Raw genomic sequence first — 144,179 nt, forward strand, 5'->3', positions numbered from 1 at the left:
TATAGTGATTTTGGCTCAAAGTCTAATATTTATTAGATAGTAAAGATGGATCCTCAGAGATCACCAGATCCTTGCAACCATTTCGTATACTGAAGTGGAAATGAGAGAGCATTTTATGGATTTAGTTGAGGAATTTCTGACTTTAGATATAGGTCCGGATTCTGGATGGGATATTGGTTGACTGATAAAATTAAATCAGCTTCATTTTGTCTATTTTGATCGAGCTGCTAAGATATCAGTTCATACGAATAGAACGGATCATAAGACGGCTTAGATAGATGCAAAGTATGAATCTTCAAGTTTCGTCTGTTAGAAGCGAAGATGGAAGTAGATGCTCTCAACAACCGATAGGATATTTAAATCTTTCGGTTTGTTGATGAGTTATCAGTTGAATGTATAACAGGTGTAATAATAACACTTATTATTACCAAGGTAGTTCAGGAGGTCAATTTTGAATATCGGAGCTGACCCTAGAGAAGGTGTTACCTTACTCAGATAGAGTTTAAGTTACTAGAGGATGAGTTAGTAGTTTCTGTAAATAGTGATATGACGGTCGGGCAACTGAGATGGAAATTTATAATTTTTCTTGGTACACCCAGATGGTTAGAAGGTATATCACGACATCAAATGTCAGTTTTGGTGAACAGGTACGGATAGGGACATGTATATAATTGACCTAAGTGTAAAACCGGCTACAAAGGTGGAAAGTTGATCATTAGATATCATAGGAATCTTTAGCCACTTCCTATAACAAATATGGAAGTTGAACTAAACAAGAGTGACGGTCGGTGGGAAGGATTGACATTGATTTAGAATTTCAATTTTCCATATGGAATCCGAGTGGTAGATTAAGAAAGATTGCTTAAGGACATAAATTTGAGTGATGCTTATTTTAGAACTTCATAGTAGTTATATAGTTTAGTGATAGTGTTGTTATAGCATATGGATGTCCATATTAGTAGATGCAAAGTGCTATTTCGAAGGAGCTTTATAAAGATTTTGGAGCAGCAGCTCTACTTTATATCTATAGACAAAGGAATTAATCGAAAGATTAAATTAGACCATAAAGGATATGTTTGAGGCGTATATCCTAGATTTTCATGGACAGCTGGAAGTGTTTACTTCACTTGTCAGAATTTCGTCTGTGATATTGTTGGCACAAGGAGGTTAGTGTAACAACTTTGTGGAGGTTTTATATCTTTCACAATGCATACCTCTCATTTGTTGGTTGGAAATGGAAGTAAGGGTTGTACAATTAGACCTTGACTCCATTTAAAAATATGTTAGAAAGAGATACTTCCCTTTGTATTGAACTGCGCGTGGTTAGGAGGCGGCAGTAGGATGTTGTAAATAGTCGAACTCGTATACTAGAGTTTTTCTATCAGGGAGTAGTTTGCTTATTTTTTCATGTAAGAAGAAAGGTGATTTTTGGAGAACGGTCAATTTTACTTATTACATTGACCTTTAAAGGATTGTGTTTCGCAATTGAGGCAGTCGCCTCTGGATTAACGTTACCAAATTATTAGCACTGGGTGCATAAGAGTTTGTGCGTATATTCTATGGCAGTTGGAGGTATGTAGATCATTCCTTTGTCGAAATGGGAGGATTACGTTGTTGTTTGATACACCCTATGCATTGTATGATTATTGTGTTTCTTAAAATATAGGAACCCTGTATACCACTTGGTATATTGTAGTTAAGTGGAGCCTTTATAGTAAGGTTGCGTCTACGTGGGAATAGGAGGATGTTTTTCGCTCACAGTTTCCAAGCATAATGGAAGAAAGTAAGGGCAAATTCCGAGGACGGAATTCCTTTTGTTAGGGGGGAACAATGTAATACCCCTAATTTTAAAAGGATAGTCTCAGTATTTATTTATTTATTTTAATTGTATTTTTAATTATTTAATTGATTATTTGACTAAAGGAAAGAGTCTCGAAAACTATTTTCGAGCGCTTGAGACGACATTAAGTGATGAGTAACCATACTCAGAAAAGAAAAATCAATGGAAAAAATTTATCCGTAAAAATCTGAGAAAAAGGAAAGGAAGGAAAATGACCGGGTCATTACACATGTGCCACTGAAAGGTGCGCAAACTTTAGAGTAACCCTATCTCAGACTAATTGAAGTTCTCATTGCATTGATCTTTGAAACCGAATAGTACTTTTTCAAGAACTCTTATTGCATTTCCGCCCAAGAAGTTATCGAAAAAGGCGTTTATGGGTCGAATTGAATTAAGTGTTACTTGAGTATTTGATTATGTATCTATGTATTATTTGTAATTGTCTATGTGTTAATTGTTTAATTAAATTATGTGCTTAAATGGTGTTTTGATTAATTGTAAATTAAATGTTTTATTTTATTTTATTATTTTATTTTATTTTTCTTTTATAGTTATAGTTAATAGTAATGGGCCAATTAATTGGGTTTCATGGACTACTTAAATGGGAGGTTGGATGTGTATGAATTATTACCCATGAATAATTGTGTCTATATATATATATATTTAGATATGTATTATATACATATATAAAAGGGAATTTATTAATTACTTTTATGGTAATTTAGGTAGTAATATTTAATCTGATGTATATGTTTTATATTTAAATAATAAAAATATATATAGATTTGATACGTGTTATGTTTTAAGTTACTTTATAATATTATGGTAACTTAAGTATTATTGGATAATCCATTAATGAATAATGGGTAATTTATTAATTACTTTTATGGTAACTTGGGTAGTAATATTTAATCTGATGTATATGTTTTATATTTAAATAATAAAAATATACATAGATTTGATACATTTTATGTTTTAAGTTACTTTATAATATTATGGTAACTTAAGTATTATTGGATAATCCATTAATAAATAATGGGATGTGTATAATTTATTTATTTAATAAAGATATACATAAATTATATACGTAACATATTTTACTTACCTTTTTAATATTTTAATATTTATTTTTTAAAGTTGACTTGGATTGAGAAAAGGGTTAGGGTTAGATTATTTAGCCTATAAATATATAGCTATAGGTTGTAAAAAGGGGCTAGAAATATTCCCGTGATATATTCTAGAGAGAGAGTTAGAGAAGGAAAGAGGAAAAGGAACGAAGGAGGAGAAAAACCCTATAGAGAGAAGTTTGACTTTCGATCCGAATGTTTAAGGCAAGTTCTTCTTCTATCTATTTCCCTTTGATTCGTGTTTCTATACATGCCTAGGAAATTCCAGGATTTATTAAATACATAAAATTAAATAATTATACATGTTTAATTGAATTAGAACATATGTTTTATGAAATTGGTTCATATCTGTTCTTGTGTTATGAATTAATAAATGCATGATTTTGATTTGATTTCTGGTGTGAATTTTTACATGTTTGAATTATGTATTTTTTATATCTGTGGAATGATGGAACGTAGAAACATGCCTAGGATTCCTAAACATTAAATAGGGACTAGGTTTAGGTTTAAATAAATTTAAATAGACTCAATCATAATGATGCTTGCTATTTGAATGTTTTAAACAAACGAATAGATTTAATTTTTTAAAATGTTTTAGCAATTGAGATTAAATGTGTAGGATGAATTGGATATGGAGAATGTTTATTTGACGGTATAATAAAATATCATCATGTATAAGATTTAGTTTGTGTAGGACATATGATATAGGAAGCTTAAATAAATAATAAGTCATTCATATTACGTAATAATTTGATATCATATTATCATAGTTATTTCTAGAATGTTTGATGTATTTCCTTAATTGTTACATCAATTGTTAGATTGTGTGGTTTAATGCACCGGTATGGGACGGTGGCATTATAGGGATGGATTAACTTATCAATTAAGTCCTACCTATTTTTTATAAGGGAATGAATTAACTAAAATGTTAAATCCTACTTATATTCAAGTCAGGTCAGCTAAATAAGTTGAATGACTTATGGGGGATTAATTTATTATATAAGGGAATTGATTAACTAAAATGTTAAGTCCTACTTATATTCAAGTCAAGTCAGCTGAACAAGTTGAATGACTTATTAAGGATTAATTTATACTGGATAGGATGGTTACTAGATTTTATATATATAAGTATGGTGCCATGATATGAGCTTGAGTCTTAGGATCAGTGGTTAGGGCGCGTATATCGCCAAGGATGTGTAGCTAGATATAGTGTAATTGTGTACCCTGGTAAGTCTAGGTACTCATGCCCACTATATGTGTGTTTTGCATGTTGCCTACTATTTAGGTTGAAACAACCCTATAGTCTAGTGAGGTTCTTTTAGTGTGTGTATATATATACGAACTACTAGTTATTGTTGCATTGATAAGGATGTATACATATATCGAATTTCTACTTGGACTGTAATAGAGTAGAACTTGTTTGTGGGCCTGACCCACCATTATTTTTCAGGTGTTCGTCAGGAGTAGAGGTTATTCGTGCTAAGCAGGGATCTGTCTACTTCACTCTTCCGGAGTTTACATAGGAGTTTCTTTTACATTTCAGTTTTCTGATGCAGACAATTATTACTGTCACTTGTTTTATTTTGGATTTTTTTCTAGGGGTCCATACAATATGGATTCCCGAGTTGTATTAATGGAGGATTAATTGTATCAGAATATTTTTATTATTAATAAAAATTTATTCTGAGGAGTTATTGGATTGTTATTTTAGTTTTCTTTCAGTAAATTATTTATTTCTATTTATTCTTCTGTACTCTGTGTTCGTTTATTACCGATATGTTTTTTATATCTCCGGGTATTCGGTTGTGGGCATGGCCAACCTGCATTCGTAAATCCGGGGGTATCACAACCAACCCAACCATCATTTGCAATCAATTGATACATTAGAGTCAAAATTAAATTCCAACACCTATAATCCCTGTGGAGGATCCCTACTCGCTATATTTCATTAGTTGTAGTAGTGGTTTTATAAATGTAAATTTGACTTTTAACGGCTTCCTAAACCACAATTATATTTTGACCTTACAAAGCGACCTCTCGCATTATAAAGTCGGTTTTCTATCATATAGAAGAGGGCTTGTCATTGTGCAACTAATATTGGTTCAAGAAGTAAACTTCCGATTCAAAAACAAAAACTTGATCAAATAATTCTCATCATATTTTGATGTGAATTTCTTGAATACATCGGGGAAAGCTGTTTGAAAGTTAATTGAAACAAAAATTCCTGCATTATATTGCAGAGGAAAATCAAAGTTTGTATATGCTGATCCAATAGAGATATATAAATGTGAAATAAAAAACATGTACATATCAATTTTACATGACAAACGACATTATAAGTGGTCTACAGCAAGCCCCGAAACTACTTTACCTTATAATTGTTTCTTTTTAGCAATACAAAAGATACTAAATGCTACCACTCTCAAAGATGAAGGACAAATTGTCTAATTTTGCTTAATACCAATAGCCCATTAAGCCAACCTTACAAAATTATTTCATATGTAGCTTTTAATTCAATAAGATAATTCACTCAATAATTTTGTTGAATCATACTTCTATTTTCCTTCTTTTTTAGTCTAGACATGCATGCTTTTGATGAGACACATTGGGAAAAAAGAATAAAAGAAAAAGATTATGATAGAAAATGATGGAAATGAAAGAGCAAATACCTTACTCTTTTTCGTCACAATTGTTTTGATATTGTAACAGAATGAATTTCCTGAGATGAGGGAGAAGTGTGAAACAAAAGACAAATAGCAGAAACATCTTCTGTTGTGATACTGCGCCTCTTGCATTTCTATGCTTGGATAGCGCATTCAACCAGACATTTAGCTGACTTCTCTCTTTCAGGCGTGGAAGATACAATTTCAATTGCTTCTTGATTGGAGATAACATCCCATACCTTTAACAGAAACATAAAAGCTTTTATTAGCTTTCACTGAATTGTTTTTTATAGAACAAAATATACTCTGACATAAGAAACAAATTATAACAATGGAAAAAGAAATCTTATTGTCTATAAAACTAATATCACATATTTTAAAGTGATGAATGTCAATTATGCTCGTGAGTTTGAAACGTATTCGTTCAGCTGATCTTTTACAGGTTTTGGACATTTAATATATGGAAACAAACATGTGTTTTTCTTTGTCACTATATAAAAAAGAACAAGTGATAAATACCAAAAAGTGTCATACATATTGTGATGGCCCAAGTTTTGCAACCCGGTGCGTCAGTGATGACCCGAAAGTTAACCCGGTAATGGATCCAAAATGCGGAAGTGAAAATAGAAACAAGGTTAATAGAGATATCAGTTAACCCTAAGACGCCTAAGTGACTTTCAATGAAGTCATGAAACTCAAAGAGAACGAAAGTGGAAACAAAGGTCAAAACGGGCAAAATCCGTTAACCAATAGTAAAATGGTCAAGTTACAAATAAAAAGGGGAAATTTGACTTCAAGTGAGTTCAATGAGGTCCATGCAACCTAATATAGTCATTTCATAATATTCCAAGAGGTTCTAAGAAATTTGGACAAGAATCCCACAAAACACCCATTCCCGATTTAAACAAAATCTGACATTGTCTCACTAAAACATAAATAACTCCTACTGTGATTTAAATCTAAGAATGGCATTGCTACCATTGGAAATCTAACTCAAAATCCTTGAATTTAGGCTCAAGAATCACCCCATTTGGATTAGAAATCATAAAGTTATGACCATTTGAAGTCACACCAACAATATTGTCCCAAAACTGAAGAATAAAGAACTGAAGCATTTAGGTCAACCAAAATGGCATTTCGGTCAACCGAAATGAACCCAAAATGGCCAAAAATCTGGAAGATGAAGGAAAATCATTTAGGTCGACCGAAACGAAAAACCAGTCGACCAAAACAAGCCAAAACAGTACCTAAACAACTGGAAAATGAGTTTTTACTGTACAAATAAATTAAACAAAGAACCGGTCAACCAAAACAGCCACCAATCGACCGAAATAGGTTGAAAAGGTGAAAATGAAGCCTAACATGCACAAGAAATGAGAAGAGTTCTTAAGTCTCATTTGAATCCCCTAGAGCACGATCAAACTTAAAACCGTGCATTTGTGTGCTAATGTGAGCATGCACTCAAACATAATATAACATTTTAGACGTGCTACAATGACCTATGGCCTCATTACATTTCATTTACTCCAAATTACATGCCAAACCTCCAATGTTAGAAAAATTACATTTCAAAGGCAAAACTTGAAATTTAAATACATACACTTGAACTTTAAAGTTTGTGGCCCTTGGCCTCGCGTCATATATATAAAATAGGTTCCAAATAGTGTATCTAAGTACACTTTCATACTATAAGGCAAAAATGGCATTTTGAACCTAACTAAGTACTACAACTTTAAAGGTAAAACTCAAGCATACTAACACTTGCATGTGAACAAGAATGCATTTAAAAGAACTTCAAATCAACAAAATGACCTAGGGATATTGTGCATCCCTAAACCACATCTTCTTGCTTGAAAAACAACCCGATAACTTTGGAGTGAGTGAACAAGTTACTCGTTGGGAATGAACATGCATAGACCTAACATTTTATAAGTTTGTGTAAATTAATCCTTGTGGTTCATTCCACCTAACGTCTATGTCAAAAGTGAGACTTAGGGAGCATCTTAAGCTACCTTAAGACATTTCTAGCATAAACCACATTTTTATGCAATTTAACAGTATGAGAGCATGTAATACAACACAACAAAATATAGATTATCAAAGTTATCAACTTGAAATCTAAAATACGAAAAGAACTAAAGTGGGTCACGCCACCTAACATCTATGTTCCAAATGAGTCTATAGGATCATTCCTAAGCTACACTTTAACAATATTGCATAAATGTATTTAACAACATCAAGATTCCAATGATTCATTAAAAATCAAAATGCATAAATGTACTTAAAAAATCAAGATTGGGATGATTCATTAAAAATCATAATGCATAAATGTACTTAACAACATTAAATCGCTAATAACCAAAAATCACAAGTCACAATTAAACATTGGTTGTCAACTTGAAATTGAATGCAAAATCAAATAGTGGAAGATTTGGACATCAAATCTCGGAGTAAAACGAAGACCTAAACGGTTATTCCGGGCACTAATCAGCTGGGAATACCACCATAGTGCGCACTACAAAATGGGGAAACCTTATACCTCCCGCACTAGAGCCAAACTCTAGCCATGTCTTTGTAACAATGTCCCAAGTGACTCCAAAATCAATAAATAAGTTCACAACTTATACGCAATTAAGTAATGCACGAAACCACCTTTCATGCACAAGTAGGTTAAAACCACACAATCCATGCCTTAGAGTTTCAATTCAAAAATGTTATATATATATATATATATATATATATATATATATATATATATATATATAATGTCAAGTCTTTACTATGATATAATGTACAATACAATATCATCTACTTAACAATTTAAGTCATGCTTCCATGGTGAACTTTAAACACTAATTCTACGACATTGTAGCAATAAGTTTGTAAGGCTAATAATATCGATAATTTATAAGAATCTCATATTACTACTACATAGTAACAAGCAAACAATTTAACTTCCAATAGTGCACAATAAGCATTACATATTCATAATACTACGAAATCATAAGTCAACAATATATTTCATATTAGAAACATGTTCTCATGAATATAAATTTGACAACAATGTTATTCAATACTTAAAGCATAGCCAAGTGAATACACAAGAAGTCCAAATCCATGATTTAAATATACAAATAACTTCTAGGACAAAATTAAATCCATGGAACAAGTAGATAGAATTTAATTAAATAAAATAATTAAATTATCTAGATTTTAAATTAATTCCAAATAGCCTCAAATTAATGTATATTAAAGAACATAGCATAGTCATCAATAATATCAAGTTAAAAATCCAATTAAGTGAACAAAACACTTAAAATAAAATTAATTAATCTAATTAATTAACTTCCTCTAGATTTTAAAATAATTTCAAATGTCCTCAAGTTAACATATGTAATGACTCGGTCATTTCCATCCTTTTCCCTTTCCTCATAATTTCACGGATGAATTTTTTTCATTGAAATTTCTTGTCTGAGTTCAGTTTCTCGTCGCTTAGTATCGTCTTGAGTTCTTAGAAATGATTTCTGAGTCTCTTTCTTTTGGATTGACAACTTTCTTTAAGGACTGAGTCATTTCCACATTTTTCATTTTTTGATACTATTCACTTTTCGTCCTTTTCCCTATTTTGTCTTTTCCCCGTTTGTCACTTTTTGGTACAACCTTACTTTTTATGCTCAAAGTTGGTTTTTGACTTTACGTACCTTCATCTTGTGTGGTTTCCACGAAATACGTATCTTTACTTTTGTAGAAAAGTAATCTGGTTGCTCCCGGTGTCCATAGGGGCATGGATGCTAAGTTCTTTGAAAACTTTTTCTTTTCATGGGGTATTTTTCATAAATATCTTTAGAAGATATTTTATTTCAGGGGTTTTAAAGAAAATATTTTTGGAAGATATTTTCATTCTGGGCCAGTTGTGCAGCTTTCACTTTTTGAGGGGCCATTGTGCAATTAATGAAAGTTATTACAAAATACCTTGTTTTGATCTTGGATCCTCGTATGAGATTCATTTTCACTTTTTGTCGAGTCGTGTACTCATAGAATTCCGTTTTGGTCATTTTTCTCCAGTTTCAGGGTTTTTGGCCCTAGTTGCCGCCGAACTTGTTCTGGGCATATCTCTCTGCTCGAGACTCGGTTTTTGGCACCATTTCTTCTGTTGTTCATATTTTCTCATTTTGAATCTTTTTTGTTCATAGAGTTTCACTGTTTAAGCGTGTTTGCTCAAATTCCACTTTTCCAGACCCGACGGGGCACTTTCGGGGCACTTTTAGGGTTTTTCTATAAATAGGAGGTTAGTAGATGAAAAATAAGATTTTTGTCTCTCTCTCTCTCCTCTCTCTTAGCTGGCAGCCAAGGGGCTGCCATCCTTCTCTCTTCTTTTCCAGCCACTTTCCTTTAGTAAAAAGGTGTATTGCCTTAGGTTTTATGTTCGCCTTGCCGTGCTCTACCTTTCCCCCTTATTAGAATTAGTTTTTGGCCATTTCTTGAGTTCGGGTTTGTGGCCAAATTGGGATTTTCATGGTACCTCCTTGGTGTTTAATGATCACCTAGTTGTCCCTGACAAAACCTAGAAGTTTCGTCGGATTTGGAGCGATTTCATTTCGGTGGGGATTGAGGTTTTCATCTCAAATTGAGGTAGGGGGTGTCTTAGGTTTATATTCATGTTGTATTGATGATTCTAAAAGCTTTTATAACTTGTATGCATGCTTTGGTTTAAGTCCTAGAATTTAATTTAACTAATTTCTATGGTTAAGATTTAATTCTCATGATGATATATAACTTAGAAATAAATTGTGGCATGCTAGAAAGTTTGGCTTTAATATGTTGATTAACATATATTAAATTGGAATTATTTGAATAAGAATTGCACTTTTTATTTAATATTTATCTTTTTGTGAAAGATTAATTCACATAGTTGTAACAAGTGTGAAATTAACTTGTAATGTGACATTATAATAGGCCTTTGACATGTTCTCTAACCTATGTTAAATTGAGAGCATTTAGAGTTGTTTAAAAATCTAGAGAAAATTAATTAATTAGCTTAATTAATTTGATTTTAAGTGTTGTAGTCACTTAAATTGATTTTGGGTGTAATATATGTGAGAAGCATGTTATGACCTTTAACATATATTAACTTGAGATTATTTGGGGTTGATTTGAAATCTAGAGATTTTTCATATTAGGTTCATAATCTCTTGAAATGGAATATGTTTAATTACCTTGTGAGCATACTACTAACTTGTTGTAGAATTAGTACTTGTAGTCTCTAAAGATGGTGATTTGACTTAGCATGATATGTGATATCATTGTCTTGAATAGTTTATTTAAATATATCTTGTGTAGGTATATAGCTTGTTAGAATATTACAATTGTTTACCTTGGAAGCTAGTTACTAAATTGAAGCTTATTTAGTACTTGTGGCTTAGGATGGTAATGTGGCTCAATTATTGTAAAATATTCTTGCTTTATGTATAAATTGCATATTGAGGACATGACATGTCATATGCTATTTATACTTGAATTGTAGGACATGAATTATGTATATTCAAGCTTACTTGTGCATGAAAGGTGGTAACTTGCATTTGATTTTGTATAAGTTTTGAACTTATTGATTTTGGAAAGCTTGTGAGGACATAATTTATGTGATGACTAAGGTTTGGCTCTAGTATGGAGACAAAAGTCTTCTAAGTCATAAGTGCACACTAGGTGGTACTTTGTGGGTCGTAATTACCCAAAAATACTTGCTTGGTCTAGCGACCGAATGTCCTAGTCTTTCCACTATTTGATTTCGCATTTAATTTCAAGTTGTTAATCATGGATTACTTGTAGCTTGAGAATTGATGCTTATTTTGGGTATTTGAATTCTATTTAGTATACTTGAACTTGTATACTTGCTCCATGAGTTTAAACTTTATTTAGTATACTTGTGCCGTGTATACTTGTCTTATGTGTATTTTGTTTAGCTTAGTGTACTTGAGTTTGTATACTTGATTTATAAGAACTCTATATGTATATCAAATACTTGTGTATGCATATTGGATATTGTTTTTCTTGTTTAACATAATTTAGAGTACTTGAACGTGTATGCTTGTATGTCATTGTTCATTTGAATTGCATGAGTTGCTTAGGATTATCCCTGAGTCTCACTATGACATAGACGTTAGGTGGCATGAGCCCCTTCAATATGTTTCACCTTAAGGTCATAATTTTGTAAAATGCTAAGTCGATACATGCTCATCTCCTACGAGTAGCTTTATGTTACTCACCGACGTAGTGAGGACATTTTTCAGGTACAGGATTCAAGATTCAGAGATTTGTACATGCCTTTGGTAGTTTGGAGATTTGAAGCATCTTTTAAAGTGTTCTTGCTCACATTCAAGTGTTAGCATATTTGAGTTTTACTTTTGATATTGTAACACTTAGTTAGGTTCAACATGCTCTTTTTGCCTTATTATATGTAAAGTATACTTGAGTACACTATTTGGAAGCTATTTGATATGTATGACATGAGGTCAAGGGCCGTTAAAATTTTAAAAGTTCACAAGTATGTTTTAGACTTGTTGGGATCACTGGGAATGCATGCATAGCCTCAAGGTTGCCTTAGACTTGCTTTCTATTTTGTCTTTCGGCTGATTTTTGCCTTCGGTTTGCTTATTGTTTTGTCGCTCGGCTATTAGAGCTTTCTGTCTTGTCGTTCAGCTGATATTTGCCTTCAGTTTGCATACTGTTTTGTCGCTCGGCTATTAGAGCTTTCTGTTCTGTCGTTCGGCTGGTGATTGCTTTTTGTTTTGTCGTTCGGCCGATGTTGCCTTTCGTTCTATCGTTCGACTGGTTGTTTCCTTTTGTTTCGTCGTTCGGTAGTCCGAACGCTTGAACCTTTGTCAGAACGCTTGAAACTTTGTTAGGACGCCTGACCATATAGGTCAGAATGTCTGACTTCGATGAATGCTGAACCGGTGCTCAGCCTTTTAGGGTGCCGAACAGGTGCTCAGCTTTGATGAGTGCTGAACGGGTGCTCAGCCTCTTTGAGTGCCGAACCGGTACTCAATCTTTTTAGAGTGCCGAAGAGGTGCTCGGCCTTGATGAGTGCAGACAAGGGGCTCGGCCTTGCTAAGTGTCGAATGAGTGCTTAGTACCTTCCTTTCTTTTGTGACTTCATGGGGAGTCTTCTTGGTGCCTTAGGGATGACGCACATCTCTAGAGGACATTTTGCTTCATTCGCTTCTGCATTTAGGATCCATTTTTGGGTCAACTTTCGGTTCATCACAGTACACACTGGGTTAAAAAATCCAGGGTCATTACAACATAGGTTAAAGAACAAACCAAGGCCTATTTAATTATCACTTTACAAGTTGATTTCATGCTAGTTACAACCATATGAATTAAATCTTCATAAAAGAAAATTTTTAAATAAAAGTTGCAATATGTATTCAAATGTTCTCAATTTAATATATGTTGATAGCATATCAAGGCCTAATTTAATAGCATGCCATAATTTAATTTCATTACACATATAACCATGTGAATTAAATCATATACAAGGAAAATAATTAAATTAAATTCTAAATTATGAACAAAAGCATGCAAACAAGTTATATAAGCATCAATAGCATGAAAGATAACAAAAATATAAACTTATACATCCCCTACCTCAATTTGAGATTAAAATCTCAAATCCTCACCGAAATGAACCGCTCCGAATCCTATGAAACTTCGGGGTTTTGTTGGGGACAACACGGTGAACATTAAACCCTAAGGAGGACATACCAAAATCCAAACTTGGCTTCAAGCCCGAACTCAAAAAATGGCCAAAACAGGATTCCAATCGGTTGGAATCGAAGACCTCGTCAAGGCAGACAATAAACACTAAGGCACCACGGCATTTTAATAAAAGGGAGTAGCTGGAAAAGAAGAGAGAAGGGTGGCAGCACTACGGCATTTTACTAAAAGGGAGTGGCCGAAAAAGAAGAGAGAAAGGTGGCAGCCCCTTGGCTGGTATAGCTGTCGACCAAGAGAGGGGAAACAGATGAGAAAATTTGATTTTTTATCTTAAGTCACCCTATTTATAGAAAAACCCTAAAAGTGCCCCGTACGAGTCCCGCCGGGTCCGAAAAAGTGGAAATTAAGTAGACGCTCTCAAACGGCGAAACACCTTAAATGAAAAATAACCAAAATGAGATAAAATAAACAATGGAAGAAACAGTATCAAAAATCGAGTCCTGAGCAGAAATATATGCCCCGAACAAGTTTGGTGGCAACCGGGGGTCAAAAACCTTAAAATTGGGAAAAAAATGACCGGAAGGAAATTCTAAGAGTACATGACACAATGAAAAGTGAAAATAAATCCCGTACGAGGATCCAGGCTCAAAACGAGGCATTTTGTAATAATTTTCATTAATTGCACAATGGCCCCTCCAAAAATGATTAAGTGCACTAATGACCTAGAATGAAAATATCTTCCAAAAATATTTTCTTAAAAACCCCCAAAATAAATATCTTCAAAAGATATTTATGAAAAACACCCCAAGAAATAAGAATCTTTCTGAACAAACTATGCATCCATGCCCCTATGGACACGGGGAGCAACCAGAGTACTTTTCTACAAAAGTAACGATACGTATTTCATGGAAACCACTTAGAATGAAGTCACATGAAGTCAAAATCCAACTCTGAATATGAAAAATGAGGTTGTGCCAAAACAGTGACAAATGGGGAAAAAGACAAAAAGTGAATGGTGTCGAAAAAAATAAAAATGTGGAAGTGACGCGGTCCTTTAAGGAAGTTGTCAATCCAAAGGAAAGAGTCTCGGAAACCATCCCCGAGCTCTTAAGATGACACTAAATGACGAGAAACCAAACTCGAAAAAGAAAAGACAACAAAAAAATATATATATTCGTAAAAATCTGAGAAGAATGAAATGAAGGAAATGACCGGGTCATTAGAACCTACCCTTCTTGGGATTTCGTCCCCAAAATCCGGAACATACAAAAGAGAACTGAACAAGATCGAAGCATGGTCAAACTAAATGATTGATCATAAGGTACTAAAGGACAACTCCAAAAGCCTGAAGATCATCCGAAGGAATGCGAAAACCAAGAACTGAGTCACACCTCCCAAACGAATTGGTATATTAACCCAATGTCAATTGCCGATAGAATCCCAAGACAATGACAAGTCAAATCAAGATAGATGGCTAAGAATGACATGGCAGTACGAATAATGACCAGAACCCGCCCACATTTACTCGTCAATAAGGTAGTATGACATTATAAGGCACTAGTTCATAACATGCCCCCAACAGGTCAACCTAGAAAGAAACCTTTCGATACAAATGACATCAATGTCAAAAATGATCATTACCAAAAGCACTATGAGAACTAAGCATCTGCGAGAGTTGGGGTAGCTAATCCCAAAAATCTTACAACAATGTCATTGGCACCATTACTGTAATGTCCCGGTCATTTCCTTCCTTTCCTTTTTTCCTCAGAATTTTTTGAATGAATTTTTTTCGTTGAAATTTCTTTTCTAAATTCAGTTTCTCGTCGCTTAGTGTCGTCTCGAGTGCTCGAAAATGGTTTCTGAGACTCTTTTCTTTGGATTGAAAACTTCCTTTGAGGATCGAGTCATTTTCACATTTTTCGTTTTTCGACACTATTCACTTTTCGTCCTTTTCCCTGTTTTGTCCTTTTCCCTATTTTGTCTTTTCTCAGTTTGTCACTTTGTTGGCATAACCTCACTCCTTGTGTTTGGAGTTGGTTTTTAACTTCACGTATCATCATTCTAAGTGGTTTTCACGAAATACGTATCTTTACTTTTGCAGAAAAGTACCTTGGTTGTTCCCAGTGTCCATAGGAGCATGGATGCATAGTTTTTCAAAATCTTTTTCTTTTCTTGGGCTATTTTTCATAAATATGTTTTGAAGATATTTTATTTCAAGGGTATCTAAGAAAATATCTTTTGAAAAATATTTTCATTCAGGGGCAGTTTTGCAGTCAACCCTTTTTGTAGGGGCTATTATGCAATTAATGAAAGTTATTGCAAAATACGCTGTTTTAAGCCTGGATCCTCATACAGGATTCATTTTCATATTTTGTCAAGTCGTGTACTCATAGAATTTCCTTCTGGTCTTTTTTCTCCAATTTTAAGGTTTCGGGACCCCGTTGCCGCCAAACTTGTTTGGGGCATATCTCTCTATTCGGAACTTAGTTTTTGATGTTGTTTCTTCCATTGTTCATATTTTCTCATTTTGAATCATTTTTGTTCACGGAGTTTTGCCGTTTGAGCGCGTCTACTCAAATTCCACTTTTCCAGACCTAGTGGGGCCCTTTCGGGGCACTTTTAGGTTTTTCTATAAATAGGGGACTTAAAGAGAAAATATCAGATTTTCTTCTCTCTCCTCTCTCTTGGCCGGCAGCCATGGCTGCCAAGGGGCTACCACCTTTCTTCTTCTTTTTTCGGCCACTTCCCTCGATTGAAATCTTGTCGTACCTTAGTGTTTTATGTTCGCCTTGGCGAGGCCTTCGATTCCACCGATTGGAATCTTGTTTTGGCCATTTATTGAGTTCGGGTTTGAAGTCAAGTTGTGATTTTGATGGGGCTTCCTTGAGATTTATGGTCATCGTGTTGTCCTCGATAAAACCTAAGAGTTTCGTCGAATTCAGAGCGGTTTCAATTCGGTGGGGATTTGAGATTTTCATCTCAAATTGAGGTAAGGGATGTCTTAAGTTTATATTATTGTTGTATTGATTGTTTTAAAAGCATATACAACTTGTGAGCATGCCTTGTTCAAGTTTTTAGAATTTAATTTATTTATTTTCTTTGTTTAGGATTTAATTCTAATGATGGTATATAGTTTAGAATTAAATTGTGGCATGCTAGTAAATTAGGCCTTGGTGAGTTGTGTAACAAATATTAAATTTGGAGTATTTGAATAAGAATTGCAAAACTTATTTAATATTTATCATTGTGAAAGATTAAATTACATAGTTGAAACAAGCATGAAATCAAATCGTATTGTAATATTAAAGTAGGCCTTGGTGAGTTATTTAACATATGTTAAATTGAGGACATTTGGATATGTTTGAAAATCTAGAGAAAAATTAATTAATTAGCTTAATTATTTTTTTTTAAGTGTTGTGGTCACTTAAATTGCTTTTGGGTATAATATATGTGAAGACCATGTTATGACCTTTAACATATATTAATTTGAGCCTAGTTGGAACTGACTTGAAATCTAGAGACTTTTCATGATTAGGTTAATAATCTCTTAAAATGGAATATGTTTAATTACCTTGTGAGTATGCTACTAACTTGTTGTAGAATTAGTACTTGTAATCTCAAAAGATAGTGATTTGACTTAGTATGATATGTGATATCATTGTCTTGAATGGCTTGTTTAAATATATCTTGTGTAGGTATATAGCTTGTTAGAAAATTACAATTGTTTACCTTGGAAGCTAGTTACTAAATTGGAGCTTATTTAGTACTTGTGGCTTAGGATGGTAATGTGGCTCAACTGTTGTAAAATATTCTTGCTTTATATATAAATTGCATATTGAGGACATGACATGTCATATGCTATTTAGACTTAAATTCTAGGACATGAATTGTGTGGATTCAACCTTACTTGTGCATGGAATGTGGTAACTTGCATTTGATTTTGTATAAGTTTTGAACTTATTGATTTTGGAAAGCTTGTGAGGACATAATTTTTGTGACGGTTAGGGTTAGGCTCTAGTTCGTGGACAAGTGTCCTATAAGTCATAAGTGCGCACTAGGTAATACCTTGTGGGTTGTAATTACCCGAAAATAGTTGCTTGGTCTAGCGACCACATATCCTAGTCTTTTCACTATTTGATTTCGCATTTAATTTCAAATTGTTAATCATGGATTACTTATAGCTTGAGAATTGATGCTTACTTTGGGTATTTGAATCCTATTTAATATACTTGAACTTGTATACTTGCTTCATGAGTTTAAATTTCATTTAGTATACTTGTGCCGTGTATACTTGTTGCATGCGTATTTTGTTTAGCTTAGTGTACTTGTATTTGTATACTTGATTTATAAGTACACTATATATATATATCGAATACTTGTGTATATATGTTGGATATTGCTTTTCTTGTTTAACATGATTTAGGGTATTTGAACATGTATGCTTGTATGTCGTGTATCATATTTTAATACGGTTTTGTGTACTGAAGCATGTATACTTGTATGTCGTTATTCAATTCAATTGCATGAGTAGCTTAGGATGATCCCTGAGTCTTATTTTGACATAGACGTTAGGTGGCATGAGCCCCTTTAACATGTTTCACCTTAAGGTGATAAAATTGTAAAATGCTAGGTCGATGCATGCTCATCTCCTACGAGTAGCTTTATGTTACTCACCCACGTAGTGGGGACATTTTTCAGGTACAGGGACCTTGATCTGGGATGTACACTATGCCTTGGAAGTTTCGTAGACTTAAAGTATCATTTTCATGAAAATGTTGGCATGAAATCCAAATTATAGCTTTGTATATCAAAACTTGTATTCTTTGATTCTATCTATGTAATGTGTACATAAGTATACTCTTTTCAATGTATCTGACGTGTATAAGATGAGGTCGGAGGCCAATGACATGTATCATGTAATCTATGCATTTTTGTTTTTATGGTTTATTATGAAAATATTGAGAAAGGCGAAGTCATTGCTTCATAACTTTTGCATCGGGTGTGGGAATTTCATTCCGTTTCTTTCATAGGGTTTCTATGATCATGTATGAGGTGTGGCCAAGGGCCAAACACCATTTCAATTAGGTTTCTCATTTTGGTTTCATTTATTGCATTCTTAGGCATTTTTGGCCGTTGAGGGGTCATATTTTGTATTGAGTTCCTTTTGAGGCCGCAGACCATTGGGACGCGTCCTAAATGTCTTTTAACATTGCGTGCATGTCCACATTGCATTAAACTCTTGAGTTTGAACTTTGGAACTATTTTTGGGCTTTTTTATAAGTTATTATGCAAAAACCTTGCATTGGGGTGTCAATTGAGTTCCTCTTGGGTTTGGCATGTTTTAGATGCTTGAATGAGGCTAGGAAATGTTTTGAAACGTGTTTGGATCATATAGAAAGCATGTAGAACCTTGGAGATGGACCAAGCACCATTTCCACACATTGCAGCAGCTTTTCATAGCAGCAGCAGGTGTGTCGGTCTACTGATGGAGCTTCATCGGTCTGCTGACGAATCCCTCAAGACCATTTCAGTAGCTTTTTTGGGATTTTAGGAGTTTCAGTCGGCTAACCATGGGGGTTTGGCCGGCCGGTGTTTGAGTTTTAGCCGGCTGATGGTTACATTTCGGTCGGCTGATTCTCCCTGGAATCACCCCTTCTTAGCTTCTCTTGGATAGCCTTGTTGTTCCAACTTTAGAAGACCATATCTCTTTTATTTTTTGTCCAAATGGGTTCATTCTTGAGTCTAAGTTCAAGATCTTGAAGTTAAATTTCTAATGGTGTCAACCACTCATCAAGAATCCATCAGTTTTAGTGAGATAGGTTCGTGGTAACTCTTAGACGAAGAAGGCCACTTCGTTTTTATCTCATATCTTTTCTGTTCAGACTCAGAATCAGGCAATTCTTGAATCGAACTTTGTTCATTTTTCGTTGTCTTTCCAATGGTGTGCACGGTGGCAACCATTTCAGTGTGAAATGACCATTTTGCCCTTGGTTCATTTCTTTTTGGGTTAGGCATTCTTGCTTCATTTCTTAGCTCATTAGAGTTCCATGGCTTCATGAGGAGTCATTTTAGTGCCTTACGGATGACGAACATCCCTAGTGGCCATTTTATTTCTTTTGCTTCCGTATTATGGATCCGTTTTGGGTCATCACAGGACACACTAGGTTTGTAAAAATTCAGGGTTACGACAATTACGCTTAAGGCCACAAATCCCTAATGCTAGCATACCTAACGACTCCCACATCTGAAAATGCTGCAACAACAACAACAACACCAGTCTTGAATCCATAGCCTGACAAGTTTATGCCCTCAAGCCAATGGATCAGACCCACAAAACTGAAAACCTAAGCACAAATTTGAAGTAGACCTTCCGTGAGGCTACATACAGAAAACAAAACGCCAGGTCAAAGTCCCTATAGTGGACAACTAAAACCGCAAAACACAGTCTATTACGTAGCTCACACATCTCTACCTCGACAACCATGGTCACAAAACCCCAACATAAGTGCAGGAAATATGAAATAGTATAAACCAAATACTCGCATAGTAAATACTCACAAAATTAAATGATATAAATCAAATAATACCTTAGTACTAAGCACATAGTACACATAAGGTAAACTAAACAAACCACCTATCACATAGGGATCAAACAAACGATGACACGCTATACACCACTAATGGCACAAGCATGTTAAACGGATATAGTATATGAAAACATATCATCTATATCCTCACACAGACTAGCACATAGTCATATATCCTAAACATGTTTCTAAGGGGTGCCCAAAAATAATAAGGCTCATAAACATCTAAAAGTGATTTTACAAATGGAATTTTCATAAATAAGAAGAAAGGAATGGAATGCCTCTCAAAAGGACAACTTCTCAGAAAACGTAACACAAAACCTGGATGAGTCCAATCTCTTACTGTGAGGAAAGGAATCATCCCCCCAATGACCACTACAGTCCTCGAGACATAGGTCAGCAAGTCTTTCCCAAGACTAGCTCATACCCCTATAGAATCCCAACACCACATGAAATAAGACAACAACGAAATGGATAGCCCTAATGCTAACCATTACAAGACATCAACAAGAAAACCCCCAATCCAAGATGCTAACGAGTTCGATAGAAACTCTACAGGTTTCTACCAGAACCCTAACACAACGCCACAAGTCTCCAAAAAAAAGGGAGAGTAATTAATTGCACCAACGTAATTAATTACACGAAACCGCTCACATCCCAATCGTAGCTCGTAAGAGCTGTCCAAGACAATACAAGAAAGATCCTAAGTCAACACACCTATCCAAATCTTGAAACCATCATCTTAAGAAAACAAGACACGAGAACCTTACCCTGAGGCTCATAAAGTAACTCCCGACTCTCCAAGGAAAGACTCGAGTTAGTCCTAACTCATCGTCCCATGACGTTAGAAACAATGACTTCAATGACATCATGACATCAAGACCACTACGAAGTCCTAAGAGATGACACCAACACCTCTAACACCACCATGACTACATCACGAAGAGACAAAAGAAAATGAGATGAAACGGTGCCTCCGTGGCCTACATCTCATCTCACCAGATGGATACTATAACTCTACGCTCACCTGAGCCCTAATGAGAAGACTCTCCGTGAGTCAAGACTGTGACGCTATATACGTGAAAAGAAAATGAGATCAATAATAACATGAGTTATTATGATCTAATGCAACACACTTAGTGAATGTACCAAATAAATAACACCTCAATGTATGCAACTTACAGTCATGATAAAGCAGATAAGCATACACAACATGTTAAACAAATAATGAAAACTTCTAGGTACTTAAACACATAAGCACGTATCAAACCAGGATGCTTTTAAACACATAAGCATATAAGTACAGAAAACATGTCATCACACCGAGCATGTTATAAAAGTGCACGTAAACATGTTATCAAAAAGCATGTGAACATATCAAAACAAATCAACAGAAGCATGAAATGCACCCAAAACCCGTCATCCAAGGTATTCAAACCTAGGAGCTCTGATACCACTTGTGACGGCCCATATTTTGCAACCAGATGCGTCAGTGATGACTCGAAAGTTGACCCGGTAATGGATCTGAAATGCAAAAGCAAAAATAAAAACAAGGTCTATAGAGATATCAATCATCCCTAAGATGCCCAAGTGCAATACCTCTGATTTTAAAAGGATAGTCTCGGTAATTTTTTTTAGTTATTTTAAATGCATTTTTAATTATTTATTTGTTTTCATGGCTAATTATTTACTTGTTTAATTGATTTGATTGTTTATGTGTTAATTGAATTATTTGTTTAAATTAAATTGTGTGTTAAAATTATGTGTATTCGATTTTTTATTTAAATTAAATTGTATGTGATGGTCTGTATTTGTTTAGGAATTTGATTATTTTATTTTTATATATTTTTATTTTTGTTTAAGGAGTTGGATATGGATAGTAGTAATGGACCAACCAATTTGGTCCCATGGACTACTTAAACAAGGGGTTTAATGGGCACAGATAATTGTCCATGGATAATTTGTATATGTATATATAATAAATATATATATATATATAAGGAAAGTCCTTTAGTAATAATCTAATGTATATTTAAATATTATATATATATATATATATATATATATATATATAGATTATACGTAACATATATTTAGTTAACTTTTTAATATTTATTGGATTGGGAAAAGGATTAGGTTAGTTTATTTCGCCTATAAATATATAACTATATGTTAGTAAAAGGGGCTAGAAAATAATCAGGTAATATATTATTTTAAAGAGAGAAATAAGGAAGAAGAAGGAGGCTAAGGTTTTTATCAATCCCTAAAGGCAAGTTTTAATTCTTATCTTCTCCTTTAATTCATACCCTATGCATGCTAGATTAATTATAGGATCTTTGAATAAATGAATTGGATTAAATTACATGGATTAATTTAGGAATTTCAATCATGTTTTAATAATGGGTTTTAATTATTTTTTTTCTTCTATCTACACTGTTGGTGGCATTGGTTTTATTTTTAATTTATTTATTTTACATGACTTATGCTAGCATGAATCAATGGTATATTTAAATTTAAAATTAAAGTTGTTTCTACATAAAACATGCACATGAAACGAGGAGGTCAATACAATGGTGGAAAAAAACAATAATAATAAAAATAAATAAATAAAGATTTTACCATGATGCATCTATTTGTAGTTTGTATGTATGTGAGTATGTCAAAATTAATATTTGTTTACAAGTTAGGCACGCCGAACGAGGCGAACTAGAAAAGGGCCTGGAATCTGATTGTAGCAATTTCGTAAAACTGTGTTTGGAATGTGTTTCTTTCATGAATTGGGCACGCCGAACGAGGAATGAAGTAAAAAGTCAAAAGACTTTACTAATGCATCTGTTTGCTATTTGTAATTTAAATTTAGTTTTCTTCCTAAGGTATACACAGTGGGGAAGAATGAATCTTGTGTACATGAAAATAATAATAATAATAATAATAATAATAAGTTATGCATTTAAATTTTTTTAATGCTAGAATATTAAATTAATATTTGTTGTTTTTGAATGATGAATTTGAATTAAATATTTATTTAATTTAAATAGATTCATTAAGAATTGAAATGCACAATTTAAGTTTACATGCTAAGTATGAAATTTAATTAATTTTAAAAGGGTAAATTAATTAAATGTTGTTGGATTAAATTATTTTAATCAATTGTTTAGATTTAAATTAATTTAATCAGAGCATGGAGATGTACAATTTAGTTGAGATGCATATTAATTTCTTGTGATGTAAATTAAATGCATGCTACTTAGAATTTATATTTTTGCTCAAGTAAATGCAAAGGATGTGTATATGATTTATATCATATTTATTTGGATTATTATATGTAAATATTATTTACATTATCCTTAGATTGGAAACTTTTATTTGATTATATTGTGGATTAATGCACCATTATGGGATGGGGGCATATAAGGGAATGGATTAACTAATAAAGTTAAGTCCTACTTATTTTCCTATTAGGTCAACGCAATAGTTAGATGACATATTATTAAAATAATAGTTGGACAGTTTATTTGATGGTTGGATAGGACGGATTTTACATATATAATTATACGCCATGATATGAGCTTAAGTCTCAAGATCAGTGGTTAAGGTGCGTATATTGCCAGAGATGTGTAGCTAGATATAGTGTAGTTGTGTACCCTGGTAGATCTAGGTACTCATGCCCACTATATGTGCATTTTGCATGTTGCATACTATTCAGGTTGAGACAACTCTATAGTCTAGCGAGGTTCCTTTAGTGTGTGTATATCTATATATGGATCATTTAGTTATTATTGAACTAATTAGGTTGTGAACGTGTATCGGGTCTCTGTTTGGGATGTAGTATATTAAAACTTGTATGTGGACCTGACCCACCATTATTTTTTAAGTGTTCGTCAGTTCTAGTCTTAAAGATTGTTCGTGCCGAGCATTGACAGTCATTCACTCTTCTGACTCTACGTAGGACTCTTCTTCATGTTTTGGTTATTATTTTTATTTTAGTTCAGTTATTTCAATTAGGATATTACTAGGGGTTCACAGTATAGATTCCCGAGTTGTAGTTTAATTAATTACTGGTATTAGAGGATTGGAGGATTTTATTATTGGATTTTTAATTATTATTTATTTGAGGATTTTTAAATATGAATTTATTATTTAGTTCCCTTTAGCTTATTATTTATTTATTTCTTTATTATTCTTTTTGTATTCAAATGCTTGTTTAAATATTAATTATTTGATATCCCTTGTTATATGTGCTCGGACTTGATCACCCATGGCTCTAGAATCGAGGGGTATCACAGTTGGTATCAGAGCACTCTAGGTTCAAGTGTCTCTAAGGATATATTGTTTTAAGACTTCCGCGTAGCGTATTCTTTTGTTTAGAGCCTAAATTTAGGATTCATTGTATTCTTTTACGGTCCGCTTAAATCATACTGATGTTTATCTTTCTATGTTAACAGAATGGCTAACACTAGAAGAAGACGGGACAATCAGAGAAATAGGTAGCGAAGAGGAGCGGTATATAGGCAGCAGCAGGAGGAACAGGAGGAGGTTAGTCAGTTGCACATTGAGTAAGGGGAAGTACAGCAGAATCAGGAGTCTCAGGATTAGGGCTACAATCAGGGCAGGGATCCAGAGTTTCCTCCCTATATAAATGACCTCATTGCTCAAGCTATAGAAGTAGTTGTAGCAGTTGCACTTCGGAATCAGTCACAGGTTTAGCAGGCACCTATATTGGCACTAGTGGTTCAGACTGATCCTTGGGAAAAGGCTAGGAGTTCTTTCACAAAGGGGAGTCCACTTGAGTTCTTAGGCTCCACCGATGCGAAGGTAGCTCACCAGTGGAAGAAGGATATCAAGCGACTACTTCACATGGTTAAGTGCACAAAGGTTCAGAAGCAGATGCTTGCTACTTTCAAGCTTATCGGAGATGCACTCCAGTGGTGGGAGTCAGTTACCACCGCGGATGAGAGGACTTCATTGACCTATGAGCAGTTTAGTACTCGCTTCAATGAGAAGTACTTTCCCTATGTAGTCAGGACAGCTATGAAGACAGAGTTCCTTAATCTACAGCAGGGGAACATTGTGACGGCCTAAGTTTTTCAACCCGGTGCGTTAGTGATGAACCGAAAGATGACCCAATAATGGATCCGAAGTGCGGAAGAAAAAGACAAAACAACGGTCTCTAGAGATATAACATGGCTCTAAGACACCATTATGAGCCTCAAAGAGGTCACCGAACCGAAAGGAATCAAATGCGGAAGCAACGTTTCAAAAACGAACAAGAATGAACCTAAGGGAAAAATCATCATCTATAGCTTAAAAGTGGGTGCCACCGAGCACACCATTGGAAAGACAACGAAAAATTAATGAATTTAGACTCAAGAATCACTTGATTCGGAGTCTGGATGAAGAAGATATGGCTTACGGAAGAAGAAGGGGCAAAACGGTCAAAAAGGGGACAACCAAGAACATCTAACCGGTTAGGAGACCTTCCTAACCGGTTAGGAAGCCAAAAATCTCGACCAAAGCACTGCCCATGCACATGTAACCGGTTACGAAGCCCCATCTAAACGTTTAGATGTGAAGGGGCAGTAAGGGTGCGACCCAAAAACTTGGCAACAGGGGTTTTTCGGGAAAAAAATGGAAATTTTAGGGCCTAGATGACATTTTCTGGAAAGACTCAAAGAAGAAACCCCCCTTAAAATCGAGTTTTCTGCACGAAACTCTAGAAAAATTGAAAAATACACACTGTGAAATGTCCAAAATGCCCTCCCAAGAAAATTGGTCCGGAGGGTCCAAAAAGCTGCTAAATGGAAAAACAGAAACTAAACTTCGGGATCGATTTTTGATGCCAAGACGACATTTTCTGGAAAAACATGAAGAAGAAACCCCCCCTAAAATCACATTTTCTAAGTGCCTATGTGAAGAACAGAATTTATTTCCCAAAGAAAATTTCCAAAATACCCTTAGGTCAAATTATGCAACAAAAGTGTAAAATGAGTCCATAGGAGGCTCATTTCGCCAAAGAAGAAGCTTTGCCTGGAAACAACCATGCACGCAAACGTAACTTACCTAGTAAGATGTGCTACAATGGTCCATGGCCCAAAAATATGGCCGATTGATCGGTTGGTCAATTAACATCAACCTTCGCAATAGCACGAATCATTGTAAAATAGGGCTATTGGTCGGGTAAGTTGAACCACTGGGACTGCGCTAGTCTAAGGCAACCTAAGTGTCTAGAGTCATTCTTAGGATGATGAAGGGGTGTTCATAGAGGTTTTGTTTGTTGTCACTTAAATTAGGAATTCAAAGTGCATAAAACACTAATTTGCAAGGAATTTAGGATGAAAAAATTAAGAAGAGGAGACTAGGGAAGTGAATCCGCCTCCATCCCTATACATATGCTAGATTAGACCTAAATTGGGGAAAAAACAATATATGATGGTCAAGACTTACATAGCAACACATGGTTGCCATGTAAGTAATCAAGAGGTACATTAGGTCTCAAACAAGTATAATCCATCAAAAGATAAACATGCTTAGACTACCTAACTAAGGTCTAGCTTATACACATTTACTTAAATGAGAGACTATCAAGTTCTTGACAAAATGATAAAGCACATGGAGTTAGAGATTAAGCATACACCATCAAAGGATTTCCTAAGCAATGGTCTATCAAAGTCACCTATCAACATGCCTTGAAACCATTTCATAACCTTGCTTCCACTCTCACCATGAAAACTCAAGCAACATGATTACTCTAAGACATCATCTAAAACAAGATAATCAACTTAAAGAAATCATCCATACATGTATCAACATTCATTACAACAAATGAGGTGCTCTTGGTTATGAAAAGACCATAAAATATACATGGCAAATCCCCAAAATAGACTATCCTAGGACATGCTTACAAGGGAGGGACTTCATCACCTCCCTAGAGAAAGAGTTAGTTACCCATTGCTAAGCTAGAAGAAGGAAGAAGCTCCATCCAAGACTCCATTTTCGTACACCTACTGTAGCACTCAAGAACACCCTCTTCCTTGCTCCCTTCTCTCTCCTCTATTTTGCTAGAATATAGGATAATGATTTTGTGTGGTCCTCCCTCTCTCTTATCAAGCTCAAGTCAAGGCTCTCTCTCCTCCAAGGAACACCTCCAACCACTTCATAAAGAAGGAAGATGGCATTGAGGAAACCAATGTGCAAGTGGCTGAAATTGAGCCATTTCCGAGTGCAATCTGCCTAAATTTTGAGCACTCGAAGGATGGTCTCGAGCACTCTAAATTAGTGTAATGAGTAACATGCAATTCTTGCCCATCTCTGACCCATTATGGAAGAATAACCATAACTTTGTGCTCCAAACTACGAATGATGATCTGTTTGAAGATTTGGAGAGCTGATTCAGAGTTTTAAAAACTTAATGTTTTGATGAAGACCCAATTCTCAAGTCTGGTTGGTCGAAAATGGGGAGAAAGGCAGTACTTCAGTGCTGCCAGGCAGTTCTGCGCACCTCTGGTAACAAGGCCATAACTCTCTTCTCCGAGCTCCGAATGACGAACCATTTGAAGATTTAGAAAGCTAATTCAGAGCTCTAAATCTTTCATGTTATGATGGAAGTCCAGTTCTTGAGTTTACTAGGTCGAAAATGGCGACAAAAGTCAGGTTCTACTGCTGCCAGAATTTCAGAATTGGCACCCTTTTTGTTCAGAATTCCACAAGGCATCATTTTTGCTTCCTTTTTGCACTTTAACCTGAAAATGTACAAAAACATGCAAATGGAGTTAATCTACATAAAATAATCAATTAATGGACTTTGTTAATGTAATTTAGGGCGCTTGAATATACAGTATTCAGTGCTTATCACACCCTCAAACTTACATTTTGCTAGTCCCTTAGCAAAACCAAAATGCAAAGCTCAATGGGATGAAAAACATGGGAATGCTATTACAAAAATATCCACCATGGCAAAAATAAACATAAACATAGTTCAAATACAACTTGAAACAGATAAAGAGCTGGAGACGGGGATCATTGGGAAGACTACCTTGCATATATGAAGCATTGACACAAAAATTGGCAAAAACCATTTCAACATGCATGCATCAACATCATAGTCCATATAAATAATTCAATTGTCATCTCTTAAATGGAAATAACTCAAACTCCAGTGAAAGTGAATTGAATTCTCAACATGCGGCTTTTACTTTCTTTTCCAATTCCAAGGCACAAGTTTTCAAATCAATGAATTCCCCTTTACATGAAGTCCCTAAGGCATGATTTTATTTTCTAGACAACTTTTGTTGCCTGTTAAGAATTTATTATAACTGAAAAGTGAAACATAAAATAGTTGTGCAGTGTTGAAATCCTTTAAGCTTTCTAACCAACCTATGTAGCGAGCGTTAGGCCAACAACTCCCAAACCAGACGGCTTTAGGGTGCTAAGTGTAAAGACACTCCTAGGGCTTAATAGCTCAAGTTGGAAAGGCTACGAATTCCAACAAACCATGTTTATTACACACATTTTTTTGAATGACCGTGCAATGTTTAAGTCCTTTAAGCTTTCTAACCAACCCATGTAGCAATCGTTAGGCCAATAACTCCCAAACCAGACGGCTTTAGGGTGTTAAGTGTAGAGACACTCCATAGGGCTTAATAGCTCGAGTTGGAAAGGCTACGAACTTCAACTGGCCATTATTTTTTTTCTTTCTTTCTCATTTTTTTTTTTTTTTTTTTTTTTTAGGTCCAACTTAAATCATGCCAAAGATATTCATCTATCAGGTTCATCAAATCAGATTAACTAGGCCAAGGTCAAGGTTGATCAAGTTGCATGCCTCATAGTTAAGTTTCCAATGTGCATCTGTGCATTGTGAAGCTTATAAGAGTGTAAATCCAGCAAGAATCTAATTTATGCATTTATACAGACTACATTGTATTTGCATGATCACTTCAAATTCAAATTTCTTTATTTTCAAAAATTTCTCAATTGCTTCTATACACAAGGTATTAAACATATGTTTTGTCTCCGACAAGTTCCAAGTTACACTATCATTGCTTTACAAAAATATGATACCAAAACTATGCCAAGAATGCTTTGATGCACCCCCAAACTTGAACGACATAGTGTCCTCAATGTGGGACATGAATATAAGTTAAAGACAAAAATGACAAAGAGTATAAAAAGGAACAAAAATACCCAGGGGGAGGAAACGACATGGTGAAACAAAACCCCAAACTTGAAATGAACTGCGCCACCTGGATAGTATGACGAAAAATAAAAAGAAACAACCACAAAAAGCATTAATAACACAAGCATAAATACAGAAAAATAATGTACATAAAGTTAACAGAAAAGAGAGAATTTTCATTTAAAAAAGAGTGTACATGATTACAAAAAGAGCTGTACAGGGATCATGTCTACTAGAGCAACCTATACATAGCAAATTCTTACAGTTCAAAAGTAAAACAAAAGATACAAGAGAAATATTTACATTTGAACAAAAAGATAAGGTCCAACACTGGCAACAAGCTACGGGCCAGAGGGTAAACGGGCGAGGATGGAATGGAGGAGAGATTGAGTCTTACGCCGTTCGGCGGAAGCCAAACGACGTTCCTCAGCTGCGACACGGCAGTCTTCAGTAGCAAGACGATGATCTTCTTCGGCACGTGAAGAAGTCTCACACATAGTCCGAGTGTACACGGATAAAGAAGTCTCAAAACGATCCATCCGCTCATGAATACCGGCAATACTAGCCCGGATGAAAGCCTGGTCCGGCTGAGAGTCGACTGGAGGCTCTACCCTTGCAGCGGCTGCTGCTGTGGAAGCATCCTTAGAAGGAGGAGGAGGTGGAGCTTGGATGAACAGGGGGGCAGCAGGCTGAGGGGTACTAGAATGGCTAAGAACATTGATCCACCGGCGCTTGGTAAAAATTTTAATCTTTTCGCCTTTTGGTTCATGGGGAGGAATAATGAAACCCTTATGCTTTAGGAGCCGAGTGATGAAAAACGGCAAAGGCAATTTTCGATTTTCAACTCGCGGAACCCGTGCATTATGAGCGTCATGCCAAAACTTCATAAATGTTGTCCAAATGAGCTCCGGGATGGAGAACCATTGGCCTTGGTCCATGGCATATAAGGCTTGCAAAAGGAGGCCCCTACACTCGGTGCTATGCACCAAAGGGCAGACATTGTGCTTGAAAACAGTGTCAATGAACCAGAGGCGTTCCGGAAGATTGGTTTTGCAGATAAAAGACCGGGCCTATTAGGATCGTCAACATTGCCAATGGCAGCAACAATCTGCTCTACAGTTAATGTATCCGGCTCCTCATATAAAGGGAGATTCTCACGATTGACAATGTCATCGAGGCACTCAATGGGGCAACCAGAAACCTGAATGATGTCAGTCATAGTGAAAGCATAGGTGGTGCCATCAATGGATGTAGTGAGAGAAATGGGTGGCTCTTCAGGGCATTGGAGATTCTGGTAGAAGAGGCGCACTACACGGGGGTAGGCAACCCTAGCAAGGGGCGCGCAAATGTGCTGCAGACGTTGGTTAGTCAATTCGGCTATAACCCACGAAGTAGTGGGTAGAATGTCAAAGGCATCCGTGAGCGGAAAAGAAAGCTCGTAGTTGAGTTGTTTGCGATCCCAAGGATCACGTGGTCGCTCACGATTGATAGCACGGGCACCCGCAGAGGGTATAGGAGGGCGACAAGGACCGGCACGAGACATTTAGAGAGGTGGACTTGGTTGAGGAATTTCAGCGAACACCTGGCGTGCACCACAAAAAGGAGAAGGTGAAAGTGAGTGGGATGGAGGAGCAAACCCAAAAATTTTTTGCAAGAAAACAAGCTCTAGCATAGAGCTATCATCAACAACAAGCAACACAAGCATCAACAAAATCGCCAACATGCAATCCCATCCTCCTTATGATGAAAATAAAGACAAGGAAATGAGAATAATATGAAGCTCACATACCTTGGAAAAGAATGGGAAATGGGGAAATGCAGACATGCATGGGTGGTGGAATGTTGGTTGGCTGGTGGTGGATGAGAGAGGAAGGTTGGGTTGGGTGAGTGAGAGTTAGATTGGTTTTGTTTGGTTTGGATGGAGAGAAGGTGGGGATGGTGTAGTGCCGAGAGGTAAGTGGTGAGGTAAAGAGGTTGATGGCATGCATGGGTGTGCATGGGTTTATGGGTTGGTTGGGTTGATTTATGGTGTATGGTTTATGGGTTGCATTGAGAGTGGGTTGATGGAGGGATAAAGAAGATGAGGGAAGGGTGGGAGATGGGTGTGTTGGAGTCGAGAGGGGTGAGTGAGAGTGAGGTGGGTTGGTTTTAAAAGAGAGAGAGAGGCTTGGTTCGAGCACTCGAAGTGTGGCTTCGAGTGCTCAAAAATCCGGCAGTGGGCTCGGCTGTTGGGTGTGTGAGAGCTCGAGCATTTGTGAGCACTCGAAGCTTAGCTTCGAGTGCTCGAAAATATTACAGAGAGGTGAGGGTGATGTGTTGTTGGTACATGGGTTTGAGGGTTGGTTTGGTTGGAGTTGTTGCTTGAGAGTGCTCGAGCACTCGGCAGGTGGCTGCATGGGAAGGGTTGTGGAGGCATGCATGGGCATGCATGGTTGAGGAAGTGGGTTGTTGTTGTGTTGCAAGAGGTGGTGAGGTGGTGGAAGCATGGGTGAGTAGAGAAGTGGGTTGCAGATAATTGGGATGGGTAAGGGTGTTTGTGTTGTGGAGAGAGAGAGGAGTTGAGGTGGTGGGTGATGGTTAAGGCTGCAGGAGAGAGAGATGGGTGCTGTGGGTTGATGATGGTGGAGGGTGTTAGCTCGATGGTTGGAAGGAAGTTGGTTGATGAGGTTGAAAAAGAGAGAGAAAAGGTGGAGGTTGGTTGGTTTTGGTTTCATGCATGGGAGTTGCCGAGAAAGAGAGAGGGAAGGTGATGAGGTTGGGAGGGTGTTGGGAGGATGCATGCATGAGAGGGTGGTTTGGTTGATGGGTGAGGCTCGGTTGGATGCATGGTGATTCATGCATTGTGGGCTTAAAGGTGGGGTTGCTTGAGAGTGCTCGAGCACCCAGCAGTGAGGCGGTGGAGAGGGTTAGGTTTGATTGTGTTAGTTTGTGGGGGCATGCATGTTGAGGAAGGTTGGTTATTTTTGTGATAGAGAGATGGTTGTGTTGGTGGGATTTGAATGGTCATGCATGGTTTGCATGCTGGATGGGGTGGGTTGAAGTGTGTATGAGTGTGGCTCGGGTTTATGAGGTTATGGGTGCATGGTGCAGTTGAGAGTTGGGGTTGAGAGAGGAGGTGCCGAGAGGTGGGAGAGTGGGAAGGTTTTTTTTTTGTGAGGAAGCCAAGAGTAGGTTGGTTGTGAGGTTGGTTGATAAGAGATTGAGGGAGAGGTTGGGTGGCAACAAGGAGGAAGGTGGCGGCTGGGTGTCGCCGAGATGGGTTTGGTGTTGGTGAAGGAGGGTGTGAGGTTATGCATGGATGGTTGGGAGAGATGAGGGTTGCGAGGGCTCAGGATGTGTGGTTTGAGGTGTTCGAGCACTCGCTAGGGGGAGCTCGAGTGCTCGAAATGGAGCCAATAGGTTCGGTATGTTGGGGTTGGCTATTGAGAGAGAAAGAAGGTGGAGTTCGAGCACTCCAAATAGGCTCGGCGAGTGCTCGAACTGAGAGCCGTGAGTTGGGTGGGTTGGTGCATGAAATTCGAGCACTCAAACTAGAATTTAGAGTGCTCGAAAATGGCTCAGTAGGCTAGGGGGTGAGCTCCGCTGTGAGGACTAAAGCAAGGAGTGAGAGAGATGAAGGCATTTGATGGATTGGCATGGCTGGTGCAATGCCTGTGAGTTGCAGCCAATTTAAATGCAAGGAGCTTGCATGAGGATTTAAGCAACATTGACTGAGCTTGTGCACTCCAAAAATGAGGATTTAAGCAACATGGACACCTATGCATGCAATGCAGCAAGTTGTGAAGGCATGCAAGGATGCTGATGGATTGTGCCACGGTTTCAAAATGTTTCTATGCATGCAAATGTAGTGCCATACAATATTGAAGTTGGATCACGTCATGAAAATTGAATGCATAAACTCATGAAAGAATGTATGAATGCAATACAGGCATGCATGCATGCAACATTATAACCTATAGATTGATCATTCTTATGCATGCATGATAAAATAAATAAAAATAATAATAAATAAATAAAATAAAATAAACATAAACATAAAAATAAAAATAATAACAAAATAAAGTAAGATAAAATTAAATAAAATTAAATACTTCAATGAATGAAATCCCCCCTTTTCTTTTTTTTTTTTTTTTTTTTTTTTTTTTTTTTTTTTTTTTTTTAACTTTTCAAACTTTGTAATTTCTAATGCATGGAAATATTGCCAACTTTCAGAACATCACACAAAGCATGGGTGGATGTAAGAAAATTTTCAAACCTTTGTAACATCACACAATGCATGAATGAAATTTCTGGAGAAAATTTTAAACTTGCAAATTCATTCCATTCCAATGCATGGGAAATTTTGAAAGTTTTGTTTTGAAACCATGCAATTTTTCAACTTTTTAATCATCTCAAATGCATAAAGAATTTTGAGAAAATTTTCAAACTTTTCATTAAAAATGAGAAAATATGCACATAAGTCGCATTTGAAAAATCTAATGAAATTGCTAGAAAGCGATGGAGACTTCCGGGAATGAAAATTAGAGTTGAGAAGGTCTAAGAAAAATCAAATTTTTGGCTTTTCTAAACCGTTTCCCAGAAAATTTGCAAGGCACGAGCAATTTCAAAGAGAAGGAAGCTTGGAAATTGAAAGCTAGACAAAGCTAGAGCAGGCACTAATCCTCATAAATTGGATCCGTCAAGAGGACTTCCTCAACTCTTCGAGTTAGGATTGTGCCGTCAATGCAAGGCTTAAGCCATTGGCCATTTACCTTGAAGAGTGATCCACTTGCAGGATCACGAAGTTCAATTTCTCCATGAGGAAAGACGGTAGTGACAATGTATGGACCATCCCATCTTGACCGGAGTATACCGGGAAAGAGTTTCAAGCGGGAATTGAAAAGCCAAACCTTTTGTCCCAGGGCAAAAGACTTCTTGACGATGTGTTTGTCATGAAAAGATTTAGTCTTTGCCTTGTAGATTTTTGCACTTTCGTACGCGTCATTACGCAATTCCTCAAGTTTATTTAATTGCAACGCATGATTAGAGCCGGCTTGTTTGAGATCAAAATTAAACCTTTTTATGGCCCAATAAGCACGGTGCTCTAATTCTACCGGGCGATGACATGCTTTGCCAAAGACAAGTCGATATGGCAACATGCCAATGGGTGTCTTATAAGCTGTCCGGTAAGCCCAAAGCGCATCGTTTAGCCTTAATGACCAATCTTTGCGGTCCGGTCTAACCGTTTTTTCCAAAATGTGCTTAATTTCCCGGTTAGAAATCTCTACTTGACCACTCGTTTGAGGGTGGTAAGGTGTAGCAACCTTATGAATGACTGAATACTTAGCAAGGATGGATTTGAGATAACGATTTCGGAAATGAGATCCACCATCACTAATGATTGCTCGGGGTGTACCAAAACAACTAAAGATGTGAGACTGAATGAAATGGATCACGACTTTATGATCATCAATTTTCGTAGCCTCGGCTTCAACCCATTTAGACATATAATCCACCGCTACAAGGATGTACTCATAGCCATAAAAAGATGGAAATGGTCCCATGAAGTCAATCCCCCACACATAAAAAATTTCAACAATTAAAATGTTGGTGAGGGGCATCATATCTCTTCGAGACATGGATCCAAGTTTTTGACATCGTTCACATGATTTGCAAAAATTGTATGCATCCCGAAATAAGGTAGGCCAAAAGAATCCGCTTTGAAGAACTTTGTTAGCGGTCTTTTTGGCACTGAAATGGCCTCCACAAGCAAGAGTATGGCAAAAATTTAGAATGCTTGTGGCCTCGGTTTTAGGAATGCATCGCCGGATGATTTGGTCCGGGCAATACTTGAATAGTTCTGGATCTTCCTAAAAGAAATGCTTGACTTGGGAGAAAAACCGGTCCCTCTCTTGTTTGGACCAATGAGCTGGAATTTTGCCAACCGCAAGATAATTGACAATATCCGCAAACCATGGAAGAGTAGAATGTGAAACTTGAAGAAGTTGCTCATCCGGAAAGGAATCACGGATGGCTGCGAATTCTGAAGATTTCTCAATAAGCAAGCAAGAGAGATGATCGGTGACAACATTGTCGGTCCCTTTTTTGTCCCGGATGTCAATGTCAAACTCTTGAAGTAAGAGGATCCATCGAATTAAACGGGGTTTTGTCTCTTTTTTCACTAACAAATGCCTAAGAGCAGCATGATCCGAAAAGACGATGACCTTGGAGCCAAGAAGATAAGAGCGAAATTTATCCAAGGCGGACACCACAGCTAGCAGTTCTTTTTCAGTGGTGGTGTAGTTCAATTGGGCATCGCAGAAAGTTTTGCTAGCGTAATAAATGACATGCAGAAGTTTATCCACACGTTGGCCCAAAACCGCCCCTAATGCATATTCGGATGCATCACACATGATCTCAAAGGGAAGAGACCAATTAGGGGGTTTCATGATTGGGGCGGATGAGAGGAGAGTGCGAAGTTTGATGAAAGCTTCCATGCAAGCGTCATCAAAATTAAACGGAACATCCTTGGCTAAGAGATTACACAAGGGCCGTGAGATTTTGCTAAAATCTTTGATGAAGCGACCATAGAATCCGGCATGGCCAAGAAAAGAATGAATTTGACGGACTGAATTCGGAGGAGGAAGATTAGAGATTAACTCAACTTTCGCCTTGTCTACCTCGATTCCCCGCTTAGAAATGACATGTCCTAAAACAATGCTTTCTTGGACCATGAAGTGGCCTTTCTCCCAACTTAGAATGAGATTCGTCTCTTTGCATCTTTGGAGCACAAGAGATAAATTTTTGAGACACGAGTCAAAGGAGGAGCCAAATACGAAAAAATCGTCCATGAAAACTTCCAAGAACTTTTCAACCATATCAGAGAATATGGACATCATGCACCTTTGGAACGTTGCCGGCGCATTGCATAGACCAAAAGGCATGCGTCTATAGGCAAAAGTACCAAAGGGACATGTGAATGTTGTTTTCTCTTGATCTTGGGGGGCGATTGCCACTTGGTTATAGCCAGAATAACCATCAAGAAAACAATAAAAGCTTTGGCCGGCTAACCTTTCTAGGATTTGATCTATGAATGGAAGTGGAAAATGATCCTTCCTAGTTGACGAATTGAGTTTCCGGTAATCAATGCACAAACGCCACCTGGTGGTAGTCTGTTGTGGCACGAGCTCACCCGCTGAATTTTCAACAACGGTGAGACCGGATTTCTTGGGGACAACTTGTGTGGGGCTCACCCACTTGCTATCAGAGATAGGGTAGTAATTTGATCACCTCTTTCATGACCACTTCCTTCATATTTGGATTTAACCAGCGCTGGACCACTCTAGTAGGCTTTGCGTCATCCTCCATATGAATGCGGTGCATACAAATGGAGGGGTCAATTCCTTTCAAATCTGCCACTGTCCAACCAATAGCTTCTTTATGCTCTTGGAGCACCGCTAAAAGGTTGGTCTCTTGGTCTTTTTGAAGGTCCGAGGCAATGATGACTGGAAGGGTTTGCTTTGGACCAAGGAACACATACTTGAGATGGGCCGGGAGCGGCTTAAGCTCAAGTTGTGGCGGAGATAACAATGATGGGACCGGAGGAGTGGTTGAAAGTTGGGGAAGTGGTTCTTTTGGAATTTTTCAAGGAGGTACATCCATGATAGCATTAATATCAAGCAAGGAATTGACTTCTTGAATGGCTTGATCAACATCAAATTTTGAGAAGTCAAAATGGGACATGCAAGTTTCAAGAGGATCTTTGCTTAGAATGAAGGGGAGAGATTCTTCGACCACTTCATCAATGACATCCACAATCATCCTCATTGGAGGGATGTTGAGTTGCATGAAAGATGTGGAGTTTGACTTGCATGTTTCCAAAAGCAATGTCCATCACCTCGGTTCGGCAATTAATTGATGCATTAGCCGTGGCTAAAAATGGCCTACCAAGGATCACGGGAATGTGCTTTTTTGGGTCATGGATCGGTTCCGTATCAAGAACCACAAAGTCTACTGGGAAGTAGAATTTGTCCACTTTGATAATAACATCCTCAAGAATGCCTCGTGGATGCTTAACCGATCTATCGGCAAGTTGCAAAACCACGGAAGTCGGCTTAAGATCTCCCAAACCAAGTTGTAGGTAGACTGAATATGGAATTAAATTCACACTAGCTCCTAAGTCAAGGAGGGCCCTCTCGATTTTGCTGTCACCAATGACGCAAGAGATTGTGGGGGCACCCGGATCCTTATACTTCGGAGGAGTGCTGTGCTGAATGATAGCACTAACATTTTCAGTCAACCTCACTTTTTTTGGCAAATGATTTTTAGAAGTGCGCTTTTGAGTGCACAAATCTTTGAGAAATTTTGCATAGGGAGGGATTTGCTTGATAGCATCCAAGAGGGGCAAGTTAATCTTCACTTGCTTGAAAACTTCCCACATGTCTTCAATTTTACAATTCTTGTTCCCAAAATGTGTCGACTCTTGAAGACGTTGAGGAAACGGAGCTTTTGGCTCATAAGTAGTTTCCACATTTGGGGTGACATGTGTGGGATTTCCGTGAATGGTATTTGGACAAGAATTTGGATTAGAAGAGCTTGAATTTGGATTTGAAGAGCTTGGATTTGGATTTTTCAAAGGAGGGTTTTTCTCACTTGTGTCTCCATCAACCTTGTTGTCAACCACTCTACCACTCCGAAGGGTGGTGATAGCTTGAACTTGTTCATGAGTCGGCCCACTCGGAGGAGGGGTTTCATCAATCACATGCATTCCTCTAGGATTTTCAAAAGGTTGAGAGGGAAGCTTGCCCTTGTCTTTTTGAAGCAATTGATTCACCGAGTTAGCTATTTGGCCCACTTGATTTTCGAGATTAGCTATGGATTGAGTATGAGAGTGAACCATTTGGAGAGTAGGCTACAAGGATGTCAAGAGTTGCTTGTTGGCATCCATTATTTGCTTATTTAATGATTCCATCATTTGCTTGTTTACAGCTACTATCTCGTCAGTTGGACACACAGGAGGTTGATTGGAGACATTTGGATTGTAAGGAGGACGGTAGCTTGAAGAGGCTTGGAAAGGTCTACCTTGATATTGAGAAGAGGGCTGATTTTGCCGCCCTTGGTTTTGGAATTGGGAATTTTGTGGGGCTTGTTGCCGCTACGAGAAATTCGGATGATCTCGCCAACCCGGATTGTAGGTGTTGGAATATGGATTGTTCCAGGGCCACGAGAACATGGCCTTAGCTTGCTCTTGGTTGGGATTGGGAAATTGCTCCGGTGTGGGGCAATCTTCTGAGAGATGGAATGGACTAGTATATGAAGCACAAACTGAACTTACCGAATTTTGAGACAATGAAGGAGGAAGATGTGGTGCCATCAATTGGTAGAATTTATGAGCGATGGCATCCACTTGAGATGATTCCTCCCTTATTGATTTTGGTTGACAAGGGTTGGTGTTCTTTGCAATGGTTGAGGTCGGAGCCCTACGAGAATTATGTTGAAGTGAATTTTCGCTTAAATTCTCAAGTAGGGTCCAAGCCTCATCCGCATTCTTAGACATGAACATCCCACCACAAGAAGAATCAACCATGAATCTATGGGTTTCGGTCAAGCCGGCATAGAAAGCTTGCACTAATTGCCATTTTGGGATCAAATGATGAGGACATTTCCGAAGAAGATCTTATAGACTTTCCCAAGTCTCATGGAGTTGTTCTCCATCAACTTGAGAAAAGCTTAGAATGGAACGCCTCATTTGGTTGGTTTTACTCACCGGATAATACTTCTTAAGGAATTCTTGTTGCAATTGAGCCCAAGAAGTAATGGAATTGGGAGCGAGGGAGTTCAACCAATATTTTGCCCTATCCTTTAGGGAGAATGGGAAAAGATGGAGATGGAGTGCATTGTCCGGAAAACCTCTCAACCGGATGGTCGAACAGATTTCAAGGAACTCATCAAGATGCTTATATGGATCTTCATTATCAAAGCCATGAAATGATGGAAGCATTTGGATGGTGCTTGATTTGATCTCATATTGAGCTGCATCGATGTTTGGCATTACTATGCAAGAAGGAGAAGCATAGGTGGTAGGGATGAAAAGATCTCTAAGAGTCATTGCCTCGATATTAGGAATTTCAGCCCTTTCATTCCCCGGATTTCCTATATTATCTCCCATTGTATTAAATTCAGTTTTAAGATCTAAGAGTAGATTCCCTAAGCTTTCTTCTAAGAGTTCTTTCAAGAGAATTGATATAATTGGGCGAATCGATTGTGGGTAGAGAGAGTGACCTACGACTGAACATCAACAGCACAGCATATAATCAACAAAGCAATTCATTATCCACAACTCCACATACGATGTTCCCTTTCTCCTCAATTATCAACAAGATAGGAAATAAATGGCCATGACAAGGACCGATGCTTGGAATTGAAAATACATAATAAAGATTAGCCTCGACAAGGGCTTGCAATTTATCTACTTCTAAGCTTAACACATGCACGATATTCACAATTCGAAACTAGAAGGTCAAGAGACTTACCTAGGGTTCTCTAGACTTACAATTTGATAGCATTCCCATGGCGAGCTTCGAGTTCCTAGAATCTCACATACAACACAAAAATGGTTAAACCACACAAGAAATATTCACAAAACACAGTATTCATAATCAAACTAAATTTAACCCTAAAACTTTGGTTGCTAAACCGTATGCAAGTCCCCGGCAATGGCGCCAAAAATTGATCGGTTGGTCAATTAACATCAACTTTCGCAATAGCACGAATCATTGTAAAATAGGGCTATTGGTCGGGTAAGTTGAACCACTGGGACTGCGCTAGTCTAAGGCAACCTAAGTGTCTAGAGTCATTCTTAGGATGATGAAGGGGTGTTCATAGAGGTTTTGTTTGTTGTCACTTAAATTAGGAATTCAAAGTGCATAAAACACTAATTTGCAAGGAATTTAGAATGAAAAAATTAAGAAGAGGAGACTAGGGAAGTGAATCCGCCTCCATCCCTATACATATGCTAGATTAGGCCTAAATTGGGGGAAAAACAACATATGATGGTCAAGAGTTACATAGCAACACATGCTTGCCATGTAAGTAATCAAGAGGTACATTAGGTCTCAAACAAGTATAATCCATCAAAAGATAAATATGCTTAGACTACCTAACTAAGGTGTAGCTTATACACATTTACTTAAATGAGAGACTATCAAGTTCTTGACAAAATGATAAAGCACATGGAGTTAGAGATTAAGCATACACCATCAAAGGATTTCCTAAGCAATGGTCTATCAAAGTCACCTATCAACATGCCTTGAAACCATTTCATAACCTTGCTTCCACTCTCACCATGAAAACTCAAGCAACATGATTACTCTAAGACATCATCTAAAACAAGATAATCAACTTAAAGAAATCATCCATACATGTATCAACATTCATTACAACAAATGAGGTGCTCTTGGTTATGAAAAGACCATAAAATATACGGGCAAATCCCTAAAATAGATTATCCTAGGACATGCTTACAAGGGAGGGACTTCATCACCTCCCTAGAGAAAGAGTTAGTTACCCATTGCTAAGCTAGAAGAAGGAAGAAGCTCCATCCAAGACTCCATTTTTGTGCACCTACTGTAGCACTCAAGAACACCCTCTTCCTTGCTCCCTTCTCTCTCCTCTATTTTGCTAGAATATAGGATAATGATTTTGTGTGGTCCTCCCTCTCTTTTATCAAGCTCAAGTCAAGGCTCTCTCTCCTCCAAGGAACACCTCCAACCACTTCATAAAGAAGGAAGATGGCATTGAGGAAACCAATGTGCAAGTGGCTGAAATTGAGCCATTTCTGAGTGCAATCTGCCTGAATTTCGAGCACTCGAAGGGTGGTCTCGAGCACTCTAAATTAGTGTAATGAGTAACATGCAATTCTTGCCCATCTCTGACCCACTATGGAAGAATAACCATAACTTTGTACTCGAAACTACGAATGATGATCTGTTTGAAGATTTGGAGAGCTGATTCAGAGTTTTAAAAACTTCATGTTTTGATGAAGACCCAATTCTCAAGTCTGGTTGGTCGAAAATGGGGAGAAAGGCAGTACTTCAGTGCTGCCAGGCAGTTCTGCGCACCTCTGGTAACAAGGCCATAACTCTCTTCTCCGAGCTCCGAATGACGAACCATTTGAAGATTTAGAAAGCTAATTCAGAGCTCTAAATCTTTAATGTTATGATGGAAGTCCAGTTCTTGAGTTTACTAGGTCGAAAATGGCGACAAAAGTCAGGTTCTACTGCTGCTAGACTTTCAGAATTGGCACCCTTTTTGTTCAAAATTCCACAAGGCATCATTTTTGCTTCCTTTTTGCACTTTAACCTGAAAATGTACAAAAACATGCAAATGGAGTTAATCTACATAAAATAATCAATTAATGGACTTTGTTAATGTAATTTAGGGCGCTTGAATATACAGTATTCAGTGCTTATCACCGATACAAAATATGACCCCCCAACGGACAAAATGCCATAAACGACGTTTAAAACGAAAACTTGGAATTTAAAATCCTGAGATGGTTTCAAAATGCCGTTTGGCCCTTGGCCACACTTCATACATGGTGAATGAATGCTAATGGAAGAATCAAAATGGAATTCCCACACCCAATGCAAACATGGTGAAGCAAAAACTCAATGTTTTTCAATACTTTCATAATATTCCATGAAGTCAAAGATTACATAGGATACAAATTACATGTCATTGGCCTCCGACCTCATCTCATACATATCAAATATGTTGTAAAGAGTGTACTCGTGTACACATTACATATATGGAATCAAATGTACTCATGTTGACATATAAGACTGCAATTGGCATTCCGAGCCAACCTTCACAAAAATGGAAGTCTCCAAGTCCACAAACCATCCAAGCATAATGAAGACCTCAACTTTGATTCTTGTACCTGAAATATGCCCCAGTATTGTAAGGGTGATTAACATAAAGCTACTTCGTAGGAAATGAGCATGCATCGACCTACGTTTTACAAGTTTGCACGATTTAATTATTGTGGTTCATTCCACCTAACGTCTATGTCAAAGGTGAGACTCAAGGAGCATCCTAGCTACCTAAGATCATTTCTAGCTTCAATCACCTCCTTCATGCAATTTTAGCAACATAGGGTTATGCTTACACAAAGCAATAACATAGGATCATGCTTACACAGAGCAACAACATATAGATTCTCAAGGTTATCAACTTAAAGTCTAAAATGCAACATCAACTAAATATAACAATTTAGCATAATTAGAATATCTAATACCACACATTAAGACATAGATTCTTTAAGTTATCAACTAGAAATCTAAAAGTGTGAAATCAACTAAATATAGCAATTTAGTATAGATGTACTTAACAACATCAAATCGCCAATAACCAAAACCACAAGTCACAATTAAACATTGGTTGTCAACTTGGAATTGAATGCGAAATCAAATAATGGAAGACTTGGACATCACGTCTCGGATTTCCGCCGATAACAAAATGGTTGTTCCGGGCACTAACCCGCAGGGAAAACCACCCTAAGTGCGCACTTTCTCAATTGGAGAGAACTCATACCTCCCGCACTAAAGCCGAACTTTAGCCATATCACATGTAACAACAATGTCCCAAGACTCCAAAATAAACCAAATAAGTTCATAACTTATACACATTACTACTACATAGTAACAAGTTAGCAATATAACTCTCAATTGTGCATAATAAGCATTTCATATCTATAAAGCTATGAAATCACAAGCCAACAATATATTCATATTAGAAACATACTCTCATGAATATAAATTTAACAACAATGCTATTCAATGCATATGACATAATCAAGTGAATACATCACAATTCTAAGTCCATGCCCTTAAAATAGAAACAACTTCTAAAACATGATTAGATCGATGGATAAACCAGATAGGATTTAATTACATCAAAATAATTAAACTCTCTAGATTTCAAATCATTTCCAAATGGCCTCAATTTAATATATGGTAAAAGACATATCATCGTCATTACACAAAAGCTTAATTAGGCCCATGAAACCACCAAAATAGATTTTAATTAATTCTCTTAATTAAAGTCTCTAGATTTCCAAACTCAACCAAATGCTCTCAAATTAAAGTATGTTAACAAACATGCCAAAACTTAATTTAGAAGCATAATACAACTCAATTTCATGCAAGGTATGGCCATGAACTTTAATATTTCACAAAAAATAAATATTAATTAAAAAGAGCAATTCTTATTTAATTAATCCAAATTTAATATATGTTAACCAACATATTAAAACAAGATTTTCTACCATGTCACAATTCAAATCAAAGTTATATATCATCATGAATTTTAAATCTTATACAAAGAATTAAAAATTACTAACTTTCTAGATTTGATACAAGGCACATATATAAGTTGTATAATCATGCTAAACACTCAATACAACACACACAAAAGCTTAAAACATTCCCTACCTCCATTTGAGATGAAATCTCAAATCCCTACCAAAATAAATCGGCTCCGAATCCGACGAAACTCCTAGGTTTTGTGGGGACAACACCACGATCATGAATCCCAAGGAAGCCCCATCAAAAACACAACTTAACTTCAAACCTGAACTCAAGAAATGGCCATAACGAGATTCCAATCGGTTGGAATCGAAGGCCTCGCCGAGGGGAACAATAAACATAAAGGCATCACCACTTTTTAGTGAGGGGAAGAAGTCCAAAAGAGGAGAGAGAAGATGGCAGCCATGGATGGAGCTTGAACCGGCCATGAGAGAGGAGAGAGAGAAAAAAACATGATTTTTCTTTCTAAGACCTCCTATTTATAGAAAAACTCAATAAAGTGCCCCGAACGGGTCCCGCCGGGTCCGAAAAAGTGAAATTCTAGCAGACGCGCTCAAATGGTAAAACTCTGTGAACAAAAAAGATTCAAAATAAGAAAATATGAACAATGGAAGGAACGGTGTCGAAAACTGAGTCCCGAGCAGAAAGTTATGCCTAAAACAAGTTTAGCACAAACCGAGGCCAGAAACCCTGAAACTGGAAAACATCGTCCAGGAGGAAATTCTAAAAGTCCACGACTCGACGAAATGTGAAAATGAATCCCATACGAGGATCCAGACTCAAAACAAGGCATTGAGCAATAACTTTCATTAATTGCACAATAACCCCTCCAAAAAGTGAAAACTGCGAAACTGCCCCAGAATGAAAATATCTTCCAAAAGATATTTTCTTAGATACCCCTGAAATAAAATATCTTCAAAAGATATTCATGAAAAGCACCCCAAGAAGAGAAAAAGTTTCCAAAAAACTTTACATTTATGCCCCTACGGGCACCGGGAGCAACTAGAGTACTTTCTCACGAAAGTAAAGATACGTATCTCATATAAATCATTAAGAATGAAGATACGCGAAGTCAGAAACCAACTCCGAACACAAGAAGTGTGGTTACGTAAACAGAGTGACAAACGATGAAAAGACGAAATAGGGAAAAAGACAAAATAGGGAAAAGACAAAAAGTAAATAGTGTCGAAAAATGAAAAGTGCGGAATTGACTCGGTCCTCAAAGGAAGTTGTCAATCCACAGAAAAGAGTCTCGAAAATCACTCCAAAGCACTCGAGACGACACTAATCGACAAGAAACCAAACTCAGAAGGGAAAAGACAACGGAAAAAATTTATCCGAAAAAATCCGGGTCATTACAAACATGATAGTGGCAAAATATGAGTAACAGTTCACGCGCTTATCTCTTTTTGCTCCAGAGAAGGTGGATACTGAGGAGAAGAAATGTAATAGCTTCATTAAAGGGCTTATGTGGTCTATTAAGTGATCAATTACAGATAGTCCAGCCTACACTACTTATACTCAGGTGGTAGAAGCCGCATTACAACAGTATTAGTTGATTGTAGACGTCAGACAGGCTAGGGGTAAGAAGCGGGGTGACAGGGACTCTGCTAATTAGTCAGCTGAAAAGAGGACTGGCAATGGACACCGACAGAATGATAAAGGGAAATTCCAGGGAAAACAGTCATGGAAGAAGCACAAGGGTTTCTGATACTCACAAAAATGAGGCACCTATTCAGAGGCGACAGAATGGGGGACCACAGGTAGGACAGGGTTAGCCACAGGCTAACCAGCAGTGGAGTCCATTTAGTACTTTCAAGGGTACTTGTTATACTTGTGGAGAGTTTGGTCATACTTCCAGGCGGTGTCCTAAAACAGGACAAGGACAGGGACAGGGACAACAGGTGCAGTAGGGACAGAGGGCACCATTACCTTTACCCGCTCCACAAATTCTGCACATTCAAGGACAGACCTTCCCGACTTTACCAGTGCCACCGTAGCCACAGGGATAGGTACCGCAGCAATTGCATTATGGCAGGGTGTATAACCCTAAGCCACAGGATGTTTAGGCGCCTCAGGCTGTTAAGGGTATGTTTCCTATTCATGGTACACAGGGTTGTGTGTTATTTAATACGGGTGCTACACATTCATTTGTCTCTAAATCATTTATTGCATTATCTGTGATGACAACACGCGTATACGATAGACCTTATGGTATTTCTACACCTTTGGGTAATACTGCTATTTTACATGAGAGTGATGGACCTATGACACTAGATATTGGTAGACTTAGATTTCTAGCCAATCTATTGGTCCTGGACATGCACACTTATGACATGATACTCAGGATGGATTGGTTAGCTCACTACCATGCCCAAGTTAATTGTTATGATAGGTCTATTATGTTCACCATACCTAGTTAGGATATGTACGTCATCGTTATGCCACATTCTAACGGGGTTACTAGTACTTACTTGTTCTATGTGAATGAAGAAACGGAGGAGGAGATTACTGTGTCATTGGATAACATACCAATTATACAGGAATTTCTGGATATTTTTCTAGAGATTCCAAGGTTGCCACCTAGTCGAGAGATAGACTTTGTGATTGACTAAGCTCCAGGTACTACACCTATTGCTAGAGCACCATATAGGATGGCACCAGTGGAAATGTGAGAGCTGAGGGATCAAATTCAGAAATTGCTCAATCAGGGTTTTATTCGTAGGAGTACTTCACCTTGGGGAGCACCAGTTTTGTTTGTGAAAAAGAAAGATGGTTTACTTCACCTGTGTATAGATTACAGGGAGATGAAAAAGGTTACTATTCATAACAAGTACCTGTTACCCAGAATTGATGATCTTTTCGATCAATTGAAGGGATCAACTTATTTCTTTAAAATTGATTTACGTTCTGCATATCATCAACTTTGAGTTAGGGCGCAAGATGTTCCGAAAAAAACGTTTCTCATTAGATATTGTTTTTATGAGTTTCGTGTCATACCTTTCGGATTGACTAACGCACCAGCAGTCTTCATGGATTTAATGAACAGAGTCTTCAGAGCTTATTTAGATCAATTTGTCATCGTAGTCATTGATGATATTTTGATATATTCTAAGTCGGAGAACGATCATGCTCGACATCTTCGCACAGTATTGCAAACGCTTCGTGAACACTAGTTATATGCCAAATTCGAGAAGTGTGAATTTTGGCAGTAAGAAGACTATCATTTCTCTATACAGTACCATTAAGGGAAAGCGAATGTGGTGGCAGATGCGCTCAGTCGCCGACCCTATGCTAGTCTTTTTGTATTATTTACCACTAGGTAGGATGCTTTGAAGACAGTTAATGAGTTATCCGATGCTTTTATGGCATGTATGGTAGTTACACCTTCTATCATTCACAAGGTACTGCAGGCCCAACTCACAGATCAACCGTGTATTGATAAAGTTGCAGAGATAGCTTCTGGGGAGGTTCTATTTTATCATGTAGGGACTGATGGAGGCTTGAGGTACAAAGGGTGTTTAGTATTACCTTCTGCTGATGATTTAAGGAAGGATGTGATGACTGAGACTCACCATTCTGAGTTTTTTGTTTATCCAGGAGGAGACAAGATGTATCAGGATATAAAACGGCAGTTTTGGTTGGCAGGTATGAAGAAGGACATTGCTATCTTTGTCTCTAAGTGTAATACTTGCCAGATGGTCAAGATTAATCACCAGAGACCGCCAAGTTCTTTACAACCACTACCTATACCGGAGTGGAAGCGTGAGAGCATTTCTATAGATTTTGTAGAGGGATTGCCTAATTCGTTCAAGAATCACAATTCCATTTGGGTCATCGTTGATAGGTTGACCAAATCAGCTCATTTCTTGCATATTCGCACTGATTACACTTCGGAACAGTTGGTAAGACTTTACATTACAGAGGTTGTGAAGTTGTATAGCATTTCATTATTTATTATATCGGACAGGGATTCGAGTTTTGTATCAGGATTTTGGAAGAGTTTTCAGCAGGCTTTGGGTACAGAGTTGCATTTTAGTACTGCTTATCATCCTCAGACTGATGGACAGACCGAGAGGGTTAATCAGATAATGGAGGATATGCTTCGTTCTTATGTCCTTAACTTTAAGGGCCACTGGGAGGAGTATTTGCCACTTGTGGAATTCGCATATAATAATAGCTTTCACAAGACTATTGGTATGGCACCGTTTGAGGCATTATATGGTCGATCATGTAGATCTACTGTTTGTTGGATGGAGGTTGGCGAAAACAGATTTTTGGGTCCTAAGTTCATTAAGGACACTTCTAAAAAGATTGCACTTATTAGGGATCGTATACGCACTACCCAGAGTAGGCAGAAGAGTTATGCAGATCATCGTACTCGTTCATTAGAGTTTCAGGTTGGAGATCAGGTTTTACTTAAAGTGTCTCCCATGAAGGGAGTAATGCGCTTTGGGAAGAAAGGGAAATTGTCCCCGTGTTTTGTTGGTCCTTTTATGATTACGGATTGGATTGGATTGGAGCTGTAGCTTATCGGTTAGTACATCCGGACCACTTGCATCAAGTCCACAATGTTTTTCATGTTTCCATGTTGCGAAAAGTTTTGCGAGATGAGGATCGTTATCAGCATATAGATGTGGATGAGATTGAGTTTAAACCGGATGCAACATATGTGGAGCCACCGTGTCGCATTATTGGCCGTAAGGATTATGTTCTTTGCAATAAGGTCATATCATTAGTACGTGTCCAGTAGAGTCACCATAATGAGGCTAAGTCTACTTAGGAACGAGAGGATGTCATTCGCTCACAGTTTCCAGATATAATAAAAGAAGGTAATGGCGAATTCAGAGGACGGAATTCTTTTTATTAAGGGGGAAGAATGTAATACCCCTGATTTTAAAAAGATAGTCTCGATAATTTCTTTTAGTTATTTTAATTGTATTTTTAGTTATTTATTTGTTTTCTTGGCTAATTATTTACTTGTTTAATTGATTTGATTGTTTATGTGTTAATTGAATTATTTGTTTAAATTAAATTATGTGCTAAAATTATGTGTATTCAATTTTTTGTGTAAATTAAATTGTATGTGATGGTCTGTATTTGTTTAGAAATTTGATTATTTTATTTTTGTTTAAGGTGTTGGATATGGATAGTAGTAATGGACCAACCAATTGGTTCCCATGGACTACTTAGATAAGGGGTTTAATGGATACAGATAATTGCTCATGGATAATTGTATATGTATATATAATTTTTTTTTTCATAAATGGTTTTTGTATATAAAAAATAAATATTTACAGGCGCACAGAGGGCATACCCTCAGAAATTTACTAGGACAAACAAAATAAAAGAGAACACCCTTTCCCAGTAAATAAAAAGATAAGAAAATAAAATAACATAACAGAAAAAGAACTTATATAATGTCTCAAAGAGAGACATTATATAAATCAAGAACCTCAAACAAAGTTGTCTTAGCTACATCTGAAGTTGAGCTAGAGCTGTGACCATGTAACCTTCGGTTTCACTCTTGCCAAATGCTCCAAAAACTAGCCATAAGCAAAGTTTTAATCAATTTACTTGTCTGTAATGAGAACCATGCCAACAAGTCATCAACTGTCAAAATGGAATTTAAATCCACATTCCAACCCAGTGTATCTTTCACCCAACTCCAGAAATTCATAGCAAATAGGCATTGAACAAAAATGTGATCTCTAGTATCAATTTGCTGTAAACAAGTTGAACATCTTGGCGCTAGGTTCACCTTCCTTTTCTGCAGATTGAACATTGAAGGCAATCTATCATGGAATAAAAACACTCCATGGATGGACCACGTGGCTTGGCCTTTCCCCAACAGATAGTGGACCACATTACCTCTGGATAATTTGTTCTACATCCCTTCCAAGCTTTTTTGAAGGTAAAATCACCTCCATCCCACAGCAACTTATCTGGTCTGAGATGTAAAGACAAAGTGTGCAAATATTCTTTAATTGGTCTGAAAATGTCATCTTGTAGAAGACCAAAATTCCAGCTTCCTTCAATAATTAGACTGGATAATGGAGAAGACCATGTAAAACCCAATCTTCTAACCAATCTATGCCCAAACTTCTGTAGCAATGTTTCTCCTTCACACCATGGATTAGTCAAAACCTTGAATTTTTGCCCGGTGCCAATAGAAAATTGGACATTATTTAGCATTATGTCTCTAACACCAATCAGATTTTTCCAAATATTTGAATGAGAGGTCTTTGTAACTACATTCCAGTATGTGGATCTAGGAACATATCTATTTTGAAACCAAGAAACCCATTGCCCGTCTTTACTCAATAGGAAATCCCAAGCTAAGACACAATGAGCAGCAACCTGCAAATCCTTCAGTTTTCGAATAGCTAACCCACCTTCATCTTTTGATCGACATATCAAATTCCAACTAAGAAGAAGCATTTTTTTTTCAGATTCTCCCTACTTCCCCAAACAAAATCTCTACATAACTTCTGAATTTGATTTATGATTGCAACTGGAAGAAGAAACACACTACACCAGTACAAACAAATTGGTGTAATAATAGATTTTATCAGTTCAATCTTGCCTGCAACTGAAATCAATCTTGTACTCCAGTTAGTAAGCTTCTTAGTAATCTTATCTGTAAGAGCAGAGCAATGAGACCTTTTTAAACCAGAAGAACATAGAGGAACTCCCAAATAGTTTAAAGGAAGAGACTCCTATTTGCACTGAAGCAGATTCAGAATTGCATTTTTCCTTCTAACACATTTTGAAAATGTCACACTACTCTTTTGATAATTAATATGGAGACCTAAAGCATCACCAAATTTTTGAAATACCTCTTGTAGAATTCAAGCATTAGAAATTGAAGCTGCACAGGTTATCAACAAATCATCTACAAAAAATGTGTAACAGCATAATGACTTAGCTTTTTGGGCAATTCTGGTTAAGGTAAGTCTTCCAACTAGAACTGATGAATTAATGAGTTGGGTAAATTGGTCTGCAACCAAGGTAAAAAGAAGAGGAGAAAGAGGGCATCCTTGTCTTAAGCCCTTTGAAGGTTGAATAAAGCCTGTTGGTGAGCCATTAATTAAAATAGAATATCTAGTTGAACTCAAGAGACTAGAGATCTATTCTAATTTTCATTAAAACCAGAGATTGATAGAATCTTTAGAAGGCAATTCCAGTTAACTGAATCAAATGCCTTAGACACATCAGCTTTTAAGGCCATAGATGGAAATTTGGAATTAAAGTCACTTACCATTTCATGCCCCATGATAACTGCATCTTGGATTTTCCTTCCCTTAATGAAAGCACTTTGTTCCAAACCAACTAAGCTAGGAAGGACCATAGAAAGTCTAGTAGTTAGAACTTTTGAGATGATTTTATAGATAATGTTGCATAAAGCAATACGTCTAAGCTCCTTTGGTTTAACTGCATTCCCAACTTTGGGAATCAAGGTTAAAAAAGAACTACTTACTCCAATTGGAATAGAACCTTCTTTGAAGAAATGATGAACCGCAGCACACACTTCAGATTGGACTATAGACCAAAAAGTCTGATAAAATCTTGCTGGAAATCCGTCAGGGCCAGGGGCCTTATCAGGTTTAAAATTCATCACAACTGCCTTTATCTCTTCATTGGAAATAGGAGAACCATTTTGTCTTCTAAAAAAAATATATATCTAGATTTGATTCCAAAGGTAGTCTCAGCTGCAGTCTCTTAAAACAAACCCTTATAGTAGTCAACAAATATTTCTTTGATTTCCTCTGTATCTACTGTAACCTAGCCCTCTCTCTATAGAAGTTATTGCATTGAATTGGTGATGTTGCTTCATTTTTGAGTAAAAAAAGGCAAAACATTTATCAGTTTCCTACAGCCACTGAATTCTTGACTTTTGTGCATATAAAATCTCTTGAGAAGACAAAGCATCATTATATTCATCATTAGCTTGAATCTCCTTTGCAAACATATCTTCTGTAGGATTATCAAGAAGTGTGAACTGAATATCTTCCAATTTCTGTCTAGTGCTGAAAACCCTCTCTTCTATATCCCCAAAAGAGTTTTTGTTCCATAATCTGACAGCAGCCTTAACTGTTCTAAGTTTTTTGAGAAGAATATGAATTAGGGTACCATAAGTAGGTTCATTCCAGGCTTTCTTTATTACCTCACTAATACTCTCATGTAAGCACCAAATTTTCAACAGTTTGAGGGCTTTGGACCACTTGCAAACTGCCTAAATATATTTATAACAACACCATAATGATCCGAGGATGATGAAGCTGAGTAAGAAATTTTTATACCTGTGAATAATTGCAGCCAAACATCATTTGTGAATACCCTATCCAGCTTAGCCAGAATCCGTCTGTCTCTACCTTGTTTGTTACACCATGTCCAATCCCCATTTAAAGCAAATAATTCCATCAGTCCAGCAGTTTGAAGACATTCATTAAATTCATCTAGAATTTTTTGTGGAACCCTTCTTCCTCCTTGTTTATTTGAGTGGAATCGTGTGGCATTCCAATCCCCAACAACTAACCATGGACCATTCACAATTGTAGATTGAGAAATTAAATTAGTCCAAAGTTTTCTTCTTCCAGCTATAGAATTTGAGGCATATACAGGTGTACAAAAAACCAGTTCATCAGTTTGTATAATATGAACCTTAAGTAGAATTGACTGATCCATCTCATTGACCTTTGTCACTGTAAATAACAATGGATCCCATCCTATCCAAATTCTACCCTAGTCATGAGAATCATAGTTATGCATCCAACTCCATCTTCTATTTATTTTCCTTGCAATGACATCAAACTTAGATCTTTGAACTCTTGTTTCTTATAAATAGACAAAATGAGAGTCATTTGATTTTATCCACTGTCTAACTTCTCTTTGCCTTTTGGGCTTATTCAAGCCGCTCACATTCCAAGAAATGATCATTGAGAAGGCCGTAAAGGGGGAGCTCCCCCTTGACTCCTAGTCACTCTTTGTGCTACCAACAGACTTGTATTATTCTTCTTAACCTGGAGCTTCTGTTGGCTTTCAGATGTTTTGGAAGAGGAAGATGCTTTCTTGGATTCTTTTATGAATGGTACAGCCCCACTCACTTCTAAATCTGCCTTTAAATCTTCTTGAATACCTTTAATTACAGTAGTACGACTCTGTACCCTTGCACTTGAAACTTCTAGAACCCCTTTGGGCAGAGATTGGGTCATCACAGTCTCAACTGGAAACTCTTCTATTGGAATTTCTTGAATAGCAATTTCAAGTCCTTTCAATGAATGGACTTTCTGTTTCTGAGCCAATATGTATATATAATATATATATATATATATATATATATATATATATATATATACAAGTTAACATTTGAGAATCAACGAAATAATGAAATAAAATATGGAAATATGCAAGTTAACATTAAACAACAGAACATGAATAACTTCAAAGAACTTTTGATTAAAATATGGAACTTACAACTTTGATCTTTGAATACAACACTTTTGTTCTGAGCCGAGCTCCTTGGATGAAGTAAAACTAAAAACTTAAACTTAAAAATTACAATTTGAACTGAGAACTTTTGAAATGGAAACTAAAATCTAAACTTGAAAATGAGCTTGCTTCCAATGTCTTGAGGAGTTGTTATTTATAGGGCCTCGAAGGAGCCTTGGGGAGTTTGGATTCCTTGGAGATAAGGATGCAGCAGGAGGCCATGTGCAAAGCCTGAAAGGCTGATTTGAGGTGATGTCTTCTGAATGATGCTGGAGGCCATGTTCAAAGTCTGAACGGCTGAATTGAGGTGATGGCCATTGACTTGCCTTGGATTACTTCTTTTTTTGAAAAGCTTGTCTGTCAGGAACACCGAAAGGTGCTAAAAGCCTGAAAATGGAGAACTGTTGAATAAAATTTTAAACTGTAGATTTTGCATTTTTTTTTTTTTTTTTTTTTTTTTTTTTTGTCGCTATGCAGCGGCATTGAATGACCGAGGTCGAAAAGTTTTTTTTTTTTTTTTTTTGAAATGAAATGATGATTTTTGAGAATATTGTTTACTGGAGCTGTTAGGTAAAAATACCAAAACAGTCATCTTCATTGGGTTGGGCCAGATCTGTTTGGAAACCATGGAAAGAACCTGAGCCTTCACTTCTGTTGGAGCCCAATTTTGAGAAGGCTATGGGATTGACTTGGGCTAAAGCTTCCATGAGGAAAGCTTCATACTCATCATGGGATTTTGCTGAAGAAAGCTTTGCTTGGGCCTGGCTTTTGGATAGGAGAAAAGCCGAAGACTCTCCTAAGCCAGAACATGATATTGCAGGGTGCTTTGAGAACCATTCAGAAATTGCTTCTGGAGTAACATCTTTGATAGAGAATTGGTCCCACCATTTGACTTTGAAAATCCTTCCTAGAAGAGGAAGATTAGAAGGGGTTTTGAGGATTTGGAATTGCCATAGAACTATCCATGACAATGCGAAATTTGCAAAAAATAAGAATGATTTGGGAAATTCGGAAAGCTCAGGAGGAGCCTGAAATTTTTCATTGAAAATTGAAAATCCCTTGGACACCGTTTCAGGGATGATTTCTTGGCAGGGACCAAACATATGCCACCAGTCAATGAACCATCTGGGAACATTTAGATTGAAATTCTTTTGGAAAAGGATAAGCCAGGAATGGCTATAATCTTGATTTTAGAAATAAAAGGTATTGTACCAGGCATCTTGATAGTCCCAGTAATTGAAAGTTTGAGGGTTGCGAGGCTGAAAAAATTGCCTCGGAGCATTGATGTTTTTACCCCAGGCTACCGAAGTAAGGAATTTTTGAATGGTACATGTGGTGTGAGAAATGAAAGACTCATCACCTGGTTTTGAATGAGTTCAAATTTTGATGGAATCAGTGTCCACTAAAATAAACTCATACAAATTTTGTGTTTTCCAAAAATCTGATGTTGGATAATGAAAACCTTTGACAAAATGATTTTGAGAAAGTAAAACAGGGTTTTAGTTAAAAAGTTCTTTTTCAACCACACAAATGGTTGACGAATTTGGTTTTTGAAAATAACGAGATTTTTTTAGAGTGGGATTGTTGACCACCACTTGCTGTGAAACAGATCTTGAGGAAATTTTTTTATCTGATGCTGAAGAAATTGCAGCAAAAGTTTTTTGAAGGGGAAGAAAAATTGGTTGTTGGGATTGTAAGTATGCTTGGATGGGGTCATACTGGATTGGGGACATGTCTATGACATGTTGGAGAATTGTGGTTAGGGCTGAAAACTGGTTTGTAATTAATGGACATGGACTAGCACACATAGCTTCTTCATCTTCCTCGACTTTATCATACCAGGTTTTTTTTGGAAGGGTTCTGAGAAGAGGATGATTGTGCATATGCATCTTTTTTTTTGTGGGGTTTTGTGCTTGCAACTGAGTCTCCTCTACCTGTTTTGGGAGGCATAGTAACTGCCCTTAAGCTCCTGCTTTTCCCTGCAAAAATTCCCTGGTGAGAAAATCAGGAAGAGAATTGTTTTCTCCTTTTATATATTCAATATCAAAGTCAAATACAGAAAGAATAGCCTGCCATCTGGCAAAAATTTGTTTTGAGGCTATGTTATGAACATCTTTCCTTAAAACAGTTTTTGCAGATTGGCAATCAACATGAACTAAAAATTTTTGATTTAGTAAGTCACTTTGAAATTTTGAAATGCATAAAACTATAGATAAAATTTCTTTTTTGACTGTAGAGTAATTTTGTTGTGCTTGTTTCCATGTGCCAAAGGCGAACTGAACTAGTTGTTCCTTGCCACCTGTTTTTTGTTTTAGGATACCTCCATATCCTAATTCAGATGCATCAGTTTCCACAATTTTGAAGGCTTCTGGATCAACAATAGATAGGCAAGGAAGGTTTTTTGCTTTGCTTTTAAGGATTCTGACTGTTTTTGTATGCTCATCGGACCATGGGGGAGGGGAATTTTTTAATCTTTGGCGTAGTGGAGCACAAAGAAGAGAAAGATCCTTGAAAAACTTAGAGAGATAATTTAGGCACCCTAAAAATCTTTGAAGCTGGGTTTTGTCTTTAATTTCATCAGGGAATTTATCAGCAAATTGGATGGATCTGTTGATTGGGATGACAGTTCCTTGATGGATCTGGAAACCTAAGAACCTAATCTTGGTCTGAAACAAAGTTCACTTTGATAAAGAAAGGACTAATCCATTATGCTTGATGGTTTGAGCAAATACATTGAGATGTTTCCAATGAGCATCTATAGAAGAAGAAAATATTAGTATATCATCAATATAAACAATTGAAAAATTCGTAAAATGAATAAAAATATCATTCATAATTGTTTGGAATTTTGAAAGGGCATTTTTTAATCCGAAAGGCTTCACATTCCATTCGTAATGGCCAAAAGGAATCGTGAAAGCTGTTTTGTATCTATCCTTTTCAGCAATTTGGATTTGCCAAAATCCTGACTTGAGATCAAACTTTGAAAAAACGGTTGCATGAACGAGACGTTGGATTAGGTCCTTTTTATTGGGCAGGGGATACCTGATCTATTGAAGAACTTCATTGAGGGGCTTGTAATTGATAACTAATCTGGGAACACCTCTTTCTATTTCAGCATTCTTTTGGACATAGAAAGCGGCACAGCTCCATGGGGAACGGCTTTTTCGGATGAGGGATTTGTTTGATAATTCCTGTACATCCTTCATACAGTAATCAAGAAGTTCTTGACTCATTTGGCTAGGACGGGCTTTGGTAGGGATATCCTTTTCATTGAAAGATTTTTCATAAGGTAATTCAACATTGTGTTGTCTTCTGTGCCAAAAAGCGTTTGGGAGATCAGAGCAAACCTGACTTTCAAGTCTTAATCTGAACCTTTGAATAGAGTCTTGGAGACTTTTTTGACTGAGTCGTTCATCAATCTGTTTGAAGATTAGTTCTTGTTTGAGAAAGTCTAAATGCTTTGTTTTGCTTTCAATCCTGTTGACAGCAGGGACTTGAGTAACATAGGAATCCTTAATGGTATTGAGATCCTTGGGGTCTATAGGATGAGCAAAAGGAAAGCAAATTTCTTGTCCAACTAGACTTGTTGAAATGCCTTGGCTATCAACTTTGAACGTGTAAAGAAGAGAAATAAATGGAGTTCCCAAAATAACAGGGGTATTGAGGTCTTTGACAAGGATGAAAGGTGTTTCAATACAAAGACCCTGATTACAAACATAGGTTTTGGTTAACTTGTACTGAATAGTGAGTCGTGAACCATTAGCACCTTGAAGCCGTTCTTTGGTTTTCTCAAAGTATTTCGTAGGGACAAGTCCTTCATTGATACAATTGAGATCAGCACCGGAGTCAATGAGAGCCACTGTATGAATGGTATAGTCTTTGTTGATGACAATTTTTAGATTAACATGCCATTTCTGAAATGTTATCTGGGTCAGAAGGTTGATGTAAGTCTCATTGTCCTTGGTGGGATTTTCAGAAACTTCTTGTTAAAGTTTTGCGGGGGACTTAGGTAGCAAGGCATCTATCTAGGATTGTTGAAAAAGGATTTGGCTTCTAAAGGTAAGAATATGATGAGCAGTGGAATCTTTTAAAGCCTTGCCCTCTTGCTTTAGGAGTTAAATCTCTTGCTTGGTTTGTTTGATTTCTTTATGGAGATCTTAAATCGTAATTGGCATCTAGGGTTGTATACCAAATCTTTCAAAGATATCAGTAAGGTTGTAACAACGGGAGCTTTGTTATTTCTTTGGCCAATGCTGTTGGTGAATTTAATCAAGCATTCCGTGCGTTGATCAAGATCTTCTATTTTGTCAATGAGTTCCAACATGAATTCTTGGTCCTTAGTAATCATACAGATGCATTTGGTTTTGATAGGTTGGTCATCCAAAGATGGGTTGGAAGAATCAGAATCATAATCTGTATCAGCATGATAGCCATCTTCTTGAATACCATTGATATTATGTTCGGATTCTTCATCTGAAGAGTTTAAAAGAATTTGCATCAGTTGGCTCCTGATGGTTTCAGGGAGATCGAGCTCATTGATCTTCTGTTTGGTAATACAATAGCGTTTGTAGTGACCCATCTTGGCACACTTGAAGCATTTTATATCTGCTTTTGAGGTGGCAGGTTTTTTTTTAAAATGTTTTGGAGGATGGGCATTTTTCTGTCTATTTTTCTCAGAGGAGAGATATTTATCTGCAAATAAGGGTTTGCTCTTGTTATACCGTGACTTATTTTCGTATCTCTTGGGAAAAGGCTTGCGGTAGCAGGTGTGACTTTTCCGTTTGGAATGAGGGGTTAGGTTTTCGAAGCCGAATTGTTGGCAAAAAGTTCCTAATTCCTTTCGGCCAGTGGCATTCTCATGCTTGATTTGCTGTTGAGTTTGAAATCGGTGCAGAGAGCAATTCCTTCAGCTGTGATGGTACTGATGATGTCACCATAGGTGAGGGAGTCATAAGAAATATGGCCATTGTGTTTTGATATGAAATGCTTGCGAATTCTCTCGGCAAAAAGATTGGGGAGTCCAACAATGAACTTTTCTTTCCAAAAGGCTTGGTTACAATCAGTCCTGGTGAGGACCTTTGAGAGGAAGACATCTTTGTACCATCTGAAATCCAGAAGTTTGCGACATCGAAGGTTGGCTAGAATTTCTGAGGTCTTGTTTCTAACAATTGAGAGGTCACCGAGGAACTGTTTGGCGATAGAGAAAATGAGAGTAACAACTGCATCTTCTATATCTGCACCTTCTTCTGTTTTGATAATTGTTCCTTCAGGAGTTGTTTTGACAGAGTTAAGATTGGCTTGTCGTTTATCTAGAGTGAGGATGTTGTCCCACCATCCTTTGAGTTGGCTTGTGAATCCTCCTACTAGGAGTTGTGCTATAGCATGATCAGAAGAATCATTCTTGGTTTTGTAAGTAGTGCTGACCATTGTCATTTCTTGAAGTGTATTGAGAATGTGATACTCAGTTTTGCCATCTATGTTCTATTCATAAATGGTACCACCATGATAAGCAGCTTGGGAAAACTGGCCTCGTTCTTCGATCTGGAGGTCAGGGAAAGTTGGCCTGGGATAATAATTTCGAGAAGAAGTTGGTTCTAAAGTATTGACGTGTTGGTTCTGGAAGACCTCAGTAATTTCATCAATTTCAGTATTAGTACCAATTTCTTGGTCAAGAGTATTGATGGCTCTAAGAGGTCTTTCAGGCATATCAGGAATCGTGGTTGTGGAGGTCATAAGGGATTCGATGCGCTTAATCCTGTCATGTGCTTCTTCAATGGCATTACGTTTTGATAGTTGTTTGGACAAGTGTAAGGGGATTTCATGGGGTATGAAAGGGGGAGCATTATCAGATTGAATGGGGATAATTTGTTCTTTCTGAAGCAAGGTTTCCACACGAGAAAGCTGATCGCCAAGTGTCTGGAGGTGTTGGTTTGTGTAGTTATTTTGTTCCATGATGCTTCGGACATCACGGGTCGTGGATGTGGTATTATCATTGGTGACTGCCTTTGTCTTGAAAGGAGAAGCAGTAAGTGTGACTGTTCCTGACGCCTTTGTCTTGAATTCGATTGCCTCGGCTGGGGGATGGATGGCTTCAAGAGCCTCACCACGTGATGTTTGCCAGGTAATGGTGGATTTGGTTGTGACATTTAAGGATTTGATTGTGGAGAAAGGAAAATCAATATTGTTGTTGATACAATATTTTTCAAACCATGTGAAGAAAGGGGATGAGAACTTGTGTTGTATGCAGAAGCATACCACTATTTTCTAATAAGGATGGTTTTTTGAGCTGAAAAGGTTTGGAAATACCATTGTCTTTTGGAATCATTGATCGCAGAGTAGAAATCTTTGCGTAAGAAGTCTTTATCAATCTCATAAACTTTTTCTATCATGTAGAGCTGATGAACCTGATGATCGGGATCTTCAAATTGAGAATCATTTGGGGATGGAGGGGAATCATGATGATCTTCGTTTAGGGGAGGGTTTTGCAGACCTTTGTTTTGAGGACTAATTTGTGTAGGTAAAGGAGTGCTGTGAAGAGGATGGATGTCTTCTTCCTCAGTCTATATGCTAACATTGTCCTGGTAAACTGGGTTAGCAATTTCTTTGTTTTTGACACCAACGAGGTTTGGATACCTTGTAGGCATTCCTGAAAATGATTTTCGAGAAGGGGCTTTTGAATAGTTTAAGGAAGTAGCATGAGAAAAAGTGGATCTAGAACTTTCTATTTCTTGGATAGTAAGTCTATTGGGCCTGTTAGAATTAAATCTAACCTTTACCGTGCCATTAGAAAATTGAGATATTTGTTCCAACCTTTTATGCTTGATCTTTGAAGGAGGAGCTGCATGCTCGAGAGTCCACTCTGCCGGGAAGGTGACTTCATTCCAAGTGATGGTCCTCGGAACATAAGTTTGTGAATTTTCGTCACTAGCATGAAAAAGAAGAGTTTCTCCTTTGGGAGACTCACGAAGAGCATGGGGGCTGACTTGGGTTATATAGACTTTGTAGTGGATTCTATAGACAACATTGAAGGGTATGGCTCCATCCATCATTTTATAACCACTACTTGAAACATTGAGGGTTAAAGTATGGAGGATTATTGGATCATCAAGAGCTACTGAATAATTTGGAAAACAATTGAAGTATTGTGGGCCATCAAAAAGACTAGTTTGGCAAACTCCTAACAAAGAGGTTTCAAAATCGAGATGCCTACAATCCCTTAGAGTAAGCATGATAGCAGTGTTAAGTCCCCTTGAGGTAAGAGGTTTAACTGCAACCTGGACAAGCCTTATATGTAGGAATTTGTACTTCTTTTTGTGTTCTACTATGGCTCTTTTTTGCAAAAGTTGGATGACTTCAAAAGGGTTTTTGAGAGAAATAGTTTGTTCAATAGTTTTGATGGAGTATCCTATTTTGAGATTGAAAGTCGAAGATTTGTAAATATCCCTAATGGGAACCTTGGGTATATTCCAAGTATCCCACTGATCATTCTGACCACTATCAATATGCTGTTCTTCTTGGTTAACTATCACTCTTCCTCCAAGAGGAGCTGTGTAATGACCTGGTCATTTTCTTCCTTTTCCCTTTTTCTTCAAATTTTGCGGATAAATTTTTTTTTCATTATCTTTTCCTTTTCGGGTTCGATTTCCTGCCTCTTAGTATCGTCTCGAGTGCTCGGAAATGGTTTCTGAGACTCTTTCCTTTGGATTGACAACTTCCTTTGAGGACCGAGTCATTTCCACATTTTTTTGTTTTTTTACACTATTCATTTTTCGTCTTTTCCTTATTTTGTCCTCTTCTCGTTTTTCACTTTTACTTGCATAACCTCATTTTTTGTGCTCGGATTGGATTCCGATTTTGCATACGTTCATGATATTTAAATTCCATGACATCTACATTTTTACTTTTGTAGAAATGTATATTAAATGCTTACTTTCTTTGTAATAGTCATGAAAACAAAACTTTTTGTAATTATCCATAACTTGAGGGGTTTTGGGGTAATTAAGTAAAGTAATTATTTTTTTTCTTAGGGACCATTTTGTAAATTCAATTGGAAGATATTTTCAAAAAGGACTTTTTTTGCAATTTCTGAAAAATGTGACAAGTGTCACATTCCTATGGTGCCACTTGTTGATTTTGTGGTGGAACCACTTGGAGGCTTAATCTCATGACACATGGAGGGTAGAGATTCACCCACTTGTTGTCCTAGGATTGGTACACTTGTTGGCATGGATGGTTGACAAGTGTAGGGTTAATATTTAATCTTGGAAGCTTACTTGGATTCATGATAAGTGTAGGACTCACCTTTAGTCTTGCATTAGTGTGTGTGTGAAAGGCAGTGCAAGAGCACCTAGTGAGTGGAGAAACCCACCAATTTAGCATAAGGTTTACATATTTTAATTCATTCATCACTTTCCTCTCAAGAACCCTAAGGAAGCCACCATTGGAGAAAAGCTTGACTAGTAGCTTTGACTTCATTTTTGGTGCCCTTTCACTCACCTTAGAACTTTGAACTTGGAATACTTTAGGCTCCTCCCACTCTCCTCTTCAAAACCCTTGAAGGATCTAGCCTAACTCCTAGTTTTACTTTGGTATCTAGAGATTCAATCCTCTAGTGAGGTATTGATCTATTATTTTGAAGTATTTTTATGTCATTATTGAGTGTTTTACATGCATGGAAGAGAATGACTTGTATTTTGCCCTTAAACTATCTGTTGTCTATGTTTTTATTGCAGACTTTTTTGACTGAGTCGTTCATCAATCTGTTTGAAGATTAGTTCTTGTTTGAGAAAGTCTAAATGCTTTGTTTTCCTTTCAATCCTGTTGACAGCAGGGACTTGAGTAACATAGGAATCCTTAATGGTATTAAGATCCTTGGTGTCTATAGGATGAGCAAAAAGAAAGCAAATTTCTTGTCCAACTAGACTTATTAAAATGCCTTGGCTATCAACTTTGAACAGGTAAAGAAAAGAAATAAATGGAGTTCCCAAAATAACAGGGGTATTGAGGTCTTTGACAAGGATGAAAGGTGTTTTAATACAAAGACCCTGATTACAAACATAGGCTTTGGTTAACTTGTACTGAACAGTGAGTCGTGAACCATTAGCACCTTGAAGCCGTTCTTTGGTTTTCTCAAAATATTTCGTAGGGATAAGTCCTTCATTAATACAATTGAAATCAGCACCAGAGTCAATGAGAGCCAATGTATGAATGGTATAGTCTTTGTTGATGACAATTTTTAGATTAACATGCCATTTCTGAAATGTTATCTGGGTTAGAAGGTTGATGTAAGTCTCATTGTCCTTGATGGGATTTTCAGAAACTTGTTGTTCAAGTTTTGCAGAGGACTTAGGTAGTAAGGCATCTATCTGGGATTGTTGAAAAAGGATTTGGCTTCTGAAGGTAAGAATATCATGAGCAGTGGAATCTTTTAAAGCCTTGCCCTCTTGCTTTAGGAGTGAAATCTCTTGCTTGGTTTGTTTGATTTCTTTATGGAGATCTTGAATCGTAATTGGCATCTTGGGTTGTGTACCAAATCTTTCAAAGATATCAGTAAGGGTGTAAGTATTTGGTATAACAACGGGAGCTTTGTCATTTCTTTGGCCAATGCTGTTGGTCAATTTAATCAAGCATTCCTTGCGTTGATCAAGATCTTCTATTTTGTCAATGAGTTCCAACATGAATTCTTGGTCCTTAGTAATCATACAGATGCATTTGGTTTTGATAGGTTGGTCATCCAAAGATGGGTTGGAAGAATCAGAATCATAATCTGTATCAGCATGATAGTCATCTTCTTGAATACCATTGATATCATGTTCGGATTCTTCATCTGAAGAGTTTCAAAGAATTTGCATCAGTTGGCTCCTGACGGTTTCAGGGAGATCGAGCTCATTGATCTTCTGTTTGGTTCTACAATCGCGTTTGTAGTGACCCATCTTGGCACACTTGAAGCATTTTATATCTGCTTTTGAGGTGGCAGGTTTTTTTTGAAAATGTTTTGGAGGAGGTGCATTTTTCTGTCTATTTTTCTCAAAGGAGAGATATTTATCTGCAAATGAGGGTTTGCTCTTGTTATACCGTGTCCTGTTTTCGTATCTCTTGGGAAAAGGCTTGTGGTAGCGGGTGTGACTTTTCCATTTGGAAGGAGGGGTTAGGTTTTTGAAGCCGAATTGTTGGCAAAAAGTTCCTAATTCCTTTCGGCTAGTGGCATTCTCATGCTTGATTTGCTATTGGAGTTTGAAATCGGTGCAGAGAGCAATTCCTTCAGCTGTGATAGTACTGATGATGTCACCATAGGTGAGGGAGTCATAAGGAATATGGCCATTGTGTTTTGATCTGAAATGCTTGCGAATTCTCTCAGCAAAAAGATTGGGGAGTCCAACAATGAACTTTTCTTTCCAAAAGGCTTAGTTACAATCAGTCCTGGTGAGGACCTTTGAGAGGAAGACATCCTTGTACCATCTGAAATCCAGAAGTTTGCGACATCGAAGGTTGGCTAGAATTTTTGAGGTCTTGTCTCTAACAATTGAGAGGTCACCGAGGAACTGTTTGGCGATTGAGAAAATGAGAGTAACAACTGCATCTTCTATATTTGCACCTTCTTCTGTTTTGATAATTGTTCCTTCAGGAGTTATTTTAACAGATTTAAGAATGGCTTGTCATTTATTTGGAGTGAGGATATTGTCCCACCATCCTTTGAGTTGGCCTGTGAATCCTCCTACTAGGAGTTGTGCTATAGCATAATCAGAAGAGTCATTCTTGGTTTTGTAAGCAGTGCTGACCATTGTCATTTCTTGAAGTGTATTGAGAATGTGATACTCAGTTTTGCCATCTATGTTCCATTCATAAATGGTACCACTATGATAAGCAGCTTGGGAAAACTGGCCTCGTTCTTCGATATGGAGGTCAGGGAAAGTTGGCCTGGGATAATAATTTTGAGAAGAAGTTGGTTCGAAAGTATTGACATGTTGGTTCTGGAAGACCTCAGTAATTTCATCAATTTTAGCATCAGTACCAATTTCTTGGTCAAAAGTATTGATGGGTCTAAGAGGTCTTTCAGGCGTATCAGGAATCATTGATCGCAGAGTAGAAATCTTTGCGTAAGAAGTCTTTATCGATCTCATAAACCTTTTCTATCATATAGAACTGATGAACGTGATGATCGGGATCCTCAAATTGAGAATCAATATGGAAATATGCAAGTTAACATTAAACAACAGAACATGAATAACTTCGAAGAACTTTTGATTAAAATATGGAACTTACAACTTTGATCTTTGAATACAACACTTTCGTTCTGAGCCGAGCTCCTTGGATGAAGTAAAACTAAAAACTTAAACTTAAAAATTACAATTTGAACTGAGAACTTTTGAAACGGAAACTAAAATCTAAACTTGAAAATGAGCTTGCCTCCAATGTCTTGAGGAGTTGTTATTTATAGGGCCTCGAAGGAGCCTTGGGGAGCTTTGGATTCCTTGGAGATAAGGATACAGCAGGAGGCCATGTGCAAAGCCTGAAAGGCTGATTTGAGGTGATGTCTTCTGAATGATGCTGGAGGCCATGTGCAAAGCCTGAAAGGCTGAATTGAGGTGATGGCCACTGACTTGCCTTAGATTCCTTTTTTTTTTAAAAGCTTGTCTGTCATGAAGACCGAAAGGTGCTAAAAGCTTGAAAATGAAGAACTGTTGAATAAAATTTTAAACTGTAGATTTTGCCTTTTCTTTTTTTTTTTCTTTTTTTTTCGCTATGCAACGGCATTGAATGACCGAGGTCAGAAGCCTTTTTTTTTTTTTTTCTTAAATGAAATGATGATTTTTGAGAATATTGTTTACTGGAGCTATTGAGTAAAAATACCAAAACAGTCATCTTCATTTGGTTGGGCCAGATCTGTTTGGAAACCATGGAAAGAACCTGAGCCTTCACTTCCGTTGGAGCCCAATTTTGAGAAGGCTATGGGATTGACTTGGGCTAAAGCTTCCATGAGGAAAGCTTCATACTCATCCTGGGATTTTGCTGAAGAAAGCTTTGCTTGGGCCTGGCTTTTGGATATGAGAAAAGCCGAAGACTCTCCTAAGCCAGAACATGATATTGTAGGGTGCTTTGAGAACCATTCAGAAATTGCTTCTAGAGTAACATCTTTGATAGAGAATTGGTCCCACCATTTGACTTTGAAAATCCTTCCTAGAAGAGGAAGATTAGAAGGGGTTTTGAGGATTTGGAATTGCCATAGAACTATCCATGACAATGCGAAATTTGCAAAAAATAAGAATGATTTGGGAAATTCGGAAAGCTCAGGAGGAGCCTGAAATTTTTTATTGAAAATTGAAAATCCCTTGGACACCGTTTCAGGGATGATTTCTTGGCAGGGACCAAACATATGCCACCAGTCAATGAACCATCTGGGGACATTTAGATTGAAATTCTTTTGGAAAAGGATAAGCCAGGAATGGCTATAATCCTGATTTTGGAAATAAAAGGTATTGTACCAAGCATCTTGATAGTCCCAGTAATTGAAAATTTGAGGGTTGCGAGGCTGAAAAAATTGCCTCGGAGCATTGATGTTTTTACCCCAGGCTGCCGGAGTAAGGAATTTTTGAATGGTACATGTGGTGTGAGAAATGAAAGACTCATCACCTGGTTTTGAATGAGTTCAAATTTTAATGGAATCAGTGTCCACTAAAATAAACTCATAAAAATTTTGTGTTTTCCGAAAATCTGATGTTGGATAATGAAAACCTTTGACAAAATGATTTTGAGAAAGAAAAACAGGATTTTAGTTAAAAAGTTCTTTTTCAACCACACAAATGGTTGATGAATTTGGTTTTTGAAAATAACGAGATTTTTTAAGAGTGGGATTGTTGACCACCACTTGCTGTGAAACAGATCTTGAGGAAATTTTTTTATCTGATGCTGAAGAAATTGCAGCATAACATTCCATTCGTAATGGCCAAAAGGAACTGTGAAAGCTGTTTTGTATCTATCCTTTTCAGCAATTTGGATTTGCCAAAATCCTGACTTGAGATCAAACTTTGAAAAAACGGTTGCATGAACGAGATGTTGGATTAGGTCCTTTTTATTGGGCAGGGGATACCCAATCCATTGAAGAACTTCATTGAGGGGCTTGTAATTGATAACTAATCTGGGAACACCTTTTCTATTCCAGCATTCTTTTGGACATAAAAAGGAACACAGCTCCATGGGGAACGGCTTTTTCGGATGAGGGATTTGTTTAATAATTCCTGTACTTCCTTCATACAGTAATCAAGAAGTTCTTGACTCATTTGGCTAGGACGGGCTTTGGTAGGGATATCCTTTTCATTGAAAGATTTTTCATAAGGTAATTCAACTGTTTGAAGCGTTTGGGAGATCAGAGCAAACCTGACTTTCAAGTAAGGTGAAAGTCAGATAAACAAATTTCCTCAAGATCTGTTTCACAGCAAGTGGTGGTCAACAATCCCACTCTCAAAAAATCTCATTATTTTCAAAAACCAAATTCATCAACCATTTGTGTGGTTGAAAAAGAACTTTTTAACCAAAACCCAGTTTTACTTCCTCAAAATCATTTTGTCAAAGGTTTTCATTATCCAACATCAGATTTTCGGAAAACACAAAATTTTTATGAGTTTATTTTAGTGGACTCTGATTCCATCAAAATTCGAACTCATTCAAAACCAGGTGATGAGTCTTTCATTTCTCACACCACATGTACTATTCAAAAAGTCCTTACTCCGACAGCCTGGGGTAAAAACATCAATGCTCCGAGGCAATTTTCTCAGCCTCGCAACCCTCAAACTTTCAATTACTGGGACTATCAGGATGCCTGGTACAATACCTTTTATTTCCAAAATCAGGATTATAGCCATTCCTGGCTTATCCTTTTCCAAAAGAATTTCAATCTAAATGTCCCCAGATGGTTCATTGATTGGTGGCATATGTTTGGTCCCTGCCAAGAAATCATCCCTGAAACGGTGTCCAAGGGATTTTCAATTTCAATGAAAAATTCCAAGCTCCTCCTGAGCTTTCCGAATTTCCCAAATCATTCTTATTTTTTACAAATTTTGCATTGTCATGGATAGTTCAATGGCAATTCCAAATCCTCAAAACCCCTTCTAATCTTCCTCTTCTAGGAAGGATTTTCAAAGTCAAATGGTGGGACCAATTCTCTATCAAAGATGTTACTCCAGAAGCAATTTCTGAATGGTTCTCAAAGTACCCTGCAATATCATGTTCTGGCTTAGGAGAGTCTTCGGCTTTTCTCCTATCCAAAAGCCAGGCCCAAGCAAAACTTTCTTCAGCAAAATCCCAAGATGAGTATGAAGCTTTCCTCATGGAAGCTTTAGCCCGAGTCAATCCCATAGCCTTCTCAAAATTGGGCTCCAACAGAAGTGAAGGCTCAGGTTCTTTCCATGGTTTCCAAACAGATCTGGCCCAACCCAATGAAGATGACTGTTTTAGTATTTTTACCCAACAGCTCCAGTAAACAATATTCTCAAAAATCATCATTTCATTTCAAAAAAAAAAAAAAATTTTTGACCTCGGTCATTCAATGCCGCTGCATAGCGACAAAATAAATAAATAAATAAATAAATAAGCAAAATCTATAGTTTAAAATTTTATTCAACAGTTCTCTATTTTCAGGCTTTTAACACCTTTCGGTGTTCATGACAGACAAGCTTTTCAAAAAAAAAAAAGAATCCAAGGCAAGTCAGTGGCCATCACCTCAATTCAGCCTTTCAGGCTTTGCACATGGCCTCCAGCATCATTCAGAAGACATCACCTCAAATCAGCCTTTCAGGCTTTGCACATGGCCTCCTGCTGCATCCTTATCTCCAAGGAATCCAAAGCTCCCCAAGGCTCCTTCGAGGCCCTATGAGAGAAACCAATGAAAATCCTTGTAAGGAAATATGCACATGAAACAAGGAGGTCAATACAATGGTGGAAAAAAAATAATAATAACAAAAATAAATAAATAAAGATTTTACCATGATGTATCTATTTGTAGTTTGTATGTATGTGAGTATGTCAAAATTAATATTTGTTTACAAGTTAGGCACGCCGAACGAGGCGAACTAGAAAAGGGCCATGAATCTGATTATAGCAATTTCGTAAAACTGTGTTTGGAATGTGTTTCTTTCATGAATTGGGTACGCTGAATGAGGAATGAAGTAAAAAGTCAAAAGACTTTTCTAATGCATCAGTTTGCTATTTGTAATTTAAATTTAGTTTTCTTCCTAAGGTATACACAGTGGGTAGGAATGAATCTTGTGTACATGAAAATAATAATAATAATAATAATTAGTTATGGATTTAAATTTTTTTTAAATATTTTTTTACTATTGCTAGAATATTAAATTAATATTTATTGTTTTTGAATGATGAATCCGAATTAAATATTTATTAAATTTAAATAGATTCATTAAGAATTGAAATGCATTATTTAACTTTACATGCTAAGTATGAAATTTAATTAATTTTAAAAGGGTAAATTAATTAAATATTGTTGGATTAAATTATTTTAATCAATTGTTTAGATTTAAATTAATTTAATTAGAACATGGAAATGTACAATTTAGGTGAGATGCATGCTAATTTCTTGTGATGTAAATTAAATGCATGCTACTTAGAATTTATATTTTTGCTCAAGTAAATGTAAATGATGTGTATATGATTTATATCATGTTTATTTGGATTATTATATGTAAATATTATTTACATTTATCCTTGGATTGTAAACTTTTATTTGATTATATTGTGTATTAATGCAACATTATGGGATGGGGGCATATAAGGGAATGGATTAACTAATAAAGTTAAGTCCTACTTATTTTCCTATCAGGTCAGCGGAACAGTTGGATGACATATTATTAAAATAATAGTTGGATAGTTTATTTGATGGTTGGATAGGACGGATTTTACATATATAATTATACGCCATGATATGAGCTTGAGTCTCAGGATCAGTGATTAAGGTGCGTAAATTGCCAGGGATATGCAGCTAGATATAGTGTAGTTGTGTACCCTGGTAGATCTAGGTACTCATGCCCACTATATGTGCGTTTTGCATGTTACCTACTATTCAGGTTGAGACAACTCTATAGTCTAGTGAGGTTTCTTTAGTGTGTATATATCTATATATGGATTATTTAGTTATTGTTAAATTAATTAGGATGTGTATGTGTATCGGATCTCTGTTTGGGATGTAGTAGATTAGAACTTGTATGTGGATCTGACCCACCATTATTTTTTAGGTATTCGTCAGTTCCAGTCTTAGAAATTGTTCGTGCCGAGCAGAGACAGTCATTCACTATTCTTCATGTTTTGGTTATTAGTTTTATTTCAGTTCAGTTATTTCAGTTAGGATATTATTAGGGATCCATAGGATGGATTCCCGAGTTGTAGTTTAATTAATTACTGGTATCAGAGGATTGGAGGATTTTATTATTGGATTTTTAATTACTATTTATTTGAGGATTTTTAAATAAGGATTTATTATTTAGTTCCGTTCCGCTTATTATTTATTTATTATTCTTTTTGTATTTAAATGCTTGTTTAAATATTAATTGTTTGATATCACTTGCATTATGTGCTCAAACTTGATCACCCTGGCTCTACAATCGAGAGGTATCACACCAAGTGACTTTTCATAAAGTCATGAAACTCAAAGAGAACGAAAGCGGAAACAAAGGTCAAAACAGGCAAAATTCATTAACCAAGGGTAAAATGGTCAAGTTACAAATAAAAAGGCAAAATTTGACTCCAAGTTAGTCAAATGAGGTCCATCCAACCTAATCTAGTCATCTCACAACATTCCTAGTGATTCTAAGATCTTTGGACAAGAATCCCACAAAACACCCATTCCGATTCAAGCAAAATCTGACATAGTCTCCCACTATGATTTGAATCTAAGAATGAAATTGGTACCATTGGAAAGCTGACTCAAAATCCTTGAATTTAGACTCAGGAATCACCCTATTTGGATTAGAAATAAAGAAGTTATGACCGTTTGAAGTTAGAGCAACAATGCTGTCTCAAAACTGAAGAATAAAGAATTGAAGTATTTCGGTTCGGTCGACCGAAATGAACCCAAAATGGCCAAAAATCTGGAAAATGAAGGAAAATCATTTAGGTCGACTGAAATGAAGAACCGGTCGACCGAAACAAGCCAAAACAGTACCTAGGCTACTAGAAAATGAGTTTTTATTATACAAATAAATTGAACAAAGAGCCGGTCGACCGAAATATGCCACCAGTTGACCGAAACAGGTCGAAAAGGTGAAAATGAAGCCTACCATGCACGAGAAGAATTCTTAAGTCTCATTTGAATTCCCCATAGCATGATCAAACTTAAAACCGTGTATTTGTGTACTAATGTAAACATGCACGCAAACATAATATAACATTTTAGACGCGCTACAATGGCCTATAGCCTCATTACATTTCATTTACTCCAAATTACATGACAAACCTCCAATATTAGAAAAATTATATTTCATAGGTAAAACTTGAAATTTAAATACATACACTTGAACTTTAAAGTTTATGGCCCTTGGCCTCGCGTCATATATATCAAATAGGTTCCAAATAGTGTATCTAAGTACACTTTACATATTATAAGGCAAAAATGGCATATTGAACCTAACTAAGTATTACAACTTTAAAGGTAAAACTCAAACATGCTAGCATTTGCATGTGAACAAAAATTCATTTAAAACAACTTCAAATCAACAAAATGACCTAGGGATATTGTGCATCCCAAAACCACGTCTTCTTGCTTGAAAAACAACCACATAACTTTGGGGTTAGTAAACAAGTTACTCGTAGGGAATGAACATAAATAGACCTAACATTTTACAAGTTTGTGTAAATTAATCCTTGTGGTTCATTCCACCTAACGTCTATGTCAAAAGTGAGACCCAAAGAGCATCCTAAGCTACCTTAAAACATTTCTAGCATAAACCACATTTTTATGCAATTTGATAGTATGGGAGCATACGATACAACACAACAAAATATAGATTATCAAAGTTATCAACTTAAAATCTAAAATACAAAAAGAACTAAAGTAGGTCACGCCACCTAACGTCTATGTTTCAAATGAGTCTATAGGATCATTCCTAAGCTACACTTGAACAATATAGCATAAATGTTCTTAACAGCATCAAGATTGCAATGATTCATTAAAAATCAAAATGCATAAATATGCTTAACAACATTAATATTGCGATGATTCATTAAAAATCATAATGCATAAATGTACTTAACAACATTAAATTGCCAATAACCAAAATCACAAGTTACAATTAAACATTAGTTGTCAACTTAAAATTGAATGTGAAATCAAATAGTGGAAGACTTGAACATCAAATCTTGGAGTAAAACCAAGACCTAAATGGTTTTTTCGGGCACTAACCCGCTGGGAATACCACCCTAGGGCACACTATAAAATAGGGAGACCTCATACCTCCCACGCTAGAGCCAAACTCTAGCTATGTCTTTGTAACAATGTCCTAAGTGACTCTAAAATCAATAAATAAGTGCACAACTTATACGCAATTAAATAATGCACGAAACCACCTTCCATGCACAAGTAGGTCGAAACCACACAATCCATACCTTAGAGTTTCAATTCTAAAATAGCATATATATATATATATATATATATATATAATGTCAAGTCTTTACTATGATATAATGTACAATACAATATCATCTACTTAACAATTAGTGAACTTTAAACACTAATTCTATGATATTGTAGCAATAAGTTTACAAGGCTAGTAATATCGATAATTCACAAGAATCTCATATTAATACTACATAGTAACAAGCTAGCAATTTAACTTCCAATAGTGCACAATAAGCATTCCGTATTCATAATACTATGAAATCAAAAGTCAACAATATATTCTATATAGAAACATGTTCTCGTGAATATAAATTTGGCAACAATTTAATTCAATGCTTAAAGCATAGCCAAGTGAATACACAACAAGTCCAAATCCATAGAAATAACTTCTAGGACATAATTAAATCCATGGAACAAATAGATAGAATTTAATTAAATAAAATAATTAAATTATCTAGATTTCAAATCAATTCCAAATAACCTTAAATTAATGTAAGTTAAAGAACATAGCATGTTCATCAGCAATATCAAGTTAAAAATCCAATTAAGTGAACAAAACACTTAAAATAAAATTAATTAATCTAATTAATTAATTTCTTCTAGATTTTAAAACAACTTCAAATGTCCTCAAGTTAACATAGGTTAAAGAACATACCAAGGCCTATTTAATTATCACTTTACAAGTTAATTTCATGCTAGTTACAACCATGTGAATTAAATATTCATAAAAGAAAATTATTAAATAAAAGTTGCAATACTTATTCAAATGTTCTCAATTTAATGTATGTTGATAAACATATCAAGGCCTAATTTAATAGCATCCCACAATTTAATTTCATTACACATACAACCATGTGAATTAAATCTTATCCAAGGAAAATAATTAAATTAAATTCTAGATTATGAACAAAAGCATGCAAATAAGTTGTATAAGCATCAATAGCATGCAAGACAACAAAAATATAAACCTATACATCCCCTACCTCAATTTGAGATGAAAATCTCAAATCCCCACTGAAATGAAACCGCTCCGTATCCTATGAAACTTCAGGGTTTTGTCGGGGACAACACGGTGAACATTAAACCCCAAGAGGTCACACCAAAATTCAAACTTGGCTTTAAACCCGAACTCAAAAAGTGGCCAAAACGAGATTCCAATCGGTTGGAATCGAAGGCCTCGTCAAGGCGGACATTAAACACTAATGCACTACAGCATTTTACTAAAAGGGAGTGGTCGGAAAAGAAGAGAGAAGGGTGGCAGCCCCTTGGCTGCCGGCCAAGAAAGGGGAAAAAGATGAGAAAATCTAATTTTTCATCTTAAGTCACCCTATTTATAGAAAACCCCTAAAGTGCCCCGAACGGGCTGGGTCCGAAAAAGTGGAATTTGAGCAGAAGCGCTTAAACGGCAAAACACTGTGAACAAAAAAGAACTGAAATGAGATAAATGAATAACGGAAGAAACGACGTCAAAAACTGAGACCCGAGCAGAAAGATATGCCCTGAACAAGTTTGGCGGAAACCGAGGTCAGAAACCTTAAAACTGGGGAAAAACGATCGGAAGGAAATTCTAAAAGTATGCGACTCGACGAAAAGTGAAAATTAATCCCGTACGAGGATCCAGGCTCAAAACGAGGTATTTTGCAATAACTTTCATCAATTGCACAATGTCTCCTCCAAAAAGGATTAACTACACTAATGACCTAGAATGAAAATATCTTCTAAAAATACTTTTTTTAAAAAACCCCCAAAATAAAGATATTTATGAAAAACACCCTAAGGAACAAGAATGTTTCTGTAGAACCCCTATGGACACGGGGAGTAACCAGAGTACTTTTCTACAAAAGTAAAGATACGTATTTTGTGGAAACCACTTAGAATGAAGGCACGTGAAGTCAAAAATTAACTCCGAATATGAAAAGTGAAGTTATGCCAAAATAGTGACAAACGGGGAAAAAGACGAAAAGTGAATAGTGTCGAAAAAAATAAAAATGTGGAAATGACGCGGTCCTTTAAGAAAGTTGTCAATCCAAAGGAAAGAGTCTCGGAAACCATCCCTAAGATCTCAAGATAACACTAACTGACAAGAAACCAAACTCGGAAAAGAAAAGACAAGGGAAAAAAAATATCCGTAAAAATCTGAGAAAAAAAAAAGGAAGGAAATGACCAGGTCATTACACATACCCCATCGGTTGGCAATACAACAAACTGGTCTATGCTGGTTATATGTCTTTGACTCACTTAAGGGTTGGATATAAGTCCAAAATCCTTTATACAGTAGTCCCCAAATGTGATACCCCCGGATTTTCGGATGCGGGTTGGCCAGGCACACGCCCGATTACCCGAGGATATCAAACCAATTAGCAATTTAATGAACACAGAATACAATATAGAAAACAAGAATGAATAAAATTTTGCTGAAAAGAACCTAGAATGATAATCCAATAATTGAAAACCTCAGAAGAAATAATTTCATTGATAATTAAAACTATTTTGATACAACTGATCCACCACAAATGGAAATCGTTCTCCAATTTATACAACTCGGGAATCCATCTAGTGGACCCCTAAAATATCCTATGGTACTCAAAAGACTGGAACAAAACCCACGTCTTAACATGAAATAAAATCCTACGCCATCAGTAGAGTGAATAACTGTATCTGCTCAGCACGATCAAGCTCTACAGCCCAGAACTGACGAACACCTGAAAAAATAATAAAAGGGTGGGTCAGGCCCACGAGCAAGTTCTAATCTAACTGCAATCCATACAGTGACCCGATACGCAGATACACCATAGATACCTCACAATATCTATCTAGTCTATACATATATATATCCACACTATGGGACATTCACTGAACTACAATAGGGGTCTCAACCTGAATAGAAGGCAACATGCGAAAATGCACCCAAAGGTGGGCATGAGTACCTAGACCTAACAGGGTACACCCAACCTACTAAAACCGGCTACACATCCACTGCATATACGCACCCTAACCAACAAGTTTGAGACTCAAGCTCAACTCGTGGTACCATAAACATATATATCTAAACTCCGTTCCTAACCATTCACAAGAAATCCAATAAGTCATTCGGCGTATTCAACCGTACCGACTTATATATATATAAGGAGGATTTATTTAACAACCCGTTCCCTTATTCCAAAATAGGTAGGACTGAGTATTTAAATCAGTCTGTCCCTAGTATGCCACCGTCCCATACCGGTGCATACAATCCACAAAGTCCATATAATTGATAGAACCAGTCATACTGTTCACCAATTAAAATCCATAAGGTAGGAATTAGCATTTCGAGCTAAACCATACCTAGTATGCCACCGTCCCATACCGGTGCATACCATCCTCCATATCCATGTAAATTACAACATTCAAATGATAAGCAAGTAATTTACAATGCAAAACCAAACCCAGATAATTGACAGAATTTTAATGTGAGAATTCAGCAATTAAAATCCAATACATAATTCCAAATAATTGGTCAAATTTAATATAAGAATTCAGCAATTATAATCCAATATATGATTCCAAATAATTGACCGAATTAAGTATAAGAATTCAGCAATTATGTTCCAATTCATAATTCCAGGTAAATTACAAGGCATAAATAATAAGCACGTAATTTATAGTCCAAAACCAACCATCCACATTGTTGCAGAATAGTATTTAGTATTTCAACAACTTAAAACCGAAACCATGTAAATTATAGACTATGAATGATAGTACAGCAATTTAAAATCTAAAACCAATATCCAAATAATTACAGAAGATTTTTAAGTGTTTCAACAATTTAAATCCAAATAATTAACCATATAGTTGCAGGAGATGATTTAATAAATCAACAACTAACATCCAGAGCCTGCATAGATCACATCTAACACATCAATGACCCTATAATATATTTAAAACCATTTTATAAATATATTAAATCCCACTGAAATGCCCAAAAATAAGCTTAAGTATTTAAAACTTCTTCTATCCACTAACCGTATACAATGTACATAAGTGTTATACAGTTTGATCCGTTAATTTAGAATTAACCTTAAATCAATTTAGGGTCATAATAACACCCAAAAATTTACTATTTAATCCCTCCGTGAAGTCTCATTAAATTTCTAAAATTTAATCAAGACATTTAGTTCCTTTCTCTGTTAGTAGCATACACCGTTGTATATTTTTACACTGCTTCATCCTTTGTCTTAGAGACTTAAACCATGAAACAATAAGTTTAATAACACTTAAAATTAACTACTTAGATCCTCTGTTAAGTCCCTACAGTTCCTTAGAATCACTCAAAAGCTCAAACAGTGCTCAAAACACCAAACAGAGCCCAAAAACACTTTCTGGACGTAAAAACAAATTGGAGCCGGCTCTTGGAATGGAAGAGCCGGCTCTTCCCCTATTAGAGCCGGCTCCAATCCCCTAGGAGCCGGCTCTTGCTGAAGGGGAGCCGGCTCTTGACTTTCTAGAGCCGGCTCTCTCCCTCTTGAGAGCCTCCAGTTCAGTCTCTGCTCCGTTTTTACCTATCTGCTCGTTCTCTGGTCAGTCCCTACCCTTCTGTTTATTTCTTAAACTGATCTTAAGGGTTTAACACCCTCCTGATAGCATCCCTAAGGTTTGATTATAGCAATTTAAATCAATTAACAGAAGTAAACTTGTGCAAAAACTGAAACCTCATGCATAGATTACAACGAAGCAAAATGCAACAGAGATCTAAAACAGAAATAGCAACCTTCCTATGAGATTTACATAACTCCCGTAGTCTTTCCATACTTAGTTTACAGTAGTTGCAATCAAAAAACAGAGACAAAAACTACGATAAGAACCCTCATGCTTAAAGGACATAAAACTGAACCAACTTGCATGCACTGTAACAGATATTGCTGAAATCATCACAGAAATAATTCAAAGCATACATATGATTAATTTGATGTATAACATACATGAATGATTTAGTTATTAATTTCCTTAAAACCCTAGAGCATATCTAGGTGCACAGAACACGGCTCAAAGGGAAAGAGGAAGATAGAACTTGCCTGAATAGGTTTGCAAACAAACCCTTGTTGCCGTTGGTCTCAGTTTTTCCGACATCCACTGAAACTTGTCTAACCTCCTAGAACCTCTGCTCCTTCCTTCTCCTTGGTTAAACCTTGGAACCCCAGTCGAAATTCTCACAAACTACTCTGTTCTCACCAAAACTCCCTCTGTAACTCTCTCTATTTGGTAGACTTTTCCGTGTAAAAGTTACGACAATATGTAACCCTAGGTTTAACATATACTGAGGTATTTATAATTACAAAATTAAAACCCTAATCCACAGAGCCCTAACTTCATCGGCCCACAAAGTAACCCAGTTTAGTTACATATCAGATGCTTCTGAGACGGCTCCAAAAACCCTAACTAAAACGTATCTAAAACCCTAGTTAATGGAAATTACATAATTACCCTGTTCAAAAATTAAATACTTAATAAATAATTAATTTAATAATACCCATTAATTAAATCAAATAAGCAAGCAACGAATCACTTAAAACACATAAAATAAATAAAACAATTAATTAAAATAAACAAACAAATAAAGAATTACACCCTTAATTAAAATAAACAAACAATTAAAAAAAATAACACAATGAATTAAAATAAACAAACAATTGGACACATAAGCATATAGATACAAAATCAATTTAAAATGCACAGAAATAAAATTTAAATTCCATTTTTATCCCTTTTGAAATTAGGGGTATTACATTCTTCCCCCCTAACAAATGGAATTCCGTCCTCGGAATTCACGAAACTCTGAATTAGTTTGATTAAACTTTTTACTCCATTCCGTTGTGGATTCTGCCTCCGTGTAAGGGCTCCACTAATTTCCAAATCCGTAAAGAAAAATATATATGTCCGATATATATGACACACAAAAATTATCCAACATGTAAGTTGTATTTAACAACTACTCATCCGTACCCACATTTTGATATAGGGTAGAGGTCCATATTCCTACAAGTTCCATAACATAGATATGTAAAACTTCTATGCATCCCATCCCAATGTTTGAAAACACAAATCGATAGGTTACCGCTTAAACAGAGAAACACCATCCATAAAAAAAATCAATCTAATTAAGACATAAAAACTGACCTTCCTTAATCACGCTCCTTGCTTCCGATATGGAAGACAACCCAATCAACTATTCCTTAACAGGAAAATCGTTAGTGTATGAATGGAATTAGTTACCATATCCTATTACCGCCTCCAAACTGCGCGTAATCCACTACAAAGAAGAGTATATCTCTCTAACATATCCTTAAATGAAGTTAGGGTCTAATTGTATAACCCCCCGCTTCCATGTCAAACCAACAGGTAAGAAGTCTGCACCGTATAAAATATAAAACCTTTTACGTTATCACACTATCCTCCCTGTGCCAACAATATGAGAAGTGAAAAAAACACTTACAACTTCCCATAAAAACCTAGGATACCTATCCCAAGTATCTCCTCCATTGTAAGTGCCATGTAGAACTAATGCGAAATCCAAAAGTGAACACATACTTGTGTCCCCGACCAATCCATACTCCTAATCCGGATTAATTAACAAAAATGAACACGTAATATCAAAATCGAAACACATAACAATCAAAATGACACATATAATAACAGAAATGAAACACGTAGATACGCACAACACATAAAACAACCAAAATATAATCCTTTTTAAAGATATCCTCCATTCCCAAGAAGAAAACCTCCTTTGAACTCAAGTTCGCAAAAGTCTGTTCCATAGTTTCGTTGGTAATTATCCAACCCTGAAACTGATCCATTAACCGTAGCTTAACTGCACAATCGTTTGCTTAAGCAAATATCCAATGGCTTAACCCTCATCCACCTAATACGCAAACCGTCTATCGTGGCTTTATTAAAGCAACTTAGCACATTACATCCTAATTCCCGTACGCTCCAGAATGTGATATAAAATCACATCTTTGTTCTGACAAAAACTCCATCCGATTCCCAAACTCCTAAAGAGTACTTTTCAATTAACTCCTTAAGACATGATACGAAAATTCATCCATATGTAGATTGGTTCACACCAACTCTACCAGTATCATTCACTATACTACTTGTGCGATTCGTCATCCTCAAATTTCAGTATCCCTTTTATTGGATACGCCGAAATCTTCTTCCTCAGGATCCTCTTCAGAATCCCACTCTTCGCTTCTCTCCTCTTTGAACACAACTGAAATTGTGTTGGTCCCAATAAACGGTGACCTACCACCTACACCTTAACCCTTCCATGGCGTATACTTTCTAAGCAATGCTAATCTTAGAACTAAACCTTCAATTCTAAGTTCTGTTTCTTGCAAAGAACTCGACAATATACTCCTTTACTCCGTTAGGTCCGTATCGCTTTCGTCGTGGACCCCATCCTCCTCCTAGTGTCAAACATTCCATAACTATGGAATAAAATTGACATCCGTTCCTCCTAACGAACCGTAAGTAGAGTACAACCAATCCTAATATGGCTCTACGTTTTAAGAGACGCAACGCGGAAGTCCTATAATGAAAACACTCCTAAGGACACTAAAACCTGGAGTGCTCTGATACCAACTGTGATACCCCCGGATTTTCGGATGCGGGTTGGCCAGGCCCACGCCCGATTACCCGAGGATATCAAACCAATTTGCAATTTAATGAACACAGAATACAATATAGAGAACAAGAATGAATAAAATTTTGCTGAAAAGAACCTAGAATGATAATCCAATAATTGAAAACCTCAGAAGAAATAATTTCATTGATAATTAAAACTATTTTAATACAACTGATCCACCACAAATGGAAATCGTTCTCCAATTTATACAACTCGGGAATCCATCTAGTGGACCCCTAAAATATCCAATGGTACTCAAAAGACTGGAACAAAACCCACGTCTTAACATGAAATAAAATCCTACGCCATCAGTAGAGTGAATAACTGTATCTGCTCAGCACGATCAAGCTCTACAGCCCAGAACTGACGAACACCTGAAAAAATAATAAAAGGGTGGGTCAGGCCCACGAGCAAGTTCTAATCTAACTACAATCCATACAGTGACCCGATACGCAGATACACCATAGATACCTCACAATATCTATCTAGTCTATACATATATATATCCACACTATGGGACATTCACTGAACTACAATAGGGGTCTCAACCTAAATAGAAGGCAACATGCGAAAACGCACCCAAAGGTGGGCATGAGTACCTAGACCTAACAGGGTACACCCAACCTACTATAACCAGCTACACATCCACTGCATATACGCACCCTAACCAACAAGTTTGAGACTCAAGCTCAACTCGTGGTACCATAAACATATATATCTAAACTACCTTCCTAACCATTCACAAGAAATCCAATAAGTCATTCGGCGTATTCAACCGTACCGACTTATATATATATAAGGAGGATTTATTTAACAACCCGTTCCCTTATTCCAAAATAGGTAGGATTGAGTATTTAAATCAGTCTGTCCCTAGTATGCCACCGTCCCATACCGGTGCATACAATCCACAAAGTCCATATAATTGATAGAACCAGTCATACTGTTCACCAATTAAAATCCATAAGGTAGGAATTAGCATTTCGAGCTAAACCATACCTAGTATGCCACCGTCCCATACCGGTGCATACCATCCTCCATATCCATGTAAATTACAACATTCAAATGATAAGCAAGTAATTTACAATGCAAAACCAAACCCAGATAATTGACAGAATTTTAATGTGAGAATTCAGCAATTAAAATCCAATACATAATTCCAAATAATTGGTCAAATTTAATATAAGAATTCAGCAATTATAATCCAATATATGATTCCAAATAATTGACCGAATTAAGTATAAGAATTCAGCAATTATGTTCCAATACATAATTCCAGGTAAATTACAAGGCATAAATAATAAGCACGTAATTTATAGTCCAAAACCAACCATCCACATTGTTGCAGAATAGTATTTAGTATTTCAACAACTTAAAACCAAAACCATGTAAATTACAGACTATGAATGATAGTACAGCAATTTAAAATCTAAAACCAATATCCAAATAATTACAGAAGATTTTTAAGTGTTTCAACAATTTAAATCCAAATAATTAACCATATAGTTGCAGGAGATGATTTAATAAATCAACAACTAACATCCAGAGCCTGCATAGATCACATCTAACACATCAATGACCCTATAATATATTTAAAACTATTTTATAAATATATTAAATCCCACTGGAATGCCTAAAAATAAGCTTAAGTATTTAAAACTTCTTCTATCCACTAACCGTATACAATGTACATAAGTGTTATACAGTTTGATCCGTTAATTTAGAATTAACCTTAAATCAATTTAGGGTCTTAATAACACCCAAAAATTAACCTTAGATCCCTACAGTTCCTTAGAATCACTCAAAAGCTCAAACAGTGCTCAAAACACCAAACAGAGCCCAAAAACACTTTCTGGACGTAAAAACAAATTGGAGCCGGCTCTTGGAATGGAAGAGCCGGCTCTTCCCCTATTGGAGCCTGCTCCAATCCCCTAGGAGCCGGCTCTTGCTGAAGGGGAGCCGGCTCTTGACTTTTTAGAGCCGGCTCTCTCCCTCTTGAGAGCCTCCAGTTCAGTCTCTGCTCCGTTTTTACCTATCTGCTCGTTCTCTGGTCAGTCCCTACCCTTCTGTTTATTTCTTAAACTGATCTTAAGGGTTTAACACCCTCCTGATAGCATCCCTAAGGTTTGATTATAGCAATATAAATCAATTAACAGAAGTAAACTTGTGCAAAAACTGAAACCTCATGCATAGATTACAACGAAGCAAAATGCAACAGAGATCTAAAACAGAAATAGCAACCTTCCTATGAGATTTACATAACTCCCGTAGTCTTTCCATACTTAGTTTACAGTAGTTGCAATAAAAAAACAGAGACAAAAACTACGACAAGAACCCTCATGCTTAAAGGACATAAAACTGAACCAACTTGCATGCACTGTAACAGATATTGCAGAAATCATCACAGAAATAATTCAAAGCATACATATGATTAATTTGATGTATAACATACATGAATGATTTAGTTATTAATTTCCTTAAAACCCTAGAGCATATCTAGGTGCACAGAACACGGCTCAAAGGGAAAGAGGAAGATAGAACTTGCCTGAATAGGTTTGCAAACAAACCCTTGTTGCCGTTGGTCTCAGTTTTTCCGACATCCACTGAAACTTGTCTAACCTCCTAGAACCTCTGCTCCTTCCTTCTCCTTGGTTAAACCTTGGAACCCCAGTCGAAATTCTCACAAACTGCTCTGTTCTCACCAAAACTCCCTCTGTAACTCTCTCTATTTGGTAGACTTTTCCGTGTAAAAGTTACGACAATATGTAACCCTAGGTTTAACATATACTGAGGTATTTATAATTGCAAAATTAAAACCCTAATCCACAGAGCCCTAACTTCGTCGGCCCACAAAGTAACCCAGTTTAGTTACATATTAGATGCTTCTGAGACGGCTCCAAAAACCCTAACTAAAACGTATCTAAAACCCTAGTTAATGGAAATTACATAATTACCCTGTTCAAAAATTAAATACTTAATAAATAATTAATTTAATAACACCCATTAATTAAATCAAATAAGCAAGCAACGAATCACTTAAAACACATAAAATAAATAAAACAATTAATTAAAATAAACAAACAAATAAAGAATTACACCCTTAATTAAAATAAACAAACAATTAAAAAAAAATAACACAATGAATTAAAATAAACAAACAACTGGACACATAAGCATATAGATACAAAATCAATTTAAAATGCACAGAAATAAAATTTAAATTCCATTTTTATCCCTTTTGAAATTAGGGGTATTACACCAAAGGCTCTAGACATTGCCAATCCGGGGCATTCTTCATCCGGTAACCAGATTTTGTGCACCCCTGGCTCGTCGTTTAAACTAAACACTCTCCCTTTGTACTAATTTATCCATTCAGTCTCATCTGTCAAACAATGTTGATAATGTAAACACAATGTTCATATAATTTTTGAGAGACAGAGAGAGTGAGGAAGGGAGAGACTCACGAGGTAGATTGTGGTTGAAATAAACAGTAAGTTGAACTGGCACCAAGCTGCCATCATCTGAAGTGGTAGCTAATACAGCACGAGAATCACTCACATTTGCTATGAATATATGTTCACCCTAAAAATATCAATTTTAGATAATAAGAAGATCATCTCTAGTTAAATTTTGGAGAAAATAATATCTGCAACAATTCTCCATGAAAAAAAAAAAGAAAAAAAAACAAGGAAAAAAGAAGAAGATAAACACTAAAATTGAACTTCAAGAAGCTATTTATATTAATTGAGGCTCTCTTGCATGCATATGATAAATTAGACACCTGCAAACAATTTATACAAATAAATGTATATTGCATGCTCTGGCATTGTGAGGAAACAAGTCATAATGACTTTAATATGATGTTATTTTTCTAGCCTTCTGTAAGCATGTTACATGTAAGCCCTGCCATTGTCACATAATCCCATAGCCTCCTTACTTTCACAACCGATTCTCCAACTGCCCGAAAATTCGCACACATATGATTTAAATAACACTCCACAAGCGACTCATATGAGGACCCAGGAAAATAATTTTCATACCAAAATAAACCACCAAAGGAATAATAGAGATTCAACTTAGAAAAAGTTACATCATACTTAGAAATGTTTTCTAAATAAGATAGAAATACCATTACAACATAGTAATACTAATGTAGTTGTGGAGCTTCAAGGAATTAATATTAATTATAAAATAATTCCATTTTTAAGGCCTTAGCAATGATTACAAAATAACTCCACTAGAATTAGCACTTATATAACTATTCTATCCAGGTATAGGAGCCTTGCACTTTCGACGATTATGACCAGTCTCGCCACATCGCGAACAGTGTAACGACCTTACATTTTGAAATTGTGATTTGATTCGTTTAATACGAGGTCATCCAGGGGGACGTGTTACCACAGGAGGCCTAAGATGGGAAGTACCTTCACCATCAGTAGCAGCAGCAACAACAATAGCTAGATTCGGCATATCATGCATGGGAACATAAGACATGAGATGTTCGCATAGTTTTTGATGTGTTTCAACCCTAAACCATGGATCAACTGTGACGGCCCAAGTTTTACAACCCGGTGCGTCAGTGATGAACCGAAAGTTGACCCGATAACGGATCCAAAATACGGAAGCGAAAGATAAAAACCAAAGTCTATAGAGATATAAACTATCCCTAGACACCAATGTGACCTTCCATGAAGTCACGGTGCTACTGACCCACTGCTGCTGCAACTAAGAGTAAAAACGAGTATCTAAACGGACTTTTTTGGAAAAACTCAAAGAAGAAACCCCCCCTAAAATCAAATTTTCTACCTAGCAATGTGGCCGGAAACAAAAAAAAAAAAATGTATTACTAAATGCCCAGAATGCCCCCAAGAAAATCAGGTCAAGAGGGTAAAAATCCTTCCGAGCTGCTGCCCAAGGAAAGGAAATAGGGCTTCGGGAGGTTTTTAAATTACCTAAATTGAAAATACAATCTTAAAATACACCCACAAGACCCCCAAAAGTTTTAAATTGGTCGTCACACTTTTCAAAAAAAAGTTGATGAATAGTACCAAGTACACTTGTATTAAAAATCAGCAAAAACCTGGCAACAAGGATTTTTCGGAAAAAAATGGGTTTTTGAGGGCCAAGATGACGTTTTCTGGAAAAACACAAAGAAGAAACCCCCTCTGAAATTGAGTTTTCTACCTGACATTATGGGGAAAAATGAAAAAAAAACACATTGTGAAATACTCAAAATGCCCCTGGAACAGAATAGGGTAAAAACTCAAAAAATGCAACCTTAAGTTTTTGTTTCATTAAGAAGGGTATTGTTTGCCAAAGTGAGCATGCAAGTGTATGTAATATGATAAAATAGATGTGCTACAATGGCCTATGGCCTTATTACAAATCATTTACAACATTTGACATATCGAACCTCCAAGTTAGAAAAATTACATTTTCATAGACAAAACTCAAGCATGCTAACACTTGCATGTGAATGGTAATGCATCAAAAGAAACTTTAATTCGGCAAATCACCCGAAGCAAGTGTAATTCTCCAAATCTTGAACCCTGTACCTGAAATATGCCCCAGTAACTTTAGGGTGAGCAACATAAAGCTACTCGTAGGAAATGAGCATGCATCGACCTAACGTTTTACAAGTTTGCATGATTTAATCATTGTGGTTCATTCAACCTAGCGTTTATGTCAAAGGTGAGACTCAAGAAGCATTCTAAGCTACCTTAGATCATTTCTAGCATAAATCACATCATTCATACAATTCAAACAATATAAGAGCATACTATACAAAGCAACAAAATATAGATTCTCAAAGTCATCAACTTGAAATCTAAAATACGAAAACGACAAAAGTGGGTTATGCCACCTAACGTCTATGTCCCAAATAAATCTATAAGATCATTCCTAAGCTACATTTGAATAATGCAACATAATGTACTTAACAACATCAAAGTTTACAATAATTCATCAAAAATCATAAGGTATAGATGTACTTAACAACATCAAAATTTATAATGATTCATTAAAATCATTAAACATGGATGTACTTAACAACATCAAAATCACCAATAGCCAAAACCACAAGTCACAATTTAAACATGATTGTCAACTTGGAATTGAATGCGAAAACAAAAATGGGAGACTTGGACATCAAATCTTGGATAATACCAAGAACTCTGATTATTCCGGGCATTAACCCGCTGGGAATACCACCCTAAGTGCGTACTATAAATGGGGAGAACTCATACCTCCGGCACTAGAGCCAAACTCTAGCCATGTCTCAGTAACAATGTCCCAAGTGACTCCAAAATAAATAAGTTAACAACTTATATACGAAATATATATATAAAGCACGAAACTACCTTCATGCACAAGTAAGTTGAAACCACACAATACATGTTCTAAATCCACAACTACTATAGGATGACAATGTCGAATCTTCAGTGTGCGACTCGTTATACTCTATAATAACATCACATGCCGAATCTTCAGTGTGCAATTCGTTACACGCTATAACAATATATTCCAATATTGAAAACATAAACTCATAATTCCATTATAAGTCAAAAATCATGCTTTAAACATATTATCAATGTCAACACATGATTAATTCATTAATGCAATAAAAACGGAAATTAATTACATAACCTAATTAATTTCCCCAGGTTTCAAATCTCAATCAAATGGCCCCTAATTAATACATGTTAAATAACATAGCATGGTCATTACATATACCAAATCGAAAACTTAATTAGGCCATTGGAACAATAAAATAGAATTTAATTAAATCATGATAATCAAATCCCTAAATTCTAAAACAATATCAAATGGTCCCAATTTAATATATGTTAGTATACAAGTCCTAGTCATCACCAATATCTAAATAAAAACTTAATTAAGCCAATGGAACCAACAGTTAAAATTTAATTAATCTTTTTAATTAAAATCTCTAGGTTTTCATACTCATCCAAATGCTTTCAAATTAAAGTATGTTAAAGAACATGCCAAGACATAATTTAAAAGTATATCACAAGTTAATTTCATGTAAGGTACGACCATGGGAATTAATCTTTCACAAAAGAAAAATATTAAATAAAAAGTGCAATTCTTATTCAAATAATCCCAATTTAATATATGTTAACAAATATATTAAAACATAATTTATCATCATGCCATAATTCAATTCTAAGCTATATACATCCTTGTAGATTAAATCTTATATAAAGAAATAAATAATACTAATTTTCTACATTTGATACTAGGCATGAAACCAAGTTGTATGATCATGAAAAATACTTAATACAACACATACATAATCCTAAAACGTCCCCTATCTCAATTTGAGATGAAAATCTCAAAAGCCACCAAAATGAAACGGCTCCGAATCCGACGATACTTCGGGGTTTTGTCGAGGATAACGCCGTGAACATTAAACTCCAAAGAGGACCTACCAAAATTCTAACTTGACCTCAAACTCGAACTCAAAAATTGGCCAAAAACGGGTTCTAATAAGGGGGAAAGGTGCGCGTAGTCAAGACAAACACAAAGCGCAAATGCCCTATGACTTTTTAATAAAGGGAAGGAGGTTTAATTGAGAGAAGAAGGGTGGCAGCCCCCCTTGGGTTGCCATGGCAGCTTCTGGTCGTCCATGAAGAGATGAGAAGATGAAAAATGAAATATCTCACCCCCCCTTTTATAGGAAAACCCTAAAAGTGCCCCGAACGGGCCCCGCCGGGTCCGGAAAAGTGAAATTTGAGCAGATGTGCTCAAATGAAAAAACTCCATGAACAAAAAGTATTCAAAATAAGAAAATATGAATAATGGAAGAAACGACGAGTCCCGAGCAGAAAGTTATGCCCCGAACAAGGACCAGGAGGAAATTCTATGAGTACACGACTTGATGAAAAGTGAAATGAATCCAGTACGAGGATCCAGGCTCAAAACAAGGCATTTAGCAATAACTTTCATTAATTGCACAATAACCCCTCCAAAAAGTGAAAACTGCACAATGGCCCAGAATGAAAATATCTTCCAAAAATATTTTCTTAAAAACCCCTGAAATAAAATATCTTCAAAAGATATTTACGAAAAACACCTCAAAAAAAGAAAAAAAGATTCTGTAAAACTATGCATCCATACCCCTATGGGCACCGGGAGCAACCAGGGTACTTTACTACAAAGGTAAACATACGTATTTCGTGGAAACCACTCAAGATGAAGGTACGTGATGTCAAAACCCAACTCCGAGCACAAGAAGTGAGGTTATGCCAACAAAGTGATAAACGGGAAAAAGACAAAACAGGAAAATGACGAAATAGGGAAAAATGACGAAAAGTAAATAGTGTCCAAAAAGTGAAAATATGAAAATGACTCGGTCCTCAAAGGAAGTTGTCAATCCAAAGAAAAAAGTCTCAGAAATCATTCCAGAGCACTCGAGACGATACTAAGTGATGAAAAACCGAACTCAGAAAGGAAAGGACAACGGAAAAAAAAAATATCCGTGAAAATCCGAGAAGAAGGAAAGGAAGGAAAAAGACCTGGTCATTATATCAACTATCTCACAAATATTTAAAGATGATTTATAGATGGCATAGCATGCATGCAAACAAGGAATCCCACTCATGGTCCACTTCAAACAACTACAAGACTTTTCACTGCCCAATACCACCCTGAATGGTCTTCTGTTTCGATCATATATTGTACACTTAGTAGGCGAAACACGCATTAACTTAAAACCAAGTGCTAACTCTTGCTCATTTTGGATTTTCTCCTCAATATGATTCCTAACTAGGATAGTCCACTTCTGAACATCCAAACTCTTTTGGTATAAAAAAATTGCTAAGTCTTTGCATGTGTGTATCCATCAGCCTTGTGATTGAAGGACTCTGCTTGATTGGTGTATAATTTATCCCAATGCTTGGAAGTAAACATAGCATTTGACCAATGTTTAGGTGAATTCGCCAAAACCCAATCATATAACTCCCCCCGAAATACCCGTATGGCAGCCAATGCATTCTCATACTCGTTTATAGTTCGAGCATATGCAATTTTATTGAGTAATTTTTTCGCATGCTCTTTACCCGAAGCCCTCAATCCTAAACTTTGTCTCCCAAGAATGGATGTAGAAAAATTCACCGTTAGGTGACGAAGACACCATGAGTGGTACTGGGAGCCAAAAATATCTCTAATACAGTTTATTAGGCTTGGATGCCTATCAGTTAAGATTGTCAGAATGCGTCCATCTAGAATCTCTTTCACCTTGCTCAAGAACCAATGCCAATCATCATCATTCTTAGAAGAAACAATAACATATGCCAAAAGCCACAAGCCACCATTCGTATCGTACCCCGTTGCACCAAGCATTGTGCCTTTATAATTACCACTCAAGTGGCAAGCATCAATTGCTAATATGGGCCTGCAATAGTTGATGAAACCTCGTATGGAGCACCATAAGCTACAAACACTCACTTAAATCTCATATTATCCGTGCACTCCCACGATGTAATTGTCCTGGGAATATATTCTGTTATTTGGTCACACAACCATGGGACTAAAATATAGTTATCCTCAGGATTACCCTCAATGATATGATGTGCACAATCCTTAGCTCTCTACGATGGCATGTAAGTCATGCCAATAGAAAAGTCACCGCTTATGTCTATGGAAATAGTCTTGGGAATACATTTAGAACTGTCCCTAACCTTGTTCACAATAGCTCAACCCATTTCCTTCGACCAAAAAATGGCTTTATAATCTGAAATGTCTCGAGCAGTGTGAGTGTGAACATTATTAAACTGCTTGATTCTCACTATATCACCACTTCCTTCACAACCAGCTGACAATTTTCATGGACAATTATTAACCTCGCACACAACTCAATAATATTTTCTGCTATTGTCCAAGTACTTGAACCAAAAAATGATTACGAAGACCAAACAAAATGAGTGCATCTTTGAAATCATTTGGGTTTCAAAAAGTTAATCCTCGCAAAGAATGTCATCAATGTGTCAGAAAGAATGCCGATGCGCATTTCTTGGAGGAAATGAAGACGTTGACGCGACACTCTACGGAAGACAAATTGGCAATACATTGTAGCTAGTGGCTTCAACAAATTGTCTACAAGTGGACAAAAAAGTATATTAAAAATCGTATAACATATGCAACGCATGCATTAATGTATTACTCTACATATATCTGTCTTACCTCTCAGTATGTTTAGTTGGAATTGTGCATGATGCAATTACAGGCGTTGCATCTTTCACATATACTTTTAGCATGGGATCACTCACTAGAAGCATCACTTTAAGTCTAGATTCCCCCGTCATCCTCAAAAGTTCATTCTTGTTAGATTCGGTGGTATAATATATGAATTTACCATTCATGTTTGAAGATGAACGTTCTCGTAACTCATTATAAATGATTCATATGTTGTTGTTGTGGTTATTATAAGAGGTCTATGACACCGCTGATGTATGTAATTTCCCCATTCTCATTTTTGTCAATTTTTCCATCAATTCGACATAAGCATACAATTTATCTCTCATCCATTTTTCCAACTGCTTTGAAAATTGACTCATTAGTAATATATATATATATATATATATATATATATATATATATATAAAATAATATAATATAAAAAAAAAACTAAATATAAAGTTCAAAAAAATAATGAAATATAAAACAAATAAAGATCATAATTAAATAATGTAATTTAGAGACCTTAGTATCCAAACATTTAGCAGTACAAAAGAAAAAAAAAATTACTTAGAGTACATGTCTTGCTATCATATTGCCACCTACCTAAAGTCTTCAAAATCAATTAAGTTAATCAATCATCAAGTTTAACTTAAATTTACCAATTTGCACTTCTACAAATTACATGTTGAAAATATTCACTCTGAAATCTGCTAGCTTACACAAGTACTTAGGAGTACTCATGTATTCTTAATTCATTAATTCAATACACATTCCTCAGAATTAATCCAAATAAGTACATTAATGATAGGTAAAACACACTTAGAGAAAGCATATATAAAGCATCACTTAACCCAATGGAACATATAAAAGGAAAAAAAAAAACATGTGGCTAATTATATAGCAATAGAAACATTGAGATCGAAGTGAGAGAAATTTCACCATGCTAATTACCAAAAAATTAAAAATTAAAAAAAAAATCTTGGACATTCAAAGTTTAAACACACAATCAATTACCCATTAAGCGCCCAAATTGAACTGACCCACAAATAAATATAATTAGAGAAAAAAAATACATTAATATAAACAAAACTCTTCAATTCCACAAATCTAAATCTTTTAACATTTTTAAAGTGAAAGCATAATTGAATTGTAAGAAGAAGTTTCTTCAGTTGAGTCTCAAAACGGTTATTTAAACTTGGGCCTTAATTGATCTTATTTTGAGCCTTAGTCATTCCATTTGTTGTTTTGCTTCTATTGGCTTCCAAGTGAGACTTTAAAACTGATCGGGGTTAGTTGGGCATGTCAATCTTTTTCACTTGTACAATTGCTTAACCGGGATTTTTATTTATTTATTTATTTTCTTCTAAATCATTGATTGTTTTAAATTTATCCTGAGTGTAATCTTAACTAATCAAGTCACTAAATTTCAGTTGGTAAAATTCAACTTAATTCACAGTATATATTTCAAAATTGAATGTAAATTCTACAAGGAGAATAAACGTCCCTAACAATCATCCTATTGAATATTTCCCCTAACTCTATAGAAAATAGGGAGAAGGGCATTTTAGACAACACAAACTTTAAATAGTAAAAATTCATGTGCCATGTCATCTTTTAGGTCAAACACATTTTTTTGAAAATATAGGACTTTGACTTAATGAATGAGTAAATATGGGCCCCTAAGCCCATTTATATGTAAAAATCCCTAATAATTAAAGGATCGAGCAACTATTAAGGAGGACTTTGATTCATTGGTGGAGAATTTTCTTTGGATAGAAGGAGATGGTGAGAAGATGGTATTTGTAGCTAGTAAGTAAAGACATCTTTTGTTTCTATTTGTTCATGGCTTGAGTAATTACCAATGCTAATAGCCAAATATATTATATCTCTGTGTCTTGTTTGATTATCATCAGTCATAGAAAGCCACATTACATGACAAGAAAAGGAATCATCTTTAAAATGCACTCTTTGTTCTGTCTTTTTTTTTTTTTTTTTTTTTTTTTTTTTTTTTTTTTTTGGGGAGGGGGGGGGGGGGGGGGGTTGTGAAATGGAATAAAATCACTTCACAACAGAGAGGCATTCGGCAGTTTAGCATCACATCTCACTCTGTTTAGTAGAAAGAACTGATAATAATCCAATATGATAAATGTAGTCCAAGTCATTTGTTGATGGGTTCTGTTTGGGAACTCAGTTTGCATGTTATAGTTTAAAATAGGCGTCATTTGGTAGTTTGATGCAAAAGTCGGTCATGGCAATGCACATCACATAACAAAGGAGAGGCATCTTCATTTTATATGTTATGGGGTACCCTAAACTAAACTAATTTATCATGCAGGACCAATATATTCTTAATTAACATCATTGATGAAAGGAATTAGTTGTTCCCCACTAAATGTCTCCCTCTGATCTTTGTACCAAAGAACACACACAAATACACAGTTGATGTAATCAGCACTAGCGAAAATGGTTTCTTTTGTTCGGATGATTGAGCTTATAGATGAATGTGTTAGAACCAAATTAAATAGATTGAAATATGTAGAAGCATTTTTAAGTATTAATATGCCTAAAAATAATTAAAAATTCTTAATTCAGGAACTATAGTTCGAACTATATTGAACTATCTATAATGTCTAAAATCTTAATTCAGTGGAGCTATAGTTTGAAGTAATTTTGAATTATCTTTGTGATATAAATTTGATACCAATTGACACATGTAAATTACCTTAAATTGTAAACTTTGAGGGTCAAAGTTTAAGTACACAATCAATTGAGCAAATTACTGAAACTAAAAGTTGCTTAAAACAGGGAGGGGGAGATCCACCCAAAACGGGGGTGTGTGTGTGTGAGAGAGAGAGAGAGAGAGAGACAGAGATAGAGACAAAGTACTTGCCAATTCACAGAAGCACAGCGACCCAAACGAAGGGGAGATCCACCCAAATGAAGTGGAGAAGTGGGGATGCTGCTTCGCTAGGTTACAGAGACGGGGAGAGAGAGGTCGCACAAATAAGGGTTAGGGCTATGCATAAATCGCTGTTAGAGAGAGGGGGAGAGAGAGGGCTCTACACGAATGGGATTATGAGTGAGGGTTAAAGCTGATCGCTGTTACAGAGAGAAAGAGAGGGCTCTGCATGAAAGTGAGGGTGAGGGTTGATCGCTATTACAGAGAGGGTGAGAGAGAGAGGGCTGCACGAATGGGATTATGAGTGTTAGGGCTCCAATAAGGTAAATGTATAAAAATATGGAGAAGGACATTTTAAGAAACACAAAAAATAGGGAGAAGGGCATTTTAGGGAACACAGACTTTAAACAGTAAAAATTCATGTGTCATGTCATCTTATAGGTCAAGCACATGTTTTTGAAAAATATAGGATTTTGACTAAATCAATGATGAAGTATAGGCCCCTAAATCCATTTATATGTAAAAATTTCAACAAAAAAAAAAAAAAAAAAAAAAAAAAAAAAAAAAAAAAAAAATATTAAAGCCAGTCTACCTACTTGATGTTGGGTCCACCTTTATTTTTTATTTTTTTATTTTTTATTTTTAGGAAACAGGAACTCCCCTGGGCAGGGCCCCTTAGGGACCCACCCCAAGTTACAAATCTGTGCCACGTGCACCGGCCCCTCAACACGCGCAGCAGTCAATCGAGCCACGCGCACCGGCCCCTCAACACGCGCAGCAGTCAATCGAGAGGAATAGATGGTTTAGGAAGAGTCGAACACCGGCCATTTCAAACCTACTTCCAAGCTCCAACCATCACAGCTATGCCCAGAGCGGGTCCACCCTCATTTTTCATTTAACTTGAAGCCGGTCTACTTACTTGATCTTGGTGGGTCCACCCTCATTTTTCATTTAACTTTTACACTTAGTTCAATATAGCAACAACAGAGTTACTGAACTAATTTATTTTTAGGTGGCTGTGGGAAAAAAAAGGCAATCGGTCACTTTGAAAAGCAAATCATTGTAAGGTGATTGTGTTGCGCGTGGAAGAGTGTTGCCGATGATTCTAAAGGTCATGGGATCAGGGAACATCAAGTCATAGGGAGTGTATTAATTTGCCTGAGATGGCTAGTTTTGTAAATTTTTCTTGCTCAGTTTTCTGGAAAAGAAAAAGATTGGTGTTGTCATATCTGCTTTACTTCCACTTTATTTGTTTAATTGAGATATACTTCACAACCCACTTCTGCATAGGTGCAATTTAAAAAAAATAAAAAAATAAATTCATTGATTCTTCTCGTGAATAAAAAATCTAAAAAATCATTTAAAGTATTTTGTTTTATTCAATTAAAATTATGCAATTAACATCCATAAATAGATTGAAAATTGTGCTTCCCTTTCTTTCAATTTTGAGTTCTATACACCCTGATGGATCAATTTAATATTTATATCACTAATAAATTGATAATTTATTCTGTTTTCCTCATCAAAGTTATATTCCGTTGGACAAATTAAAAAATGTATTCTTTTCTTGATTTTAATAATTGCTTTCCAATCATCATAACTTAAAGAAAGTTAAGAATTTGATGAGTGGATGGGCCGGGACCCATGCGCATGCATGTGTGATGCGAAAATCACGATGAGCATCTCTCGTCTCATTAGTAAGTATATAAATATTATCTTTTATTTTATTTTATTATATATATATATATATGTATGTATATATATATTTGTATTCATCTCTACAAGACTACAACCTTCCAAAGAAGAAAGGTGAAGTCTGAACACGGTATAAAATATCATATGAGAAGAAACAAAACGCTTTAATTTATTGTTGTTCTAAGGTGAGGTGTGACCGCATTAATTTAGTTGCTCTCATCTTGTAGTTGTTTAATATATATATAACAGTGAAAAAATAAAAAATAAAAACACATAAGAAACAAACAAAAATAAAATAACTATTGTGATGAACACTAATACTATTAGATTCAGAGACTCACAAAAACAAATCATTTGTTTATAAAAAATTATAAAATAAATAGATTTAAAAGTTAAATTCTTTCCCTCTGGTGCCTTTTTCATATTTTATGAATGTGTATTTAATTGAAGAGATTGAGTGTTTGACTCTCTTCAAATGTAGAGATTGAGTGTTCGAATTTCGACGAAGGCATAGTACATATAGTGAAAAAATTATAAACTAGTTGTGTTTGTTTCGATGTAAATTATTTATTTAGGGAATTTTTATTATTATTTTGAGGTAAAATATTTTTATTTATTTATTTATTTTTTTTAGTGTTTGATAAAACTTCAGGTCGAAATTAAGATCGAGCGCATCGGCAGAACATATAATACCAAAATAAACTGAACCTATCTCAAACAAAATAAATCAAAATGAAATAAAATATATATATATATATATATATATATATATATATATGATAAAAAGTAGAAACTCTCATTAGTCATTACAAAGAAACGAAAAATCAAGAAAGAATGAGTATTCAGATGACAGTTTTTTTAGAAGTTTCTTGTTTTTTTAGAAAACTCTTCTTCATTTCCCTAAAATGGTTGGAATTTTACTAGATTTGTTTTGATAGATCCAAACCGAACACACTGTAAAGCTTTACAAAACCGCATTTTAAAAAAGTCAAAATTAGCTCAGCACCGTGTTGTCTCAACTTGCAGCCTTGCAGGACGGCGTTTTTGGAGATCCAAATCAAAATAAATAATTAAATAATATATATATATATATATATATATGTATATATGTATGTATATTTTATTGATGATGGAGTAGTTTTGAAACTTTTGATTGAATGTGGAGATTCAAATTGCCATGTGGTATCCCATACCGACATCCATTTTCCTAATGCTCTCTCCCACGTGCTCTCCATCATTCTCTATTCACCACCACCACCACCACCAACTGTGTGTATATGTGTGTGTGTGTGACAGAAGATAGAGATAGTTCTTCACTTCCCACTCTCACTTTAAGATCTCCTACTTATCTCTCTATCTACTATACACATATATATATATACACACACACACACAACCACATCTATATATATACTTATTCATTCATGCATATATATATATTTAAGTCCCTATACATACAACAATAAGTAGTAAACTGAAGAACAAAACAAGCGAATAATAAAAATGGACAAGTACGAGATGGTGAAGGATATAGGATCCGGCAACTTTGGTGTGGCGAGGCTTATGAGGCACAAAGAAACCCAAGACCTTGTTGCCATGAAATACATTGAAAGAGGACATAAGGTAATTTACTTTCTTTCTTACTTTCTTTTTCTTTATTTATAAATATATAATGTAATTAGGTTAGTCTAATTAATCTTAATTTCTAATTAATATGGAATTAATTGATTTAATTTCTTGCTGGTTGTTTGTAGATTGACGAAAACGTGGCCAGAGAGATTATAAATCACAGATCCCTTTGTCATCCGAATATAATTCGGTTTAAGGAGGTGACTATATTATTATATATTTCTCAAAATTAATTTACTTTTAATGGCTATTCTGTTCTGTTGTGTTTTTTCTTCTTTATATATATACACACACACACGTATAGTATAATTTTGTTCTAATTAGTTGGACATTGAAATTGTTTAGGTGGTGTTGACACCCACCCATCTAGCAATTGTAATGGAGTATGCAGCTGGCGGGGAGCTTTTTGACCGTATCTGCACAGCCGGAAGATTCAGTGAAGATGAGGTCCTCTCCTCTTTCTATGTTCTTATAATTTTATTTACCATTATTAACATAAAAATAAAAAATAAAAATTCTTAGTATTAATAAATTTTTGGATTGAAGAGACTTTTCAGCCCCTCAAATAGATACATATATATGTGTGATTATATATGAAGAAAAAGAGAGAGATCTCTTAATAGAACTGCAACCTATTCCAAAGGATTAATTTTAGATTGAGGTATTGAGGTAGAGATCGAGAGGAAGATTAAGGTTGTGAGATTGCCTAGTTATGCGTTATGTGCACTACCTAAGCTTAATGAGTATATGGATATACGAAGTGTTTTATCTGTATATCAAATCACTTGTGGAGAAATTATTTGAAGAAATTTTGACAGTGAGATTAGACTGTGATACAAATCATACAATGAATGTATCCGTACATACACATAGCTGGAGCCAGAAATTTAGTTTGGGGATATTAGCATATGATAAAATAAAGTTTTAGTAAAAAGAAAATGTTTAAAGTGCAAAAAAAAAAAAAAAAAAAATTGTTCAAGAAACATTCTTACCATTTAGTATGTGCATATAATTCCTATAATTTGAAAATTTGTAGCAAATTGGCCCCTTATCGTCAATTTTGATCAATTTCTTTTCTTTCCTTCTTTTTTTTTTAAAAAAAAAAAAAAAAAATTCCTCAAAATACCCTTAATAAAATTTGTGCATATAGGTTTGTTTTATTTTTTTGTATCTTTTTTTTTTAAACTAGGGGGGTTTTTGCACATCCGGTATATAAAAGTGGTTTTTGTACTTTACCTAAAGAAAAAATATATATATGAGAGATTTATAAAGGAAAAAAGTTTTTGAGTTTATTTCAAGAAAGAAAATGCAATTTTTTTAAGAGAAATTGAAATGATGATGAAGAGGAATCAGGGAAGTCTGGGCAGAAAAGAATTAGAGGGATTTTTTGAAAATATATATATATATATATGTTGTGAAATTATAAACATTACCAATTAGGTAATGAGCTAGAGTCCCTCTATTTGGGTCAAGGTTCAAACATCAGCAAAGACATTTGTGTGTTAAAATCAATTAAGAAAAAAAATATATAAACATTAAACATAAAAAAATTTAATAAGCTAGCATGGGCCCAGGGCATGCCCCTCTAGGCCCATGGTGGCGTCAATGCATATACATTAATATATGTGTATATACTGACAAATATAAATGTAAAATTATAAATTTGAAAAAGAAAGCTGCAACTAACCTATTTTTGGGTGCATTGAATTGTTAATGAAAATAGAAAAAATAAAAATAAAAAATAAAATAAAAATTGCACGTCATGTCTAGTGCACATCTATGAAGCATGTACATAGATATGGAATACAAAGATAGTAAGACATAGACACAAGTACAACGTCAATATAATAGTATTATAAAATTTATTTTATTTTAAAATTTTATACTAAGAGTAACTCTAAAATAATTTAGAAAATAAAATTATGCATTATTGTAATGATTTTTATATCATAATTGTCATGATAGTATTTTTGTTTTAAAGAGACAAACATTATTTTGTACTTCACTTATGATCATATATATAATCTAATTTTTTTTAAAGAAAAAAAATTGAACACTTTAAAATGTGTTTATATTATTTTAAAAATTACTACTTGTGTTAGAAATATATGAGTGTGAAGAAGTGTTGGTTAAGTCTAAAATAATCAAATTTAATTTTTAATACTAATGGACACGTATTAAGCGTGTGTTCAAAAAATATCGATATTTAATACGAATACGACGCAGGCATAACTTCTTCGCAAAGCATCCATACTTCCCAAGTGCACATCATACCATATTTGTATCACTCCTATTTCATATATGTGCCTTTAGTGCATGATTGTATCACTTTTGGGTTCCACAAATTTAATACTTTTGGTGCATGGATGGATGAATAATAACTTTACATTTTGTACAAACTCAAGCAAAAGTGACTTAAATCCTATTTTTTTGCGCCCGGGACTGCTAGGGTGGGGTCCTCCAATCAGAACACCTTAAAAGAAAATGCAAATAAAAGAAAATGTAAAAATGAACTACTTTTTGTACATTGACATACCACACTTTGTGCGTTAAAAAAACAAATGAACTGTTATTGTGGATAAATTGGTAAATTAGCATTGGAAGTGGAATAAAATTTGTCGTTATGTTAGCACTTTTGGTAAATAGTGGCGTAAACCTGTTTGCTTGTAATCTTTACCTCCCTTATTTATTTATTTTTGGTAAGTTACTTCATTTTTTTTTGGGTGCTGTGAGTTATTTTTGGTAAGTTTCTTTATTCTTCTCCAAACATCCATTAATTTCCACTATTTTGGGACAAATTCTCACACATTCTCACATACATGTGTTGTTTCTTTCAATCTTTTCAGGCCAGATATTTCTTCCAGCAGTTGATTTCCGGTGTCAATTTTTGCCATGCTATGGTATGGTAAAATGAAATACATAATGAATGGCTTAAATCTCTATTTTGCTCTCTTTAAATGCCTAAATATTATCTATTTTTAATAAGATTAGTAAATTTCACATGGTGAAATAATAGCTGATGAATAATGAGACTTTTTTTTTTTTTTTTGTATATCAACATTTTATATTAAAATGTCCTCAAATGACTTATTCAACATTAAATAAACATGTAAACTCAGCCATTATACTATATTGAACTATTTTTTCTTTTTATTTTTCTCTCGATGTTATTTCTCGTGTAGAAAAATAATAAAATACAATTATAAATATTTGTATACAAATTATTACGAATACATGATGTTATGGATTCATATTTACTATTTGATGGAGTCAAAGTCATATGTTTCGAAAAAATGACTTTGATTAAAATGCTGACGTGAATATTAAGAAATACGATTCATTACACCCGTTAAGGAGTTGTTTGCACCCAAAAGGATTCAAATTTTAAACTTAATACTTCATGAGGCACAATGACCAAATTCTTATATATTTAAACTAACCCCTTGGGGTTCATGTAAGCAAGTACTACTTTTGTTCACAAATATACTACTTTTATGCATATAAACACCATTATTTGTGTTTTTTTTTTTTTGTGTTCCTTTTTTGCTTCAAGGCGAGCAATATAGGAGCTATTATTGAAAATGAAACTCAAGAGTCACATTCAATATTAACAATCCCTTCCACTAGTGTTTTGCAAAAAAAATCCCACTGAACAGCCCCCGTTTGAGAGCTTTTTGGGCCGCTAACACCTCAACCACAAGAGTTGAGCATTCCATTTCATTATGTAACACTTTTTATGTACACATACATGGTCTATACAAAAACAAAAACAAAATGGTATCTCCGTTGTATAAAAAATGGTACCTAAAAGTAGTACGATAGTTTAGATAATGAAAAGTGTTTTTTCATATCTATGTTAGTATTTTGGTCAATTTTATTTTTTCAGTAGATAATGACTTTGACTCTATGAAATGGTAAATATGGGTCCAAGAGTCCATCTATATATAATAATATCTATTTGTATTTATATATATTGACACAATATAAGTGGTCCTCCTAATTTTTTTATTCCCTGAATAGACCCGTAGCTCAGAATCCACCACCATGTATATTGTTACTAAAATAGCATAAAACTACCTTTCAAAAAAAAAAAAAAAAAAAAATCACAACCTATGCAAATATTAGAAAAAGGGACTAAAACTATAAATTGTTTTTTTTTTTTTTTTTTTTTTTTTGACAAGTTGGGACGCACCCACATTGCCTCTATTGAGGTTCGAACCCCTGACCACCCTTTGGGAAGTAGAAGCCTTGTACCGCTAGATCACAGATCTGTTGGTGACTAAAACTATATTTTAACTAAAAGACTCAATATATCAAAGATTTATTTGTATATTGAGAGGATACATAAGGTTGAAAATTCCATAGATACATAGGATTGTGATGGTCGGGACTTGGGAATGGTAAGGGTGCAACAGTTGGGAATTGTAACTTCAATGTTAAATAAACTTCTTCTATTAAAAATTAAATAAAAAATCATAAAAATGTATAGAAATAATCAAAATCCTATACACTCTTAACAATTTTTTTTTTTTTTTTTTTGTAAAAGTATTTCCATTTTAGCTCTCTCTATATATTTTTTGATAGTTTGTGATTAAAATCTTTTATTTTATATGTTTTAGTATTAGTACCAAAATCCTAATTTCATGAAACCACCTAAACTATCAATTTTGGTCATGTAACTCCTTAAACTATCTATGGGGAGGAATTTAAAGTTTTAAAATGATTGAGAATGGGGTGTGTTTTTTTTTCTTTTTTTTTTTTTTTTTTTTTGTCTCACTTACCTTTCAAAAAAATAAATAATTAAAAAAATTGAGTGGTTTAAAATTTAAACGTGAAATTAAAAAAAAAAAAATTATTAAATTTATTAAAATATGATAGGACTTATCGGTAAAAATAAACTAGTAATTTTAGTTTCACTTCTTTTGCAGCAAATATGCCATAGAGATTTAAAGCTGGAAAATACGCTGTTAGATGGAAGCCCTGCACCACGCCTTAAAATTTGTGATTTTGGTTACTCAAAGGTAAGGTTTTTTATTTTCTCTCTCTATATATAAACATACGTGTGTGTGTGTGTGTGTGTGTGTGTGTAAGGTGAATGGTTACTGATTTATTGAGATATTATTGTTTCACTATTTGCAGTCGTCTCTGCTGCATTCCAGACCTAAATCCACGGTTGGAACTCCCGCCTATATAGCTCCAGAGGTCCTTTCTCGTCGAGAATATGACGGCAAGGTATTTCAAACTAATGTTGCCAATTGGTCGTCTCAAATTAGAATCGAAAGAAATTCAGTTTAAAATTTAATTTAATTTTTTTTTTTCAGTTTGGTGTCATTGTCCCAAAAAAATAATAAAAAAATGTTAAATAAAAAATATGGTCTATGTGCTCATGTAGGTTACAAGTTGATTTGTTGCCCATTTAAAGGTTTGCTTGTTCGTATTTGAAGTCTGGACACCGTGGTACTTGGTAACATGTAACGCCAAAATTTGTTAGGACTTGTTCATTTTTGAAAGGGTTGTTTTTAATGAGATGAAGTCACCTTGGTTTGGATAGCTTGAAATTGGGTGAGCTTCACCTTAATCAGGAATTCAGAGGCGGCTCAATATAATTTGAGACTTTAAAGAAAAAAATATAAAATGGTCTTTTAATAGAGTCTACCCATATGTTTATACTACTAATATGCTTATTATTTGTTTTGTGATTTTTAAATTCATTATTTGATTTGTGATTTTTAAGTTTAGTATTAAATTTTTTTCAATCGCTAGTTGTATAGTTAGTTAATTGACTATGTACTTTCTAAAATACATATTCATCTATAAATAAAAATGATGACAACTCACAAACAAAATAAATAATTTTATGATAACAAAATTTAATAAAACTATAAATTAATTGAAGTTATAGATTGAAACTGATTTCGAAGAATTTGGTTCAATACTTCAAAATTTTTTTTTTAATAGAATAAAAATTCATTCAAAGTTTTGTGACGGAGTGAGGTTGTAAATTGTAGGAATGAAGAAGATGAATATATATATATTAATGAGAGGAGAAAAAAAAAAAAGAAAAAAAGAAAAAAGAAACGAAAAAGAGTTAATAGGTGTCTTAAAAAAAATATAAAAAGTTTCACAAGTTTCACCACAATGGATAATATTTATGGTTGGTGTAATAATATTTATGGTTAGTGTAATGATAACAAGGAGTAATATATATGTATATGTATGTGTATATCCTCGTGTAATAAGGATGAGAGAGAGGGAAAAAAAAAAATGTAATAGAAATATAGAAATATTTTGGGCCCAATATTAAAATTTTCTATTGATTGAGGTTTAATGATAGAAGAAAATAAAATTTTTAGGTAGCTTATAATATATAAGGAAAAAATTAGGGGTCCGGAAAAAAAAAAAAGAAGAAAGTGATAAACAATAGAAATCTTTTAGGTCAATATCAAATCCCTCTATTTGTTGATGTTTAATAAGTAACATAATTATTTTTAAAAAGTTATAACATATAAAAAAAAATAAAAATTTATATGGCCTTTTTATTAGCCGGGACCTTAGGCAACTCACCTAACACCCAAGCCGTCCTGATCTGGATTAGTTGTTTTATTGTCGTTACTCTAGTACTAACATTATCATTCCATTCATGTTAAATGACATGGTAAATTGCAAATTCTATTTTAATGGCCTTTTCCTCGGTCTGTTTGTTTATCTCGTGAATTTAAAGGGTTAAATTCTACTATCATTTTTCGTCACTTTACTCCCTGTGCCATAAAAGTGATCGAATCACTCTCTTTCCGTTAGTTCTCAGTTAAAGTAAATGGTAATTTCTTGTGGGCGTCGTGTGCTCTTCATTTTGGTTCTCGAATGACTAAAATGCCCTTTATCAAGCTGCTGCAAATTAAAAGACAACGTACCTATTCATGCCCAACATCTATTAAATATTAAAACTATCTAAATACATTACATTAATATATTAGTAATTATATAATAAATAAATTTTTATAAAGTAACATACCTATATAAAAAAAATAACATATTTGAGATTTTAATTATATAGTATAAGAATATTTATAATATATTATACAATACATATATAATATAAACTATATAATGTGAAAGTGTAGTCTAATAATTGTGTATAGTGTGTATTATATATAGTGTTTTTATTTTATTGAATAATATGATGTATATTTATGGCCCCATTCATATAAGAAATAGGCAACGATCATGAAAATTACAATATAATGTATATAAAATTAACTTTGTTAATATGTATAATATAATTTTATAAATAATATAGGACATTGCAAACTATATAATCTATTATATTAAAAATAAACAATAATTTATGCTATTTTGATAAAAATAAACTATGTAAATACAAAATCATATTTAACACAACGGGTGATTGGATAGTACTGGGGGTAAAGTGTCAAAAAATCAAAGTATAGGATTTTCTTATGTATTTTACCCTTAAAACTGTTTAAATAAAAAAATGATAGTACATGGGAATTTTGTGAGTTTTAATCCTTCACTAAATGTTCTGGATTCTTTTATCAATAAAAGAGAGCTAATTTACATCACTCAATACTATTTTGTTACATTAAAACCTATTAGTTCTAGTAGAAGTTTGCTGCTCATACATATTGTTTCAAGTATGAGTCTGTTTCTTGAACTATATATATATATATATATCTATTCTTCTTTCCCTCACCTTTCCAGTTCACTTAACACATTAACATAATGCTCCAGCTTCTTAATTACAATTCTTGATACAGATAATAAATTTAAATTAGTTCTTGGTTTGAAATGTGTATGATTTCTTGTTTGTGTTTAGTTGGCTGATGTATGGTCATGTGGAGTGACCCTCTATGTAATGTTGGTGGGAGCATACCCTTTTGAAGACCCCGATGACCCCAAGAATTTCAGAAAGACAATTGGAGTAAGTTTGCCTCTCCGGTTTGAATTGGTTGTCCAAATATTTATGTGACTCCTAATTTTCATGACAATTTATGTTTTGTATTATTATGTTTCTGCAGCGAATAATGGCTGTTCAGTACAAAATCCCCGACTATGTTTACATATCTCAAGATTGCAGACACCTGCTTTCTCGCATATTTGTTGCACATCCTTCCAGGGTATGTGTCAGTTTGAAAAATAAGCTTGCTTAAAATGTTATAACCTGATTATATTATGAAAAACTGCAAGACTTGTTCGTAAATTATGGATACTTACGCTTCAACGCGCCATTATGGTGCTAAAAATGTGTTACACTAGGTAAAGGTCCCGGAGACACCCTTTTGGCCTTCAATCCCTGTTTTCAGATTCTTTGTAGTTCTTAAAGCATTAATGTAGCATGCAGAGCTTTTCTAGTTGTGAAGTGTACGTTGTTTGCATAAAATGGTGTCATAATCTGTCTATTGACTCGGGACAATTTAGTTAATTTGCTAAATGCAAACTGTTATTCTCTTTTGCGTCGTGCCCTTCTTTAGTAGTGCTTGGAATTTACTTCACTTGGGGCGACCATGAATAATAATAAGCTAATTTTTGAACTGCAATATTGATTTATAATATTTTCATTCAGTACATTTATGATTGTCCTCAATGAATTTTCATCTCTTGAAAGCATTTTATATTATTAATACTTTTACATGATTTTTTCAAACATTTTATTAATGTTAACGAAATTCTGCTCTCTTTTTTTCACAAAATTAAAAATCTTATTTTGCAGAAAGAACAACGGTGCCTCAAAAAGGGGATTATAGTTCCTTGCAATTGGCTTAGAGTCGAGAAATTTACTAGAAAAAGATTTTTATAATCCCTATACCTCTCGTTCTTTTGCTCTGGAGAGTGATTGAGAGAGTAATATAGATGATCAGAAGTTGAATATATTGAAGCGTCTCTACTATAGATGAAACAACTGAGCATATGTTAAAACATAATAACTAATCTTCAACTTTTGGGAGGTGGAGTGGCCAAGAAGATGGGCTAAATTATGTAGTGGTTATTGTTTCTACAATAAAACAATTAATTCAATTCCTCCAAGATAAGGGGGAAAAAAACAAAAAGACTAAGAATTCACAGAAAACAAACACCTTACAAGCTTGAGAAACCAATAGATCCTTAAGTACACAAAATAATAGAAACCTCCAATTAATCATGGAACAGACACTTAAAAAGCACTTCATCCTGATAAATTTGCTGAACCTTCATACTGAGAGATGACTGTTGTTCCCTCAAAACCATTTTGTTGTCGTTTAACTACATTAAAAGATGGAGCTTCATGCTAAGCAGGGCATAACTACATGGAGATATTAGGCCCCTCAAAGTTTTGGACAAAAGGTTCTCAGAAATTAGAGAAGAGGCTTAATTCTTAAGTCATATTAGAATGCTATGTAAAATAACATGTCTTGGAACAGATTCTAGTGTATTTATTCAAGATGAACTTATTGAAGGTGTAACAACTGAAACGATACCAAGTGGGCTGCATGCCTCCGGTTTTGTTGATTCAAAAGATTAGCAGAATCACAGCCTGAATTTTGTTCTCCAAGTCCAAGTGATAGAGTTAATTATTATTGCAACTACTAAAAAACCACTACTTATTTCAGGGTCTGGGGTAACGGAATCTGCAGACTACCAAGGGACGCTCATAATAAATTTTAGGTTTCTATTTTATCATCAATCCAATCCCCATTCATGTTTTTTGTTTTTGTTTTCAAGTCATCAAACCAAATAAGAAGAATACAATGCTGTCTGACCACTTGATGATTATGTGTGAGTACACTACTGACTGACAAGAAATTGGATAAAAATTCTACAGTTGCGAAAAATGATGTAGATGGCGAAGGAGAGGTGGAGTAGTAAGAATGCTTGACCTTTCCTAAAACCTCTTATCAGTGATCCATCATCAAGTTTAGCAGACAGAGAGAGAGAGAGAGAGAGAGAGAGAGAGAGAGAGGTGGGGGGCAGAGGGAAAGAGAGAGAGGTCTTAGTAACAACTGATTTTGAAACTACGTTTATTGAACTTCCTCCGTCACTAATGATTTTATAGACCTTTTCTTCACATTTGAGAAAGTGTTGATGGAAAGCACATTACTTCTTCATTGCAGGTTTTATCTTCCATCTGATTTTCCATAGGGTCAAGGAATCGTCTAGTCTCATATAGGTCATCTAAATACGCAGGTAGAAATCTGCGTACGTTGTTGGACAACTAAAGGTCTCCTAGCAGGATTTTGAATTCAACTCTTCCTAAAGTAAATTTGTCTCATGTGAAGGTCGGTACTCGGTAGATGATCTTGTACTTGTGAAATGTCACAGTCGTGAATGGTGGTATGTGGCTCGACATGATAATGGTGGTGATTGTTTTTAATGTCTTGTCTGTGTCTTGGGAATAGATTGTCACCCCTGATATACTCAAAAGGGCATCTTTTTCACAAATGTAGTATAACTTTCTTTATTTTAGTATAGATTGTAGAGAGAATAGGTTAAGGACAATAATGGCGATCTCTAGGGGATGGTACAGGCATAAGAAAATGTCATTGGATTAACCAACTTGGTACAAGGTCCTTGACTCTTCTCCATATGAGATTTGATAGATCGATATTCCAAATTGAAGATCATGTCAAAGTCAACGAAGTCTTTTCAAGATTGAAACAATTAAGTTCAAAGACTCGTGCAATAATTCTAGAGACCAATTCAAATGATATGAATTAAATACATGGTCCTAGTTTTATAACTTAAGAGTTGAGTTCTTTCAAAGGTTATGTAAACTTGAACCAACTCATCCTTACAAGGGTGTCATGATGTTATGAGTGAAGTTCATGGCCTATAGCTAATAGTTGATGGATTGATGATTGATATGAACCAACCGTGTCATGGAACTTCATTTGAAAAATGAAACTCTTCTTGAATCATTATGGAATCTATTTTCTGTTTTAGAAAGAATTGCTAAGAAGCACATACACTTTTATGAAGTGTCGTGTCTATGTTCGACACCTTGTTGAACACGGACACTTCTTGGACACCCCCAAACACATCTTTAACACTTCCTAGCCGTGTCCATAATTTAAATATAATTTTTATTGTTTCAGACACTTGACCGACACATCTTGGATACTACTTGGTCAACACATTCCATACACTTAGACCAACAAATCCCACACTCTGTCTTTATAAAGCAAACACATGACAGTCTTAGAAACAACATTATGCACATATATTATAGTGTCCAACCTCCTTTTCCATAAAATTGATGTTAAACACATGTTTAAAAAAATAATAATAATAAAATAAAATAAAATTGACAAGATAGAATCTTAATATTATAGTATATTTTATTCTTTTTGATATTCTAATAATTTCAATATCTAACTTATGTAACTTTAGTATAGAAATTATAAATTAATTAATGTTATATCATTGTCTTATTCAATAGATATACAAATGAAAATTGTATTTATATTAGCCATATCCACGTCGAGCCTGTATCTTACGTTTTTTAAAATTTAACGTTTCGGCATATCTATGTTGGATTGCGATTGTAATGTGTCGGCGTATCCGTGTTGTCCTGCGATTGTAGCATCTTGATACATAGAAAAAATTAAGAAAAAAAAATAAATATATGCATACTCATATTGCGATTGTAGCTTCTTGATAACATCTACATATACGGGCTTATGACTGCACCTCTCGCCTAATATTTTACCACAGATTCTCTTGTTTCTATTGACTCATTGAGGACAACGAATTTGTCAGAATAAATTTTTTTGATCTAACTATTGAGCATTTTGTATTGCACTATAACGCAATTGTGGAACTCGATCATGTGCAGAGGCTCACAATCAAAGAAATCAAGAACCACCCATGGTTCTTAAAGAACTTGCCAAGGGAACTTGCTGAGACTGCTCAAGCCATGTATTACCAGCGAAATAACCCAAGCTTTTCCCTTCAGAGTGTTGACGAGATAATGAAAATTGTGGGAGAGGCAAGAAACCCACCTCCATCATCTAGACCCGTGGGGGGTTTTGGCTGGGGAGCGGACGAGGATGACAACGAAGATGCAGAAGTGGAGGATGAAGAAGTAGAGGTTGAAGACGATGATGAAGACGTCTATGATAAGACAGTCAAGACGGTCCATGCAAGTGGGGAATTTCATATCAGGTGAGCAGCATCATCTTTGTTTTTGTTATCAGATACTTGAAATATTAACTTGGTGGCATTAGGATTTTTCGTATTTGTTTGTATAATAGGAATAAATACTTCATCATAATCGGGGATTATTCGATTGTGGACTTAATTGACTCTGTGAGATTAGTGTATAAACTTTTGTGGTACTGGGCATGTAATCTAATAATCTATCATATATTGTACTATAGACGGAAATGTTGATGCATGTTGATGAAAGGACATTTTGTATCGTGGTCTTTCAACAGGTGAGAAGTCAAATTAAGCCAATATAGATACCCACCAGTACTTTAGATTTTTGTGTGTGCGCAGTGACGGAGTGAGAAAAAAATTTCAGGGCGCATTATAAGTATAATACACGGAAACATATATTTATAATATAATGTATATGCATATAAGTATATATATATATAGAGAGAGAGAGAGAAAGAGAAAAAGAGATAATGATATTTTTGAAATTAAATTAATTTACAGATATAGAATATAAATTAAGGAAACAATTTAGGAGAAAAAAAATATAAAACGTGTATAGAATTTTATGACGAATGAGAAATTTCAAGGGCCACTTTCCATATTTTTATTAAAAAAATACATATATTATTATAAAATAAATATAGAATATAAGAGGGAGAAAATTCAGGGGAGTATGTGTCCCCTGTCCTTAACTGCTTCCATCCCTGTGCGTGTAGTGGGCAATAATATATTGCAGCAATGCAGTTTATTTTGTATTTGGAAGCATCGAAACCTTATTTAGATTCTTCATTAGCATTCTTCGAGTTCTCAGATTGCTGGCTATAATCTCGTGACTCCATGTCCTAAGATTTCAGTGCCAATGCACTGTCACAATTTTTTTCTGAGATTTGCCAGTTTCAGGACAAACTCGTTTCTTTGGTTGTAGATTTAAAACAATAGTTGTTTGTTATGTCATTTCTAATTGTTTTCTTATAGAAGAAAATTGGCAGATAAGTTGAGAGTTATATTAAGTATGAATAAAATTTTGAGAATCTTATTAAAAAAAATTCTAAGATTTTTTTAACAATTATATCATGATATTATGCTCTCTCTTAATGGGCGGTGGTGATCTTGCTTCTTAAAGTATTCCATAGTCGGCCATTGAACACTTGTCAACCCCACATTACCATAAACGTCCTTAAGAACACTAGTCGTCCCTCAGCCCCACATTATCATACACTTCCCTAAGAGTGCCCCCGAGGGGATCCGAGCTTTTAATCTCCGAGATGGAAGGGGAGAAGCCTTACCATGAAGTTATTCCCTTGGAGTTTACCATGATATTATACTTGAAAACATTATTGTAACGATCCAGATTTTATTCAACCCGGTGCGTCAATGGTGACCCGAAAGTTGACCCGGTAACGGATCCAGATGCAGAAGCAAGAAACAAGAAAATGGTCTTTCAAGGCACAACACACCTCTAAGACCCAAAGATGACCTTTCATGAGGTCACGGAACTCAAAGAAAACTGACGCGGAAGTAAAAGATTGGAAATATGACAAATAAGCTCCTAGGGGCAAAATAGTCATTTATGAAAACTGTGAATTCGGGTGCCACTGAACACACCACTGGAAAGACAACAAAAAAATAATCAAGATGGACTTAAGAATCGCATGATTCGGAATCCAAACGAAGGAGAAATGGCATGACGAAGAAAAACGAGCACTTAAGGCTAAAAGGGTAAACTGGTAATTATCCAGGAATGTATGGGTGCAACCGAGCACACTGTTGGAAAGACAACGAAAAATTAGTCAAGTTCAAAAAAAGTTCACTCGGTTTAGAGTCCAGACGAGGGAGAAACGAGGGTTTGAAGTTGAGACACCGCGGCGGCCCGACGAAGGCCATGGCACACACGGCGCCCATGCATGAGCCCACCGGCGCCCATTCCGGCGCCCAATGGCATGCACAAGCTGACAGCAAGAAAAAAAAAAAAAAAAAAAAAAAGTAAGGTTCCAGAACTGAGGCTTGAAACGGAGGCCAAAACGAGTTTTTCTAGAAAAACACGAAGAAGAAACCCCCCTAAAATCGAGTCTTCTACCCGACCTTACAAACTGAATCGAAAAAAACTCACTGTGAAATCCCCAAAATGCCCTTAGATTAGAACTGGACAAGAGGGCAATTAGCTGTTACAGGATCTGTCTACATCTGAGATAAAAAAACGGGTAAGAAGATAAATTTTTCTAGAAAAACACAAAGAAGAAACCCCCCTCAAAATTGACTTTTCTACATAAATAGTAAGAGAATTCAGAAAAAACACAATGTAAAATGCCCGAAATGCCCCTCCATGAAATCTGGTCATGGAGGTCTAAAAAGCTGCTAAATAAAAAAAAACAGAAAGCTGAACTTTGCGATGGATTTTCGATACCAAGACGATATTTTCTGGAAAAACATGAAAAAGAAACCCCCCCCTAAAATCACGTTTTCTAAATGACCATATCGAAAGAAGAAAATAAAACTGACGTGAAAGGTCTAGAATGCCCCTAGATCAGATTATGCAACAAAAGTGCAAAATGAATCCTTATGAGGCTCAAATTGCCAAGGAAGAGGTTTTTCTTGAAAATGATCATGCACGCAAACGTAACTTACCTATTTGGACACGCTACAATGCTCCATGGCTTAAAAATACCACCGATGCAAAATCCGACCTCCCAACGGCCAAAAAGACAAAAATGGACTTGAAATGAAAAACATGAAAACCAAAATTAGGAAATAGTTTCAAATGACCGTTTGGCCCTTAGCCACACTTGATACAAGATTAATGAGACCTAGTAGAGATGCTGGAACACACTTTACACCACCCGATTTGAAAATGAACCCTTAAAGGCTCGGTTTCTGCTGTTTAGCCCAAAAATGCAATATGTGAACTAAAATGCAAAAATGAACACTAAATGGTGTTTGGCCCTTGGCCACACATCACATATGGCAAATGAATGCTAAAGGATGAATTACATACATAATGCACACACCGGTGCGAAAATGACATATTGAAACCCAAGTTTTCATGCTTTTCTCATTAAAGGCAAAATTCTACATTTTTCAATATATATGGATTACAAATGAAGTTTGGCCCTTGGCTACATATCATATACATAGAATGAATACCAAAAAGTGTGCTTAAGCACATAATACAAGTTTGGAATCAAATATACACATTTGACAAAATGGCTACAAATGGCATTTCAAGTCGACCTTTACAAGAATTGAAATCTTCAAGTTTACAAATCATCCAAGCATGATAAGAATCACGAACCAAGTCTTTGTACCTGATCAAATCCCCCAGTAACTTCGGGGTGAGTAAACAAGACTAACAAGTTTACTCGTAGAGAATGAGCATGTATCGACTCGATTTCTTTAGAGATTTTTAGGACTAACATGATATAGTTCAAAAGGGATCGTGCTACCTAACGTCTATGTCAAAGATTAGACTTAGGGATCATCCTAAGCTACCATAGAGTATAAGCAACAAGAATCATGATATATATACATATATAAAACAAGTCAGAGTTAGGATAATCCAATAACATGATAAGAAGGATGCTAGAATACAAGGATCACATTATCAAATGCAATTAACATGATTGGGAGTGATACATGAAATCAAGAACAAGGCATAATATCTATACAATTAACAAGATTAGAGCATTCCAATTAACACGATAGAAGTAATACAAGAAATCAATGACAAGGCATAGTATCTATGCAACTAAACAAGGATGGAACATTCCATGAAACACGAAAAGAGTTATATCAAGAGTAAGGCATAATATCTATGCATTTAAACAAGGATAAAATCTTTCATACAACACGAAAAGAGTCTTAAATCTTCAAGGAATACAGCACTTAAAATTTAAGGAGTTAAATCACGAATGAAGCATAAAATCTATGCAATGAAACAAGATTGGAGCATTTCACATTCACGACAAGTTTAAATCTTCAAGGAATAACAACTTGAAATTTAAAGTGTGAAATCAACCTATGTGGAAACTCAAATATCGCCCGGATTAAAACTGTACTCTTGAGATCACTTTATGACTACTAACCCATGGGTACCTTTCCTTAGTGCGCACTATAGTTTAGAGGAACAATCCCCCGTACTAAAACCAAGTCCTAGCCATGTCAATTCTTGATTGATATCCCAAGTTCCAAAATCAACAAGTTGTGTAAGTCAAGATTGTATCAAAATACAAGAAATGCATTAACCACATATCATACATAACCAAGATTTTGGAACACACAAGTCATTCCCTAAGTTTTCAACTATGATGGCATGTGAAATATCAAGAAATCAAAGTGTGCATTTATATAGACCACAACCAAGATAAATAGCACATGGAATCCATCGAAGCAAATATACCACAAGTATAAGGTACTTGATATCAGTTGCATACTAAACAACACATGTGTACATAAACCATTCCAAGACAAATGAACATGTTCATTAAACACATTAATGAAACCAAGATACAAAAAGTCTAGATACGTGATATCAAGGCATGATTAACTCGAGGGAGACATAAAAGGAAATTTAATCTACTTAAGGGATTAAATTATCAAGGTTACATGACAAGTCCAAATGTTCTACGAACAAGGCATGTCAAGGATCATGTCAAGGCCAAGTTCAATGTCAAGTTTCAAGTTCATTTCATACACGACACAACCATGTGAGTTAAGTTCCATACAAAGGAAATGAATAAATATAAGTTTCAAAACTTATCCGATTATGCTCAATGTAATACACGTGAAGGAACTTATCAAGGAAATCATAAATACAAGGTTAGAAACTTAATCAAGTGCATAAAACCATTGAATGGATTTTAATTATTTCATTTAATTAAAATCTCTAGATTTTGAAAGTCATCCAAATGACCTCAATTTAATATATGTTATACAATATGTCATAACTTGATTTAAGAATACATTACAAGTACATTTCATGTAAGTTACGACCTTGAGTATTAAACTTTAATACAAGAAAAATAATAAATGAAAGGTTTCAAAACTTAATCAAATATTCTAGATTTAATATATGTGAAACTATTGGACATGCACATCACGAATATCAAGTCGGAATTTCAATGGAGTGAATAGTACACTCAGAACAATTTAATTAATCTAATTAATTAAATATTACTAGATTTCAAAACTTCTCCGATTACTCTCAAATTAATCTATGTTGGAGAGCATGCTAAGGCCTAATATAATATGCTATCACATGTTGATTTAAAGTTAGATAAGGCCACATGATTTAATATTTTATTTGTGACGATCCTGATTTTTAGGCCAGTGCGTCAGTGATGAACCGAAAGGATGATCCGGTAACGGATTCGAAATGAGGAAGAAAGAAACAAGACAACGATCTCCCAAGGCACAACACACCTCTAAGACACTTTGATGACCATCCATGAGGTCATGGAACTCAATGAAATAAAGTGCGGAAGCAAGAGATCAGAAAAATAACGATTAAGCCCCTAGGGGCAAAATAGTCATTTTTGAAAATATAGAATTGGGTGCTACCGAGCACACCACTAGGAATACAGGAAAAAATTAACCAAGTTAGACCCAAGAATCACTTGATTCGGGGTCCAAATGAAGAAAATATGAAACTCCAAAGTTTCATAAAATCAAACTTTTGAGTTAAAATAAATGTGGCAAGGGTACTTTACAAGGGGTAAAATGGTCTTTTAAGACAAAAATAGATGCAACTGAGCATACCATTAGATAGACAAGGAAAATTTAATAAATCTAGACACAAGAATTACTTGATTCGGAGTCCGGGAAAAGAAGATATGAAGCCTCAAAATTTCAAAAAAATAGACTTCTGGGTTCAAATCAATGTGGCAATGGTACTTTGCAAGGGGTAAAATGGCCTTTTCAGATAGAATTGGATGCAACCATTCATACCGTTGGATAGACAAGAAAAAGTTAATAAACTTAGACTCAAAAATCACTTGATTTGGAGTCGGGACGAAGGAGACATGAAGCCTCAAAATTTAAAAAAAAAAAACCAACTTTTCCGGGTAAGAAAATTTGGGCAGGAATAGTGTTTTGACAGAAAGCAACTTTTCAATTTTTTTTTCCAGAACTGAGGCTAGAAATGGACCCTTAAATGAATTTTTCTGCAAAAACACGAAGAAGAAACCCCCCTTAAAATCACGTTTCCTACCCGGTTGCATGGAAGAAACGAAAGAAAACACGCTGTACAATCCCTAAAATGCCCCTAGAACAGAGTAGGTCAAGAGGGACCCAAAAAGCTACTACAAGCATTTTTTTCCAGAGTAGCCAGAACAGAGAGTAAAAACGGGCTAGTAGATGAATTTTTCTGGAAAAACACAATGAAGAAACCCCCCTCAAAATTAAGTTTTCTACATGACTTGCAAGAGAATTAAAAAAAAAAAAAAACTCATTGTAAAATGCCCAAAATGCCCCTAGCTCAGTAAGGGGTCAAAAACTCAAAAAAATGCAACTTTGCACCCAGTATGCATTTGGCCCTAAATGCATTTCTAAGTTGAAACGAATGTACACACAAGTGTATTTAGTGTTTTTAAGCGCGCGGGAATGGTCCACGGCTCCCGAGAAGACCCGATACAAAATTCGACCCCCCAACGGCCAAAAAGGCGAAAATGCACAAGAATTGGGAAATTTGAAAACCAAAATTAACAAATGATTTCAAATTACCATTTTGCCCTTGGCTACACTTCATACATGATTAATGAGACCCTACGAAAGAATAAAAATGAAATTCCCACACCTGATACAAAAGTTATGACACAATGTCTAAGCATTTTTCAGCATTTTCATATTAAGCCTTGAAAACGAAAGTGCATAGAAAGTAAGATACATGTCATTGGCCTCCGGCCTCATCTCATGCATGTTAAATACATTGAAAAGAGTGCACTTATGTACACTTTACATACATGAGGTCAAATATACAAATTTGATACAAAGAGGTTACATAATGGTATTTCATGCTAACATTTGCATGAAATAGAAACGTGAAAGCTACAATCCATCCAAGAAGCAATGAGCAACATGAACCAAGTCTTCATACCTGAAAAATGCCCCCACTACGTGAGTGAGTAACATAAAGCTACTCGTAGGAGATGAGCATGCATCGACCTAGCGTTTTACGGTTATATCACCTTATGGTGAAGCATGTCAAAGTGCTCATGCCACCTAATGTCTATGTCAAGATGAGACTCAGGGAGCATCCTAAGCTACCCTAGAGTATAAGCAATGAGAATCATGATACATGAACATGTATGAAACAAATCAAGATCGGGATAATCCAATGAATATAACCAGTAAGATACATACAACATGATAAGAAAACAATGGAATATAAGGATCACATTATCAATGCAATTTACATGATTGAGACATACCGATTTAACATGAAAAGAAGAATACACGAAGTCAAGGATAATGCACAAAATCTATGTAATGCAGCAAGGTAGAGATATTCCATAAAGCACGACAAGAAAATTACTCAATTATAAATTAACGAGAATTACATTATCGATGCAATTAATATGATTGGAATTAAACCAATTAACACGATGAGAATTATACACGGAATCAAGAACAAGGCATAATACCTATGCAAGTATACAAGGATGAAACATTCCATATAACATGACAATAAGTATGCTCGGACATATGTTAACAAGAATTACATTATCGATGCAATTAACATGACAAGGAGTATACTTGAAATCACGAATGAGGCATAATATCTATGCAATGAAGCAAGATTGGAGCATTTCACATAACACGACAAGTTTAAATCTTCAAGGAATAACAATTTGAAATTTAAAGAGCGAAATCAACCAATGTGGAAACTCGGATATCGCCCGGATTAAAACTGTACTCTTAAGATCACTTTAGGGCTATTAACCCATGGGTACCTTTCCCCTAATGCGCACTATAGTTGTAGGAGGACATTCCCCCGTACTAGAATCAAGTCCTAGCCATGTCAATTCTTGATTGATATCCCAAGTCCCAAAATCAACGAGTTGTGCAAGTCAATATTGTATCAAATACAATAAATACATTAACCACATTTCATGCACAACCAAGATTTTGGAACACGTAAGTCATGCCCCTAGTTCATCAACTATCATGGCATGTGAGATGACAAGAAATCATAGTATGCAACTATATAGACAACATCCAAGACATATAGCACATGGAGTTTATTGAAGTAAATATACCACAAGTATAAGATACATAATTCAATTACTTTCTAAGCAATATATGAGTAATGAAATCATTCCAAGACAAGTGTGCATGTTCATTAAGTACATTAATGAAACCTAGATACAAGGGGTCATGATTAAACTGATGGAAGCATAAAAAGAAAAATTTAACCAACCTAAGGGATTAAATTATCATGATTACAAGGCAAGTCCAAATGTTCTATGAACAAGGTGTGTCAAGGATCATATCAAGGTCAAGTTCAATGTCAAGTTACAAGTCCATTTCATGCAAGACATAACCATGTGAATTAAGTTCCATACAAAGGAAGTAAATGAATATAAGTTTCAAACTTATCCGATTATTCTCAATTTGATACATGTGAAGGAATTTGTCACGAAAAGCATGAATTCCAAGTTAGAAACTTAATCAAGACCAATGAGCTATTGAATGGATTTTAATTATTACCCTTAATTAAAATCTCTAAGTTTTGAAATTCATCCAAATGATCTCAAATTTAAATATGTTATACAACATACCATGACATGATTTAAAAACACGACACAAGTGAATTCCATGCAATGAATGGCCATGAGCATTAAACTTTAATGCTAGAAAAATAATAAATGATAGATTTCAAAACCTAACCAAATATTCTAAATTTAATATATGTGAAACCATATAGCATGCATATCAAGAATGTTAAGTCGGAATTCCAATGGGGTGAATAGTACACCCGAAATAAATTAATTAATTAAATTAATTAAATATTACTAGATTTCAAAACAACTCCGATTACTCTCAAACTTACCTATGTTGAAGAGTGAATTAAAGCCTAAGATACTATGCTAACACACATTGTTTTTAAGCTAGTTAAGGTCATATGAATTAAATATTTATTCAAGATAAATATTAAATAAAATCTTTAATACTTGTTCAAATTCTCTCAATTTAATATATGTCAATGACCATATTATAGAGTATTATATTACCATGCTACATGTTTAAAACAAGCAATGAGCAAGCGGGAAAATCAAATCCAATACAAGAAAAATAAATAATAAAATCTTTAGATTTTATATTTAAGCATGTAAACAAGTTGTATAAGTATCAATAACATGTTATATAGCAAGAATTAAACCTATAACACCCCCTACCTCAATTTTAGATAAAAATCCCCAATCCCCACCGGAAGAAAAGTGTTTCGAATCCGCCGAAACCGAAGGGTTTTGTCGGGGACAACACGATCTACATGAATCCGAAGGAAGCCCCATGAAAATCACAACTTGACCTCATACACAAATTCAAAATTTGGCCAAAAATGGATTCCAATAAGGGTGAAAGAAGCACGTAGTCAACACGAACACAAAACGTAAAGGCACTTCAACTTTTTAAGAAAGGAATAATGTTCAAAAGAGGAGAAAGATGGTGGCAGCCTCCCTTGGGCTGCCATGGGAGCTCTGGTCATGCAAGGTGTGTGGGGAAGATGAAAAATGAAATATCTCCTTCCCCTTTTATAGAAATCTCAAAAAGTGCCCCGAACGGGCCCCGCCGGGTCCAGAAAAGTGGATTTTGAGCAAACGAGCTCAAATCGAAAAACTCTATGAATGAAAAAGATTCAAAATGAGAAAATATGAATAACAGAAGAAATGGCATTGAAAACCGAGTCCCGAACAGAAAGTTATGCCCTGAACAAGTTCAGCGGCAACCGGGTCCAGAAACTCTGAAACTGGAGAAAAACGACCAAAAGAAAATTCTATGAATTTACGAGTCAACAAAAAGTGAAAATGAATCCCGTACGAGGATCCAGACTCCAGACGAGATATTTTGCAATAACTTTCGTTAATTGCATAATGGCCTTTACAAAAAGGGTTAACTGCGAAACTACTCCAGAATGAAAATATTTTCCAAAAGATATTTTCTTAGATACCCCTGAAATAAAATATCTTCAAAAGATATTTTATTTCAGGGGTATCTAAGAAAATATTCAAAAGATATTTATGAAAAACACCCCAAGAAATGAAAAAGATTCTGAAGAATTGTGCATCCATGCCCCTACGGATACCGGGAGCAACCAGAGTACTTTCTTGCAAAAGTAAAGATACGTATTTCGAGGAAACCACTGAAGATGAAGACACGTGAAGTCAAAAACCAACTCCGAGCACGAAAAGGGAGGTTGTGCCAAAAACTGGCAAACAGGGAAAAGACAAAATAGGGAAAAGGACGAAATAAGGAAAAAGGATAAAAGTGAATAGTATCCCGAAAAATGAAAATGCGGAAATGACTCGGTCCTCAAAGAAAGTTGTCAATCTACACGAAAGAGTCTCAGAAGCCACTTTTGAGCACTCGAGATGACAATAAACGACGAGAAATAGATCTCAGAAAAGATAATTAAACGAAAAAAATTTATCCGTAAAATTTCAGGAAAAAGAAAAGGGAGGAAAATGACCAGGTCATTACATTATTCAAGATAAATATTAAATAAAATCTTCATTACTTGTCCAAATAATCTAGATTTAATATGTCAATCTACATATCAAGGGGTAATATTCTATCATGCCACATGATTAAACAAAGCTATGGAAAACCGAAAAAATTAAATCATTCACAAAAAAATAAATAATAAAATCTCTAGATTTTACATCCAAGCATGTAATCAAGTTGTATAAGCATCACAAACATATAATATAGCAAGAATTTAAATTATAACACCCCCTACCTCAATTTGAGATGAAAACCTCAAATCCCCACTGAAAAAAAAGTGTTCCGAATTCGCCGAAACCGAAGGGTTTTGTCGGGGACAACACGATCTACATGAATCCAAAGGAAGCGCCATGAAAATCACAACTTGACCTCAAACCCAAACTCAAAAAATGGTCAGAAATGAATTCTAATAAGGGCGAATGATAGAACACGTCGAGGGGAATAATAAATGTAAAGGACGAAGGATTTCTACCAAGGAAATCAAGTGAAGGAGAAGGAGAAGGAGAAAGGGTGGCAGCCAAGGAACTCCCATGGCTGCCGGCCAAGAGAGTGGAGAAGATGAGTGAAAATCTGATTTTTCACTTTAGGGCATCCTATTTATAGTAAGTCTCAAAAACTACCCCGAAAGGGCCCTACCGGGTTCGAAAAAGTGGATTTTGAGCAAACGCGCTCAAACAGAAAATTCAATGAACAAAAAAGATTCAAAATGAGAAAATATGAATAACGGAAGAAACGGCGTTGAAAACTGAGTCCCGAGCAGAAAGTTATGCCCCGAACAAGTTCAGCGGCAATGGGTCTAAAAACTCTGAAACTGGAGAAAAACGAGTAGAAGGAAATTCTATGAATTTATGAGTCAACGAAAAATGAAAATGAATCCCGTACGAGGATCCAGGCTCCAGACGAGATATTTTGCAATAACTTTCGTTAATTGCACAATGGCCCCTATAAAAAGGGTTAATTGCGAAACTGCCTCGGAATGAAAATATCTTCCAAAAGATATTTTCTTAGATACCCCTAAAATAAAATATCTTCAAAAGATATTTATGAAAAACACCCCAAGAAAAGAAAATAATTGCAAAGAATTGTGCATCCAAGCCCCTATGGACACCGGGAGCAACCAGAGTACATTCTTGCAAAAGTAAAGATATGTATTTCGAGGAAACCATTGAAGATGAAGACACGTGAAGTCAAAAATCAACTCCGAGCATGAAAAGTGAGGTTGTGCCAAAAACTGGTAAACGGGGAAAAGACAGAATAGGGAAAAGGACGAAATAGGAAAAATGACAAAAGTGAATAGTATCTCGAAAAGTGAAAATGCGGAAATGACTCAGTCCTCAAAGGAAGTTGTCAATCCACACGAAAGAGTCTCAGAAGCCAATTCTGAGCACTCGAGATGACACTAAACGACGAGAAACTGATCTCAGAAAAGAGAATTAAACGGAAAAAATTTATCTGTAAAATTTCAAGAAAAGGAAAGGAAGGTAAATGACCGGGTCATTACAATTATATTTTAATATTTAAGAGTTGTTAAATATAGGTAGTCATAAATTATATGAAAATGAGAAGTCTCGGATATGTGGCTGAAATATCTCAAAGTATCATATTAAAAATAAAAATAAAAACATTTTCAAGTTAAAAAGTGTGAGACATGCATTCACAAATATCATTCTTTGACATACGACATGAATTTAATATGAATACTTCTCCTAATCGAAGTATTGTTACTTCATAACCTAAAGATGGATAACTTACAAATCAAATCAGTTACAACACATGACGTCATATTTTAAATTGTAAAAAGTATCGCATAAAACATCCAAGAACAAAAATTTCTCGGTCGGTTTGTTTTAAAATATTAATATTTTTTATTTTCAGATAAAATATTTTTTTATTTTTATTTTTCGGTATTTGGCAAATGTATAGGTTGAGGTCTAGTTCATTGGGTGAGGCATATAAAATAACTTACCGAAAATTATGAATAAGTTTTTTTTTTTTTTTTTTTTTTTTTTTTTTTTTTTTTTTTTTTTTTTGTACGGTTTTAATATTTTTTTTTCTTCATAAATATTTTACTAAAACTAAACATCAGAAAATATTTTTAATATTTTACGCACAAAAAATATTTTTTGAGGAAATATTTTACACTCAAACAAACAATATTTGTCCAAGTATGAAATATGCTTTGAGACTAGGCCTTTGGTTGTTATAGCCTTCACTTCTTTGATAAAATGAATGCATTTGTTGCTTGTTTAACCAAATATATATAATGATATTTTTGTGGGCCAAAAATCACCTCTCTTCGCATAGTGCACAATTTCCTCCATTTTGGAATAAGTAGAGGAGAAATGGCCACGTCACTTGAAAAAGTTGGTAAAAAAAAAGTAACTGCACATTATTGAAGTTGTATTAAATGTGTGTAATAATACGGTATATTTGTGTAATAATACGATAAAGGTTATATTTATACGGCATATTATCCATTTAACCCTTACTTATTGTGTGGAACTGTCCATTTAGCCCCAGTCCTAACTTTACAGAATTTGTAAGGAATGCAAATAAGAGAAAAAAGGAAGAAAGTCTGCGTGGGTTTGCGAAGAAGAAAGAAGGAAGGTGCTCTGAAGGTTTGCGTACGAAGAAGGTGCTTTGTTGCGTAAAGATGGTTTGCATGGGTCTGCGAAGAAGAAAGAATGAAGAAGGTCCTCTGTTGCCCTTTTTGTAGTTAAAGAAAACCGTAACCTCTCTTGTGCGTCTGAGGCTTGGGTCTGCCAAGGAAACCATCACTACATTGAAGAAAACCCTAACCTCTCTTTCCAAATAGAAGCTAGAAGTAGCGATTGTTCTGTGAATGAACCCAAAATTTGGTTGCTAAACCTAAGCAGGTATGAATCATAATTTTTAGATTTGATTTTGAAGGGAATCGTCTTATTTCCATAAGAACTAAATAGCATAAACAAATATAATTAGTAAGAATGTATAGACACATTTTTTGGTAAGAAACCCAGAAATAGAAAATTATTGGTGAATTTGAATTGATGGCTTATTTATTATGCAGTTATTAGGGTTATGATTGTTCGTTTGTGATAACAAAAAATGAGAGGATTTGTAGAGTACGAGTGATGCAAAAAAGAGTGTTTGAGAGTGTTACAATGTTAAGAAAATGTTTGGTCATTGAGCTTATATCGCAACATTTTCCTAAGTTGCATCCCAAGTTTCTCCTAATAAGAATCCCAAATTCTTCCTAATATGCATCCCAAATTCTTCGTTATCTGTATTCCAATATTTCTGTAAAGTGAGTCACAACATTTTCCTAATGTACATCCTAACATTTTCGTAATATAATCTCAAAGTATTTGTAAATTGTATCCCAACATTTTCCTTTTGAAGAAAACCCTAACCTCTCTCTTCTGTGTCTGAGCCTTCTTGGGTCTGTGAATAGAACCATTGCTACATTGAAGAAAACTAACCTCTCTTGCTCTTTCTTTGATTCAAGAAAACCTAAACCTCTCTCTTGCCTTTTCTTCCTCATTCAGTTTCGGTAATTAAAGAGAACCCCATAACCGATTGCCCTAAAAACCCATAAAGTGCAAAAGTTATTTATTCTTGACTTGGAGTTATGCTTTCGTCAATAGTAAGAGCTGTTCTAAAAGTTTAAAGTTCTCTTGTTGGGTTAGTGTGAATTAGCCAGTTTTAGTTTAATAATGCTGCCTAATGTTTTGAGCATAGTAGATGAGGTGCTTGATGTTTGCATTCACATGTGCGCATGAACATACATACAACATCGTAAATTGTAAATGTATTTGATTTTGTAATTTTTTAGTGATTAAATTGCTTATCTTCACTGCAGTTGAGTTTTGAGCATAATTTGTTTTACTCTTCCTTAGTGATGATCTTGTATATATTTAAAATTTGTCATATGTATATGATTATAAAGTTAGTGTATATAAATTTGGTTTATGGTTATATAATTTCTCTCGACTTAACTTATGTTGCATACACATTTTCGTTTTTGCGTATTTTCTGGTTGACAAATTACGCAGAAGAGCCAGTATGCCTTGATTTGGTGATATTACCTATGTAATATGCCTTCCTAAAGAAAAAGGCTATGTTTATATCATATACTCCGTATATTTTGCTGTATAGTAGGAGTATTAGTTTTAAAGTGGCTTGTTTTAGGGAGTAAGAAATTACAGCTTTGTCAAATAATCCACTATTTATTTTTGGCTAATATCTTTCACAATAATTCTCTTCATATTAGTGAATCAGCCTCCAAATGCACAACTCTTGTCTAAAATCTTGTTATTTGTACACATGTAGCTTGATGAAACTTCATGCTTTGACAGATTGTGTAATAGTGATATTTTTATTTTATATTTTTGGATTGAAAGCAAATGCTTATATTGGACATGTTTCAGCAGTTTAATTGCAAAATACTGATATGTTGTGTTATATATTTAGCAGTTAAGATGTTGTGGCTATGTCACATTTCATGTACATTAATAATTTCTGTATGTCATATCTAATTGTGGCTTGAATCAAATTTAGGTTTTGAAATGGGTAGGTTGGAGACTGTAGCGCGTAACAAAGGGAAAGGGAAAAGGAAAATTATAACGGTTCCAAAGGAGATAAGTATCCCTAAGAGTGGTGAGGTTGGTGAGAGTTCGAGAATGGCATCTGAGAGCGATTCTAATTATGTGCCACGTGAAGAGGAGGTAGATGAAGATGACTATGAAGATGAAAAAGAATTTGAGCCAGAGGCAAATACTACTACATCCTCTAAGACTAAAGAAAGTATGCCGCGTCGTCCTGCTGGAGTGTTCGTTTTGTTCAAGTATGTATGTATTAATGTTAATTTTGCAATTGAAATTTGGTTTGAAGTCTAAAGTCATGGAAAAGTAGGAATAAATTGAGAAGTTATATGAAATCTTTGGTTTTTCGTAAATAGAAGATATATGAGTTTAAGAGTAGAGAACAGAAAAAGTAAGTTGTGATGTATATGTATTTAAATCCTTATGCTTGGTTTATTAATGGTTCATCAGAGCGGCATATATGAGGAAATACCGAGAAGATCATGGATTGACGGAAAAAAATCAAGATGTCTCTAAAAAGAGAAATAGAGACTGAAACTACGCATACATGGAAAATAATGAGCAGTGAAGAGAAGGCCTCATATTATAAGGAAAAAAGTAGACTTGAAATGGAGTTCTGAAGGTTTGGATGTAAAGTTACAAATAAAAGAAGGAAAAAGGTAATGTGTTAAATCGAATTGTTTGTATTTATTTCATATAACATAGACTTGAAAATTGAACGATAATGTTATTTGCTTTTCAATGGTATAGAAGAAGGTAGAATACAAGATTAAGGCCGGTTTCCATAGAAGCACCATTCTGAAATTCATAGAAATAGTTGCGAAACTGAACTCTAAGAAAAGGAAGGATGTGGAGGATATCGGTTTTGGAGTTCTGTTGGAGCTCAAGTGTTCCCATTTGTCGACTCCACTCTTCAACTACTTGATAGAACAATTTAAGGCTGACAAATGTGGCATAAAACTGAAGGGCAATCAGTTGTTGCCCATAAATGCGTTTGAGGTGCATAACATTTTGGGCTTACCTGCCGGTATAATGCCAGTGCCTACATCCCATCAGTTTTGTACAGACTGGATAGATGAGGGTGGATATCAGGAGTCGTTGTATGTAGGCGAATTGATGAAAAGGGTTATAGAATGTGAAGCTGGAGATGACTTTAAAAAGGCCTTTCTATTATGCGCATGTGCGACTGTACTAACCCCAAACGGTCATTATCATTCGCATGTACAAGAATTATTGGCTGTTGACAATGTCAAAGCAATAAGTTCTTATAACTGGTGCCTGTATGTGGTGGACCATGTGGTTGGTAGTTTAGGTGATGCCAAGCTAAAAAGCGAGTATGTTGGTTGCTTGATTTTCTTGCAGGTATACAACTTTTTTATTTAACTCCATTTGCAAATTGAAAGTTATGAATTTAAAATTTTCATATATAATATGTATCATGTCTAATCTGCTACATTTTGTTTCATACAAAATAGCTGCTTTATTTGATGAGATGTCAAGTGAAGTACCCATGCTATCCTACTAGAGATAGAAACAGCCTAGCTTATTGGGATGATGGCCTCGTATGTGATCGATTGAAATGGGAGGAACAGATAGGAGGGTTTGGAAATGGTCAGGTAATGTAGTATTTGTTAGATACGTTACAAATTTAAGTGGTTGTGTATCTTTATTTTATCATTCCAGCATCAGCTAGAACAATAGTTACACATTCTGCGTAATTTGAATTTAGAATAGTTGATCACAGCTTGGGGCACAGTAGATTTGAGCAATGTCAATGTTGGCCCAACTGCATGTGGTCCATCCTAATCTCGGCCAGGCTCGTCCAATGCTGCATTGGAGGTAATAAATATTTTAATGCTGTAGATGATGATGTATGTATGAATAGACTGCCTCATAATTGTATTTCAATTAGTGTTCACCAATTACTACATTTATATGTAACGTTACATTAAAGATATGGAAAAGGAAATAAGAAAAGATGTAGAAAATACAAAGACGTTGAAGAGAAAGGTTAAGGAAATAGAGACTTTAATGAAGAAGAAGTCAAAAAAGGATTGTAGAGGTGAGGAGCAACAGTCTGCTGGTGAGCCACGAGATGAAAAGGATAGGGAGGATAGGGAAACAGGTGCTAAGGGGGAATCATTTGATGGGGATGTATTTTAGAGAGATGCAGGCCACCTTACTCCTACCACCAACCTTAAAATGAATGACCAACAAAGGGAAGAGGGCGATACGGTTGTCGCCATGGATATAGAGCAGGACTTAAGTGCAGCAGCAGTTGCAGCTTCTAGTAGTCAGGCAGACATAAATGTTGCAAGGCCTCAAAATTCCATTAATGTTATGGACATAGGAGAGGATAAAGTCCTGGCAAATCCGAGACGAAGTAAGAGGACAAAAAAGCTAACAAAATATTACTTCTCTCCATTTGTGTATAAGAGAGGTAAAAAGATTAAATTGGGCATTAAGTAGAAGAAATTGTTGAGTTATGCGGCATCGCGTAAGCATGATGACGAGTAATTGCAACACACACTTCTTAATATTGTATTGGAATGAATATATTAATTTTAATTAATGTGTGCAGGGAGATATTGGTATAAATGTATGGTGGGGCCCTTTTAAGGAAGGAGATAGCTCAACTGTTTGACCCGAATTGGGTGTATAACTTTGTGAGTGATTATAATCGCATGTTATTTGTAATTAATCTTCATTGTTATGAATATACTTAGTAAATATAAATGTTTACTTATTTCAGGTCATACTATTTTGAGCAAATGTTTTGAACAAACAACAAGGAGATTGTATGACGAAGTACTACTTCCCAACTACAGCCGTGCAATTCCTTGTGGCAAAATAGCTGGTGAATTTTAAAACTGTTGAGGAGTGGTGGGCAGCCTTAAAAGATGTAATGACCCGGTCATTTGACTCCCTTTCCTTTTTCCTGAAATTTTATGAATATATTTTTTTCGTTTAATTTTCTTTTCTGAGTTGTGTTTCTCATCGTCTAGTGTCATCTCGAGTGCTCGAAAATGGTTTCTAAGACTCTTTCATTGGGATTGACAACTTCCTTTGAGGACCGAGTCATTTCTATATTTTCACTTTTCGGACACTATTCACTTTCGTCATTTTCCCTGTTTTTTCCTTTTCCCTATTTTGTCTTTTCGCCGTTTGTCACTTTGTTGGCAAAACCTCACTTTTCATGCTCGGAGTTAATTTTGACTTCACGTGCCTTCATCCTTAGTGGTTTCCATGAAATACGTATCTTTACTTTTACGAGAAAGTACTCCGGTTATTCCCGGTGTCCATGGGGGCATGGATGCATAGTTCTTTAGAATCATTTTCTTTTCTTGGGGTGTTTTTTGTGAATATCTTTTGAAGTTATTTTATTTCAGGGGTATCTAAGAAAATATTTTTTGAAGATATTTTCATTCTGGGGCATTAGTGTAATTAACCTTTTTTGGAGGGGTTATTGTGCAATTAATGAAAGTTATTGCAAAAATATCTTGTCTGGAGCCTGGATCCTCGTACAGGATTCATTTTCACATTTCATCGAGTCATGTACTCTTAGAATTCCGTTCTGGTCATTTTTCTCCAGTTTCAGAGTTTCTGACCCTAGTTGCCGCCGAAATTGTTCGGGGCATATCTATCTGCTCGGGGCTCAGTTTTTGACGCCGTTTCTTCCTTTGTTCATATTTTCTCATTTTGAATCTTTTTTGTTCACGGAGTTTTTCTGTTTGAGCGCGTTTGCTCAAAATCCACTTTCCAAACCCGGCGGGGCCCTTTCGGGGCACTTTTTGAGATTTTCTATAAATAGAGGACTTAAAGAAGAAAAATCAGATTTTCCTCTTCTTCTTCCTCTCTTGGCCGGCAGCCATGGATGCCCATGGGGCTGCCACCTTTTGTTCTTCTCCTCCACTTGATTTCCTTAGTGAAAAGTCTTCGGCCTTAACGTTTGTTGTTCCCCTCGATGTGCTCTACCTTTCACCCTTATTAGAACCCATTTTTGACCATTTCTTGAGTTTGGGTTTGAAGTCAAGTTGTGATTTTCATGGGGCTTCCTTCGAATTCTTGTAGATCGTGTTGTCCCCGACAAAACCCATTGGTATCGCGGATTCGGAACACTTTTTTTTCGATGGGCCTTTGAGGTTTTCATCTCAAATTGAGGTAGTGTAACAACCCAGTCATTTGCCTTCCTTTCCTTTTTCCTGAAATTTTACAAATGAATTTTTTTCGTTTAATTTTCTTTTCTGAGCTCTGTTTCGTGTCGCTTAATGTCATCTCGAGTGCTCAGAATTGGTTCCTGAGACTCTTTTTCATGGATTGACAACTTCCCTTGAGGACCGAGTCATTTTCACATTTTTCGTTTTTCGACACTATGCGCTATTTCGTCATTTTCCGTATTCTGTCTTATCTCCGTTTGTCAGTTTTTGGCACAACCTCACTTCTCATACTCGGAGTTAGTTTTTGCCTTCACGTGTCTTCATCTTGAGTGGTTTCGTCGAAATACGTATCTTTACTTTTGCAAGAAAGTACTCTGGTTGCTCCCAGTGCCCATAGGGGCATGGATGCACAATTCTTTAGAATCTTTTTCATTTCTTAGGATGTTTTTCGTAAATATTTTTTGAAGATATTTTATTTCAGGGGTATCTAAGAAAATATCTTTTGGAATATATTTTCATTCTGGGACAGTTTCGCAGTTAACCCTTTTTGTAGGGGTCATTGTGTAATTAACGAAAGTTATTGCAAAATGTCATGTCTGGAGCCTAGATCCTTGTACGGAATTCATTTTCACATTTCATCGAGTCATGGACTCTTAGAATTTCCTTCTGGTCATTTTCCCCAGTTTTAAGGATTTTTGGCCCCGGTTGCCGCCGAACTTGTTCAGGGCATAACTTTCTGTTCGGGACTCAGTTTTTGACGCCGTTTCTTCTGTTATTCATATTTTCTTATTTTAAATCTTTTTTGTTCACGGAGTTTTTCCGTTTGAGCGCGTTTGCTCAAAATCCACTTTTCCGGACTCGGTGGGGCCCTTTCGGGGCACTTTTTGAGATTTCTATAAATAAGTTGCCCTAATTTTTAAAATCAGATTTTCAGACCTTCTTCCTCCTCTTGGCTGGCAACCATGGGAGCCCAAGGGACTGCCTTCACTCTTTCTTCTCCTCCACTTGATTTCCTTAGTAGAAATCCTTCGGCCTTAACATTTGTTATTCGCCTCGTCGTGCTCTACCATTACCCCTTATTATAATCCATTTCCGACGATTTTTTGAGTTCGGGTTTGGAGTCAAGTTGAGATTTTCATGGGGCTTCTTGCAGATTCTTGTTCACGGTGTTGTCCCCGACAAAACCTCTCGGTATCGTCGAATTCGAAGCACTTTTATTTTGGTGGGCCTTTGAGATTTCATTTCAAATTGAGGTAGGGGATGTTCTAGGTTTAAATTCTTGTTTTATAGCATGCTTGTGATGCTTATATAACTTGTTTGCATGATTAAATATAAAATCTAGAGATTTTATTATTTATTTTTCTTGTACGGGATTTAATTTTCCCGGTTGCTCGTGACTTCGTTTAAACATGTAGTATGATTTTATATTGCCTCTTGATATGCTCATTGTCATGTATTAAAATTGGAACATTTGAATAAGTATTAAATATTTTATTTAATATTTATCTTAGGTGAAAGATTAATTCACAAGGCCTTAACTAGCTTGAAATCAATATGTGTTAGCATATTAAATTAGGCCTTAGCATGGTCTCCAACATAGTTGAATTTGAACGTAATTGGAGGTGTTTTGAAAATTAGTAATTATTAATTAATTTAATTAATTAATTTGCCCCGAGTGCACTATTCACTTTATTTGAATTCTGACTTAATATTCTTGATTTACATGCCATATAGCTTCACATATATTTGATTTAGAATATTCGGTTAGGTTTTGAAACCTTTTATTTAATTAAATTCCATATTTAAGATTTAATCCTCATGGTGATATACAACTTAGAATTGTATTGTGGTATGCTAGAAAATTAAGTTTTGGTATGGTTGTTCACATGTATTAAATTGGGATTTATTGCATGAGAATTGCAACTTTTGTTTTATAATTAACTTTAGTGAAAGTTTAATTCGCATGGTCGTAAATTGAATGAAATAAACTTGTAATGTGATATTACATTAGTCCTTGGCATGTTTTCCAACATAGGTTAATTTGATAGCATTTGGTTAAGTTTGAAAATCTAGAGATTTTAATTAAAAGAATTAATTAAAATCTATTTTGTAGTCCCATTAGCTTAATTAAGATTTTAACTTGATATTTGTATTGGCCATGACTTGTTTACTAGTATATATTAATTGTGGACCATTTGAAGTTGCTTTAGAACCTTGGTAATTAAATTAGCATGATTTAATTAGAGTTCTACTTTGTTGTTCCAATAACCTAATTGAGTTTTAGAATGGATATAGGTGATGACCATGCCATGTTCTTTAATATGTATTAATTTGAGGTTATTTGGAATTGAATTAGAATCTAGGGAATTTAATTTTTTTTATTTAATTAACTTCTATCGAATTGAGTCATGGATTTAATTGTGTTTAAAAGTCGTTTCTATATTCAAATCATGGACTTAGACTTGTTGTATATTCATTTGGTTACATTTTGAACATTGGATAACATAGTTGCTATGTTTGTATTCGTGATAATATGTTTTCCTTATTGAATATATTGTTGTCTTGCGTAATGATTTGCACACTCCATATTTAACATCATTCATGCATAGCATGTAACGAATCGCACACTGAAGATTCGACATTCATCATGTCATATTAGTTGTGGATTTAGAGCATGTATTGTATAGGTTTCCAAATTTGGTTGTGCTTGGTAGATAGTTGATTATCTTGCATATTCCTGTTGATATATACCTTGTTGCACAACTTGTTGATTTTGGAAACTTGGGGATGTCGTTGTTTGACTATGGCTAGGACGTGGTTCTAATACGGGGGATAGTCCCTCTATATAGTCTAGTGCGCACATAGGGAGGTTACCCATGGGCTAGTAACCCTAAAGTAACTATGTTGTCGGTCTGACTCGGCGTGACGTCCGAGTATCCACTTTATTTGATTTCGCATTTCATTTTCAAGTTGATAACTAGATGATGTTGTAACTTGTTGTTCCTTATTTGTCGTTCCATTTTAAGTTACATGATGTTAACTTTACGAAATTGTACTCTATGCGTTGTATTGGAAGTTCCAATGTTGGTTAAATTGCATCGATATTGAAAAATCGTGTTTTTGACGTTTTAATAAAGATTAGGATTGATCCTATTGATTCGTTTATAACTTAGACGTTAGGTGGCATGATCTACTTCTGTTGTTTTTGTGCTTTAGATTTCAAGCTGATAGCTTTAAGAAATTGTATTTTGTTGCCTTGTATAATATGCTTTTATGTGGTTTGACTGCATTGAAGTTGTAATTTGCGTTTTGATCGTTCAGCATGGTCTAGGATGATTCCTTAGACTTATTTAGAACATAGACGTTAGGTGACATGATCACTTTAGTTGTTTCTGTATTCAAGATTGCAAGTTAATACCTTTAAAAACCTATATCTTGTTGCTTTGTATAACGTGCTTCCATATTGTTTAAATGGCATAGATGATGTGATTTATGCTAGAAACACTCTAAGGTAGCTTAGGATGCTCCCTGAGTCTCATTTCGATATAGACGTTAGGTGGCATGAACCCCTTTAACATGTTTCACCTTAAGGTGATAAATTTGTAAAATGCTAAGTTGATTCATGCTCATCTCCTACGAGTAGCTTTATGTTACTCACCCCTACGATACTGGGGCATATTTCAGGTACGAAGACTTGGTTCGTGACGCCTAGCATTCCTTGTATGTTGTGTAACTTTCAAATTTCCATTTCATGCAAATGTTAGCATAAAATGTCATTTTGTAGACTTATATGTCAAAATATGTATATTTGATTCCATATATGTAATGTGTACTTAAGTACACTCCTTTCAATATATTTGACATATATGAGATGAGGCTGGAGGCCAATGACATGTGTATTGTATTCTATACAACTTTTTAACTTCATGAAATATTATGAAAACCTTGAAAAATCGCAAGTCATTGCTTCACCATGGTTGCATCGGGTGTGAGAATTCCATTTTCATTCTTTCATAGGGTCTTATTAATCTTGTATGAAGTGTGGCCAAGGGCCAAACGGTCATTTGACTCCATTTTACATTTTTGGATTCCATGTTTTCCATTCCAAGTCTATTTTTGCCTTTTTGCCCGTTGGGGGGTCGGATTTTGCATCGGCTATATTTTTAAGTTGTGGACCATTATAGCACGTCCAAATAGGTAAGTTACGTTTGTGTGCATGATCATTTCCGAGCAAAACCTTATCGTTTGTGTTTTGAGCCTCTTGTGAATTCATTGCGCACTTTTTTTGTATATTTTGATCTAGGGGCATTATATACTTTTCACGGTGGTTTTATTTTTTTCTTTTAACATAGTTGAATAGAAAACATGATTTTAGGGGGGGTTTCTTTTCCGTGTTTTTCCAGAAAATGTCATCTTGATATCGGAAATCGCTTACGAAGTTCAACTCTCAGTTTTTCAAAATAGCAGCTTTTTGGACCTCCATGACCAGATTTCATGGAGGGGCATTTTGGGCATTTTACATTGCATTTTTTTTAAATTCTCTCGCTAGTCATGTAGAAAACTCAATTTTGAGGGGGGTTTCTTCTTTGTGTTTTTGCAAAAAAATTCATCTAGGCCTTCAAATTCAGCCTCTGTTCTGTCTTTTTTTTTAAAAAAAAAAAAAAAACCCACACAGTAGCTTTATGGGCTGCTACCAGCCATGGTGCACTCAGCACTCGCTCGGCGTGCATGGGCGCGCGCAAGGGCGTGCGCATGGGGCTGTCATGGCCGCTCGTCGGGCCGCCGCGACGTCAATTTTTCTTTTGGGCTTTTCTCCTTCGTCCGGACTCCGATTCAGGTGAATTTTTTTTTGAACTTGACTAATTTTTCGCTGTCTTTCCAACGGTGTGCTCGGTTGCACCCGGTTCTTCCTAGATAATTATCAGTTTACCCTTTTTACCTTAAGTGCTTGTTTTTCTTCGTCATGTCGTTTCTCCTTCGTCCGGACTCCGAATCATGCGATTTTTGAGTCCATCCTGATTATTTTTTTGTTGTCTTTCCAGTGGTGTGCCCGGTGGCACCCGAATCCACATTTTTCAAAAATGACTATTTTGCCCCTGGGGGCTTATTTGTCATATTTTGACCTTTTGCTTCCGCATCAGTTCTCATTGAGTTCCACGACCTCATGGAAGGTTACTTTGACTTCTTAGAGTCCTGTTTTCTGTTTTCACTTCCGCATATCGGATCCGTTATCGGGTCAAATTTTCGGTTCATCATAAGACACGCTGGCCTAAAAACTAGGATCGTCACAGGTAGGGGGTGTTGTAATTTATATTCTTATTATATAGCATGATATTGATACTTATACAACTTGTTTATATGCTTAAATATAAAATCTAGAGATTTTATTATTTAATTTTCTTGAATGAGATTTGATTTTCCTGGTTGTCCATAGTTTGTTTTAAACATGTGGCATGATAGAATATTACCCCTTGACATGATCATTGACATTTATTAAATTGAGAGCTTTTGGATAAGTAATGAAGTTTTTATTTAATATTTATCTTAAGTGAAAGATTAATTCATGTAGCCTTATCTAGCTTGAAATTAATATGTGATGTCATATTATATTAGGCCCTAGCATGCTCTTCAACATAGGTAAAATTGAGAGTAATCAGAGATGTTTTGAAATCTTGTAATATTTAATTAATTTGATTAATTAAATTGCTCCGAGTGTACTATTCACTCCATTGGAATTCCGACTTGATATACTTGATATGCATGTCATATAGTTTCACATGTATTAAATCTAGAATATTTGAATAGGTTTTGAAACCTTTCATTTATTATTTTTCTAGTATTAGAGTTTAATACTCATGGCCGTTCATTGCATGGAATGTACTTGTATCATGTTTTTAAATCAAGTCTTAACATATTGTATAACATACATTAATTTGAGATTAATTGGATGAGTTTTAAAATCTAGAGATTTTAATTAAATGAATGAATTAAAATCCATTCAATGGTTCCATGGACTGGATTAAGTTTCTAACCTAGTATTCATGCTTTTCTTGACAAGTTCCTTCACGTGTATCAATTTGAGAATAACCGGATAAGTTTTGAAACTTATATTCTATTATTTCCTTTGTATGGGACTTAATTCACATGGTCGTATAGTGTATGAAATGAACTTGTAACTTGGCATTAGACTTGGCCTTGACATGATCCTTGACATGCCTTGTTCGTAGAATATTTGGACTTGTCTTGTAACCTTGATAATTTAATCCCTTAAATAGATTAAATTCCTTTGTATGCTTCCATTGAGTTTATCATGCCTTGATATTGAATTCTTGTTAAACTTGTGAATTGTACTTGTATTTCATGAACTTGTACCTTTTTATCAAGCATCGTGAACCCTTGTATCTTGACTTCATTAATATGTTTAATGAACTTGTATAATTGTCTTGGAATGATTTAACTATTCATGTAATGCTTAGTAAATAATTAAATCATTAACCTTATACTTGTGGTATATTTACATCAATAGATTCCATGTGCTATATATATCTTGGTTGTCATCTATATAGATGCACACTATGATTTCTTGACGTTTCACATGCCATGATAGTTGATGAACTTAGGGCATGACTTGTGTGCTCCAAAATCTTAGTTGTGCATGAAACGTGGTTAATGCATTTCTTGTATTTTGATACAATCTTGGTTGCACAACTTGTTGATTTTGGGACTTGGGATATCAATCAAGAATAGGGGAAGGTACCCTTGGGTTAATAGCCCTAAAGTGATCCCAAGAATAGAGGAAGGTACCCTTGGGTTAATAGCCCTAAAGTGATCCCAAGAACAAGGGAAGGTACCCTTGGGTTGATAGCCCTAAAGTGATCCCAAGAACAGGGGAAGGTACCCTTAGGTTGATAGCCCTAAAGTGATCCCAAGACTAGGGGAAGGTATCCTTGGGTTGGTAATCCTAAAGTGATCCCAAGAGTACAGTTTCTATCCGGGCGATATCCAAGTTTCCACATTGTTTGATTTCACTCTTTAAATTTCAAATGTTGCATTCCTTGAATATTTAAAATGCCTTCGTGTTATAAGAAATGTTCCATCCTTGTTTAATTGCATAGATATTATGCCTTGTTCTTGATTTCATGTATAACTCTTTTCGTGTTTCATGGAATGTTTCATCCTTGTTTAATTGCATAGATATTATGCCTTGTCCTTGATTTCGTGTATTACTCCTATCGTGTTAATTGGAATGTTCCAATCTTGTTTACTTGCATAGATGTTATGCATTATTCTTGATTTCATGTATTACTCTTGTCTTGTTAATTAAAACATCCCAATCATGTTAATTGCATCGATAATGTAATCCCTGTTAGCTCATATTCATGCATCCTTCTTGCCGTGTTCCTTGGATTATTCCAAATCTTGGTTCGCTTCATATATGTATATTTGTATCATGATTCTTGTTATTAGCACTCTAGGGTAGCTTAAGATGCTCCCTGAGTCTAACCTTTGACATAGACACTAGGTGGCATGACCCTTTTGAACCATTACATGTCAATCTAAAAATCTCTAAAGAAATCGAGTCGATGCATGCTCATTCTCTACGAGTAAACTAGTTTACTCACCACGAAGTTATTGAGGGATTTGTTCAGGTATGAAGACTTGGTTCGTGATACTTGTCGTTCATTGGGATGGCTTGTAGCTTCGAGTTTCCATTTCATGCGAGTGTTAGCATGAAATATTATTTGGTAGCCTTTTGTATCAAACTTGTATTCTTTGATTCCATTTGTGTAATATGTACATAAGTACACTCTTTTCATTGTATTCAACATGTATGACTTGAGGCCAAGGGCCAAGCATATTTATATTTGCACTTATACTCCCTTGGTGCCACCTTTTGTTTAAAAATGTAATTTTTCCTAACTTTGAGGTTTGGCATGTCAAATCTTGTAAATGGAATGTAATGAGGCCGTAGGCCATTGTAGCATGTCTAAAATGTTATTTTACACTTGCGTGTATGTTCACATCATCACACAATAACATATAATTAAGTTTGATCACGCCATAGGAGTTTGTTTGGTTTGTTTCCTAGACAGGTTAACCTTATTTCATTCGCTCCCACTTGACCTTGTTCATCTTGTTTAATCCATTTAATGGCATACATGGTCTAGATTGAACTATACTTTGTTTCCCTTGGGTGTCATTGGTGCCATAGTGTACTAGTTCACTTTTTTATCCTAGTTTCCGCCTCCGGTTATTTCCTTGGGTTCCGTGACTTCATGGAAGGTCACATTTGCGTCTGAGAGATGATCTATATCTCATAAGACTTTGGTTTATCTTCTGCTTCCGTACATACTTTCTTCGAGTACTGTGACCTTATGGAGGGTCATCCTAGTCTCTTAGAGGTGTGTAGTGCCTTGAGAGACCGTCATCTTATTTCTTGCTTCCGCATCTGGATCCGTTATCGGGTCAATCTTTGGTTCATCACTGTAGTACCGGGTTGAATCCAAACCCGGGTCGTTACAAAAGAAGTGTGAAAAAATTATAGAAAGTATACAAAAATCGACGTAGACATACTGAAGAAGTGTGATCTGGTTTGTTTTATTGTTTGTCATTAATTTTAGTTCGGTCGATTGTATGTGCTGTATTTTATGTCCTTCATCTTGATTCACTGTGACACAGTATTTTTTTCCTGCACTTGTCAAGAGTCACTGGTTTTTGCTCGTTGTCAACCGTCTGAATAATTCAGTTGATTACCTATATTCGTTGGGCCGATCATATAGATACACTACATATGCCGATTACGTGGTACAACTCTATGCTTACGCATTCTATTTTTTAAATCTATGTCTTCTACTGGCATTATTAATCAATACATGCTTTTTGAAACATCATATTGAATAGAATTGTAAATGGGATCATGTTATGTATGATAGAAATAGTTCGTTGAGATTGCAGTAGGGAAAAAGTGGGCATCTTACAAAACAAAGCCTTTAAAGAAAATACCAGTTCAGAATGATGGGTACTATAGTTTAAATTTAAATATAATTATTTAATGAAAAATGTGATAAAAAGTTTCATATTTTAGTATTCTATAAGTTACTGAATATATATGTAATTTATTCATTGGATGTTAGAAATGCTTGTGGATTGTTCGTGATGAGGTACATGGAGTTGTGGAATGGCAATGAATTATTAACTACCTTTCATGTAAGTTGGGTTATTTATTCAAACTTTATTTCATGCGTCGTAATATATAAAGTACATAACATACTGTTGTATACTTTTTATACGATACAGGAAGAGCTTAAGCCCATGCATTCGCAGTTTAACTTGGATCTACTCGACGATCCCATGAATGCAAAAAGAGATGAATTGTACAAGCTCGCGAACATTAAAGAAATTTAAAAAAACATCTTAATGAAAGTTGGTTCGACAAGCTGCCTTGTAGTAAGGCTTTGTATACTACTACTTCATGTTCTGATGACTATAGAATTGCTATTCACATCTCCAAAGATTTTGTAACAGGTCCCAAACCTTTAAAAATGCTCAAGTTGTGGTGTATGCAGGATTATATGCCTCTTATGGTGCAGAAAGCTTGGGATATTGAGGTTTCAGGGAATCCAGTCCATGTTCTGCTGAAGATGTTGTGGAATGTTGAAGTTGATCATAAAATATTGGAACAAGAATTGTTTTGGAAATGTTGGTGAGAAAGTGATTAAAACTAAGGACCATTTAGATGAAGTCCAGCTCCAATTATTGAATGATACCAGTGATGTAACCTTCCAAATTGAAGAAGAAGCTAGATTGACTTATCACTCTGATGTCAGTGATGAAGAAATTCTTATAGCCTAGAAATCTCGCGTACGTTGGTTGAAAGATAATGATAGAAGTACTGGATATTTTTATAGTAAGTTGAAACAACATAAAAATTTTAATGCAATTATTGCTGTGGAGAATGATAATGGACAGACAACTATGGATTTGGGGATGATTAGAGCATGGTTTGTGGAGTATTACATGATTGATGCATGATTATAATAATGTCCGTCTTTGGAAAATATTGATCTAAATTCCGGCCCGCAATTGTTGGCTAAGGTTTTGTAATAAGGGATTCAAACTGGTTCAGTTCCATATGTTATGCATTATTATAATGATGTCCCTGTGGAATGGCGATGAAGTATGAAGTACCTTACCCCTTGCTCTCTTTTCTCAATCCAAATTTGGTTGGTGTATCTATGATAGTACTTTCTGATTTGTATAAGTTAAGGTTGACAGTAAAATGGAGAAAACATTTTTGCAGGTAGTGTTAATGGAGGATCAACGACTGTGGTGACGGTTTTACACATTCGGTATACAATAATGAATTAGTAAAAGCAACAGTTGTTAAAAAATTCAGTAAACAATGTTGATATATTTGACTGAATCCATGTCCAGTTCCTCTAATTTTGTGGTATTGTTTCGAAAAGATAATTTCCAAAACAAGAATACGATTTGGGTTGTATGCACGAACTCTGTATATGGTTCCTAGTTTGGTAGGTTAGCTTAGGTAATGAATGGATTAGATTATTTTAAATTTCTACCATTTGACAATTGTTGTAAAGTATTATATTATGTATTTGTGGAAATATGCATTTGCCAATTATGGTAAATGATTGGATTATTTGGTTTCACTTTTCAAAGTGGACAACTAATTAGGAAAAGGTAAACATGAGATAGTGGAGTACTAATATGGGACAGATGCACGATATGTGTGTACAGTTATATTGACATATCATCGTTATTTGATGTTTCGGAAATAAGTCACTTATTTGCTGGAATGGTGGAATTTCTTAGTTTAACAGTGACCTACAGTTTCGGTCCATCACATTTATATGTTAGGAATTTTTTGGATTATATAAAGTAATAATGTCGTATAATAACGGTAATAGTAACATTCAAAAAACAAAGTTCAGATGGTGTAAAAATTTCAAACAAACTTCATGTCATGACTATATATCATTTTTACTTCGCCTTTAATAGACACATGAATGTATGCCGCTAAACATGCATTTAATATCAGTCAATCCAGTGAGAAAAAAAATATGGTTACGTGGCTGTGTAAAAAGGCACTGTAAGCTAAACACACCTCTTACACATTGGTTAAATGTGGTAGTATATCTTAACAGAGTGCTGCAGATGAAAAAAAATTACAAATCATTTGTGCCGGCGTATATGTGGTGGTGTATATTTTAGTGTTGGAGATGCTCTAAATCTTAACATTTTCCTACTTTAAATCTCAACATTTTCTTATCTTTAAATCCCAACATTTTTGTCCTTTAAATCCTAACATTTTCTACTTTAAAATCCCAATATTTTCCTACTTAAAATCCTAACTTTTTCCTAATTTATATCCCAACATTTTCCTAATTTGAATCCCAACATTTTCCGAAAATTATTTCCAATATTTTCCTAATTAACATCTCAACATTTTTTTAGTGAAAATCGTAACATGTTCCTACAATAAATCGCAACATTTTCTTACTATAAATCCCAATATTTTACTAATTTATATCTCAATAATTTCATATCATGAATCCAAACATTTGTTACTGTAAATCCCAACTTTCTCATCACTACAAAAACACCTTACCATTACAATGCAGATATGAAATTTGCATTCTTTAAAGAAACATAAGACAAAAGTTGGTTCATAACCACAAAGAGGGATCAGACCTTACAACTGAAACTTACGTACGAAATAAAACAGATACAGTTAACGCAAAGCATATGTAATGACCCAGCCTTTTTCCTCCATTTCCATTTTTGACCAATTTTTTTTTTTTTCGTCTTTTTCTCGTTTTTCCATGCATAACCTCATTTTTTGTGCTCGGATTTGATTTCGGTTTTGCATACGTCCATGATATTTAAATTTCATGACATCTACATTTTTACTTTTTAGAAATGCATATTAAATGCTTAGTTTCTTTGTAAAAGTTATGAAAACAAGACTTTTTGTAATTATCCATAACTTGAGGGGTTTTGGGTAATTAAGTAAAGTAATTATTTTTCGTCTTAGGGACCATTTTGCAATTTACTTTGGAAGATATTTTCAGAAAGGATTTGTTTGCAATTTTCAGAAAGTGACACAAGTGTCACACTCTCATTGGTCCACTTGTTAACATTTGTGTGGAAACACTTTGATGCCTTGGATGATGACATGTGGAGGGTGGAGATTCACCCACTTGTTGGCCTAGGATTGGTACACTTGTTGGCATGGATGGTTGACAAATGTAGGTTTAATATTAAGTCTTGGAAGTTTACATAGGATGGTGACAAGTGTAGGTTCACCATTTAGTCTTGCATTGTGTGTGTGTGAGAGGTAGTGTAAGAGCAAATAGTGAGTGGAGGATTTCTAGCCCTTCCACTCACCATTTTACACTTTATCATTTTCATTTTCACTTGTCTTCAAGAACCATAACCTAGCCACCATTGAAGAAAAGCTTGGTTAATAGCTTTCTTCTTCATTTTGGCCTCCTTCCACTCACCTTAGACATAAAACCTTGGAAGACCAAAGCTTCCTCTCACTCCCCTCTTTATTAACCCTAAACTTGTTTTCCATTTTGAGCTTGGTTGCTTGGATTATAGAGATTCAATTCTCTATTGAGGTAGGGGGTGTTATCATTTATCTTCCAAGTGATTTTATTTGTTCCTATAGTGATATCTAAGTTATATGTTTGTCTTGTATTAAAATGAGAAATAAATGATTAATTGTGACTTGTATGTAATTCACTTTAGACCTGATAAATAACATGACCATGGCTTGATTCATAACTTATGTTAATTTGAGGTCATTTAGAGTTGTTTTAAAATCTAGAGGGATTAATGAATTAATTTAATTAATTTTTATTTATATGCTCCCATGACTTAAATCAAGTTTTGAAGTGATTTATATAATAACCATGACATGTACTACAACATATATTAAATTGAGCATGTTTGGATGAGTAGTGAAATCTAGGGAATTTAGTTGTTTTATTAAATTGTTTAAATTATGATTTAAAACTTATATCATACTTGTGAGGTTATGTTCTTGTTGTTGAATGATATTGTTGTAATTAGTGGCAAATTGTATAATGATCATTCAATATTCTTTATGCCATTTTAGTTGAGAACTTAGGGCATGTATTGTGTTTCCAAAATTGATTTGTGCATGTTGATGGCTTTACATTGTATATATATATGTTATGTTGATACATATATGTAATGTGCACAAAATGTTGATTTTGGAAACTTGTGGATGTCGTTGTTATAAATATGGCTAGGGCATGGTTCTAGTACGGGGGAAAGTCCCTCTACAAGTCTAGTGCGCACATAGGGAGGTTACCCATGGGCTAGTAACCCTAAAGTAACCACATTATCGATTTGATCCGGCTTGACGTCCAAGTATCCACTTTGGTTTGATTTTGCATTTAAATTCCAAGTTGTTAACTTTGTAAAATTACATCTCCTTGTGTTATGTTGAAAGTTCTATTGTCACTTGATAGCGTGAATTAAATGGTATTGGATTGTAACTTGGTACAAAGATAAACCCATGCATTCCCTACGAGTAAACTTGTTTACTCACCCATAAGTTAGTGGGTGTTTTGCAAGTAAAGAAGCCCTAGTGTGGGATGCACAGCATTCTTAGACTCACTAGAGTTCTTAAAGTATTTTTGATGACATAGAATATGCATATGTTAGCATATCTTGTCCTACATTTACTTACTTTGATAAAACTTGTACTTATTGTCTAAGTTATGTAATGTGCACTTAAGTGCACCTTTTGACACTCTTAGAATGTGGTTGTAATGAGGTCAAAGGCTAAAGGCACTTATGTGAAATGTATGCTAACTTTGAACTTCATTGTTGCCTATGGAAGATATGTAGATTAATGCATTTGAAGGATTCTATTTTGCATATGACATGCCATGAGGCCATAGGACATTGCAACACATCTATTTTATCACACTACATATGCTTGCATGCTCAGTTTGGCAAACAACACCATCCTTGATGAAACAAAGACTCTAAGTAGCATTTTTAGGGAGTTTTACCCTATTCTGTTCTAGGGGAATTTTGGGTATTTCAAAATACGTTTTTTTCATTTTTCCTCAAGATTCACATGGAAAACTCAATTTTGAGGGGGGTTTCTTCTTTGTGTTTTTCCAGAAAATGCCATCTTGGCCCTCAAAAATCTATTCTTTTCCGAAAAATCATTGCTGCCAAGTTTTTGCCGACTTTAGTGCAAATATACTTGGTACTATTCATCGATTTTTTTTTGAAAAGCGTGACGACCGATCCGAAACTTCCGGGGGTCTTATGGGTGTATTTTAAGATTGTATTTTCAATTTAGGCAATTTAAAAACCTTCCAAAGCCCCATTTCCTTTCTTTAGGCAGTAGCTTGGAACGATTTTTGACCTCTAGACCTGATTTTCTTAAGGGTATTTTGGACATTTTACAATGCATTTTTTTGGTTTCTGTCGGCCAGTCAGGTAGAAAACGTGATTTTAGGGGGGGGTTTTTCTTTGAGTTTTTCCAGAAAAGCCCGTTTAGATGCGCGTTTTTACTCTCAGTTGCAGCAGTAGTGGGTTGACGGCACTGTAGCTGTCACGGCCTTCGTCGGGCCGCCGCGACGTCGATTTTGTTTTTGACCTTTCTCCCTCATCCGGACTCCAAATCAAGTGATTTTTTTTTTTAAAAAAAATTGATTAATTTTTCATTGTCTATCTAACGGTGTGCTCGATTGCACCCAGATATTTTTGAATAATTACCGTTTACCCTTTTAGCTTTATTGCTCATTTTTCTTTGTTTTGTCGTTTCTCCTTCGTCTAGAATCTGGATAATGAAATTCTTGAGTCCATCATTACTAGTTTTTCATTGTCTTCCCAGTGGTGTGCTCGATAGCACTTGAATCCTTTTTTTTTTTTTTTGTAAAATGACCATTTTGCCCCTAGGTTCCTTTTTGTCCGTTTTTGAAACGACACTTCCGCATTTGTTTTCCTTTGGGTTCCATGACCTCATTGAGGGTCACATTGGTGTCTTTGAGACGCATTGTATCTCTAGAGATCGTTGTTTCACCTTTCGCTTCCTCATTTCAGATCCGTTATCGGGTCATCTTTTGGTCATCACTGACGCACCGGGTTTTCAAAACTTGGGCCGTCACAAGTGGTATCAGAGCTCCTAGGTTCAAAAACCTTAGGACGATGGGTTTTGGGTGCATAACATGCTTTTGTTAGTGTACTTTGATTTATTAGCATACCTTTGATAACATGTTTTTGACATTATAACATGATTACGTGTTTCTTGGTGACATACTTGTTATTATGATATGTCTCTATGTTTGTATGCTTATATGTTTAAGAAGCATCCTTGTTTAACATATTGCTTAAGTGCTTAACTATTTAAACAGCCTTCCTTGATTGCCTTATCATGACCGTATGTTACATACCTCATTTTGCTTCGTATTTCTTACTTTCATAGTACGAGTTGCATTCGGTCATAATAACTTGTGTTATTGTTGACCTCTTTCATTGCATATGTTTAGCATCATGGTTGTCACACGTGGGGAGTCTTCGCGTCAGGGCGTTGAGGAGCAGGTGGATGATGTCGAGTTTACGAGGGGTCCAGGGAGGCCTAGGATTCCAGTTCGTGGCACGGGTCCAAATCCACCACGAGCTCTGACTTACGAGGAGCATATTGCATAGGGAGTGGCTCTGGGGATGTCAGAGTCCATTCAAGCGATGTTTAGCAAGCAAATGGCGGGGATACAGATTCTGGTACCGGCACTAGCACCGGCACCAGTTGCTAATGAGGCATTGGACTACTTCATGAAGTTACAGAGGGTTAAGATCAACCAGTTTGCAAGGAGTATGGATCCGCTTGCTTCAAAGGCATGGTTTGATCTCATGGTACACAAGCTCGATAGCATGGCAGTACCTACAGACTGATTGAGGATCTCCTTGACAGCCTCTATGTTCATGGGAGATGCCGATATCTGGTGGAGGTCTATGACCAATATCCATGATGTGGAGGTGATGACTTGGGAGGAGTTCAGGACATTGTTCTTTGACCGCTTCTTTCCAAGGGCTATGAGGCATGATATGAGAGTGTAGTTTACAGGTCTCTATCAGGGAAGGATGAGTGTCATTGAGTATGAGACACGCTTCACTTCTCTTTCCCGCTATGCACCGGAGATGGTAGCCACCGATGAGCCCAGGGCGAAAAAGTTTCAGGATGGGTTACATCTTGATATTAGGCCACGAATTTCAGTGTTGGATCTGAGGACTTATGGGGAGGTAGTACAGAAGGCTATGCTAGTTGAGGCAGAGGACCGAGATCAGCTTAGGATCAAGGGTTCATATAAGCAGCCACGTGGAGAGGCTTCATCAGTATCCGTTGGGGGTCAATGGAAGAAGGCTAAGGCCGGGGACAGTTCACGCACTCAGGGACAGCCACGCAGGCTCGATCTGTATTTGCAGGTCCAGTATCTTCGGAGTGAGCCCGGGGAGTCATTTGTCACCACTGTCAACAGCTGGGGCACATCAAGCCTCGTAGCCCACAGTTGCAGTCTCAGGGCAGTCGTTCTCAGACTAGTAAGTCTTCAGCTTCGACGTAAGGACTTCAGGGGGTTTGCAATTACTGCAAGCAGCCTGGACATTTCAAGAGGGAGTGTCCGTGCCTACAGAACAGGGCATAGAGTGGCGCAGGCCCACAGGCCGCACCGGCACAGTCGACAGTTGCACAGTCAGGTTTCAGGGTGCCTTAAGCACCACAGCCAGTTGTACCAGTCAGTTCGTATCCGGGTAGGAACCCTACACCTACTGCTTCCGAACATCAGTCAGCTCAGCAGGGTAGTTCATAGCAGTCAGGGGCTCAGGGACGAGCTTACGCACTGCCACAAGTCAATA

At 35.6% G+C, this 144,179-nt stretch overlaps 2 protein-coding genes and 1 pseudogene across 2 annotated transcripts; 2 read left to right on the top strand and 1 right to left on the bottom strand.

Moving 5' to 3' along the window:
- Positions 1-5,650: 5,650 nt before the first annotated feature.
- On the bottom strand, positions 5,651-83,694 carry LOC132304911 (probable protein phosphatase 2C 34; annotated as a pseudogene).
- Positions 83,695-95,304: 11,610 nt separating this feature from the next.
- LOC132303157 (serine/threonine-protein kinase SRK2A-like) lies at positions 95,305-108,059 on the top strand. Its single transcript, XM_059800302.1, has 9 exons — positions 95,305-95,638; positions 95,770-95,844; positions 95,990-96,091; positions 98,491-98,544; positions 100,573-100,665; positions 100,784-100,876; positions 103,479-103,583; positions 103,681-103,779; positions 107,472-108,059. The coding sequence occupies exons 1-9, from the start codon at positions 95,519-95,521 to the stop codon at positions 107,802-107,804; spliced, it is 1,074 nt and encodes a 357-aa protein (XP_059656285.1). The 5' UTR covers positions 95,305-95,518; the 3' UTR covers positions 107,805-108,059.
- A 15,001-nt stretch (positions 108,060-123,060) lies between these two features.
- On the top strand, positions 123,061-125,259 carry LOC132304912 (uncharacterized). The gene is made up of 4 exons (XM_059802611.1): positions 123,061-123,342; positions 123,847-124,458; positions 124,572-124,712; positions 125,062-125,259. Exons 1-4 carry the CDS (start codon positions 123,061-123,063, stop codon positions 125,257-125,259), a joined length of 1,233 nt encoding a protein of 410 aa, XP_059658594.1.
- Positions 125,260-144,179: the final 18,920 nt, after the last annotated feature.

Source organism: Cornus florida, unplaced genomic scaffold, assembly GCF_030987335.1.
Source record: "Cornus florida cultivar Cherokee Brave unplaced genomic scaffold, ASM3098733v1 CherokeeBrave_3.0.0_Hap2_Chr04, whole genome shotgun sequence".
Lineage (NCBI taxonomy): Eukaryota > Viridiplantae > Streptophyta > Magnoliopsida > Cornales > Cornaceae > Cornus > Cornus florida.

Bases quoted from the DNA above. Each gene is read 5' to 3' on its own strand.
- LOC132303157 (XM_059800302.1), top strand. From the start codon at position 95,519: ATGGACAAGTACGAGATGGTGAAGGATATAGGATCCGGCAACTTTGGT. The intron at 100,666-100,783 runs GTAAGGTTTTTT...CACTATTTGCAG, and splicing joins GTGATTTTGGTTACTCAAAG to TCGTCTCTGCTGCATTCCAG. The intron at 100,877-103,478 runs GTATTTCAAACT...GTTTGTGTTTAG, and splicing joins GTCGAGAATATGACGGCAAG to TTGGCTGATGTATGGTCATG.
- LOC132304912 (XM_059802611.1), top strand. From the start codon at position 123,061: ATGGGTAGGTTGGAGACTGTAGCGCGTAACAAAGGGAAAGGGAAAAGG. The intron at 123,343-123,846 runs GTATGTATTAAT...TCAATGGTATAG, and splicing joins TGTTCGTTTTGTTCAAGTAT to AAGAAGGTAGAATACAAGAT. The intron at 124,713-125,061 runs GTAATGTAGTAT...GATATGGAAAAG, and splicing joins GAGGGTTTGGAAATGGTCAG to GAAATAAGAAAAGATGTAGA.